At 43.9% G+C, this 143,007-nt stretch overlaps 2 protein-coding genes across 5 annotated transcripts; one reads left to right on the forward strand and one right to left on the reverse strand.

Annotated features, from left to right (window-relative positions):
- Positions 1-315: 315 nt before the first annotated feature.
- DHFR (dihydrofolate reductase) lies at positions 316-21,042 on the reverse strand. Of its 4 annotated transcripts, none has more exons than XM_077172232.1 (6): positions 20,874-21,042; positions 18,796-18,901; positions 17,747-17,873; positions 10,524-10,639; positions 8,883-8,992; positions 316-1,640 (listed from the first exon to the last, which is right to left on the reverse strand). In XM_077172232.1, exons 1-5 carry the CDS (start codon positions 21,040-21,042, stop codon positions 8,905-8,907), a joined length of 606 nt encoding a protein of 201 aa, XP_077028347.1. In that variant the 3' UTR covers positions 316-1,640; positions 8,883-8,904. The 4 variants fall into 4 exon arrangements, with proteins under 4 accessions (XP_077028347.1, XP_054508209.1, XP_054508208.1 ...); XM_054652234.2 differs by lacking the exon at positions 316-1,640 and adding an exon at positions 20,343-20,392 and having other exon boundaries at positions 8,812-8,992; positions 20,874-21,007; XM_054652233.2 differs by lacking the exon at positions 316-1,640 and adding an exon at positions 20,343-20,410 and having other exon boundaries at positions 8,812-8,992; positions 20,874-21,000.
- A 12-nt stretch (positions 21,043-21,054) lies between these two features.
- MSH3 (mutS homolog 3) lies at positions 21,055-116,565 on the forward strand. The gene is made up of 24 exons (XM_054651654.2): positions 21,055-21,180; positions 23,309-23,432; positions 24,041-24,249; positions 26,563-26,775; positions 28,128-28,244; positions 28,996-29,113; positions 29,637-29,782; positions 30,759-30,925; positions 56,023-56,135; positions 57,879-57,993; positions 64,267-64,351; positions 64,924-65,033; positions 75,769-75,901; positions 83,827-84,014; positions 86,470-86,638; positions 89,243-89,307; positions 91,221-91,337; positions 92,913-93,020; positions 94,613-94,727; positions 98,043-98,200; positions 111,391-111,577; positions 112,623-112,752; positions 114,508-114,682; positions 116,155-116,565. The coding sequence occupies exons 1-24, from the start codon at positions 21,079-21,081 to the stop codon at positions 116,261-116,263; spliced, it is 3,273 nt and encodes a 1,090-aa protein (XP_054507629.2). The 5' UTR covers positions 21,055-21,078; the 3' UTR covers positions 116,264-116,565.
- The last annotated feature ends 26,442 nt before the right edge of the window (positions 116,566-143,007 follow it).

Genomic DNA, 143,007 nt, shown 5'->3' on the forward strand with positions numbered 1-143,007 from the left:
GCACTCCTGCTGCTGAAACAGTACCACTTCTGTAGTTCTTGCAGCTCTAAATGTCCCCTTTCTATTTCTCCTTCCATCCTTGCCTGCATTGTGCTGTTGAGCTTGATAGCCAACATGAATCATTGACCAAAAAAACCAAAAAAAAACCCCCGCGTATCAAACCAGCTCTTGGAAGAACACTTTTATGAAGATAATTAGATTTTTTTCTTATAAACATCACCATGGATACTCTTGGTTGGATAGAAAAACAACTACTGGTATCAAGAAGTTCCTGCTAAAAGTGAAGGAGACTGGAAAGCCAGAGCAGGCAACACATCTATGAAGCACAAATTTTAGTACAAAATACAGAAGATGTTTGCATATGCACATGGCATATTTGTTTATCACATTTCTTGATAACCCTCTCCTGTATTTCACTGACAGTTGGGCTATCTGGACATGTATCAGGAGAAAGTTCCATGGTTGCAGAATTCTAATAACAATTTTAATTAACTAAAAATGTTTGTCACAAACAGATGTTTTTAGGTTGCTCAAAGAATTGCTGTAAAAGGTAGTGCCACATCAGGTTTAACATAATAGTGAAAGTGCAACACAGTGATATGCTTCACTCTACTACTCACAGTTCAAGCACAGAGATCAAAATCTAGAATCAATCAATCTAAACTTAAAATCAAATGAAAGTGATATATGTGGAGGCTGAGGACAGGAGAAAGAGTAGGAAGGGACAGGCTGAAGATGCAAAGGCATAAGGGAGACTCTGTCACTGAGTTACAGGGCTCAGAATGGACCTCCCTGCAAAATGTAGCCTCAGACTTGACCCAAGATTTAGGCCTAAAGATTTTAACAGCACTTAAACATAGTGGCACTGAATTAATAGCCTAGTTCAAAGAATTTAACAAAGGACTCTGTAGAATTTACTAGAAGCATGACAGTAACTCACAAGCCTGACTTATGAATCTAGTGCATTTAGGAATCAGAGAGCAACATTCCTATTCCATTTGCTGTAGCACATTCACAGTCACACACTCACAGAGGCAGAGCCTGCTCAGGTGTGCACAGTCCCTGTACAGGTTCATCCCTGTGGGAAATGCCCCCCAACTCAGGGGAGGACCCATTTAGGACCAATGTTTGTAGGGTCACAGGGTTAGTCATAGTAACGTTCCATCTGGATTGCAATTCTGCTTGGCAACTTTCTCTGGATGTTCAACAAGGAAAATGCTCATCCACTTGGACTTGCTCATCAGCCAGCAACAAATCCTGGGAGCAGACAATGTCTCAGGAGGACCTCAGCCCCTGAGGTGCTGCTCGTCAAGGCCACAACCTAATGAGCATTTCTGAGATCACAGCATGGCCCCAGGTGGGTGATTCTGTATAAACTGTGCCCAAGTAGGTGTGGGCAGGCAGGAAAATGAGATGTTTAGTTTTCTGGATGCCAGTTGCCAGCAAGTTGCAGGAAGCCCAGCGCTGGACTGCAGCCTGGAGCCCAGGAGCCTGCTTTGGGAAGGCAGTGTCAGAGCTGAAAGCCCTGGCTTGGCACCCGGCAGTCCAGGCATACCTGTGGGGCCCAAGTGTCTTCAGCCACAGTTGGGCCTTTCCTGTGTCCTTGGGGATCCTGGCAATCAGCCAGGTCAGCTGCTCCACTTTGTTTGTGGGAAGATAAAAGAAAGGAAAGGAATGGAAATAGTTAAATTCGATCTGACATCCTCACCCCCTGCTCTAGTTTTGGATTTTGCTTCCCATGAGAAATTGTAAACACTGTCATGTCTGTTTGGCACTGGCCAGCCTCAGCCTATACCAACAAGAACTCATTCAAGGGAAGGGACCATGATTGCTCACATATGTAATTACTTATATATTATTTCATTGCCCTGTAAATTGTTGAACCTGATATGATGTAACGTAAGCCATTCTGTAGTTCAGTTACTTAATTATGTATTAGTGCATAGAATTATTTTCAAAATGGTGAATGAATGGAAAAATATAGAAGCCTAATTAACTTGGTTTAGTTGGGATGACTGAAAAAAGCCCCAAACCCTGAAAGCATGTTTATGATATACTAATTTGGTATATAATAAAAATAAATACATGAAATACTTAAAAACATTATAAACCATTGAATACAGAGGCAGCTGTTTATTGTAGTAGAACTGTTTGCTGAGAGGAACATGCTCATGTTGTAAACAACAGTGTTCTTAAAAATATATCTAAAATGTAACAGGCACAGCTGCTTGCTTGTTCAATTCTTGAAAGGGGATTATGGTAGTGATGTAGAGACATCAGTTGAGAGGTCTAAGAGAGAAGTGGAGTGCTATGTTTTGTGCTTCAAAAATAATGACCAAAACCAAACAGAAGGAATTAGGAGTCTATGAAGTGTCTCACAAAAACCCCATGTGTGCAGTGTAAAATCCAGAGAAGAGCCTTGTTATGTTATTGGTTTGTTTCCCAGGCAATTTGGAGGCACACATGGCACTGCACAGTCTCTGCTCCCTGGGCCTGCCAGGCTCTGGTGCAACCCTCTGCCTCCAGGCAGATCATGCCAGTGCCCAGGTATCTCCTGGTTTCCATCAAGCATGCTTTGATTAGCTATTTAGGACATGGAGCTTTCTGGCTGGATAAATAATCTCTCTGAAGTGTTTGGTGGTTTATTGCCAAGTACTTCGATTAAAAAACTGAGTGTGTGTGGGAACTGCACTTGTGACACTTGCAGGAATAATTGTGGCTGGTGACGGAAGCAGGGCTCCCTCTAACAGCTTTAGAGAATATATTGCAATAAATGTCTTGTTCCATGGGCACCAGCCTTTGCAAAGCTGCACAATTCCAGTGCTACCTTCCTGGCTGCTATAAACCAGCAGACTCAGGGGATAACCATCTTTTGCCAGATCCCACAGTCTGTGAACATCCTTAGAGCAGAATCTTTCTCATACATACATTTACAAATGGTTGTTTAGATTGCAGCAGAATGTTGGCTGTGCTTCTATGTCTGGAGCAGTTTCTAAAGAATTACATACTGCGAAAGAAATATAGTGAACTGTGCAGAAAAAAAGGTGAAACTGGTCTGCAACAAAAGGAACAGAATTTACATGATTCCATTGGAAAGATAACGATAATTTCATGAGAGCCGAGAATCAACACTAAAGAAATCAATTTTGACTGGCTGAAATAGCAATATGCACAAAAATACTCAGTGAGTAAAGAACTCAAGTCAAATGGGTTGCCTTCTACAGTGATAAACAACTGAACAGGCACAGGATTTGAAATTATTTAGAAAAAAATAAATCTTTCCAAACTTAGATATGTTACCTTAATGAGGTTTACCACCTAGGACTGCTGATGGGACCAGATCTAAATTTCAATATTTTTGAGCAAAACCTAACAAGAGGAGGTATAGTGATTAAAAGAGCTCTTGTGAAAATGAAGCTCTTTTTCCAGCTGTTTTCACAAGAAATAATTTCCAGGAGCTTTTTTGGACATGTTCAATGAGCTACTGATACAGAACTAAAAAAACTAAACACTTCTAAAGTGCTCCTTAGTACAACTGAACAAGCTTTAGTGCAATTCAGTGGCCCAATCCATTTTAAGTTATTAAGGTGAAGCAGGGATCTCCAGTGAAGGGCTGGTAATCCATCCACTGGGACAGCTGTCCAAAGCCAATGTGAGTGCTCCCAGCAGGGTTTTGTGTGGAAAACTGCATTTGGAGGAAGAATGAACATCAAAATATTTTGTTTTTATGCAAGTGTCCATCTCAATTAAATCAATTACATAATTTATAAATGATTTTGTGGCTTTGAATAGTGGCTTGCTTATTGAAGAAGACTCTGCTTGGTGTTAGGAACTTATTAAACTGAACTGCTCAAGGAGGGAAAAGAGATTGATTTAGGGCTCCATAGGTAACGGTGTATCATTCATTTCTTGCCCTCTCAAGTTCTGTTTATTCTCAGTTTGCATTTACTTTTCCTTTTTTTTTCCACAGCAGACATCACTTAACAAAATATTTATTTTCATGCCTACAGCTTTGTTTACTTAGGCAAATATATGGCCCAATTTCAAGAAAAAACACTTTACCACCACTTAATCAGAAATAAGCACATACTTAAGAGACATCTATTTGAAATACCTAGTTCTCTTGATCAGCCCAATTCTCTGAATTTCTGTAAATTTTCAATCCAATGAATGAGACTGAAGAGATAAGGAACAGAATGGTGAGGACTACAGCTCAGGGACTGAAGAGGTTATAGAAATGCTGTAGCTAAACCATCAAATGATAAAAAGAGCAAAACAAGATATATGAGAAAAGATAATCTACTTTAACCTACGCAATTTAATTGGAGATGAGCAGACTTTTGCAATATAAGCCATTGTCCAAGACACTTGAAAAGAAGTTCTGAAAATGTAATCAGAATAGACCTCTGCTTAAGAGCTCATCTATTCTTTTTCCAACCATGTCAATTAACCTAACAAAAGGCTTCTTGTATGAATTTTGCTTTGATGTTACAGAAAGAAGACACAACGATCTGCAGAGAGCAGAGGGTAGAATAACCCAGGATCATCCCAGAGCCAGCTGAAAACAAGTGGAGGCAGGGAAAAGAGCAGGTCTCCCACGTGCAGTCCCGGAACCGAGGGAAGCAGAAGAGCACTGGGCTGGGCACAGCGACAGCCCCTGGGCACAGGAGGCTCTGGGATGGGACTCTCGCTCCCGGCGCAGAGCAGGCACCTCCGGAGAGCAGCTCCAGCTGAGGATTTCTGTGGAGCTGACAAAGGCAGGCACACAAACGCCCAGATCCTGAAAATCCCTCTCTAATTCTTTGTCACAGCATCTTCAAGGTGCTAAACCCCGCAGCACTCTTAAAGTGTTTTCTTAGTAATTATAGCTACAGGGCAAACTAACACCATAAACCATGTATCCTTCTAGGAAACATCAATTTCCTCTTCTCAGGTCTCTTTCTCCTCTTCCACTTTTCTGTTTCAGGACCTGGCTCTTCATATTTTTCAGGCAGCCTTACCCTAACTTGGTTGGCTTTATTCCTACAGCCCTCCAGGGCAAGCAGAGCCAGCTAATGCCCACCTGAATAACAAGGGAGGCATCTCCCAGTTTTGTACTTTACCAGGCTTTGTCGCCTCATCTGTCACCTCATCTGTCACCTCTGCTCACCTAATTTTCTATCCTGATTAAAGAACAGTCCTTCCATCCAAGTCAGCTGCTGCCTCTGCCTGCTCCCACTTCTGCTAGCAAAACTTTTCAAGTCAGCCTAGGTTTGGGTTTAGGTTTAAGTCCCCAGCAAATTAGCTGTTGTCTGATGAAGTCAACACAATTGTCTGTTCCCCATTAAGATGTCAAGTGGTACCAGTGCTCTCCTGAGATAACCTGAATAAGATAATCATTGCCATTCTCCCCTTCCTGTTTTTCCCCTGCTCTTCTGTATAAATACTAATAGTATTTTATTTGCTAAATTAGCTAACTTATTTTTCAGAGTGTACCTTTCTTTTCCACGGATTGCTGTCCACAATAGAGATTTGTTGTTGGAATGTTCCCAGCTCTGACCTTGAATACACCATGGCTCTAACACTACTGAAAGCATCAGCTTTCTACAGCCAAATGGAAATCGCTGTCCACTGTCAGATAAGAGATAATGTGTAATAGACAAGCAATAAAAACATTTATGTTTGTTTTTGACTTTTTATGCAAACCCTCTGGTTTTAGCTATCTTGTTAAATCTAGTATTATCTTTGAAAATTAAGATTTTAGTATGTTTGGAACAGTTTGTTCCTGGTAAAGCATGAATGAGGGGGATTAAATTATTCCTGTATAGACTTTTCTTGGTGATTGGTAATTACACTGTCACTCATGATGCTGTTCATTGCACTTAGCTGCATGGAACTGGGTAAAAACATGACATTTCCCCCTGCACTGGACATAATGACAATCTATGGCTTTTCAAGGAATCATTCATCAATGAGGTACAGGAGTAAACAAAACATGGGGAAGACGCATTTGGAACACAGGCTTTTTTCTCTTCAAGCCACAGTATGAGAGACTTATTTTTACCCTGGGCAAGTAACAGGGGCCAGGTAGCCACCCCCACAATACGCTGAGAGCAACCAGTCTGCATGTGCTTGCTGAGCACACAGGCTCACACGCTCCTGCCCACCCACCCTGAGACAGCAAGCCTTTAGCCTTGGCGTGGGCAAAGAGTGGTGCCTGGGCTGCCTGTCTGTGGGGGGAACAGATGACATGATCTTGGGTTCAACAACATGATTTTGGGTTCAGCTTCACTGCAGTCAAATGCATCCTCCTAGCTCTCGACAGGGCTCTGTATATTGAAAAGCTGTGGGACAAAAGGTGCTGTCCCAATGCAGTGCTTCTGCTGAAAACCACACCAAACAAAAATGGATCCTTGTGGCAGAGAGCCACACTGAAGGAACAGCATTATGTTCTGAAAAGTTTCAAGTAGGAGAGAGAAGTTCGCATTTCCACGAAACGTCAATTAACTTAATTTGTTGTTGTATCTGACAAAGGACATAGTTAAGTCTGGAGAGGACTGAGTGAGTCCACAAAGAATCAAGAGTAAACACTTATGTTCTCAGCAGGCTTGTTTTTGCACCCAAGGTAAAAGTTCTTTGAAATGATGCTACAAAACATCCTGGCCTCAGTGAACCCTATCTTTGCACTTAGGCACAAAGTTTCTAATGTATGTTGGCCTCAGCCAACATTGCATGAAGTCTTTTCTTCCACTTTTAATAAATGTCAGCTGTCCTAAACACAGTACTTTGCAAACTGTCAGAGCTTTCAACACTGACCTATAACAGGTATGTTTTAAACACTTTTGGGAGGTTATTCTCTTGCCAGGGTCACTGTGACTCGTATTTTAAAAAAACAAATGACATCTCCCTGGCAGCAGTCTCTTTCCTCCCCTTCAACAATGTGCTGTCAATTTCCAACTCTGGAGACTACTTGCAGCATTATGTAAGCATAAACTTGTTTTTATCGATTGATGTAACATCAGCACACATGGAACAAGAAGATCAATACAGGGAAGAGCTTACAGTTTCAAAGGAAATACAGAGAAAACTGAGACAAGTCAGAGCAGGCGCTGCAACAAATATGTTTTTTATCAGCTAGGTGTTGTAGCAAAGTGCCATGAGAAATTCAAGGGGTGCTCATAGCTGATATTATAAGGGAACATCAGTGTAAATTATACCAGTTTATTTAATATTTTTACTATTTTTGTATTTAACTATATCTAGTATTTAAAGATAAACAGAACTACTCCACTATTGCTTATAATCCACAAAATCACACTGATAAACAAGCTGTATCTTTACTGATAATGCTTGACAGGAACATAGGAACACAGACTTTTAAATCAACATATATTTTCTTCCACTTCCAAGTGGCTGCAGTCAAACTGACAGTGACTTTTTATGAGAGCAGCAAAGCTTTCACACAGCTGTGAGCCCAGGGAAATATTAAAGCTTCTTTACCAGATTTTGCTGGGTTTGTGTGGCCAGGTGTGGGGAGCAGGGGGGCTGCAGGGGTGGTGGCTTTTGTGAGAAGCTGCTGGAACCTTCTTTCCCTGTGTCCCGTGGGGCCAATGCCACTGGCTGCAGGGCAGAGCCACTGCTGGCCAAGGCTGAGCCCAGTGTGGCACCTTTGGGACAACAGAGGTAAGAAGGTGGGGGAAAACCCGTGGGGAACAACACCTGGGGCAAGAGGTACTGGGAGGGGAGAGGAGAAGAGCCCTGCAGGGCAGGTCAGGCAGGAGCAGCTCAGGCTCCCCTCAGCCCATGGGGAGCCCTGAGGAGCCCACACTGCAGCAGCAGAGGCAGGAGGGGGCTGTGATCCCACGGGCAGCTCCTGCTGCAGGGGCTCCTGGCAGCACCTGTGGCCCCACAGGGAGAGGGGCCCACCTGGAGCAGGTTCTGCAGCAGGACTGGTGATCCTGTGGGATGCACCCTGGAGTGACAGTATAAGGATAAAATGTTTCTACAATCATGGAATATTCAGGGGAGTTAGAAAGGAAGGATAAGCCTGGCAGGCCCTGGGAAAATGTTAGACTGCACCTGTAGAATCATTTAATGACTATGATAAATGATGTTATTGTTAGATGCGATGACTGTTTGTTAATTGGATATAATTATTGTTTAATCGTAACAGAAATCATGAGAAACGATGTTGGGGGGCGCCTGATGGAAATTACAAAATCCATGCTCGGATGAAATCTATGTATACAATAGAACAATGTAAGTGGAATAATTATTATGTAGTTATATAATGATAAGGGTATAAAAACGTATTCATCCCAAACCCATGTCAGGTCAGATTTGGGTCAGTCTACCCCTCACACCCAGAGCTCTTCAATAAAAGCACCTGCATATAATCATGCTGTGATTATGTGTTCCTGAACACTAACAACAGGTCCTGGATCAGTGCACCCTCAACTGCTGCATGAGACTTCCTGATCCCCCTTCCCCTGCTGGGCTTGCTTACCTTTACCCCTACACTGATAAGGCTGTTATCAATGTATACAGCACCCCAGTCAAACTTGGGAGGATTGGTGCTTTCTCAGTGCTGCACGTTTTGAACAAGGAGAGATACTAAAAGCCTTTGTTTCAGTAGAAAGGTCTGACACAGTCAAATGCCCTTCCTTATCTGTGGAATTGTCAGGGATGCTGCCATGGGTTGTAAGATCAGTGCAAGGTCCCCTGCAACCTTTGTTGTGGAATTGCTCAGACCCCCTTCTGCAGGGTGTACCTTCAAAGTGTGGGGTGTGGTTTTTGGAACCATTCACTACTGAGGTATTGTACCATCAGGCATGATTTTCTTAAAAATTTTAATGTATCTTTACACTCACTAAAACTTCATGGATTAAAATACTTGCCCTTACACAGAAGTACAAAATGCCTCCCTTATTGTGCCATGACAGTTTTTTCATACACTTCAAATTTGTACTGGATCCCATTCTCTTCTTGGATATCAGCAGGGACACCTGGGTACCTAGGGAGAGAGGAGAAGAAAAAAAAAAGCCAACAAGCAGGTAAGAATATCATTATGATTCACCTGTAATTTATCCAATCAACCAGAAAAGCAAGTTATTTGGAAAAAAAAAATGAAAACATTGACTTTTAGAACAGGTACACCATTTTTAGGACTCATATTAACTACTATCCATGATTTATATGCACATAATACCCAACATTTTTTATTAAAGCCTCCAATATGTTATTCAAAATATCAGCCAAGGAAGATGAGATTATGAACACTTTGGTTTTTTCCTTGCCTTGCTTTTCCTAAGTTGGTTAGAAGAAATGCTAAGGACAAGGCTTTTTACAAGTCTGCAAGAGATTACTAAACAGGTGACTGCTACCACAGAAAGAGTTCCTCTATATTCCAGGTTTTCTAAACCACCTCTTATTAATAGACACTTTCAAAAATCTTTTCATCTCCCTGCAAAGGAAGAAGGATTTTGTATGAGTAATACTGACTTTGAGGGAGAGATATATTTTAAATTTATTTGCTAAGGTTTGGCATCGTCAGGTTTCCACTTCAGTGAGGAAATTACCTGTTATTTGACAAAATCATGTTCTAACACCAATGTTCATTTCAGTACATTGGCCAAAAACAACGTATAGCTAGGAACAGCCGAGAGGGAGCGTTGGGGTCAGATCTCAGGACGCTCAAATGAGCACAGAGTAGCTCACAATATATTGGAGCTGGAGAAGATGACTCATCCTCCCCACCCACCTTGTCTGTCCAGCATCCCTCTTCCCTGCCCCTGCCTATCCTCCCCCAGAGCCGTGCTAATCCATTCCTGTGCCCCCCGAGGAGAGTTTCACTCCTCATACTTTCTATTTCTTCCATTGCTGCTCTGTAACCAGCTGAGAGCCAAAACAGGAGCAGCAGGAGGAAAACAGGTTTGGTCCTCCCTGGTTTTGAGGCAGGTGTCTGAATTTTTGCTGCTCCTCAGTGCCTGTTGGGTGTAATCTTGTTGGAGAGAACATAAAAGCACAACAGAAATATGACAAAGATAATATAGAAGAAACCACAGTGAATGGCAGAAATGGTAAGTTTTTGTACACCTTTTCCTACTGCATTTATTAGGAAGAGGGAATTTTCTCAAGAGGGAAGGAATAACCTTAGAAATACATAAAACTCAAGCCATTTAATTTGTCTTTGGCAATTTTATAAAAGACATTCAGGGGCCAAATACAATTTACTAACATACTGAGAGTTACAAAGCTTAGTAAATATTTGAGTAATTCTAAACCAGGAAACAATAGGAAAAAGCTATTTTTGCAGCAAACTGACATAGACAATTCTTTACTGTGAAGATCATAGGAAAGGTGAAGAACACAGCAAGTTCCAAGAAAATCTGTGTAGAGTGTGGTGCCATTCCAGGTTGTAAGTGAAGTATGATTCTGGGGAAAAATTCACCTCAAACTCAAACCAACATGGCCTTAATATGACCCTTAAAACATTCAAATTAGATTACTCTGAAGACAAGCCTGGTACTCATTTTGGTACTTACTCTGTTAGAAGCTTGTAGTCTTTATGGTCAATTTCTGGAAAAAATGTGTCACTTTCAAACTCTTTCAAGATTCTTGTCACAAACAATCGATGATGAATTGGCTTCTCCATTGCTGCCTTTAGAAACAACAGAAACTCAGTCACAATTTTATGTATCACAGGCTTTTAGCAGAGCTGTGAAAATTACACTCTGAATCTCCTCTTTTAGACTCTGCTGAAGAGCACTTTCTAAAGGGATAATTTCACCCTGTGTCAGTTCCACCTGGTAAGTGGCAGCAATACCGAATTCTCAGAGCCTGGGGTATCCAACAGAAGTTAAGAACAAAATTTGAATAACCCTGTGAGAAGAAAGGAACAGTAGGCCCAGTAGCAACAAGCAATTTCTGAATCACACCTTTCTGGGAGACAGGAAGGTTTAAGTGCTGAAAGATGCCCACATCACAAGGTAATTTGTTCTGATGCTTAATATCATATCACTGCTAGGGATTTGTGCTGTATTTTTTGGAATTCCAGATATCAATCTACCCCTTGGTTTAACTTCAAAGTTGGATCTGTTGCTCTTCTCTGGAAATGCTCCAGCACCTCAATGTCTTTCTTGCTGTGAGGTGCTTAAAACTGATCACAGCATTCGAGGTGCAGCATCTCTGGATGCTGAAAGCTTTTACATTTCCAAGGTCCTCAGATGAAAATGTTCTAAGATACTGTTTGTTAGGTGAGGCTTTCACCAGCAAATTCAGGAGTTAGGAATATACATTTTGTTTTGAGATTGAAAATGGCAACTCTTCCAGACCTTGTGGGTATTACAATAACCCATGAGGAGCTACACTAGGGCTAGTTACAATACCTTTTTGAAAAGCCTGTAGCTGTTCCTCTCCGTCGCTTAAACTGGCAACGAGCAGTGCTTTTTGTGGAAGGTGACTCACCATGCAGCAGGCTATTAGCTACTACTTCAACAAGCACAGGAACCAAGTAATAACAAATGGAATCCAATAAAATTAATTAACCACTGCTGAGAGGCTAATTTGTAGAAAAGCTGCTCTACTAGAGATCAGTTAGAAATGAAAGAGGCAAGTCACAGCAGACAAGCATCGAACGGCACTGAACTGGTGTCCATCCAGTTTGTACACAAATACTAGTATTCTTCTTTGTTAAGGACAGGGAGATTAGAAGAGTCACACTTGCAAAATGACAGAATAATAATCTGCTTCACAAATAAAAACATATGTTCTGTAAAGAGAGACACTTCTGCTTTGTAGTAGAAGAACAAATCAAGCTCCTATCCAACCCTGTGGGGAATTCAGCTTCATCAAGAACTCTCTACCCCCACAACAGGCCAGGGAGGAGCACAGGGAGGGACCAACCACAGGCGGTGCAAAGAAAGTTAAATTTAATCCCAGGGAGACCAGATGGTGACCTCTGCTCTAGGGAGATGGTTTCATTAGCTGAATGAGCCAGCCAGCTGTGTCACCGTCCCCACATTCACAGAAGAAGTGCAGATGCCTCCTCAGCTGGCCAGACTGGCTCTGGAGGCTGTGTGTGTAGGTGGCCCGTGACCAGTAAACAGCAAAGAGAAAAGAGCTTGGGGAAGAGCAACAGGCTCAGGCTGGCTTCAGGCCACGTACTGCTCCTCAGCAGCTGGGACTGCCCCTGGCAGGGAGCCTGCAAGGGGCAAGGACAAACACACTTTTCCACTTGCTCTGCTCTGCTCAGGGCAACTTTCCCCCGCTGCTTTGGGATTCCAGCACACACTTAAATCAGCCACTGGCTGCCATCCCCACCCAGCCCCAGCCTCTGCCCACAGCCCTGCCTGTTAGAAGTCCCATCTGACTGTAGGATTGGTCAACAGATCACAGCTTAACTGTAATTTAGAAGGCATTATAAATTAAAAATCTGGAATTTCACAACGTGTCTTTGAAAAAAGTGTAACTGAGAAGTTTATATAAGATAAAGACACAATCTATAAATTAAACATAGATCACTAAACACAGATAATCAAGAGATAAAATATAGATTTTGATTTGAATCTCAAAAATTTAATATTTCATTCAACAAAACCAGCTGAAAAGCCAATATTCTCACATAATCACCCCCAGGCTATGGCTGACGTGATTATGGCCATGGGGGCAGACCCTGCCCCATGGACCTGTCCCACCACCCTGAGCCCTGTCACTCCAGTTACTGCCCATGGGGACAGCTCCTGCTCCCTTGGGAACACCTGGTCCCCCCTGTTCTTCAGAGGAAACTTCAGAGAAATAAATTCCGTGTCAAACACGAAACCTTCCACAGGTGGAGCCTCCAAAGGAGCCTGTTCAGGGAGGCCTGGACTCTGACACTGCCTCGGTGAAATACTGCTGAGGACATGGCAGGGTGGCAAAGGAGTTTTGTCATAGTGCTGTTCTTTCCACAAGGAATAAAGCAGGTCCTCACTGATATTCAATTCAGTCTTGCCCTGTCCAGCCCACTCCGCTGGTTTCACCATTTTTTTGGGACTGAAGAGAAATTAGAGGCACAGAGTTGAGCTGGTGGAATGGTGATATACTCACTCAACATCATAAAACTATACCATACACATAAGGAAATTGGCTCTGCTGGTTTTTGTGGATTTGTGTGTTTTTGTTGTTGTTGGTTTTGTTTGGTTTTCTTAACATCCTATTTAATATTTAAGGATGTGATGGACTTACAGGTCTTACTCCCAGCAAAACCTCAATGTTGTTTTTGGCCCATCTAAATCACACAGTTTAAATGTAGTTAAAAGAGACCAATACAGTTTATACTGAGTGGACTCAGAGTAACCTAGTCTAGTGGAAGATGTCCCAGTCCATGACAAGAGGTTTGGAATGGCATGAGCCTTTAAACCCTTTCCAGCCTAAACCCTTCTGTGGGCCCCTGACCCCCCCAGGGTGTCCAGAGAGCACTATTTTCCAGAGTCAAGGCCAAGACCTGAACCTCTCAAGAGACAATACCTCCACACAGGTCCAGCAGTGTCTTAGAACAGAAACCTGGTTTTGAAATCACAGGATTGTAGAATCTCCAAGGTTTAAGAGATTTCCAAGACCATTGAGCCCAACTATTAATGACTCTTCCAACTCTCCCCACTCACCATGCTTGAGGTGTAGGTGGGAGCAGCTTTGATATCCATGAATGAAATTTCTTGGGGATGAAGCAGAGCCAGAAGCTGTGCTCCAGTACATCTGATGAGCCCTAACAGCTGTGGGGGACTCCAGGGCCAGCACCAAAGAGTGAGCCAGCACCACAAGCCCCCAGCACACAAGGAGCACTCACAAGCCAGCAGACTGCCCCCCAAACATGAAGTGGTCACACAAAATCAGAGTGCCTGCCATGTGTGCAACAGCTTCAGAACTGCTGTAACCCACTGCTGGGCTCCTCCTGCCTCATCCAGGCAAACAACAGCAACCCCAGCTCCTCCTGGAGCTCGGGAGATCCAGAAGAGTGCACAGGGGATCCAGGGGGCATTGCAAGGAAATTTACCTGGTAAGTCTGTGCTGTAGAAGGCCAAAAGCCTCCCTGGGGGCATTGCTACTGCCCTGTGGCTACATTAGGAGATAATAAACCTGATGAGGGATCAGTGTCCAGTCAAATTCAAGATGACACCCACATGAGTTTTCCTGAACTCTCACTGAACTGACGGAGCTGTTTTCAATCTTTCCTGCCCTAACTTGCCAATACCAACGCTCCACCCAGCCTCTCCCTGTCCCCACTGCTCCCCATTTCCCTGTTGCAGAGGTCAGGTAGGTTTCCTAGACTGTGTGAGCACAGCATCAGTGTGACCTACATGAGGGCTTGGATGGCCACCACAGCTCACAAAGGGCCTGAAGCAGCTGATGCCAATCCTCCCATGCCCTGGAGAGAACTGTGTCCTTGAGAGCCAAGGGGCAGTGGGAGAGATGGCCAGAACCAACAGAGGGATGCTCTGTGTCCTTGTAAGTGTTCACAGCTTTGGCCCTCCCTCTCCTGCAGTCTGAGGAGGAAAAGGATGGGAACAGCAGCAAACCCCTGCCTCCATCCCACTCCTGGCAGGCAGCATCCTGTCCCAAAATGCCATCCTGGAGCACATGCTGTAGTGCCTTGGCTTGCCTCAGCTCCTCAAGGCTGGACAGGGCATTGCAGCCACCTGTACCCGAGACTGACTGGACACTCATGTCCCAAAGGTGCACTCAGACAGCTGGGCAGCTGCTGGCCCCTGGCCCAGCTCCCTGGCTGAGGGCAGGCCGGGCTGGTGCTCCAGCATGGTGTCTGGGCCAAGCAGAGGGCACAGCAGCCCAGACATCCTGAACGGCCCAGGCCACCCCCAGGGGTGCGGGAAACAAAAACCAGCAAAGCCTGGAAGGTCATGGCACACTCCCTGCTCACACCATCTACAGAAACAGGCCTGCAGGATTGCTCCCAGAGCTCGGTGACAACAGCCCTGACCAGGGTGGAGCTCCCCAAGGCAGACTGATGGTACTGTGCTAAGGCGAGCAGCTGTGTTAAAAGGCTCTGCAGGACAATAAGCCACTGTCTGAAATAACGATATGGGCCCCGGAGGTGCTGTCTGGCAATGGCAAAGCGGCTGCTGCAGCTTCTGACACACACCCTCACATCCTGTGCATTCCGCATCTGCTTCCCTTTCCCTGGAATCCCACTCCAACAGAATGTCACCAGACTGAGCTCACTGTGCCCAGGACCACAGACCGAGCTGGGCACAGCAGCTGCAGTGCTGTCCCCAGGATCCCCACATCTTCCCACTCCTCCTCCGACACCCACAGCAGCCCCTGACAGGCTCTCAGAGCACATGGCTGCCTGTGGTTGCACTCTGCAGCGATCCCGACGGAAAAGCACTGTGCCACAGGGAGCCAGCACCCCACAGAACAATTACCCTGCACACACCATGCTCCTTGCACACAGCATGACAGGGACAGTCTGAAATCCATAACAGAGAGCCCGGAGGCAGATCCCACTGGGAACCTGCAAATCTGCCACCTGCAAGAGCTTCCCCTGGTCTAAAAGGGCAGCAAGGAACTCTCATGGGAACAACTCTCATGGGAACATTCTTCCTGTTTGACAGTAGAAAGCATAAACGGACTTGGTTTTCTTCTGTAAGAGAGTCCTGTCACAGCCTGAATAATCACAATGGGGTAGATCTTTCTAGACAAGCACAGACCTGTATTAATGAACAAAATCAGGTCTCAACATTTGAGTCACACAAACTAGTGAAATCAAAATGATGCTTTAAAGCCAAATACCTACAACTACTGAATAAAATTATTCTCTTCAATTACCAATTGCTATTTTATTTCCCACACATTTCCACATAGTATAATGGAAATATTCCTGTAAAATCCTTTGTGCATCTTTAATACATGCACTAAAAATATTACTTGTAGTTTTGGCAGATGTGCACGGTCCCCATAAAACCCTTTTAATTAACATCACAAAGACAGTTTGAGTGCAGGAATCTGTATAGAACTGTCAGATTTCTCCCTAACTTTCCTTTGAAATGTCTTGGGCAGATGCTTGAAAGGGAAGAAACAGCTGAAATTTTCAAACTACAAAAGGGTTTGGGCTGGACAGAACCTTAAAGCTCATCCTGTTACATGGGCAGGGACACCTCGCAGTGTCCCAGTGTCCAGCCTGGCCTTGGGCAGTGCCAGGGATGCAGGGGCAGCCCCAGCTGCTCTGGGCACCCTGTGCCAGGGCCTGCCCACCCTGCCAGGGAACAATTCCTCATTGCCAAGATCCCATCCAGCCCTGCCCTCTGGCACTGGCAGCCATTGCCTGGCTGCTGTCCCTGCAGCCCTTGTCCCCAGTCCCTCTGCAGCTCTCCTGGAGCCCCTTTGGGCCCTGGAAGGGGCTCTGAGCTCTCCCTGGAGCCTTCTCTTCTCCACACTGGGCATTCCCATCTCTCTCAATGCTTGTCCATGTCCAGGATAGCCAGGTCTCCCATTACTTTACACATTCCCTTGTACTGATCAGCACAAACAGTACATTCCAATTTATTCTCGATCAAAACTGCCAATTTATCATGTGAGCATTGGTGAGGAATGGTCTAAAAAAAAGGCATTATTTCCTCCCAAATATCAGAAGCCTCCAAGACAGATGCTCTTGGAAGAAGCAGCAGAAGCAGCAGCTCTTTACAGCTGAGCCTGTGGCAGGGAAGGGGCAAATGCTGCTGCTCAGAGCTGGCTGTGGCTCTGCCCTCTCCAGAGACCCTCTGAGTGGCACAGGCACCGTCATGGCAGAGAGCCAAGGACATTTCTTCTGTAGGATAACATCTGATTACAGGCTGAGTAAGTTTGCACATGGAACTCATGGTGGACTTCACCACGAGGAACAACAGCGTTATTTCATATGCACCTCATCTTCTAACAGTCTTAGAAATCTCCAACTACTTCATCCCTTTACTGTGAAAGATGCTTTCCCTCAGACACAGAGGTTAATGAAAAGCACAAAGTGTAAAGGCAAGAAGTACCAGAAAAATGCATTTTCCTACCCTGTTCACAGGGCACAGTATCAGCCCTGATTCCTCACCAGGTGCATTATGGCACTGTCATCACACATCTCACGTCTGAGTGCCCAACAACAACTGCAGTGTATCTCCCAGCATGCCTGTAATGACTACAGGACAGCAGCACTGTTCCCTTTTCTGTTAAATACAATTTGCTTTACAATTCTTGACCCAGGGAGTGGGAGCACTGCTGGATGGGAAAGCAGAGTGAGTGCGACCTTTTGTTGTGTGGTTATCTCCTGTTATTGCAACACCATGACCTGCCAGCTCTCTCTAAATCCTATTTTCTCCTCCATTTACATGTACAAAGTGTCATACTCTGGGCTAAACATGCTGGAGCACTTTTCCTTCTTTTTCTTTTCACATCCTTTGCAGGGTCAGTCAATCTCAGTAAAATAAACACAAAACCATGGGCTCAGTAAAATAAACATAATAATATGGGCTTTTTCTAAAGAATCCAGCAATTTAGGTATTTATGAAAAGCTCTCAAAAGCACAATAACAGTGTGACACTGGCCCACTGGCAGGAGCACTGTTCAGCTTCTAGACAGGTATTCTGAGCTTGAGAGTTGAGATCCTGCTCTCTGAGACCTGTTCTGTTGCTATCACTGCAGTTTGCTGGTAATGTGAAGGGAAAGCACCCCCTAAAGCAGCAGTAATAGGAACTTCATCCTCATCCCATCACAGAAAATGAGTAATTTAGGAGGAGGCTAAATGTACCTTGTACACTGAAGTGCCTCCCACGATCCAAACCATGTCTACTTTACTTTTTAACTCTGGTGAATCCAAAAGAGCTAGAGCATCATCCAGACTTTTGGAAAGATAATGTGCTCCTTTCGGGGTTTCCCTAGAAAAAGCAAAGATCTATTACTAAATAAATCAAGGACAAGTCATCATGATCATCAATACACTCTAGACACAGAATGTGCTTTGCTGAATTAACAAATAACTACATGCTGCATGTCAGTTAATTATTTTGAAGTGCCTGTTATTGCTAAACTATGTTAAAAGTCTCATCTGACTGTAGGATTGGTCAACAGATCACAGCTTAACTGGAATTTAGAAGGCATTCTAAATCAGGAGTCTGGAATTTCACAGCATGTTTCTGAAAAATTGTAACTGAGAAATTTACATATCTGTAAGATAAAGACAATCTATAAATTAAACATAGATCATTCAATATAGATAATCAAGAAATAAAATGTAGATTTTGAATTGAATTTCAGAATGTTAACATTTCATTCAACAAAACCAGCTGAAAAGCCAATATTCTCACATAATCACCTGCCAATCCACCAACATCCTCCAAAGCAATAAAGCACTGAAAGTGGACATTTGTGTTTAAAAATATTTGAGTGACTGTGGGTGATGCATTCAAGAAGTGAGTTCTGAAAAAGGACAGTTCATCCACAAATCCTAATAAAAATGAACTTCAAAAAATGAACTTTGGGCCACCAGTGTAAGGAGGAACTAGGGAAATAGAGTGAAATACATGAGCCAGAAACACTACTGAAAAGTGTCAAATGGCTTGTGAGTAGAGCGAAAAGCAGTACTCATGATGCAAAGTAATGACAATTACCTTTGAATGAATTTTTAAATATTCAAAATTAAGAGTAAGGTAGTCATAAAACTCAGAACCAACAGCAGAAATGCTTTCTAAACAGGGATCAAAAATGCTACATTTGGAACTACTGTATGCTGTAACATTACAGACATTTTTTGGTGCAGGTTTTTATTGGTTTTACAGGGGCCTTATTTATCATACTTACTTGAGCTCCCTGCTGAGCACAATATTAATCCTGTCTTTTAAAGGACGGTTCTTCTCAGGGATAGAGAACCACGTTTTTTTACCCATTATCACTGCATTCTGTTTACCTGAGCAGGAGAGAATGGATTTGAATTGTTTAGAGACACTGATGGACTTGCCCTGCCTTGCCAAGCCCCTCTGCAGCAGCTAGCAAAAGCACCAGCTCAGGCCCCAGTTCTCAAATGAGAACTGATTTATAAACCCACAACAATTTCTAGCACAAGAACCACTCAAATTAAATCCAAAGCCAAAGTGCTACAGGTGATCAACCATACCCTAACATTCATGCATAAATATGATTTCTGACCTAGCCCAAGCATTCATAACCTGATTACCTCTCATATGTAAATCTGCTAACGAAAGGAATGTTTCTCTTTATGAGGAAAAGGAGTTATCAGAGAAAAAAATCCACAATGCCAACATGGTCACTCCTTCCATGTTGTTTCCAGGCTGAGACACAACAGAGGCAAAGGTGACATCCCTGGTGTGGAGATTTATGGCAGCATAATCCATTAAGAAGTCTGGTTATGAAGCACTTTACCTGCCCAGCATCTGAGATCACAGCTTATCAAAAGATCTGCACGCAGGACAGAGCAAAATGTTTCTCTGTAATTATATTTCAAACATCTTTTTTCTTGATCACAGCTTATTTCTGCCAGGTAAGATGCAACTTGCAGACATCTAAAAAGACTGACAACTGTCAGTTGTGTTCCGTCCTTTTTTAGTACGTACAGGGCTGCGAAGGGTTGAACCAGGTCTTCTAAATGTATGTATAAGTCTTTCACTCAGAACTGTTTCAAAATGAGATCAGGCATTCCTTGTGGACTATGTGACAGACATTCCAATCAGAAAATTGAATAAGTCACCTAATCAAAACAATATTTCAAGGCAGAAAATGGAGTATGGCACCTAATCAAAATGTAGGAACATATAAAGCTGACCAAAAGTGAGTTTTTACCAAACAAGTGAATTTTAACGGCATAAAAAAACCCCTGAACAAACCATGAAAAAGTGACCATGTTGACAAACAACTGCAGGATTTCTGCTCTATGGTTTGGACTTTCTGGTGCATGGATTTGGCTCAGCACTCAGAAAACTCGGCAAAATTACTGTCACAAGGGTCAGAGGGGTGGATCAAACGGCCAAGGCTGAGCCACAGCAAACAAGTGAGATAAGCTAATGCAAACTAAAAAAACCAAACCACCTCTGCTAATTAAGCAGCTTGTAAAAACCTTCCCATTTTAACTTGGAGTTTCGTGTAAAGACTTGTTAGGTAAACTTCAGATGAAGTTTTCTATTCTTCTGGTGAAAGAAGGACTTGAAAATTGCTCCCTAAGAGGAGCAATCTGCAACTCCTCTGAAATATCTGCTTCATCCTCTTTCCTCATCTAGCCCGAGCGATTGAAAGGGCTGAAATACAAGTGGGACTTGTCAGGGAAGGCAAGGCAGAGGGCCGAGGCAGGGAAAGGCCGGAGCCGAGCTTGGAGCGCCACACACCCCACGCGTTACCTTCCATACGGGCCGTGCTCGTCATTCTCTGGAAGTACTTGTACTCATTCCTGCCGGGGAAGCACGGACTGCGTTACAACGTGTATAAGAATAAGTTCTCTAGTTTATATATATATATATATTTTTTTTTTTTTTTTTTTTTAAGTTCTCTCATTTCAACGAAAAATCCCCACTCGTAATGGGTGTGTTGCCGGAGGCCGGGGAGAGGCGGTTGGACAGAGCTGAGCCGGTGCCTGGCCGAGACGAGACCTTTGTCCCCCAGCTGTGGTCGCATGAGCGATAAGCTGCGGCCACGGCATGAAAGCTATTTATGAAAAGCTCTCAAAAGCACAATAACAGTGTGAAAAACAACCCCACAGCCGCGCTCCCTCCACGCCGCCGCTTTCCCGCCTCACAGAGCATCCCCTCAAGCACTACAGCTCCCGGCGCGCCCCGCGCGGCCCCGCCGCGCCCGCCTGCTGCCGCGCGGCGCGGGGCACGCTGGGGGCTGTAGTGCGGGCGGGGGGCGCAGCGGCGGGGGGGCCGCGGTACCTGAGCGGCGGCCAGGGCAGCCGCCCGTCCTTGCCGATGCCCATGTTCTGGCTGACGGCCACGATGGAGTTGAGCGAGCGCGCCATGGCCGGGCCGCTCCGCTCCGCGCCGGGGCCGTGCCGCGGCCGTGCCGTGGCGGGGCGGGCCGGGGCGGGCCGAGCGGGCGCATCCGGCGGGAGGCGGTGCCGCGGCGCGGGGCCCGGCCATGCCGCGGGGCCGGCGGGGCGGCGGGGCCGCGGGGCAGCCGGTGCTCAGCAGGTTCTTCGGGGCGGCGGCGAGCGACGGCGAGCGCGGGCCCCGCTACACGGTGCGCGGGGCGGGGCGGGGCGGGGCGGACACGGCCCGCTATCCCGGTGTCCATCCCGGTGTCCATCCCAGTGTCCATCCCGGTGTGCCTGACCGGGCACAGACACTGCGGGACAGGCTGCCAGCTCCCGGCTGTACGATCTGTGTGGGCACCGGTGCCCGGGTCCTCAGGGCCAGCCTGGCAGGAAGGACACGGAGCTGCTGGACAGGGCCCAGGGCAGGCCCCAGAGAGGATTTGGGCTGTGCAGCATCCGTGTGCTGGGCAGAGCCGGCGGGAGCTGGGCTGGGCAGGCTGGAGAAGGGAACGCTGGCAGGGCATCCCGTCAATGCATCCCAACATCTCCAGGGGCTGCCAGAGCACGGGCCGGGCTCTGCTCGGTGCTGCCAGTGCCAGGCTGAGCAGCAGTGGCCATCAAATAAAGGGCAGCGAGGTGCAGGGCAGCAGGAGGGAGAACTTGTGTCCATGGAGGGACAGCAGAGCCCTGGAACAGCTGCCCAGGGAGGGCCTGGAGTGTCCCTGGCTGGAGACATCCCAGCCCCAGCTGCACCTTCCTGTGCCCCTGCCCAGGGCACCCTGCCTGGGCAGGGCTGGGCTGGGGAGCTCCAGAGGAACCTGCCAGCCCCAAATCCCCTGGGATTCTGTTATACACGATGTGTCTGTTTCAGAAGCTGGAGCTTGGCACAGGTTTGGTGATCTGGGCAAGGCCAGCATGTTGGTCCATGCCATTGGGGCTTCACACCAGTGTTGAACCCCTGTGCCTTCCAGTTTTGCAAAATGTGGAATATGTTAAGGTTATCATAAGTCAGGATGTTCTCTGAGGTTTGATCTTTGTGTTCGTTAAAGCATCATCAGCCAGAAATGAGACCTGACCAGTGGGACAGGCAGCAGCTGCATCCCTTAGTCAAGGGCTCCTGCAGTTAGCAAGTTTTAGGGACGTAAATCAGGATGTTGGTGTAGGCCCCTGCATGCCTGGCAGCCTGGTGTAAAGGCTCAGGGCCCCCAGGTGCTGCAGCTGCCCCTGCTCAGGGCAGTCCCAGACTCAGCCCTGCAGGTCACACAGGGCTCACCCAGCCTGCGGGCACCTGGGCACCGCTGGCACAGGGGCAGGGCTGGGGCAGCCCCGGCTCTGTGTGTGTGTGAGCGACGGCAGCGATGGCAGGGAGAGGGCAGGGCTGTGCTGGAGCAGCCCGGGGGCAGCCAGGCCTGCCCAGCCCCGATGGGGGTCTCTCTCTCCAGGGTGTCACTGCTGGCCTGTGGCACGCTGAGGAATGAACCCCATTTTTGGGCAGCTCTGGCATGCAGTGAGCAAGCTGTGCTCCTGTCCCAGGTGCTGGAGCTCAGGTGACTCGGGCTCTGAGTGCTGGTAGGTGCAAGGCCAAAAGATCCTCCCAGTGTCACCACTGGGGAAAAGTGGCTGTGTCTCTGCTGGTGGATTTCATTCTGAGTTTGTATTTTCCACTCTCCATGTCGTTACTTTTTCCAGCCCCTTCTGGCCCTGGAAGGGTGTTTGCTTTTTTTACCTGTGACTCAAGTCAGGTATTTTGGTTGCCTTTGGTCCAAATATATGTTGAAAGGTGTGGTTACATCTTTCTGTCCTTGTAGAATAAACTTCCTAATTAGTGTTAATTTGGTGGTGTTTAACAGTGGGCTTGGAAACTGCTACTCATGTGGGCTGTGGTTATATGGAGGTTTTGGGTTTAGTTGGTGAGGCTGGAGTTCCTGCTTAGTTCCAAGGAAATTTAAATTCCATGGTTAAACCATCTGAGGTCACGATATGAAATGTGGATGCAAGCTGCTGAAAGCACCTGTTGTGTGCTTCTGTGAGAAGTGTTTGTGTTCTGTTGGATTTACAAGTTACTTCTTCATATTTAGTAAAGCTTCTTGCAAAAGGTCAATCATAAAACAGCAGAATTGGTGAATTTTCTGTTTACATAGTGCTCTAAAGGCATGCTTCAAAATACATCTAAGGAGCAGAATGCTCCAAGCTCCTCCAATCTGGCTTTGAGCAATGCCAGGGATGGGAGGTTGGACAATTTTGCCTTAACTTATTGTGAAGTTGCTTTGTTCTCTTTCAGAGAAGAGCAAACAGAAAAGGTAACCGAACTTATTAGTTCAATTTATGTTTCAGGCTTCTAAATGTGGCACAAAAAGGAGCACATCTACTGAAAGCAATGAACCCTGTGAAAAGAAGACCAAGGCACGGCAGATTACTCTGGAAGAGATCTGTAACCCACTGAAGACTCAGGATAAAAGTGAGTTGACTGTTAGCAAACCCTCAAGCATTGGCAGCCAGCAAATAAGTTTTTCATTGTCAGCTGCTGTGTTGCCTCATCAGTGCCTGAGTTCCATCCGGTGTTGAGCAGAGAATTTAATAAGGTAATGCTGGTATGAAAAACCCGTGAATGTAAAGTTCATTATGTTTCAATAGAAAGAATTAGCCTCTCCAGTTTCAAAGTGGGAACAGTATTAAGTTTGTTGGTGTGATGCTTTGAAGTATCACTAGTACACCGTCAAGAGGCAATACTGTCTGCCTAAAGAAGTGTATTGAAAGAAAATCTGCTTGATTCCCAGTCTTCTTAGCTAACTTTGTGGCTGTGCAGTTGTCAGTCCAAAAAATAATCTCTTCCCACTTAGAGAGAAGTGAGGAATATTGGTTTTCCAGGGAAGTTAACCAAGCTGTTCAAGTGCATGATTCTGTCAGGCTGGCAGAAATACTGCAGTGGGAGAGGAGAGGGAGCACAATGGAGGAGAGACATGGAGCAAAATGGTTGCGTCTGTGCTTACTGGTGTTCTTCTAATAGACGTTCCCTTTTATAAAATAAATTGCTAGTATGTTTTTGTTGTGAATTTTCACCAACAGAAGAATCTCAGAAATGTGAGAAGTCCCGTATCTGTTTGGAAACTCTGGGCAGGCTGAGAGAGTTCTGCAGTGATGCAAACCAGCAATGTACCAGCCTGCGGGAGGATGGCTTCCAGGAGAAAGAGAAACGTGCCAGTGTTATGGGGAGGAGCTCAGAACTGAAAAACCCTCTTCCATCTTGGGACAGCGGCCCACAGGGGGCACAGAAGGTATGCAGAGCTTTGCCCCCGCGGGGTGTGTGGATTGCTTGCTGTGAGTTAAACCAGCACACTCTGGCACAAGCTTCCCTTTGTGCTCCTGGTCTCTGACGTGGAATGGTGCAGCAGAGCCCCACAGACCTGTGTTTTGTACAGGTGTGAAGCTCCTTGCACGGTGGGCAGGCTGGCTGCTCTGGCTCCTCAGTGATGCCAACGAGCAGCAGCATCCTGAGGGAGCAGAAGCTCTGCTGGTGTTGCCCGTGCCTCTGAGGGATGCTCTAACACCCCAATAACACACGTTCAGAGAGGCACTTTGCTCAGCTTCCTTTCAGTTCCACATGTGGGCTCTCAAACTTCCAGCAGGCATTCTTTGCAAAAATGTTGTGTAGGGTTATCACTGAGATGTGGCTTAATCTAGTTTGCTGGAATATCTAACTAGTAAAGGTATCACTGCTTTTTCATCTGCAGGAGGTGGGGGTAGCTCACACAAAAAATTGTCGTGATGGTATCTGTGGTGCAAGTCAAGAGACTTGAATGGAATAATAATATTTTGCTTCCTCTTTACTTATGGGGGTAGTTAACATTAGTTAATTGGGGGGGTTTGGGGCTCAGCTGATCAGGTCCTAGAGTGCATCTCAAGGCTTACTGTGCTGGCTGCTCTTTGGTGGAGTTCTCCATCTGGCTTTTTGAGGGAAGGAGCTTGCATGAAAAGCTGATTTTAACCTCCCCTGTCTGAGGGCTGTGCCCTGTAACTGCGGGGGTCTGCTTTGCGTGGATGTGGGGTCCAAATGCTGCAGTGAGCAGCTTGTGGCAAGATGATTCTGTTGTGGTAAGAGGTTGAGGTTATGAAGATGTGGTCAGTTGGAGAACCTAGAAAATTGATTTTTTCTTGCCATCCTTGGAAGGGGTCCTTTTAGCTGTTCGTGTCCTGCTTCTTACTTTGTAACTTTCCTCCAGCTGGTAACTTAGACCATCTCACCAAGCCGGCTTCTGTGTTTGTTTCTACTCCTTTTGCCTGGTTTCATGCCCTTGTTTCGCATGGTTTGTGATTGCAGTTTCCTGTAAAACGAGACGAGGTCGCTCTGTTTGGCTGGCGCAGACCTTGGGCCAAAGAATGCTCAGTCTGTGACATGAGGATTTTGCAGCAGAGACATCTAAGCTCCTGAGGCCACCCAAGTTCTGGGTGCAGGGCAGCTTTATTTGACCTGGGCTGGGTTCTCTTGCTTAATGGTGTGCAGCTGTGGGGATTTTGCAGTTACAGCTAAGTGCTGTTTTTCCCCACTTGTTCTCTGACTGCACACTTTGTACATTCCCGTGACCCAAAGTATATATGATTTAAGCCATCTCTGGTTTTTTTTTTTTCTTCTGAATTACCATTGCTGTTAAACAGTCTGTTCACTTTGTTTCTTGTAATCTGAATGGGACCCTTGGCAAAAGTGGAAGTTTATTTTTATCTGATTTGTTAGCAAATGCAGATTTTATAGCACAACCTGATTGTGTTTTGAATAGTCATATGCTTTAAAAAATTCTGGAGGGTGTTGTCTTTGTATTTTTTTTAAGCAGTACTATCTGTATTTGATCTTGTGGTGTAACTGAGGAGGAATTTTGCTGCAAGTGAAAGGCTTTTCAGCATTTTTCTCTGCACTTCTGAACCCATCACTGCTGACAATACAGAACAGCACAGTGTGGTAGAGCTGAAGTTGCTTGGCAAGAATAGGCTACATAATGTCATTGCAAATGATAAACTGCAGACAGAGTGAGCTCAAAGCATTTCACATATGAGGTTTTAGAAACTGTAGTGCTGATTTTCCGTGTTTAAGTTGTTCTGAGAGATTTGCTGAAGTTACAGAGGAAGTGCAGACTGGAGAAGGAGTACAGTTTTGGTGGCTGAGACAGGGAACTGAGACTCAAATTGGTTTATTCCTTGGTTTACTGTGGACTTTTGGAACATCATTAATCTCTTCATGCTGGAGTTTCTCACCTGTAAACTGGAGCAGTAATTCATCCTTATTTCAATGCATGGCCTGTTTCAGACTGCCCAGTCTCTGCAGCCTGCATTGTCTTGGTCTGTGCTTTGAGAGCTTTTGATACAGTAATGTTCTGATTTCCCCCTTATTTAGCTAACTTTGACTTTCCTGACTATTTAATTCATTTTCATTACAAATATACTGTGTTCTGTATATCCTGCTGCAATAATTGTGCTGCAGCTTGGGGGCTCTTCAATGCAAGAGCAGTCTTTAGCTCTGTGGTCAGTGCAAACCAAGGAGGGGGCAATTGATTTGTTTGATGATTCCTAATTTCCACTTTCCCACCTTTTATTTACAGGAGGAGTTACAATGCAATCTTAGTCAGTTTTCTGCGTCTCTTAAATCCTACGAAAATTCTCAAAACTCTTCAGAGACAAATCTTAATAAAAGAACCAAAAGCATTTACACTCCACTAGAACTCCAGTTCATAGAAATGAAGAAAAAGTACAAAGACGCTGTTTTGTGTGTGGAATGTGGATACAAATACCGGTTCTTTGGACAAGATGCAGAGGTAATTTTTTCCAAGATTAAGGAAAGAAACTTGGATTATGCTGGTGTCATCCTAGGCCCGTGGCCAGTTCTGGAAGGGAGACTTCTTTGGGGGCATAAGGGGGCATTGTGTTTTGTTTTGTTACTTGAAATCAGGATGAAAAATCTCTGTGTGCTGAAATTCAAGATTATCCATTATGCACACTTTTTTTTTTTTGTCAAAATGGCATTTATTGTTTTGTAATCACATGGTCATGCTTGCTGTCTTGTATATTGAGAATTTAAAGTGAGTTCCCAGTCAGAGTTTTGTCAGAGTTAAAGTTGAAAAACTTTTTGAGGTGAATTGTATATCATGGCTCAGAACTCTACTATAATATATATATATAAAAAATACAGAACTGTAATGTATGACATTAGGAATCTTTCAGATTGAAAGGCAGTGGAGCCCTTTGTGGTGTTGGAAAAGATGAGTATAGCAGGTATAGCCTGGGTGCAGAGAGTATCCTGAATGCATGCCTGGATGTGGCACCTACACATGGCAGATCTCTGGGAACTGGAAAGGACTATATAACAAACATAATGTTAAAAGTGGTGGTTTGTAAAAATGTTTCAGAATGTTTTTTTCTTGTGATCTGTCCCAAAGTCGTTGCTACCAACCTTTGTTTGGTGCTATTTTCACACTTGAGACCAGTGAGAAATGTTGCTTGGTTACTGGGAATTCATTTTCCCCATCATATTTGTGCTGTGTAATTTGTCTGCTCATTTGCTGGTGTACTTACAGCCCAGAAATAGAAACATGCAGTTCAGACAGACCGGTCAGTGTTTGCCTGCAGGTCCTGCCTAGCACCCCATTCTCTGCTCGGTGGGCACCTGGGGCAAGAAGACCATACAAATCACACATGATAATGTCACATTTTAGTTAGTGTTGTTACTCTTTTTTGTTAAGTATTTAGTTTCCACTGCTGTTCAATATTGATTTTTCAGTATTTTAGTTGATTGGCCAGGTTAATCCCATCTTTATGACCACAAACTAAATGCCTCCATTCCTGCTGCGTTTCTAGTGGCGTGAAAGTCGTTTGACCTTTTGCTGAGCTGTGTTTCAGACCCTGTGTGTGCAGTGTGGGTGGTTTACCTCACAGTGGTAAAGATCAAGGTGCAGCCTTAAAACCTGACACCTGCAGCCTTTGATAGTGAATCCCCTGTTTATGGCAATGCTGGGACAGGGAGGTGGAGGGGCCCCTCCAGGCTTTCTCCTGGAATGTTTTCCCTCTGTCACCAAGCTTTTAATTGTAGTTGTGCATCACTGTTGTCATAGAGATAAGCTCCTTACCTTCTTAGATTACTTTTTGACCCTTTGGCTGACTCTTGTTGCAGATTGCAGCCAAGGAGCTGAACATTTACTGTCACCTGGACCACAACTTCATGACTGCCAGCATCCCCAGCCACCGGCTCTTCGTCCACGTGCGCCGCCTCGTAGCCAAGGGACACAAGGTTACCCCTGACTCCTGCTAATTGAGTACAGACCAGCCCTGAGAGAACTTGCACTGCTTGTACCAACCCCTGGTTTCAGCTGAGAAGTGGGCAGCTCGTTATCCCTGGTTCCTGCAGTAGAAATGGCCAACTTCCCTTTGTTTCAGTGTCTCTGTGCTGGGGGTGTCATGAGCCATTAGCAGATTCAGAGAAGTATCTTCGTTTTTTCAGGAACAGTTCCAGAACAATTACTTTTCTCAGTGTTTTTGTATCAAGGTTTTGCATTTAATAAGGAGAAATGTACATATTCTCTGTTTTATTATTCCTCACATCCTTGTTTTTCTTATCCCAGCCCACTGTTTTTTTCTCTGTTCCTTCCTGTTTTGTATCCCTGTAATTCTGTGGCTTTCTGGTGATAGCGTCTTTTTCTGCTTCCATTTCTAAGAAAAGGACTTGTTGATTCTAAATTGGATGCAAGCAACCATTCTCTAATAAGCAGTGATGTCCAGCTAAATTGTTTCAAAATAGGATGAGAAGCACAGGTACAGATGTTGAGAGGGCAGTCAGCAGTAGGAAAAGGGTCAGGAAAAGCATTGCCTTATAATCTCATTAGTAGGATTGATGTGAGAGCCCTTTCTGTTGATCATGTATTCCAGCTTGAATTATGCATTTGTTGTTTGCACATCTTAAAAGATTACCAGATATATAGAATAATAACAATAATAATTTATTGCCAGAGATCTAACTTTGTTTCTTGTTTGTCTGCCTGTAGGTTGGAGTAATAAAACAAATGGAAACTGCAGCACTGAAAGCTGCTGGAGAAAATAAAAGCTCTCTCTTCAGCCGTAAGCTGACTGCCCTCTACACTAAGTCTACACTTATTGGAGAAGATATCCTTTTCAAATAAACTTGGTTTCAGACTAACCTTTGGGAGGCCTTGATTCTGGTGTTATCACCAGGATGGAACATGGGCAGCTAGTGGCTGACATTAGAGTGGCAGCAGGAAATAAAGTTCCTTTAATTTTATGTTGTGGTAAAACATCTTGCTGTCTTTAGAAACAGTTCAGTCTCCTCAGGGCTGTAGGTTTGTTGTGTTTACTGTAGTTGCTTTCTGAAGTCATGGCATGGACTTACCAAATCTGCAGAGTCCTGCAGGTCTTGCCTAAAAAATGTTAAAATAACAGAGAAACAGCTTTTAACCAATGAATTTAATTTCTTTTCTTCAGTTTTTTGTTTTGCTCTATCCGGTGTTGTCTACCTCATGTTTTTAATTTCATTTCTCAAACAAAGTTAATAGATACCAGGAACTAAAAAGATTGTTAGATTAATGTCTGAGAGTACAAGACTTAGGTCTGGAAAGACCTGTGAACAGTCCACCCAAATCTGTGTAGTATTTTTTTGAACGTTTGTTACATGTGAACCCTTTGTTGAAGCTGGATGATTCTGTAGATGTTGAAGAGGTAACAGCAGATGTCCCCGATAGCTACCTCCTCTGCATCTGTGAAAATGGGGACCACCTGAAGGACAGGAAGAAAGGTGACATTGTTACAGGCATTATGGTAAGTTAGTTTCTCAGGAGTCAGTGTTTTAGGGTCTGTCTGGGGTTGTTTTGTTGTGCATTTTGGTTTTTTTCCTGGGGAGGTGGGTGGCTACCTTGTTAAATTCATGAATGTTCTCTTTCAGATTTTATTTTGCGGGGGAGTAGGAATTGATTTATTTTTTTTTTTTGTAAAAAGAGGCACTTTAGGTAAGATATCTGTGTGTGAACTGTGATGGCTTTATATTTGAAAACTTCAGAAAAGGTATGGAGTGGACAGTTGAACATTATCAAACTGGTTTTGCTCCTGTTTCACTTGAAAACATATTAGTATTTTAACCAAATACATTAGGGAAATAATTTGTTCAGATGCTTTACAAATTTCAATGTTTAAACATTTTTAGGGTCAATATTTTAAAGCTTGTGAGCATTTCTTTCCTCTACAAAATACCATTCTTTAGAGGAAGAGACTTTAGAGTTGCACTTCAGATTTGTGTTGGTGAAGATTAAACCCAGTCCTGTTTAACCAGCAAAACACACAGCAAAGCCCAGTCAGCTGGTAATGAATTAATTAAAAAGTGTCTTGATTGTGTTTCTGTTTGAATGTCATACTGCTGCTGGGAGAGAACAACAGAAGCAAGTGTTCAAATTCCAGTTCAAATTAAATGTGCATTTCATGGACTCAGTTAGTAGATTTGTCTGGTATTAAAGCTTGAACAGTGATGGACTGCTAACAACAAAAGCACATTTACATTTGTAAGGTGTTGTTGCCACTTCCCAAGACAAAGTTGTGTTGGTGTTTTGAGGTTATTGTTGTGTTATGGGTTTGAAAAAAAAGCACATTCAGGTTTTTGGATCTGCCACTTTCACTGTGTGTGTGGGTGCTGTATAATTTCACACCATGGATTTTCTTTCTGGTTCAGAGTTTGAGCCACTGCAGCAGTCCCTGAAAATGTGAATATCCAGTGGATATGTGTGTGTATGTTTTTGTTTGGCAGGCGATCCAGCCAACTACAGGAGAAGTGGTTTTTGACAGTTTTCGGGACGGAGCTGCCCGCGCGGAGCTGGAGAGTCGGGTTCTGCGCCTGCAGCCAGTTGAGATAATTCTTCCATCTAGGCTGTCAGATCCATCTGAAAAGCTCATCCACAGTATAACCTCCATGAGGTGAGTTCTGTGGGGTTCTCTTTCCCAGAGCCAGCTGCCAGGAGCAGGCATGGATCTGTAGTTCTGTCATGGCCCTTTCCAGAGTGGCTGCAGTTTGCTGCTGGGGTCAGAACTTCCCAAATCCCTCAGGGTTCTGGGCACTTGCTCCTAAGTTGTGTTTAGACTGAAGTTCATGGCTTCTGACTCTGGCCTGTGAGAGATTTGTGCACTTAAACATTGTCTTTGTCATGGTCCTGCCACCACACTCCTGATCACAAGATCTGCTGGAATAATTTCCAGGCTCAGTCACTTACCTTTCAGATCTAAAAGAGGTGCTATGTGGCTTTTTTTCCCTGCTTGCCATAGTTTTGAGGTCTCTAAAAGACATGAGACTTCCTTTTCTGTTAATGTAGGTAGGAGTAGAAAACCTTTGCAACTGGTATTTGATCCTGTTTGTCCTTTTACACCATCTTAGACTGGGGTACAGACCTGGAGGTATTGTGACTGATCATCTCTTTGCTTTGAGTTCTCTTGGCATGTTTCTAGAGGAAATTTGTTACCTGTTTTCTGTATCACTTTTTCTGTGCAGTAAAGCCAGAGTAGGATGTAACTTTTAGGGTGATAGGTGAAAGATGAAGCAGTGTTCTGAACAGTGGGGATGAAATCTTGCAGATGCAATTTTTTTGGAGGAAATTTCAGTTTTCCACTTTTTTGTTTTTAACCATGCAGTTTGGGGCTGTAGAGAACTGGTTTAGAGCTTGGCATTTCAGTTTTGAATGACATAGTCATTCTGGTGTGAATTTGGGAGAGTGGTTGTGATTTTTTTTCCTTTCTCTTTGTGTTTTTTTGGTTGTGCACAGTAGAGAATGTTAATGAGTGACTTCTCATTTTTATGAAGACAAAAAATGCTACCCATTAGCTGATTTTGTGAACAGGGATTAGTTCGTAGTTTTTTCACCTTTCTGGTAATTTGCTAGGCAGCTTTCCAGCCCAAATGCCCTTAATTACATGAGAGTGATAAACATAGAGCACATAGAGCACATTATTGCCATACACCTCAGTAGCCTTATTTTAAAAACAATTCTTCGTGGATTTTTTTCTCGTACCAGAGATTAAACCACTAGAGGGCCCTGAAGTATTTCATAGTAATTTAAGTGATTTCAATATGCTGCTTTCTTGTGCTTTTAATTAGGTTTGTTTTTGTACAGCAGTTAATTTATTTTAATGCATACTGAGATGTCTGTAGTGTTCAGGTTTGGTTATTGGCCCAGTATCTGGTGATTTCATCTTTGAGCAGCTTTTTTTCTAAAACCTGTTGTTGAGAATCTTCCATGAGCTGTAAAAAGTTTAATTTCCATCATTTCTTAAAGAACTTTTTAACTAAAACGGTGGGAGCCAGCTCTTGTGGTTCAAGAAGGGTCTTCATCTCTTTGTGTGTGTTAGGGATGCAGCAGAAAAACACTGGGATGATGAAAACAGGGTAGAGATGGGAGAGAAAAGTAGTCCCAGGTGATTAGAGGCTGGGAAAGAAGAGAAGAGAAAAGGAGGAGAGAAGAGGAGAGAAGGGAGAAGAGAGGAGAAGAGAGGAGAGGAGAGAAGATAAAAGAGAAGAGGAGAGGAGAGAAGAGAAGAGAAGAAAGGGAAGAGAAGAGAAGAGAGGGAAGAGAAGAGAAGAGAGAAGAGAAGAGAAAAGGGAAGAGAAAAGAAAAGAGACGAGAAGGGAAGAGAAAAGGGAAGAGAAGAGAAGAGGGAAGAGAAGAGAAGAGGGAAGAGAAGAGAAGAGAAGAGAAAAGAGAAGAGAAAAGGGAAGAGAAGAGAAAAGGGAAGGGAAGAGAAGAGAAAAGAGAAGAGAAAAGGGAAGAGAAGAGAAGGAAAGGGAAGAGAAGAGAAAAGGGAAGAGAAGAGAAGGGAAGAGAAGAGAAAAGGGAAGAGAAGAGAAAAGGGAAGAGAAGGGAAGAAAGAGAAGAGAAAAGGGAAGAGAAGAGAAAAGAGAAGGGAAGAGAAGGGAAGAGAAGAGAAAAGGGAAGAGAAGAGAAAAGGGAAGAGAAGGGAAGAAAGAGAAGAGAAAAGGGAAGAGAAGAGAAAAGAGAAGGGAAGAGAAGAGAAGAGAAAAGGGAAGAGAAGAGAAAAGAGAAGAGAAAAGAAAAGAGACGAGAAGGGAAGAGAAGAGGGAAGAGAAGAGAAGAGGGAAGAGAAGAGAAGAGGGAAGAGAAGAGAAAAGGGAAGAGAAGAGAAAAGGGAAGAGAAGAGAAAGAGAAAGAGAAAAAAGATAAGTCCTTCTACTCTTCCAGTGTAGTGTAGAAGTTGCAGGAGATTTGGTGCTGGATGTTGTGTACTAGAGCATGGCACTGAATGAGCAAGGAGATGTGGCCAGCACAAAGACTGTGCTTATGGTTACCAAAAGAATGAAATAAAATATGTAGCTAAGGTAAAGCACTGCAGCTTTGTGAGAGCAGCCCTAAGTTGGTTCAGTGCCCCTTTACACTGACAAGAGTCAAAACTCTCTGTGCTTCCCTTCAATTTCTGTGAGGGTTTTTTTTTTATTCTTTGCTTTCCTAGGGTGGATTTAATGACTAGAAAATACAATTCAAGCACACTAAGCTGGGGGCCACTGAAGAGCCTTCCCTCAAAAGCAAAGCTTATTTTAAAAATAGGTTACAAAAAGTGGTTCAAGACAAACTGTTCTGGTGAGTACTGTGCTGTTCCCAAACTGTTAGTAACATCTGTTTGCAAGTGCTGACCTGCCTGGAGCAAAATCCTGTCATGGTTTTAATTTCCTTCTTTCTAGAAAGCAGAGAAAAAGTCTAGCCTTCAGAAAATACTTTCATTTTTTTTCCTAGGAACACAGTGTTTTGTACTCCAAGTTCTTTCTAGTCAAGGGTCAGCACCCACCCTCCTTAACATGTTGGCTGCTTTAAAACCTAGCCTGTATTGGTCTCCTGACATTGTCTTTGAGGCTCCTTTGGGATATTTTTGCTCCTCTCATGTTGCCCCTTCCTTGTTTTGTTGAAAAACTCAGTGCATTTTCAGCGTGCTCCATTCTTCCTCTTTTTTCCATTTGCCCTTTTTTTGCAGTGTTTCATTCTGTAGCATACTTGGACACTGTGGAAACATGCTGCTCACAAGTAGCTTTAACCCACAGCGTTTCCCCCAGGTCTGCACTGTTTGGTTTAGGCTGCAGGTGGTCTGCAGCTTGTTGCCTGTGATAACCCCAAGGTTCTGAATATGGGGTTCAGGTTTCTGCTCTCTCCTGGGTGCTGCAGTAGCCTTTGGCTTGGAGTTGGTTCCCTGGAATTCCCCTCTCTTTCAGACCCATTGAGAGCTAAACCTCATCCTCCCTCTCCAGGCATGGTGGAATTCCTCGAGTAGCTGAACCTCCTCCATCATCTTCAACACAAGCCTTTTTAATTTGTGATTCAGGACCTCTGCAAATATAATTTCAAGCTCTTTCTGCTAAGTGCAGTGCTAATGGCTCTCTGGTTGAGCAGTGGCCTCTGCTTTTAACTGTATTGGGTGAGGTCTCTGCAGGTTTGTTCCTCTCCAGTTTCTGTCATGGTCTCTTAGAGCGAGCTGTAGTGGATTTATTATGTTTGGTCAATGGTGCTGTTCAGTGCTAATTGCTCTCATGGACAGAGTTATGGATTTATGTCATCAGTCAAGTAGAAACTCAGCTGGAATGAACTCTTGACTTGTTACTGTGTACAAAATGCTTTTAATTTTGTGGTCTTTATATGTGGTTGCTGGTTGTTCAGATCGGAGGATGCATTCATGTACTTAACACTGAGGTTTTTTTGGGTCTTTTTTTGTGAAGGGCATGTCCATTTATTTACATAGCTCAGCTCCTGAGGTCTGTAGGTCAGCAAGGACAGGAAAGGTTTGTAGTGGCAAAAACAAGACCCCAAAGGGATACAGTGAGAGTAAACAGCACTGCACATTAAGTGGTGGAACAGAGGAGTGGAGAGTGCCTAAAGGGCTGGTGATCATAAAAAGCAGTGGTTTCATGGTTTGTATAGCTTGTTATGTTCCCATGGATTTTTAAGTGAAAGGCAAGCTGTGACAACCATCTTGAGAATGTTTCATGTCAATGGAAGCTGCAAGCAGTTAAATTTGCAGCAGGGAAGGAAAAAAGCAACTGAAGTGCAAAAGCAGCATGTGAACAATTTTCTGCAAATACAAACCCCAAAATCATCAGTGAACAGATATTTACTGACCAGAGAGGTGTTTGCACTGCTGAGAGTCCAGCCCATGGTCTGTGCTGCCAGCTGCTTGACATGGTTGTGTCAGAGCTCTCTCCTTTTGAATGGACAGGGCAAAAAATTCCACCACAGTGTTCTCACCTCTTGCCGTGGCCTGGAAGAGTTGCTGGATGGTGTTTTTTGGCAGTTTGATCCTGTCTCAGTCAGGACATGCTGCTGTTCTCATTCATTATTTCCCGTGGCATTGCAGGCGAGGGAAGCGTGGGGTTTGCATCTTGTTTGACAAATTCCTCAAGAGTTTAAGTGTATTTTTTCACCACACCTGCCTGACTGCCCCTCACAGTTTGGGATGTTCTCCAGGTGGAATTACTGTCCCCCCATGCACGCGGAGTTGTTGCTGCAGGGACATGAAGAGGCAGTTGCAAAGCCCTGTGTCCAAATGCAGAATGCAGTTCACTGTCCTTACCCTGGATGATAAATTACGTTAAAAATGTTAGCACTGCTTTTTACAGCCACAGCTGGCCTTTGCAGGCCTTGCCTTGCCCAGCCCCTGGTGTTTTTGTAAACTTCCCCCCCGGCCAAAGCTCTGATGAGCTTCCCCAGACTCACACCTGGCTCAAAGGTGCATTATTTCTCACATGGCTGCAAAGCATGGAAAACATGTGTGTTCAGCAGCTGCATTTGTGGCATTATTGTGCTGATTAGTAATATTCATGGGTGTGGACTTTTTTTCCTCCCCTCCTTTTGAGGTAGAAATTATTAAATGAAGAACAATTAAGTCTTGAGCCTTGATGCTTGTCGAGTTTCTTGGTATCAAGAAGTTAACTTTTACATAGGGAAAAAAACCCCTTACCTTATAAACAGAAGCAAGAAAAATAAAACTTTAAAGCCTTTGTTAGCATGTTTGGGCAACTGTTTGATTTATTATTACAGGACAGATCAGAAACTGTAGGAGGTGACAAGTAAATTGTGGTACTTTTTTTTGTCCCCTCTGGTTGTTTCTTGTTTTTTCTTTCAATATATATTCATATGATGTGATTTTTCACATATTCAAATGAAGAATGAGTCTTAAGCTCTTAGAACTGGCGTGCAAGTTTAAATCTTTTTTAGCAGTCTATGAATGTTGGCATATTTGTTGAAGTCCTAGTGTTTTGTTTTAACAAGGACTGCTTTTTCATAATTTATTCAGCTTTGAAGCTGACTTGGGACATAACTCCTTCCCTGTGAAACAGTGCCATTGGGAATACCTTGGATGTATAAACTTCTCAAACATTACTTCTTCCCCCATTTCCTCATTGTTAGGAGTTAGAAATTGCCAGGGGTTAGAAATTCAGCAGTTTTAATCCAAGCACTGATGTCAATGAGACAGTGTGGGAGAGAGGAAGGCTGAGGCTGTCTGCATGTTTGACATGGAGATAGCAGTGATGGGGAGTGAGGAGACTAAAGCTCTTGTAGTCCTGGTTCTCAGCCCCTCCTGAGCTGGGGAAGAGAGAAAGGCCATGAATTTATTTATTTTTAATAAACCCAGAATGTAATGGTTTTCCTAATTTTGAAGAGAATGAAACTGAAGTGGGTTTTTAAGTGCCATCAATCTGCTGAACTGCAGAAATGAACAAGATTTATCTTTTGGCCTGTCTTTCGCAGTTTAATTCTGTGCTTGACTGAGAACGTTTGTCTCTTTTAACAGATGTTCTTCCCTATGTATGCAGAGGTAAGAGGCTTTTGGAAAATTAGACTCCTGAGCAGTGTGCTTTAGGCATGGACTCTTCCTCTGGGAATTTGGAATAGTACAAATGACTGTTAGATGTTCCAAATTCATGTGAATATCTTCTGGGTTCTCAGTAGAGAATTTGGAATCCCTACTATTGTAATTAACTCAATATTGCTTAGCAACACAGTATTTTTTAAAGCAAAAAGATTTTTTGTAAAACACTTGCCTTCAGCTTATGTGAAAGCCTTTCTACAGAGGCAGATAGAGGTACCTAAGAACATTTCCTAGCAAAGATATTTGAGAGTGTGTTCCTGTTTTTTGTTGTGCCTGTCTGGCTGGCTTTTGTCAGGTGGAAGATAACTGTTTGCCCCTCCATCCCCCCTGCCCTGCTGTTTTACAGCTGTGCTCCTGCTTTCTGGAGTCTTTGCCACCTCCTCCTGCCTCAGCCCTTGTGTTTATGTGTCTTGGGTGTCCCTGTCCCCACTCCCAGCCAGATTCCAGGCATTCCTGGCACTGTCCTGCTCCTGCAGCCCCCTCTGCAGAGATGAGGCTGGACCTTGGGGAGGGTGCAAGTGACACCCCTCCAACCTGCCTCATCTGTCACATGCCCTGGGCACTGCAGGGGTATGGAAAGGAAGGATAACTCTCCTGGACAGCTTCCTGGACAGCCACCTGCCCTCTCACTGCATGCCTTCCATTGCCTTGTGGCTGTGCATCTTCCTTTTTATTGAACAGGTCTTGTCAGGCCTTGAGGAGGAACCAGGAGAGCACTATGAAGAGCAAGTGGTGCTCATGTAATCATAGAAGCCTTTGGTTGGAAGGGGCTTTTATAGGTAATCCAGACCAACCCCCTTGCTGCCTGTGGGTCAGAGCCTGTCCAGCCTGACCTTGAATGTCTCCAGGGATGGGGCACCCCCTCCTCCTGGGCAGCCTGTGCCAGGGCCTCACCACCCTCATGGTAAAATACTCCTTCCTCATATCCAGTCTGAATTGGCTCTCTCTGAGTTTAAAAGCATCACCCCTTGCCATGTCTCAGCAGACCTACTGGAAATTCTGTCCCCATCTTCCTTATGAGCCCCCTGTAAGAATTGAAAGGCCACCCTGAGCTCAGGCCAAAGCTTCTCCTGCCCAGGTGAGCAATGGCAGCTGTGCCAGCCTTGGCTGCCGGCAGAGCTGCTCCATCCCTCTGCCCGTGCTGGAGCCTCCTCTGGCCTGGCTGCAGCAGCTCCAGCTCCTTGCTGGGCTGGCCCAGGGCTGGGGCAGCTCTGCAGGTGGGCTCTGACTGAGGGGCAGAGGGGCAGAATCGCCCCTGCCCTGCTGCCCACGCTGGGCTGGGCCCAGCACGGGGCTCTGGGCTCCGGGCCCAGCACGGGGCTCTGGGCTCTGGGCTCTGGGCCCAGCACGGGGCTCTGGGCTCTGGGCTCTGGGCCCAGCACGGGGCTCTGGGCTCTGGGCTCTGGGCCCAGCACGGGGCTCTGGGCTCTGGGCCCAGCACGGGGCTCTGGGCTCTGGGCTCTGGGCCCAGCACGGGGCTCTGGGCTCTGGGCTCTGGGCCCAGCACGGGGCTCTGGGCTCTGGGCCCAGCACGGGGCTCTGGGCTCTGGGCTCTGGGCCCAGCATGGGGCTCTGGGCTCTGGGCCCAGCACGGGGCTCTGGGCTCTGGGCTCCGGGCCCAGCACGGGGCTCTGGGCTCTGGGCTCTGGGCTCTGGGCTCTGGGCTCAGCACGGGGCTCTGGGCTCTGGGCCCAGCACGGGGCTCTGGGCTCCGGGCCCAGCACGGGGCTCTGGGCTCTGGGCCCAGCACAGGCTTTGGGGTCCCAGCCCAGCACGGGGCTTTGGGGTCCCAGCCCTACCCCACAGCAGCCCCAGGGCTCCTCCAGGGCTGCTCCCTCTGCTCAGCCTGTGCGGGAGCCAGCCCTGACCTGGGGGCAGGTCACTGATGTCCACTGGGACTCAGCCTTTGACCACTGCCTCTGGATGTGCACAACCAGCTGATTCCTGATTCCTGAACAGTCCATCCATCAAACCCATTCCCAGGGCAGTGCTGGTTTTTTTTTTTGTTGCTAGACAAACAAAACAAAAACCCCTAAAACCACCAGGAAACAAACTGCAACAACCAAATAACCACACAAATACCTCAAAACTAAAACCAAAGAAAAAAACCCACCAAAAACAAACAAAGAAACAAACAAACAAAAAAAAACCCTGAAAAAACCAACCAACCAACCAAACAAAAAACCCAAAAGAAAAACATACTCATTTGAGAGAAAGGGAGCTAGGAGGAGGGGAAAAAGCCTTTAATTTAAGGGAAACAGTTGTGTAGCTGTCAGAAATCCTTACTTAGATTACTTATTGATTTGTGAAGCTGTTTTAATTCTCTGAAAAGATAGCACATGAATTTGCATCTTGAGGTGGAGAAGTTAAGCCTCACCATAAATCATCCTGTGTATATTGCCAATACAGTGCACTTGTTATTCCTGATGGCTTTGAGAAGAACCCAGCTTGGTTTGTCTGTGAAAGGTAACACTGGGATTGGTGTTTTGAGTTATCTAGGTGGAAATAGCATTCTGGGTGTGAGAAATTACATGTGGCCCAACTTTTGGACCCAGCCAGAGTCACAGCACAGACCTGACGTGGCACCAGAATCTGAATGCCAGTGCCCTTGGGCTGCCTAAGCAAGGAAAGGCTTTCATAAATATCATCAAATGCACTTGTGTTTAACTCCAATTAAGTTGTGTTTTGGAATGCTTGTTTTGGAATCTGCTGTTCAGTACTCAAAGCCATAATGTAATTTTTGAGCCATGGGAGAGGGGAAGCCATGCACTCTATCAATTAATCCTGTGGTATATAATTAGCACACTATCAGATATTATTAATTGCAGAGTAACACGTTTGGTTTTTAATGTACTGAGGAAAGGAGCCCCAGAGTGGAGTTTGAGCAGCAGCTCTGGAGTGCTGCTGGTGGGTTAAGGAGCTGTGTTCCCACAGCCCCTTTTGATCTGATCATGGCAGAAGTTTTTGTGCTATCACAGAGAGCTGCAGCAGGAAATGGAGACCCACAAACACCAAGAAACCTCTTTCTTTTAACATAACCCTTTCTTCTGCTTGTTTTTTAAAGAAAGAGAACTTGTCCTGAGTGTGGCCACGTTGAGAGTGGTACATTTGGAGCTGTCTGTTGAGAGAGGATTCAGCAGGATATAAAGTCCCTCTGCTGCAGCCCAGGCACAGGAAGGATTTCAGAAACATGAAGGAATTAATGTGTATTAAAAGGGATGTGTTTTCAGATACTTCTGGCTCATCACTGACCATGAGCAGAATCTAGACCAGGGCCCTTTCACCCTTCAGGCTGGGTGAAAGGAATTCTTGGGATTTTGTTGGGAACATTCTTTATAGACAGATTATGCCAACAAGTTCTTGTATTTTAAAACAACTACATACAACTTCAAGTTTAACACAACTTCTTGTAGTTTAGAAGACAGGTACTGAACAAAAAGAAGGCTGTGTGTCTTGTGAACATAAATCCATTATCTGACAAAAAACTCAATTTCACTTAGTAGTTTTATCCCTCTACTCCCTCTAATATTGTAACCATTTAATTTGTTGGTAATAATAGAGGATTTATTACTCAGTTTCCTTAGGTCTTGAGTTACAAAATCTAATAAGTTGGAGTAAGTATCCATTGTCTGTAGAATTAAGATGCTATTTTTTTCTTCAATTTTTGACTTACTTGAAAAGCCCCAGGCAGAACAAAGACAAAAGTCTGCTACCTCTGTTTTCAGTTCACTTCTCCAGAGATGATGTGCAGCCTTGTGATACTCAAAACTGTATTTTGAGCTGAACCATTGCCAGCCCCCAAAGCGTAAACATGAGATAAATTGAATTTCAATTTAGAGTTATTTCTTGGTTTTTTTTCCTTAAAAGCATACCACTTGGCCCAAGCTGCCTTCACCTTCTTCCTCGAAATGTTTTTTTTTTTTTGTTCCATTTGTAAAATAATTTAAGTGGCTTTTTGCAGTTGGCTCCTTAATGGTAAATCCTTGGAAACAAATAATACACAGTGCACAGCATGTGTTAAGTTATATGCTAAATTAACCCATGGGAAGATCTGCCTTGCTTTTTCTCTTGTATTAGCTTTTCACAGAACAGGAAATCAAGGTAAATAACAATTTCTGGTGAAAACATCCCACTCTTGGATTACAGGAATGTGGAACAAGACGAAAATATTTTATATAAGGAGTATAATTGTTAACACTCTACTTGTATTTATTCTGTTAGAGATGAGACTGTGTTTAAGCATCTTTGTACATCTCACAGGAAAGCCTGAAATGATTTGTTGAAAAATTAACAAATTCAATTCATCACATTTGATGGACTCTTAAATCAGCTTATCAAAGGAGACATTAATTACAAGTGTAATTGACCAGCCAGATGTATCCAGTTCTCTGTGCAGCAGCCTCTATTAAACCATTACAAAACATGCAAAGCTCTTTCATCTGAGGGAGATGAGAAGTTGCCTGTGCCAAATGCTGCTTTAGCAGAGGGATTTCCATGGTGTTTTTTGGGCTGAGGCTGGGCAGATCTTCCAGCATGGGCAGAGTGTTTTGTCCTGTGGTTTCACAGAGTTGGCTCCCAAGCTTGGACAGGGCTGTCCCCGGGTGCCAGGAGGGCTCCTGGACCCTTCCCACATTTCAGTTTCCCAACTGTTGGGAGTTTGGGAGCTGCAGAGCTCCCACAACAGGGACTCTCTGGGGATGGAACCACCCTCACCTTGTGTCAAAACCACACTTCTCATTGTGCAAGGCAGGTCATGACCAAACCCAGCAGCTTCTTCCTTGTTTTAGAAACCAGAGTTTGGCCTTCCTGGCCATGGGCACACAGCTCTCAGGGTCTGAAGCCTTATTTCAGCATTTGGCTGCCATTTGCAGGGCTCTTTTTTTTAAAATTTAATTAGATGTATGAGAATTTGTGTTTGAGGTAGAATTATTAAAACCAGCATGCCATTAATGCACATTCCCAAAACCCTGAAGCTTCTTCTGGTTTTTGAGTGCAGAATGAAAGCAGTATTAATTGCCAACTTAATACATGTAACAATAAAAGCTCCTGCTCTTTTATGTCTTCTCTTGCTTTCATTCAGATAACTTCTTAAAGAGTTTCTTTCTCATTTCAGACTGGGATTTATTGTTATATACACCTCCCTGCTTGCATCTCAAAAGTCTTTTTAAAGTTTTTTTCCAAGTGCTGCCATGGTTTGACAGCATTGAAGGAGAATAACTCCAGTAATTGCAAAGAAGGAAGGAGTGGGGCTAGAGCAGAACTTTGCCTATTGTGTTTATATTTGAAGGTGTCTTTGTGAGCTTGGAATTGGGAGTCTTTTTATTTTAATCTTGAGTGGAGAGCTCAGATGGAGACATTTCTAGAAGAAGATCAGAGATAATACAATTCTCCTTTGGCTGTGAGGTCATTAGGGACAAGGCACTGAAGCATCATGCAGCTGGATCTTTCTTGGAAAAGTGTGAAAAGGCTTTGCAAGGTCCACGCCATGTACAGAAGCAAATTTGGATTGGTTTTTGAAATGTCTTCAGAACAGTGGGTTTGATTTTTAGGATGGAGCTGTTTAATACTTGGGGGTTTTTTATGGTCTCTGATGACGTCTGTAATTGCAAATGCTGACGTCTTGAAGATCCTGTTGTGGCCTTAAAATTTTTATTTCTCTAGAGTAGAGGGTACTTGAATGTGCTAGTGTCCCAAATGCTGAGCCTCCAAATCGAGGAGAGAATAAAGGGAAGGATGAAGTAGTTACATAATCTATCATATCCTTTCATTTGGAGTTGGTTCAAGTGGTTCTGTCAGTGGTGTGAGAGGAGAATGAAATGTGAGCCGTGAGTTACACATGCCAAAAACCAAAAAAAAGAGGCTTTTTGCCACAGTGTGGTTGGATATTTGGCTTGAATGGTACGTCCTCCAGTTCCTTGCCCACTGATAAGGGAATAAGAACATATCTCTTACCTTGTAGGTGGGTGAAGTCCTCTACAAGAGCACATGCGTGGAAAGTCCCTTTGTTTTCCACAGAGCATCCCCTGCTCAGAGCATGGACCTTGTGCTCCTGAGGTGAGGAGCAGGCAGATCACCTGTGGTGTGAGCACGGAGCAGGCTTCAGGCCCGCCCCAGAGCCCCTCATGGGGGCTGTGTTAGCAGTGCATTAAATATTGTGTGCTCTCCTCCTTCCTGCGGCACAGAGGGGTCTGCAGGAGCAGTGGCCATGCAGCTGTGTTCCTGACTTCCTGTTCTTACTTGTGCAGTTGGTCTACAGCTGGTTTATGACACGCCTGATGACTTAGAGAGTTTCTTAGAATATTTTCTTTTCCCCAGATCTTGGGGAAATTTGGCTTGGATGAGCTTTCTGGAGCTCCACGTTCCAACATGTTCCATGTCTTTGTCCACTTGGGGAAGCGCTCAAGGGAAGGAAGCTCCCAGCTTCACTGCATCACCTGTTGGAGTGTTTAGTTGGTGTTGTGGGGGAGAATGCAGAATGAAGAGAATGCTGCTTGGTTTTGTCCCTGCACCTCTCAACAGAATCTGCCCCAGGCTTCCTGAATGCCCCCAGGGTGGTAGAAGATGCCCTCTTAACTTCCTGCATGCCAAATGAATTCAATTTCCTTAGTCTGTCCTCATTTGGCATATGCTGTAGCCCCCTAATAATGGAATGCAATCACCATGCTGGTTTTCTTTTCCTCTGCAGCCTGGGTGAATGCATTTTCCACTTTTTTTTTTTTTTTTTAAATCAAGGCTTATACCCAGAGGAGCAGGTATCCAGAATTTGCACATTCAGATATAGATCAGGAACTTATTTTGAATATAGTTACTTATCAAAGATAATAATTCAGAATATCTGTGCAAAAATATTTGGATAAAATTATCAAAATCCTGAAGATATAGTTTCAATTTTTCCTCCTTTTTTATTATAACTTCTTAGAATAAAGAATTAAAAAACAATTGCAGGTCCTCTGCCTGGGTGCCATGTGTAATAACCCACGAGCATAACTTGAAAACACAGTAATGTGTATACTTTCCTTCCATGTTTACATTAAACTGAGGTATTATGGGCTAATTTTGATTTTACTTTTTCTGGTTAAGTTGGTCTGTAATCTTACATGATGCCTGAGTATTTATCACCAGGATTCAGCAGGGTGGATTTTTATCTTTACTTGTTTTGTTTGGTTTTTTGTGAGTTTTGTTTGGGTTTCTTTGTTGCCTTTTTTTTTTTTTCTTTTTTGGGGTTTTTTTTTTGGGTTTTTTTTTTTGTTGTTGGGTTTTTTTATTTGGTGGTTTTTGTTTTTTTTTTTTTCTGTTTAGTGTTGTTGTTCTTTGGTTTGGTTTGTGGGGTTTTTTTGGTGAATTTTTTGTTTAGTTTTGTTTTGGTTTTTTTTTTTTTGAGGTTTTTGATGTTTTTGTCTCTTTCTGTGGCCTTTCAGCTGTTCCATCCCCAGAGCACAGCCATCTGCTCCCTGGCCTCCCCCTCCTGCAGGCCATCCCTGCATGTCCTGTCCCCCTGCAGGATAGCTCTGTGTCAGTGCCTGTGTTTTTATCACACAAGGTTCTGAGCCTCTCTCTCAGGGAGCACAAACCAGGGGCTCTGTGTGCCTGCAGCCCAAAGGCAGCACCTGGATCCCCTCCTGGGTATGAGCCTAAATCCCCTGAACTGACATCATTTCATTGCAGTGATGGGTGTAAGATCCAGGTGTGGCCTTGCTGCTTGCAGAGGCAGCGTGCTTTCTCACTGAGGTCTGTGTTGGATGTTCAGTGCTCCTTGTAAATTTCCGTGGCAGTTCTTGTGATTAAAGAACAGGAATTGTGTTTCTGACAGTTCTTGGCAGGTAGAGTAGTGGCAGCAGTGTGGGAGGTTAACTCAGAGTGATTTAAAACAGAGACATGAATGGACCCTGTCTGTCACCATCTCAGTCATTTCTTATATAATCATTAGAAATGATGTTTCATAAGCTGGTGCTGACTTCCATTCAACTTCCTAGTGATGTTTTTAGTCTGTGCTTGTAGGGTATATTTTTACCCATTACCTGGGTAAATCTGATTCCTCCTTCAGCAGTAATCCTGTATCACAGGATCCCAGGGGATTTGGGGCTGGGAGGGATGTCTGGAGATGATCTGGTCCATCCCCCAGGAAGGTGCAGCTGGGGCTGGGATGTCTCCAGCCAGGGACACTCCAGGCCCTCCCTGGGCAGCTGTTCCAGGGCTCTGCTGTCCCTCCATGGACACAAGTTCTCCCTCCTGCTGCCCTGCACCTCGCTGCCCTTTATTTGATGGCCACTGCTGCTCATCCTGGCACTGGCAGCACCGAGCAGAGCCCGGCCCGTGCTCTGGCAGCCCCTGCAGATGTTGGGATGCATTGATGGCATCCCTGGCAGCGTTCCCTTCTCCAGCCTGCCCAGCCCAGAGATGCTGCAGAGCCCAAATCCTCCCTGTGCCTGCCCTGGAGCCTCTGCAGCAGCTTCTGGTGTCTTTCTAACCATTGTGGATTTTCTGTGGCTGACACATCCTGCAGCTTTCAGCTTTGTTTTGAGATTCTCTTCAATCCTTATTGGAAAAGTAATTAACTTGAATTTAAGATTCTTTCCAGAAGTTTGTTGTGTTGTAGCTGTCTGTTTCTAATTTTTAATTGAACAGCCTCACCTAGGAAACGCTTTTGTTTTTTGGACAAAGCACTGTGTGTTTTGCATATGTATGTGTATGACCCATGTAACTTCCACTGTTTTGAGGGCCAGTGCAGTTTCAAATATGTTGAAATTAAAATGCCTTGGAGATTTTTGTGCTCACTCACAGCATGAGGGCAGGGGGGGATAATTAAAATAGTTGGGAGATATCATTAAGCATTGAGCTTGGCTTTGTTCAGGCTGAATTTAGACTGTTGCTTCTGCTGCTGGAGAAGATGGGTCTTTGAATAAGATGTTTTCTCCTGACTGTTTCCTCCATCAGCTTGATGCTAGAGAGGGGTTGTGATGGAGAGTGCTGATGGCAGTAGGCAGAGATTTGACAGAAGCACAATGGGTACGTCTTCACTGAGAGATCTGGTAGGTGGGGAGCCTTTGCAAAAATATTGCAGGAGAGACAGAGGAAAGTGCTTTGTGCTCAGAAGTTTCTGCTGCTGTGAATGAGAGCGTTTGGTGTTCCTGTCAGCCGGGACAAGTATGATCAGACAGCACGTGTCCTGGTGGAACAGAGAGCTGTGCAGTCACCTGGGGAGGCTGTGTGCCTCACTCGGGGTGCTGGGGGTTCTCAAGAGCCAGGGGAAATGCTGCTGTTTAGAGCAAGAGGTGATAGTCCACACTTTTGTGTTAGAGTCTCAAAACGAATTCTTTCAAGGCTATTCTGTCATCTTTTCCTTTGCTTTCTCTGTCCAAAACTTCTTGGTTGCTTTTAGTCATGCTCTTCTTATTATTTAATTTATCGGTAATATTTTTTAAGCACTTCAAAGTCTTTTTTTTCCTAAGTGATGAAAAGTAAAGTGGTAATAAAAAATCTTGAGTTATATAATGTAATAGAGAACTCAACTTTTCTGTCTCCCAACCTATTGTCTGGTGTTGTAGACTTGCTTTTACTCCCTTTTGCTAAAGAAGCCTTCTAAAATGCTTGGTAACTCAAAAAGAAACTGAAATAGTATTAAGTGGTGTCCCGAACAAGTCTGCTTGAGCTTGCTCAAAAAATCACCAGCAAGGATGTGAGCAAAAGTCAGATTTAATATTAAATTAGAAAGCACAGCAGCAGTGGTAATGTGAAGAATGGAGAATCAGAGAGGGGTGCTGTGGCAGTCAGGAGGTGCAGTGATGTAAACACACAGAGCTGCAGCTGCACAGCAGTTGAGACCAGACACAATAGTAAGAGATAGTGTGGAATTAAATGAGTAGTTATTCCCTTTTTATTGTTTGCTTGTCCAGCTGTACGTTGTTCTATGAAGTTTAAGGCCCACACTGAAAGAAAATACAGAAAATGACCCCACCTGATGGGAAAGAACACAGATAATTAGCATTTTATTTACGACTTGGCACAAACTTGGGCGACACAGGGATATGAAATGCTCCATCCTTGGGGACAGAAAGGGGGGTTTGGGATTTGGAAATGATCCCAAAAGCACAATGAAGGGCTCATGTTTCATGGCCTGTCAGTCAAGTACAAGAAAGAGAGATGGGGAGAGCCTTCCACAGCTGATTTTAGGATATACAGCAGAAATGTGCAGTTTCAATCCTGTACATTTTTCATCTTTGCTGTATAGATCCAGATATGTAGAAATACTTGTATTTATCCTTAGGGATAATCCCAAGGTGTCGTGAGAAGATGATTGGCTGTGTCCTCTCTCCTTCCTCACTCCCACTTTGATTCAGAAACAGCTGTTTGTCCATCATGGGAAGTAATAGAAAGAGCATTATGCATTATTTCATCAGTGTGCATGTACTATGGCAGATCCTGGGCAGGGTTTTCCTGTGCTTTGCTTTGTGGTGGTGTTCTTGTTGCCTTGGTTTGTTTGTTGGTGGTTGGTTTTTGTTGTTGTTTGGTTTTTTCGTTGTTGTTGGTTTGTTTTTGATTTGGTTTGGTATGGTTTTTTTCTTTGTTTTGTTTAATTTGTTTGAAGCCCTGCAAGTAGAGGGACTTCTTCTGGTTGGCAGAATCCTGACTGGAGGAACTGCTGATTTTGGGGACACACTTGTGCAGCTGGCTTGCCAGCTGATTTACCTGGAAAGAGGAAAATTATATTCTACAAATGTTAATTTAAAGCTACTATTACATTCAGGTTAGTTTTTGAGTGCCGAAAGCTGCCTTATTGCTGGAAGTGCACCATTCATTGTTTCTGGAATGCCCTGTCCAAAGCAGGCAGAATGATAGAGCAGAGACTTTAAGATCTCATTCTAGCTCTCTGGGAGCTGCCTTTTAAAGAAGAAAAGGAGGACCTGCCTGGGTATCTGAATTTTGTTTTCCCCTTTTGTCAATTCTACTGTGATGAAGCTCAGTGAAATGTAAGAAATGGATCAATGCCTGATTCATTTCCTAGCACAGGGCACATCTCTGTCAGGGTGCAGGGGGAAGGAGCAGAGGGACAAACACAGGGCAGATTGGCCCAGGCTTCTGATGAGACCAGACCAGTGTGAGCTGCATCCTCCCAGCAACAGGTTCTGACAGCTTCTGCAAAACACTTTTTAACCGCAGACACAAGTTCAGCTTACCTCCCAAAATGTCTTTTCAGTGGCAGCCTCCCCACGTCTTGGATAAAAGCAATCTGAGCTAAGAACAAAGAGCCACCAGTATCATATCAGGTAGATCATAATGAACACAGCTGGGCATAGCAGAAAATAAACAATGGCCTTAGTCGAGTATTCCTGTCTATATTTGAAATATACAAATATATGTCTGTATATATAAAGGGAAGTAAATATTGCTGGAGGTGAGGGCTGTGCTGGCTCTGAAGAACTGTGTGATCTGATAGCTGCACAAGATAGTTCCTGTAAGCAGTGCTGGTCACTGGCTAGGAGCTGCCACTGTGATGGGACATGCTTTGGTGATCTGCTTGATAAATTGAACCTTGCACCGTGGTAGAAAGAGATTTTAAAGATAGAGGTGTTATTGTCATCAATCATGTTAAAGCGAGTGTGTCACTATAGGACAGGAAATAACACAACGTGGACACGCAGCTCTCCCAAGGTAAAAAAGAGGGAAGTTTAATTCTGACTCCAACATTTCTAGATTTCCAAAAGTGACAGTGGATTGGAGGGTGAAAGTGCCACCTCTCCAATGACACTGGACAAACCAACAGCCCATCAGATTTCTCTTCCTCCATAAAAGAATGCAAAACAATAACTTATTTACATAGTGTGAGAAAGTTCTATACAAGAATGTCAACACCAGAACATTTAGAAAAACTTTAAAAAACAGGGTGACACTAGTAAACTCTACAAGCTTGGGGTATTGAATGGCAAGAACTTCTACATCAGAGGTTAGGGTTTCATTTGCCCCTCCGTGTGTTTGTCCACAGCCATACATGATGGAGAAAATGGGTGCATTTCAGGGCTTTCTCTGCCACACTGTGAGCTGGTTTTTCTGACGCTGTTTGTGGCCGCCTCAGCCTCACAGCACGTTTGAGTGGGCTGGAGTTGTCCTCTCTGGGCCTGCCTTAGTGAGTGCTGCTGGAGCAGAGAGTGCTCCCAGGGCAGTGCTGAGCTCAGAACACTCCCCTCATCTCACAGGGAGCCCTGCTCAGCCCGAGTGCTGCTCTCCAGCCTGCTTGGCACCGCTCTGTAAGAGCACTTGCCTGTGAATCATGCTCTGCACATCAGCTCTGAGGACATGTGGAGCTGGGAAATAGCCTCCCTGAGATCAAGCAGGTACAGCATCTGCGTCTTCCCTGTCCACAGAGCCGGCTCCTCTGCAATTGAGGGAAATTAAATTGACGTGCTGGGATTGTCTGGGTTCAGTGTTGACTATTGCTCATCCTGGCTGTTCCTAGGTGCTAATAATAAATAGTTTCCTAGCAGTTCTTGATCCTTTCTACTTTCCAAGACATGAGTGCAATGTGTCTCATCCCATTATTGAGACAGGCAGATGAAAGAAGCCTGAAGATTTCTGTGTGTGGGTGCAGAAGCTGCTGGAAATACAGCTGTGCTTGTGTTTTGTCCTGTGCTACCTAGTTCTGCCCTGACAGAAGGGATGCAGTCTCATGCAGAGCCTGCACAGCCCTTTGCTTTTCTCCATCCTCCTTACTCCATGTCTTTGGCAGCTCCTGCTTCTGAGTTCCTAAAGCTAAAAGAATGTTTTCTTAGAATTCCTTGCTTCCAGGCTCCAGGCTTGTCAGTGTGGTTGGAGTTCTTTTCAGATGTAGTTCTTCCTGAGAAAATCAGAAAATGTGTTGAGAAACGTTGGTAGTTCAGATGGAAAAAGGCAAGCAAGGAGTTTTCCTCAAGTTTTTCTATGTGTGTGTTTATGTATTTGTATGTGTACATGCATGTGAGTAAGCAGATACACATGTATGTGTGTATGTATATTGAAGTGTGTCAGAGTTGCTTCTGGGCTTTTCAGCAGCCTCTGGCATTCAGGAGGGGTCTGGGATGGGGCACTTGGGAAGCTGGAGGTGCTGTGGGGTGCTGTGTTGTATGTAGCATACTGATAACACCATGTGGTGATTTCTGCTCGGTTTTCATGGACAGCAGCCATTTGTGTCAGATACTCAGCAAAGGTGACTGTGCTGCTGTTTTTCTGCAACAGCAGTCTCCATCTCTGCCATCTGAAAGCTGCTCAGAGCAAACGTGGGGAAACACTTGACTCTGCCTGCTTCTAAAAATGTGTGTGCTCAGTGCCAAAAGAACAACTGCTTGGAAATGTCCCTGAGGCTTTGCCAGAGAAGCTGCTGCAGCTCCGTGCCAAGGCTCACCCAAAAAGGGAGGATGGTTGTTCTCCATTTCCACAGACACACTCAGAACTGAGCCCCCTTGATGCCTCAGGTTTTAGCTTTTGTATTTCTCAGATTCTGTGCTGCTTTAATGTGTGGGTATGGGCTCCACATCAGGGCATGGTGAGCTCTGTGCACAGGGCAGGGAGACAAAACAATTCCTGCTCCAGCTGGGGAACAAATGGTCCAAATCTCAGCCCAAGAGCACAAACACCATGGGCTGGAGAGAGAAAAACAAGCAGGGTAGGACTGCAGGGGCTAAAGCTGGAATGGGACAATGAACTGCAAGGTGCAAATGGAGCAGAACTGATCCCAGGGAGAGACCCCGTGCCCGGCCGTGCATTTTGGGGCCATTTTGGTTCATCTTGGGTGCAGCCCTGGCTGGGCTCTGGTGCTGCCCAAGGTGGATCCATGGAGGAGATGCTTTGAATAAATCCCTGCCTTATTCTGGAACTCTGTCCAGCATCACCCCGATAAAGCATCACCCTGAGCTAGGAGAGGCTGGATAACAAAGGTATCCCAGTGGTGACAAGTGAAGGAAATGCAGTTTCTGCCTCTTGGAATCTCTGCTGCTCACAGTGACCCCAAGATGTGTTAGAGAGTGTCTTTTCCTAGCCTGGCACTCAAAGAAGCAGTCAGAGCTCTTCATTTCTCAGTCTCAAGGTTGTTTATTGTTCCTTATTTCTCCTGTCCTGCCCAGGTCCGCTCAGCAGGACAGTCAGAGGCACTCTGCCTGCCCCAGGGCAGGGTTATCTTTTTATACTAAAAACTACCTGTACAATATTTACAGTTACTTTCCAATACCTGTCACCTGTGTTAGACACTGAGCTTCTACTCTAAACCAACCCAAAAGTGCCAACATCACCCAGAAGATGGAGGCCAAGAAGGAGAAAGGCTGGACATGCTCAGATTCCTCCATCTTGCCCCCTGAACCCCCATTCTAAAATCCCAAAAAATCTATTTTTCACCCCATGATAAATTCACTATCATTCTACTTAAACTTTTGTGGCTTGGAATCCTTCATATAAGGTTGGTAATTGTTTTTTCCAAGGGCTAAATCCAAGGCACAGGGGTCTGGGGCTCTGTGCCAGGGTCTCTGAGCCCCCCTGACAGGGTCTCACATCCTACAGGGCAGCCAGAGGAGTTCCCTGGGTTCCCACATCTGCCAAGCATAGTGATAAGGGAAGGTGAGACAGTGTGCTTGGATATCTGAAAGGACTAATGCATTCAGGTTGCCTTGCCCTGCTGGGCAGTGCTGGCACTTTTTCCCTGCAGTGGCAGACTGGTCATCCCAGCAGAGTAAACTATGAGGAATGCAGAGAAAAGAGCAGTTTGAAGAAATTGTACAGGAAAAACTAAATAAATCATTTGTGCTTTAACAGATCTGTGCTTAGCATCAGAAGTAAAAATTTCATACTACATTTTAGGAGCAGACACCTTCCCAAATTCTGTCCCTGTGTTGTGATACAGGGATGTGCAGGGAAATTTTGGTCTGTGCACCCCTGCATTTGAATGTACTAAATCAGAATGGGCATGGCAGAATAAAGGTAAAATTCTGCAGTTACTTGCTTTCCTTAGGAGGACTTACTGAGCTCTGAGGAAACAGTTTGGAGGTGGCTATTTTGCAGTAGGTCTTTATTCACTTTATGCCTGTTTAATTGTGAATTGAACAGAGCAACGCTGAAGTGATTCCTGCTTTATGCAGCAAACTGCAGCTAGCTCTTGTGCTTAAAGCAAGCTCATTCCTAATAAAAGATTTTATTATTTTTTAGATATCTTGAGTCAGTTTCTGTAAATTAATTTTATTTATGTTGTTTCCTTTTAGCTTCTAGCATTTTCATAAATGTTTTTCTTAAGAGACCTTTCTGTCAAAGTTAGAGCACTCTTTTAAATATTTTTCCGACAGCACTTGTTAAGCAACGAATTTTAGGGTGATGCATTGAATTGTCAGATAAATAGAGGAATTAAACCCAGCAGTGTTGATCCTTTTTCACTTTGCCAGCAGGGTGACAGATAAATCAGCCCCTCCAGTAACAGGAGCAGGTTAGGATGCACATGTCACGTTATACATTATTGCATTACTTATTACAATATTGCATTACTTATTACAATATTGCATTGCTCCATTACTTATTGCATTATTGCAGTGTGGTGTGCCTGTGTGTGTTGTAGGATTCGTTCAGCTGTCTGTGGACTCACTGGTTTCAGAGCCTTGGCTGTGGGTGGTGGCGGTGTCCTTGGGCAGATTTTGTGATTTATCTGGAGAGCAGAGGCAGTTCTGCCCCAGATGCCAGGGCAGGGAGGAGCAGGGTGCTCTGGGGGGGCACGGGGGGTTCATCCCTCCCTGGTCACTCAGTGTCCACTCCAGGGATGCAGAAGGGCTGGGCAGGGGGGCTCAGGGAGCTCTGAGGGGTTGGGTTGATCTCTGATGAGCATGGCTTGTTTTCAGGGAGCTGAAACTGCAGCTCCTTTGGAGCTGCTGACAAGAGTGATGTTTACAGAGGCTGATGGTGAATTGACTTCTGATTTAAACAGGCATTGGTGGCTGGAGAGATAAAATAAGCATCGACATGTCATCCTGCCTATAATCAGGAAAATGGCCTTTGGTGATCATCTTGCTGCACAAAGGATACACACGAAAACCTTCTGCAGTAAACTTGATTGTCATGCATCTTGTTAAAAATTTAGGTTTTTTTCATGCATTGAATATGTAACTTTCCATTTTTTAATGCTATCTAAAATATCAAGTGCATACTCTTCAGCCAGAATGTCATATATATATTTGATATTGCTGTATCTACAATACAAATATTAAAATATTTGAAGATCTTTGCAGATCACCGAGTTAATAATTTTAAATTAGTGAATAATTTTTCAATGTTTCCCATTCATTGAGCTGACAAACAAAAATACTGTCAGAAGTCACTGAACATATATTAATTGTAACTATCATATTCCAGAGTTTATGCTGAGGAGTTGGATGCATTTGGTTATAAAAGGGAAGAAAATCACAAATGAATTAAAATTACAGCAATGAATGTTTAAACACTAGAAAGCAAACGGGTGTGGCATGAACCATCCAGTGAAATACACCCCAAAGCCTTCCTTTTTGACTTTCTACAAATCAGCTCTGCAGACCTTGTTAAGCCTTGCTTTTCTGTAGTCATTGCTGTGAAAACATAAAGAGGCAGAAATTAAAAATTCAAACACACAATGGATCATGGTTAGATGATTTGTTTGAAGGATGGAGTTTTGTACCTTGGCTAAAGGTTTATATTTATATTGATAGTTATCAATAGTTATATTTATATTTATATTGATAGTTATCATGGCATTGTTAGTGATACTGCCTTGTGTACTTCACTGTGCCCAGCAAGGGATGAATAAGGCCATCAAAGAAGTTTTTTCTGTCCAAGAGAGAGGGGAAAATGTAGAAAATGATTTATAGAGAGTTCTCAAAGCCTGACAGAAGGCTCACACAGTGTGCAAACCTTGGGACAAGAAATGCCATGGAAGGAATGGGCAGACATTGCTGAGAGAGAGAAATGGAGCTAGAAACAAGCTACAAAGGGTGGCCTTGCAAATCAGGCTGGATACTGTGGAGAAACAGAACTGTGAAAGATGCACTGTAGTGACACCCACGAGGGGTAGTTTTAGATAATTGGCTTTAAGGCGTCTACAGCATGGTGTGGCCAAAGCTGACAGGCCAAGAAACTCTTACAGTGAATTGTAATTAGGAAATAGTTGGCTTCTGATTGTGATGGAGTGAATTATAACATCTGTATTGTCTCACCCTTCAAATGAGACTGAAAATGGAATAGGAGTTTTGAAAACACCTCTCAGCTGCCCCATCTCTGGGTCAGAAAAAGGCATTATCCAACACAAGGGGGAAGAAAACAGCTGACTGGGGTTGGTGTTTTCCTTTGCTTGAAGGATGTTTGCTCTTCCTGAGAAGGGTTGGGGAGAGGGGACTCCAGGGAGTGTAAAGACTGAAAACTTAACCAGATCAGTCAGCTGAAGGCAGAGCAGGATCACTGAGCATGTGCTGGGACAAGTCTTGTTAGCTGGACACGTGTTTTGGAAATTAACTCTCCTTTTTGAGAGCTGGGCCTCAGAAATGTATTGATCCTTTCAGGTGGGGATATGTGGAATGTAAAGCAGAAAATCTGTCTGGTTTTCCCTGTGAAGCTGGAGAGCCCTGCTGAAAGGGTATTGATTATGTATGTATGTATTATTGATCCACGCTGTAATACCTGCACAGTCCCTCTCATTGGCACAGTCCCAGTCTTCTCAAAGCACTTGGCAGATTCACATCCCATGGGGGTGTGAGAGTGACTGGAAACCCTGAGGCCGAGTAGGTTCTGTGTGTGTCTTTTCACTGGAGCTTTCTCCTGGCCCGTGGCTCAGTGCCCACTGTGTAATTCTCAAGGCTGGCAGCCACCTGAGTTCTTCTTTGTGGGTTTTTAACCAGCATTATCTGTTCAGTGCTTATCAACAACTGTGCAAATTGCAGTGATAAGGCAGCATCCAGTCTTCATTCCAGCCGCCAGTCAGGGAAAACAGGCAGTGTGGAAATGCTGCATCTTGTAAAGTTTGGTGTGTTTGGTGGTGCTGTTAAACTGGGAGGAGCTGCTGATACAACTGATATAAGTGATATAACTGCTGGCAGGAGAGGGTTATCAGTAATAACCCATCCTTGGCTGTCTAGACTGCAGTAAGGCTAAAAGAAATCCAGCCCTTTTATAGCTGGCCAGGGTCTGTGCACAAACCCCAGACAGGACAGGGCTGCTGGGAACGTGCCTGGAGCTGTTTGATTTCCCAGCATCAGCCTCATTCCATGGCCATGGCAATGGGAAGATGCCACCAGCTCACATCCCAGGCAGCAGACACAGAACTCAATGTCACAACTCACTCTAGGAGTTTTTTGGCCAATCCCACAAAGCAAAAGCACATTGACAGTGTTTATATCTGTACAGTAAATATTCTATATTGACAGTAGTTCTGTCCAATCACTATAAGCACAGGTACCTGTGGTTAAACAGTGCTTGCTTATTTCAAATACAATACCTGCTTGTGAGCCTTCAAACACAATGCACAGAGCTCCATTATTAAGCTTTAACTTCCTAATATCTTGCTAGATAAACTTTCTGTAGCTTAGGGAGTTATTCTAGACAAGCATTAATACACAGACCATTGCTCTATTTGTCCTTTTCTACTTTTTACATAATTTTTCTGCTGACCAATCTCATGGCTGCTGCTTAGCTCCAATCCCAGTTCTGCTGTCTCTGGGGCCTGCATTTTGCAGCTTTCCCAAACCCCTCTGATTTTGTGGATTCCCACACCTTTAGTTCTACAGCATGGAAAAAAATCTCCCAAAAGATAATTAAATATGGAATGGGACAGGATAATAGCTTAAGTTTGATCATCAGTCTTTAAGAAAAGATAAAGCAAGTAGTTGCTATGATTGGTGAAGACGTGTTAGTATCTACCTTGCAGGTATGCTACACCACCTCTTGCAGTCTCTCTTTTGGCTGTGCTTGCTGCTGTTTGGGTTTGCTTTATTTGCAGTTTCACAAGGGTTAGAAGAAACATTAAAAAAAATACAGCATGCTTGGAAATGTTTTCAACCGACTTTAATAGCTCATCTCTTAATTCCTTACTCATTCAACTCCTAACAAAGCAAAGACAAAAGAAAGTGCACCTTTGTAACCTCCTTCATGAAGGGAGTCCAAAAACCTGAAAGTAATTTTTTTTTTTTTCTTTGCAGGTTACAGGATGACAGAATTAGGTTAGAAAGGATGGAAAACCTCAATTTTGAGTACAGCCATGCTTTCCAGAGGGTTACTGACTTCTATGCAAAAGAGGTGCCTGGTACTGCAGGTATGTTCATTCAGATTTTTATGCAAAAGAAGTGCCCGACATTACAGGTCTTTCATTCCAAACACCTTTGAAGCATGCACCCTATTAGCCTTTACAGTCACACAGGCTTTTGGCCATCTGTGCTTCATTCCCTGCACAGTGGGATCTCATGTTGAGCTTGGAGGCAAAGGAACATTATTTAGATAGAAATGAAACAGGGCTACCATTACTTTTTTTCATAGCTTGAAGGTGTGTGTTTAGACAGATTTAAATTTAAACATGCATAACAGCTGAGGAGGATTACTCAGCGTATGAAATGTTCCTGAAGTTCACAGAACCCTGGGATACTTGGGGCTGGCAGGTTCCTCTGGAGCAGGCAGGGTGCCCTGGGCAGGGGCACAGGAAGGTGCATCTGGGGCTGGGATGTCTCCAGCCAGGGACACTCCAGGCCCTCCCTGGGCAGCTGTTCCAGGGCTCTGCTGTCCCTCCATGGACACAAGTTCTCCCTCCTGCTGCCCTGCACCTCGCTGCCCTTTATTTGATGGCCACTGCTGCTCAGCCTGGCACTGGGCACCATTGAAAAGAGTCTGGCACCATCCTTTGACACTGCCTTGAGGTATTTATATGGATTGATGGGATCCCCTCTCAGCCTTCTCTTCTTTAGACTAATCAGGCTCAGCTCCCAGTCTCTCCTCATAAGAGATGCTCCAGCCTCTTGATCATCTTTATGGCCCCCACTGGACCCTCTACAGCAGCTCCTTGTCTTTCTGGAATCTGGAGCCCAGAATTGAGCACAGCATTCCAGATATGGCCTCACCTGGGCAGGGCAGAGGGGCAGGATCCCCTCCCTGATCCCTTGGGAGGGATGCATTCCCGATGCATTCCCGCATCCCACTGTCCCTCCTGGTCCCCAGGACACTGTCAGCTAATGGTCAATTTGCCACCCACCAGCAAGCCTAGGCCTTTCTCCACAGAGCTGGTCCTTGTGGCTCACTCCCAGTCTGCTCTGGTACTTGGGTTATTCCTCCCAAGGACCTGCAGTTGCCCTTGTTGAGCCTCCTTGGGTTTCTCTCTGCCCAGCTCTGTCAAGCACAATGTGCCCTTGGTGAGCACAGTGTCCCCAAGCCCTGCTGGCCACTGCTGGTGACCTTTCTTTGTGCATGCTTGGTGGTGACCTGCAGAGCCACCTGGTCCATCGCCTTCCCAGGGATGGCTCCTGGGAGTGTCCTGGGCCCTCCCTCTTGCCCTTTTTGAAGACAGGAGTAACATTCTCGTTAACTAAGTTCTGAAGTTCTTGCAGGTGTTACCTGAGAACAGCTTTAGAAACATCCCTGAAAAAGCTGAACTGTGTGGGTTTTTAAAAATACCAGTTTGTGGTATCGTGGAGGGAGTTTTCCTGTTGCTGCAGCTGGAACAGGCACTGTAGAAGAGCGCTGTGCTCAAAAATGAAGATGTCAGAATTCCATTCTTAGTTTGTATATTTAGAAGTTTGTTATGCCAACAGTTAGTAATTTTTTATGAAGAAAAACTCATGAGTCAAATGTTTTCTTTCATCATGTGTTTACACTGTTGCAATGTGTCTGCATTATTTGGAATTAGAAGTGTTATTTTGGAGCCTTGCTTTATGTTGATTTATAGATGTCATAAAACACTGTATATACATGACAGATTTCTATTAGAATAAATTGAAAAGCAGATCATCCTTTTTCTACACAGTGGATTAACCAGAAAATAAACGTTTAACAAGAAAAATTTTTTTTTCAGGTCCTCAAAACCTATCTGTAATACTAAGCTTGGATAAGCCTGTTATTTGCTCTCTGGCAGCAGTAATTACATATCTCAAGGAATTTAATTTGGAAAAGATGCTTTACAATCCTGGGTAAGTTTCCTTATATAAATTTCCAATTCAAAGCACCACTTCTTGCAAGTTTTAGTAGACAGTGTCCCTGATTGTAATGAAAAACTTGCTAGTGATAAACATAGTCTTTGTAAAAATTACACCTTCCATTTGATTTCCTAATCAGAACTCAAAGAATCAAGTGGTTCCTTTGAGTGGTGTTTGAGGAGAACCTTTATGAAGTTTGTGTAGACATTACTGTCAGTGATGTGAATGAGCCTGTACTGCTGCCAGGTGATACTGAAAACAAAAAAGGTGCAAAAACTGGTAGATACTAGGGAAAAGATTTTAAAGTTTGCTGGTATCAGCTGTTGCATCTCAACCTCAGTTTTATTGTGTAACCAAAATGTGGGGCTTTTCTGGGCAGCTTTAAAAAAAATAAATTGCTGTTGCAACGTAGCTTTGCAGATGTCATTGCAGTTTGCCAGCAGTGTGTAAATACTGTTTTCTTTCTGTAGCTCTGGAGGCAGGTATAAACTCTGTGTTGTAATGATCAGGCAGTCTGTTTCAGTTGCTGAATGGAGTTACCAGTTTTAGGGAAAACTGTTTAACACATCCTGGCTTTCTGAAAAGTCCCTTGGCTGGACTCAGGGGTAAGCAGGAGTGGGGAGGAGGGTCATGGCAAAAGCTGTTGCTAGAGCACCACCATTTGTGCAAAGCTTCTGCAAAACCACACTGACATGAATGTAACCTTGTCACCTCTTAAGCAGTCCCAACACTTCGGTTTATTAGATATGCTGAGATGAGTATTCAAGATTTGTGACAGGCTTATGCAGGTGGAATCAAATGAAAAAGGAAAGATGTCACTGTTAAAGCTTCTCTTATCCTGTCTTGCATGAGTATAAATCATTGCTGTCCTACCTGGCTTAGCTTTGGAAATATCGTTGAGGCTTATTAAATAAAACAGCTTTATCTGTCTTGGATCCTGTACAAAATATTCCCCCCAGTTGTCTCAGTACTCCTCTGCCCCATAAGTATGCAGGATTTAATAAAGTCAGTCTGGCTGCAGAGTGGGAACTTAGAAATATGTCGTGTCATTTGTAAATCATTCACATGTTGTGTGGGATTCTGAGAGTTTGAAGCCCAGTTTTGAAGGGCTCCCTGCATGACCAGTTTAGGTTACCAGCTGCATTTAACACATCAACTGCAGGTGCCAGCTTTACACACTGCTTAAACACTCTCCCAGGTGTCCACCACGATATTTGGAAACGATATATGTGTTCTGAATTTTGGGATGGATTTCTTTCCCCAAGTTACCCTTCCCTCCAGGATGTACTTGAACGTTATCAACAGGTTTGATGTGCTTATAGAGCTGATGGGGAAAGAGTTCCTGTGGCATCTTCCCTGCTGATCCATCAAGGGGTGTGCTGATCTGGGGTGCCCCTGCACTGTGCTGTGCCTGCATTTCTTCTTTGGCTGCCTTTAAAAAAAAAATAAATTGTTTTTTTAATATGCTGGCTTAGGTGGAGAAATCTTGTAGAACTTTTGAGGAAGAAAATGAATTTCAAGGAAATGCCATTTCATGGTCAGCTCGTGGGTCACTGCTGTCACAGTGCCCTGTGTGCAATCACACAGGAGGTGAATGTTCTTTCAGCTGGAGAAAATGTGAAATCCATCTTTTATGTAGAAGTAATTCTCTAGCAGAGGACAAATATAATTACGTGGAGGCTTATGTAGCAGCAGTCAGTCACATATCAAGTACATTATAGACTGGGAAGGAAAAGCACAAAATCTTAGCATTGGCATTTGCCTGCTGAAGGTTGCTCTAATGGATTTCTGGGGACTGTATGAGTATCTGAGGGAAAAGGCAAAGAAATACTTAATACTTTGGTGAAGTTCTGTGAAGAAATAAAATAACATTTCTTGAGATAACTTTTGCTCAGGAGCTTGGATTCTGCTGTGTTTGTTTCTAAAGCCTTTGTGCTCCAACTACCCAAGTTCCACTTGCTGCTTGTAGTGTGTCATGGGGATCAACAAACTGAGCCAAATATTCAGAAAAACTCAACTTCAATATTTTTTCCTAATCCCAGTGAAATACTGTCTAAATATTGAACAGTGAGAGACTTCTAAGCAAATAATGTCAGGCTCATTAATGTCCTGAATTAGGAAAGAGAGGAGAATTAACTTCCATTGCATTGTCAAGGAACCTGAAATTCCTAGAAGAATTCAGGTCAGTGAGCATATAGAGGTGAGTCAGAGAGCACGAAGTGGGAGTTGTGAGGTGGTTTTCAGTTTGTTAATGTGTCACAGGTCTGGATGAAGAACACCCATTTGATAGGAAGAATGACAGAAAAATCCATTTCACCTCTGTACCTTCTTTGGACAAACACTCTTCTCCCAGCTGAAAAAAAAAGTTTCCATTTCAGTTTAGTAGGAAGAGTCATAAGTTACCATGTGAGTCAAGGAATTGGTGGGGTGAAGCAGGTTTTGCTCTCATATTTCGATGAAGCTTTTAAATCTACTTTTAAGATCCTAAAACAAGCAAACCATGACAAAGAAATAACGATTTCTGCCACAGCAGGACCCCAAGCTTGGCTTGGTTGCTTTAGACTTCCAGCAGCAAGTAAAAATACATTTAATAATAAATGGTAAAAGTTTCTGTTAACCAGTGTATTCTAATACATTTACATACAGAGAGACCTTTATTAAAGGCTTTTGTCAAGCCCAAGTTAGTACACATGTAGGAGGGATTTTCAAGCACATTTGAGTACCCAATTTTGTTTGAAAAAATCATCATTGGCATAGCAGTTGCTGAGGAAATGTGTCGTGGTGTGTTTCAATTTTACCTCTGTGTTTTTCAGCATGTTGGATATAGAGGAGAGAGACTTGTAGGTAGTGGTTTGTAAGTTTTGAACAGTGATGGATGAACTTCAAGAAATCATACACAAAACAAAAAGGGATTCAGATCAAAAGTTCTAGCCCTGTGGAAATACTCACTAATGAGTTTAAACCTGGTTAATTAAACACAAAACATAGTCTTGGGCTTGTCATCCTTTGCTACACAGATTGTGGTAAATGTCTTTGGTATGGAACCTAAGGAAAATTAGTCCTTCTGAAAAATGGAGAGACTTGTTTTTGCTTCTTAAAGCTTTTAGGGATTCCTGCATTTATTGTCTGTGTAAGTTTATTCAGTGGTTTATTCACCGCTAGAGATCTCAAAGACAAAGACCCTGGAGCTCTGTAAAAGGTAATTGAGCAAAGAAAATCTTTTGCTTTCAGGGTGCCTTGCAGCTTCACTCAGAAGCATTAGAGATTTGGAAAATTAAAGTAGTTGAAAGTTCCCGATCTAAATAACATGCATTCACTTAGGCTGAGATACCGAGTATGAAATTACACGTATTATCTCCTGTGGAGAAAATAAGGGATACACATAGCACATTAAAACCACCTTTTACTGCAAGCTTCTCGAGAGGCAAAATCACAGAATCCCAGACTGGCTGGGATCAGAAGGGGCTTTCAAGCTTCTCCAGTGCCACCCCTGCCATGGCAGGGACACCTCCCAGTGTCCCCAGTGTCCAGCCTGGCCTCGGGCACTGCCAGGGATGCAGGGCCTGCCCACCCTGCCAGGGAACAGTTCCTTCATGAAACTGAATCTCTCCTACCTTAGTTTAAGGCTGTTGCCCCTTGTCCTAACTGCCTGTGTAGAAAGTTGCTCTACTCTTTTTGATAAACCCCTTAAGTACTGAAAAAATGACAGAGATGATCCTGTTTCTCCAGTTACAATAATAACTGAAGTCTGGGGATGTGCTGAATCAGAACAGTAACCTTTTCATACTCATCACCGTGTGGTCCTGCTCTGAAAAAGTAATTTTATGGGCAGGAACCTCATTCTCATGAGCGTTCCCTGTAAGATTCCTAAATCTCCCTGGAAGCTTCTGTTTGTTTACTCTTTTCATTCCTCTAAGCCCAGAGAGGACTTGACCCTGCCTTGCCACGCTCCTGTTATGGACTTCCCAGCTGTGTCCATTGCTTTCCACGGGGTTTTGTGCTGCTGGGGTGCTCGGAGAGTTGCAGAGAGTTGTGCTTTGAAGCTGGGGGTCACAGTGTCACCTGCAGCAGGAGTTTTGGCCCCGTGGTGCTGTCCGGGTGATTTCTGGAAGGTCAGCAGTGCAGGGAGGGCTGGCAGCAGCGCACCAGCCCCTCACACCAGGCTTCTGCTGAGACCTCTGCTGCAAGACCAGCCCTGACTTAATGGTTACCCACAACCTTCTCCTGCCATTTGGTCCCTAAATACCTTATAAAGAAAGTGTTTGTTTTTTTTTTTTTCCACATTTTTATCAAGTTCTGATCCCAAGCTGAGGGAAGATGAGTGGGTGGAAGCAAAACATGTTCTGTGCTGTGACATGTGGAATTGTTGGTTGGGCATATCCTGCAGTTGATCTTGGCTGTTACTCATGTACTCTAAACTCTCAATTACCACGATTAATAGCAGAGTGAGGTAACTCAGATAAAGAAAACACCTGGGTAACGTGAGACACACATAATTTATGCTGTGGAAACAACTTCAGCTTGTCTGATCTGCAAGAACTGTAAATACTCTGTGAAAGAAGAGTAAATCCACTGTGCAGTGGAGCAGAGTGAATTGTCTTCAGGCGCTCCTGAGCAGCCCTGCTGTGAGCAGAGTGTGTCCTGTGCTAGCTGCTCTAAAGCCAGGAGAGCTGTGGCAGCACCAGGACCAGGACAATCCACAATCCTGAGGCTCTGGTGTGACAGGAGCATCCTCCTGGCTTTGGAGAGCAGGTGGGAGGGCTTGGCTCTCTCCCAGCTGGGTTTAAGAGACCAGAGGCTGGGCCAGTGGCAGACTGGGAAATTGCATTGGTCCTGGGTGCAGAAAGGTGCCTTTGGAGCAGCAGATGGGATTTGTTGTTTTATGCAGGGAGTGGGAGCCAGGCAGAAATCATTCCTAATTAATTTTTGCCAGTGTCAGCAGTTGTGACTGAGGAAAATAAAAAGAAGTATTGTTTTGTTGCTTACAATGTTGTGTAATTTGGAAAGTGTTGCTGGTTTTGACTCCAGTGTTTTCTTTTGCTGGTCAACTTCCTTGGTTTCTGAAATAGCACACAAAGCAGAATAATTATGACTATGGGTACAGTTCTGAGTCAGCTGTACTTCCAAGCTGTCATTAAACTTCTTGAGGGCCCTCAGTTGAATCTGCTTTTTTTACAATTCTGTGGAAAATACTTCTAATTTGACCCATTATTTAGGAAAAAATTTGGTAGCAGGCCCAAGCACCTGCATATGACATAAATATATAAGATTAGTCTCTGAATATTTCATATTTCTGAAAGTTTTGGTTTTTAGTGTAGGAGCAATGCAGCTGTGTGTCTAAGAGGAAAAGGTAGGGCAATCAAGTACTTTTCCAGAGGGTTTAAAATTGAATGCACTGAAAAACTTTCTGTGGGTCAAAAAAGTCAAGAAAACTGTTTTAAATCTTGCCCAGCAAGTGATTCTGCTTAGTCTAGGACAGGGAAGAGTGTCCTAGATTCTGTGCAAAGGGCAGTCAGCAGGATGATTAACCCAGACAATCATGACTTGATTTGTCAGAAGCATTTAGGGAGGATATTGCACTTCACAGTCCTGACTACCGAGTGTGTGCCTGAGACTGAAATGATTGTCAGGCCTAATGTGACTGCACAGCTAATACCAGCATTTTATTAATGGTGATTCTAAAGCAACACAGCCTTTGGGTTGGCCTCATCCAGTTCTGCTAAGGAGTATCAAAAAGTCAGGTAATTTTGATTATTTCATATTAAACCAAAATAAAATATTTTCAGTTTCCCCTGTTTCTGTTTTCCTACATAATGGCACTTGCAGGCTGTTAAAATTTGCAGCAGTAATGGCAAAAAATATGTCTTTTGATACAATATTTTGATGATGAGTTGTGTCAAAAAATTGTTCCATTCTTGAAGTATTAATTGTTAGTCCTGTCAGTGCTAAATTGTAAACTGAATAAATTAACCACTTAGTGGAAAAGGGTTAGATAATAGGAGGGCTGGATTTTATTCAGAGCTTTGTCAGAGTCATTGTAGGAAATGGGGAAGTGAGTCTGAAATTTTATATTCCCAAGCAGAAAGTTAAAAGAAGTTACTAGTGTTCAGTTCTTTAATTTGTTTGAAGAGATTTTAATTTCTTGCTTGACTTTTAAGAATTTATGCGTGAAGCTGTTGAATTCTCTAATGTGAAACACCTGAGAGTGTTTTAGTGTTCTGCCCATGCCCAAATTTAAGATAAAACATCTGAAATTCCTCTCCCCAGCAATTTCAAACGGTTGTCCAGTGAAACTGAATACATGACAATTAATGGGACAACAATGAAAAATCTTGAAATTTTACAGAATCAGGTAAGGACAAATGTAACATTTTTTAATAAATGCTGAGATTTTCACAGCTGCTTGACTTACTTTTCCCAATGAAGTTCATCAGATTTGGCAATCTGACCCATAAGTCTTAAATTGTTTCAAATGGGATCAGACTGAAGGGAGATAACATTTTCAGAAGCATAAATGAAGTTACTCTGTACTAGCTTTTAGTATGAGCTAGTAACTGTGCTGCACTTTGACTAACAAAGAACTTTCCTGAAAATTAATTTCTTCAGCAACTGCAGTTATGTCTGCAAGTAGAGCTTGTTTTTGTGCTCCTGCTCACAGCTTTATGCACAGACTTATTTTAACTGTTTATTTTTGTCCTGGTAATTTCCTAAAAACCATTTTCTAGCCAAAGGAAAAGCATACTTAAGTATTTTACTACTGCTGGAGGTTGTTCATGTAAGGCATTGGTGATGAATGAAATTGATAATGAACGTACAGTTGCCATGCCTTAGAGCCCAAGCACAATGTTTTGAATAATGTGAAGGTCCTCCCACTGCAAAACTGACAGGCCAGGTGAAAATAATTAAGTTATTTTGTTATTTCAGACTGACATGAAAACAAAAGGAAGCCTGCTCTGGGTGCTGGATCACACTAAAACTTCGTTTGGACGTCGAAGGTTGAAGAAATGGGTGACCCAGCCCCTGCTGAAACTGAGGTGAGGTGGTTCCTTGTGCTGGGCTCAGCCTCTGGTTTCTGCCTGTGATACTGAGAATGCTAAATGATTTTGTTTGTCCAGAATACCTGGGATCCACAGCAGAGTCTGCTCAGCAAATGGCACAGTAGCAGTGATGGGTGCTACATTGAGGTTTGCAGGAGCCAGACCACTCTTGTGGGCTCAGATAAAAAGTAATGGGTTTGGACCAAGTTAGAAGTTCTTCTGCAGGAATCAGAGTGGGCACCATTCTGATTCTGTGCCCTTTTTCAGACAATGAATGAGGATTGGAGCTTTTGTTCCTAAACTTGTCAATTAATGCTGGATATCTTCCTTGCCTCACAAGTATTTACATTTAATGTGTTTAATTTCTTCTGAAGTAGCTGTGGGTAGTTTTGTTTTCCCTGTATATGATGTATTGCAGAGGAGGGTTCCTTTTTATTAATGTTATTAGTCCTGAAAGGTGATGATTATTTGGCCACTCCAGTGTTGTGACCTCTGCTTGATTTATCAGTGCTTTAGAAATGCTGTGTTTTGTAGCAGTACCATGCTGGTTCTCACTTATCTCAGTTTTGAAATGGACTCCATCTTTTCTGATTTCTCTGGGCAGACTCGATTTGAGTGCTGTGGTTGAATGTGTGGTAAATGGCAGTGTTGGGTCCATGGGCTGCATTTGCCCACAGTTTGAGTTTTTGGATCCATTCATTTGAGTATGTGTTTCCTGAGCATTGTCAATGCAGAGTTCATTGAAGCTGTCACTTTGCTCCCTTCACTTGTAGCATACAGGAGATGATATTTTGACTTGGTTATCCACAGTATTTTTCCCCTCTGTTTTACTGTTGAAAATAAATTAAGCAGTTTTAATGTTCATTACTTTCTGACAGGTTTAAATAGTGAGATATGCCATTGTTTTAGCATCTTGCTGTTGTTGGTAATTTACAACTGTTTCTTCAGAAGCATTTTTTTCCCTTGACCAAATCTAGTATGGTGAAGCACTATACTGCTGCAGCATCACTGCTTAATTTGCTTATTAGCCTTTTTCTAATAAGTTAATTTCAGTGGCCCTTTTAAAAAAAATTCTTCGGGTAATAGCTTTCATGCATCTTTCCCACTTCCAAAGGCTTTTGGTGTAACCATCCTAAACAGCATGGGAGTTAACCAGGCCATTGTGTCATGAAGAGCATTTAGGTGGAATTTCAGGGCTGCTTTGCAGGGATGAATGTAAATAAACCAGTTTTTATTCCCCTCCCTGCCCTGGAGACATGCCGGGTGTGTGTGTGCAGCTGTCAGTGGAGGGAGCCAGAGCACTGAGGATGGTCCTGGGCAGGAGCTGGCTGGGCTCCTCGTGGGGCTGGCCTCACTGAGTGACCACAGCGAGTGACCACAGCGAGTGACCACAGCGAGTGACCACACCCGTGGGGCAGCAGCAGCAGCAGCTCAGCCACCCCTCCACAGGGGAATGGAGCTCCTCCTGCCACCCAGCACAGCAGGCAGAAACTGCTTCCCCAGCCCTCCAGGCCCTCTTTGTTAACCAATATATTTGGTTTAAATTCTCCCTTGTCTCAGTGCAGAACCAGCCTCACAGGTTTGTAGTTTTGTTTCCTCCTCTTAGCTCTCTCTCCTTCCTCCTTCTGCTTGGCATTTTCAGGCTGCTTTGGCTGGAGGTGATGGTGCTCCAGCCACTACTTGAGGCTAAAAAAGCTGTTTTGCTCTGTGTACTTCTCCCTTTCTGACTCTCAAGTTGTAATTTTACATAGTTAGTGCATCAGGCATCTGGCAATATTGTTCCCAGTAATGCACACAAATACACTCAGAGAACATTCCGTAATTGCAATTCACCTGTGCCTCCTGGAGTGACATTCTCAGAGGAAGTAAGGCTCCTGTACTGCATCTTTTCCAGTCAGTGAGTAGGTGTATCAAGAAGTGAGAGGGTGTAATTACTGCTTTATACATTAGAGTTGAAAATCACTTGGGATGATGACTAAATTTCCTGTGAAGAAACCATACATTAGGGTGAATAAAGATGGAATGTGTACAGACTCATTTGGGCAAACTTGAAGATGCTCTCTAAATCATCAGTGATGCAATACATGTAGAGACAAGATGTACACATTTGGGAAAAAAAAGAAATGGCAGAAAAAAGTTTAACCAAGAGGTCTGTAGTGTCAGTAGTCACAGTTACTCACCGGGGTACACAAAGATAATGAGATCAGAGCGCATCAGTCTCTAGCAACTGAGGTTTTCAGGAGGAATGGGGAAGGTTGTTTTTCTGCAGAAATGAGGTATTTGCGAGTTATAGAAGTGCTGTCTTACCTCTGAAGTCCAAGTTCCATGGAGTGCCTTTCTCACCTGGTGTCTGTAGGTGGAAGAGAAGGGGACGATGGTCTGGAGGGTTTGTGGGAGAGGGGAGGCTGCTGTCCCCACTCAGGCAATGGGGTGCCAGCAGGAAAGGGACCAGAGCAGCCAGGGGGCTCAGGACAGCTCTCAGCATCCAGGGTTGTGTGCAGTGCTGGAATCTGAAATGCAGGGAGCCCTCAGAACTTTGGGTCTGTAAGCCAAAGCTTAGAATTAAACCCAGGGTTTGATCTGAGACCTTGGGAAAGGCTCCCAAACTCAGGTGCTAGAAGGGAGATTGTGGATTTGTAGTTTAAAGCAGAGACACATTGAGCTAAGCAAAGGAAAGTTCAGAGTTTTAGAGTTTAAGATACAGAAAAGATAAAAGTAGTTACAGAGGTAAACAAGGAGTTTAGAATGCAGTGCTGTAGGTTTGTAGGTCATAACATGATTGGCTAAGGAAGCTTACACTGTAGCATGAGTCCATAAGAGAAAATATTTAAGGATTTATTCAAAAGCATAAATATCCTTGTTGGCAGTGTCTTATTGGCCAATAAATCCTTAAAAGCTCTTGTAACTGAGGGTCTTGTGACCTTCTGAGCCATGTGGTGAGGATGTGAGCAGAATTCACCTTTCCTGCCCATGTAAAAGATAAGAAAAATAAACCATATCATCATAAACAATTCAAAGATCCCATCTCAAATTCTTTCCAAAACTCCCCACAAGTGAATTATCACAGTGCCACAGTTACAAATAGTTTCTTTCCTAGTGGGAAATAGATCTCAGAGCCCTTGAGGCTGATATCAAAGTCACGGCTTCTTCAGTACCTGCATGAGGAGGAGAAAGATAAGGTTCCCATGGGCCTGGCTGAGCAGACCCAGCTCTGGTTTTAATCTCTTGTTGTACTGTTTATTTTGGACGTTGTCCTGTACAGACACTGCCCTGCAGATGACCAATCTGAAACCTGACCTCTGCAGAATGTGTCCTTCCCTGTCTCTGTACTGTCCATGGTTACCCACTGCCTCCCTCGTTCCTTTCCGGAATCTTCTTTACCTTTCCCTCCTTGCCCAGGTGTCAGGAGTGCTGACTGCCCATCTGCAGTGCAAATAAGCAAATAAACACTGCATCCTTTCCCTGGCTGAGCGTTAATTTGTGTCTGTGCCTTGCTCAGATGTTGATTCTTGCACAATTTCTTGGAAATCTGCTTTTTGGATGTATCAAGTACACAGCCTTGTCAAGGTTGGCTGGAGCTGAACAAGAGGAGGGATTTCTGGTGCCAGGGAAGAGGGAGAGATCTTGCTGTGGAACTGGGGAGAACCTGGCTGCTCTTGGCCTCTGCTGCAAAAGTGCTTCCTTTGAGTTAAAAGCATTTCCAGTGCAAAATCTAAAAAGCTTAGGGGTGTGTGTGAGATAAACTGGAAAGGTGTGAGATGTGGACAAATGAGTTTGCACAGTAATCTCTCTCTTTGGGGTCTTTCCACAGGTTTTTTAGGATTTCCATGATTGAAGTAGTTCAAGCAGACTGAGTGACCCACAAGTGCCTGGATTGTATTTCTTTAATATTCCTTTGTCTCTGTTGGATCTTTGGTGTTACATATGATGTGCCTGCATTTATTTGTAGCCCAGATCACCTGATCTTTTTTTAATTAAAGTTGATGTTTAAGAAAGGAGAAAAGGAGTAAATTGTCAAGAAAGGAGAAAATTGCATCTGTTTAGACAGTTGCCCAAAACATGTCAACCTTTGCTTTGTGCTTCAGAGAAACCAAAATTTTAATTACCTCTCAAGAACTGTATTTCTGTTTTTTTCCCCTGGGATTTCAGTATACTTTGTCCCCTGTTTCTTCCAGTTCTGGACAAGATGATGCTTTTACAATACTAAAGCCTTGTAGGATGGTATTGATAATTACTTTTAGTCTGAATGTGCTTTGTCCACAGGAGCTCAGAATGACTGGCAATGTAGCAAATTCAGAACTGCACAGTTCAGGACTACAGACAGTTCCTGATCTACTGCTGAAGAAGAGGAAGTGTAAATTGGCATTACTAGTGCAACATGACTTGGTTGGAGGATACATACTGTAGAACTGGGAAGAAAAGGGTCCCCTTACAGTGAGATTGGCAATCACCTGTGTTTTGTAATATAAAATAATGTCTTGTTCTGCATCTTCTCACTTTGAATGTATTGAGTGCTGCTTTATTTATACTCCTATACACAAAGTATAAATCTGAAGGAAAGTCTTTCAGGTTTGACTTTGTCCTTGTTCTTGTAATTAAAATATCAGGGCAGTTAAACAAAGTGTCTAAATGTCCTTGTCCCATCTTTATTTTGGAGTTAAACTGGTTCCCATTTGATACCATCTTCATTCAGAGCAGGATTAGAAGATATATTTTTTTTTCCCCAGCAGTTATTTATGAATAAAATCCACTGATCCTACAGCAGGGGCCAAATTTTCCTCCTAAGAATAACAATTTTATAGAATCAGTGCCAGTATAAAATGCACAAATGCAGGTTACAGCATATGCCTGAGATCTCAAAATTGTTGTAGGAAAGAAAAAGATTGCAGCATCATCACTTGTATTGATTCATTTTTGCTTAGCTGTGTTTTGGTCCCTTTGCTGTGTCTAATTCCTTATAAATGGAGCAATCAGGCATTCATTCATGTTGGCTAAAGTAGCTAATTGTTCCCTTTTTAGGCACAAATAGCTGAAATACGTTGTGTATGAACATAAACAAAAGTGTTTGATTGCCATTTGCATATTTTGGACATTCTTTTAACAGATGTGAAGCTGAAGTTTAGGGTGCTTATGTACTGCTGCTCAGTATGTGAGATCTGTTCAAGGAGATTGTCCTCTCCTGTTGGACCTCTCTGGAGACATCAGGAGTTTTGGGAGTAAATTACTTAAAAAGCAAGTGAACACATCCAGAAGTATGCTTATTTTTTTTAGGTTTCACTTGAATTTCACTGCACTATTTATAGCTACTCTTGTTTGTACTATTTCATTGGTGCAAATGGATAAAATTCCAGGGGTCACAGCAAAATTTAACAAATTCCTTCCATAACTGAGCCAGTTTCTAGCTCATCCAGCACTTAGGCAGAAAGGCAGAGGTAAGGGGGGCATCCCAGAGCACCCAGGATGGGCAGGGGCTCGTGAAGGGAAGGATGCAGGGTCCACAGAAGGGCACAAATCTTCATTACTAATTAGTAATCTTCATGAGTAATCTTCTGTGACCGTGTTCACAGGGTCCCAGGGTGAGGGAAGAGACCAGGATCTGACTCCATGTTTCACAAGGCTGATTTATTAGTTTATGATATATATTACATTAAAACTGTACTGAAAGAATAGAAGAAAGGATTTCATCAGAAGGCTGGCTAAGAATAGAAAAACAAAGAATGATAACAAAGGTTTGTGGCTTGCCTCTCTGTCTGAGCCAGCTGGGCTGTGATTGGCCATTAATTAGAAACAACCACATGAAACCAATCCCAGATGCACCTGTTGCATTCCACAGCAGCAGATAACCATTGGGTACATTTTGTTCCTGAGGCCTCTCATCTTCTCAGGAGGAAAAATCCCAAGGAAAGGATTTTTCATAAAATGTGTCTGTGACAATCTTCATTACACACTTGTCAGGGAAATTGGTCTGTGAGTCCTGAGTGGGATGTGAGCGCACAGCAGTGGGTTTGACCAGAGTGGACAGAGAGGGAGGTGTATGAGAGGTGGGGAGAGGAGCAAAGGCAGAGAGGGGTCACTGATGCTCCTGTCCTGAGCTCCCATGCAGCAGGTGGGGTGTCTGGGCCTGGGGTGTCACACCTGGGCCCTCCTGCCTGCAGGGACCTGCTCGTGGTGACATCTCCTGCCTTGCAGAGCAGCTCCTGGCTCTCTGTGCAGAGCAGGTGAGGCAGAGTGCTCAGACCTGTCTGGACAGGGCTGTGGGGTGGTGCTGACCCTGCTGCTGTGCTCTGCTGGGCTCCTGTTTGTCCTGGGAAAGGGCATCCCTGCCCCTGCTCCAGCCTCAGCAGCCCTGGCTGGCTCTGCAGACTGTGCCTGTCACTGCCACCCCTGGCTGGCCCCCTGGGCTTTATCTGCTTGTTCTTTGGGAGTGTTGGGAAAATTAACCCACAAACAGCAGAGGTTTATGTCCAGAAAGGAGGCAGAGGAGTCCTTTACTTTATTCCAATAAAGGCAGAGGCCATGGGCCATTCCCCTGGCGTCTCTCCCATTTTTGGAGGATGCAGCCTCCTTTTTATCCCAATTTCCCAGCCACATTTTCCTTCTCTCTTTCCCCATTTCTGAGGCACTTGAGAGGTTCAGACTCCCCAGAACACCTGATCCCAAAGATTTCCCTCTAACGTACAACCCTCCCTTTTCATTTTTAATTCTTATGGAATTCAGGGGTTTTTCTTCCCCATTTTTCTTTCATATCTCAATGTCTAATTTAATTTCTCAGCAAACCTAAAGTTTATTTGTAAAGGCAAATCTCTTTTTCCATTCACCAATCAGTGGAATCCTTCCCATTGTTTCTTTTCTCTCCCAGTGCTGGATTCATCCACCAGCAGACCCACAGCCTGTCTGTACAGACAAATCCACTGTTCCTCTCAGAAGGACATCCTGAGCTTATGGACTGCACAGTGGTAATTCTACCTGGCCTTTGGTGGCATTAATTGCCTGTATGAAAGGGAGTGCTTTCAAGCACTGGGCACTCTGTACAATTTAACATGGTCTTTAACTTGATCAGCTCATCCAAAGTCTTCCTGTCAGCTGTGGTCTGAGGGGAGGTCAGAAAAAGCCCCATAACACATAATAATAAGTGAGCAATTTAAATGGTACATTTTCATTCTTTACAGTGCTGCAGTTAGGAGGCTGTTAGGCTTTGATTTAGATTCCATAGTCCATGGAAAGCAATGTTTGTTGTTTCATACCCTAATTACAGTTTTTTAAGGGGTTGAATTCCTGTGACTGACAGTTCTGCACATCACTGGTGTCCTAGAATGGATTTAATAAAATAATCCTAATTGTGTACACTGTGTTTGAGTTATGTCCTTAGCATGATCAATTAATTCATACTGTGTGCATTTAGCATAGGTTAAGAGATTTCTGATAAATTTATATTCATTTACCTTGTATTTAAATCATACCTTACATGAGTGAAAGTGTCCTTAGTTCTTATACAGCAGTTACATTATCAATTTCACTTTCTTGAAATGTAAAGATATATTATCACATCTAAAAATGCCAGGTTTGTTTTGCTGCAGGAGAGACCAGCAGATCTCTGTTACCACACCAGCAATCCTGTTTAGGCTGCTCAGATGTTAATTCAGTGCAGTGCTTTCGTGTCTGCAGCCTTCTGCTTTGTCAAAATAATTTTTAGTTCAGGATTCAAACATCTTCTTCGCATTTTCTAATTTTCTGTATTGTTCACTATTTGGCAGCAGAATAATGCAGGGGAGTATCTCATTATTTCACTTTAAGTAGTTCTTTTAAATGACTGCAATAACAATTCTGCCGTTAGATTTTGTTATGTTTAAATACAATGAAAAGTGATTTTAGTATTGTATTAATGATGCTATTCTTAGATGGAGGGTATGGCAGAAGTAAGAGTATTGCTTTTAGTCAACTGAATTATGTTACATTATTCCGCAGAAGATTGCTTGGAAAATTGGATAAAGCTCAGATTGCTGACATGGTTTATACAGATGAGAAAGAACAGGCTAATATTGCACCTCAGTGCAGCATGAAGTAGTAGCCAGTTCAGCTGGCTGTTGGGTTTCTTTGCATAACGTTAGATCCAGGTTTTCTGGTGGTGGAATTCTTTTCCAGACCACTCAGAGGTTGGCAGCCCCAAACTGTGCAGTGCAGAACAAATTCCTTCTGAGATGGCTCAGCAACTGCTCAGTGCAATACATATATTTATACACTGGCGCTCAATAAAATGTTTGTTAATTTAAGTATTTATATATTAAATATCTAAATATTTGACGTTTAAAAGCATACTTTGAAATTCATCATCTTTTTTTATGGTATCTCATCCAGTCCTTCCTTCCTGATGGGTATATGGTGTTTTAGGCAATTCTTAGCAGTACTTTCTGAATTTTGAAATAGGAATCCCAGTGGGTTTTCTTTACAGGTGGAAAAAAAATGGGTCACTTGGTACTGAATGCCATTTTCCTGACCCTTTCTTATTTGTGGGATTAAAGCAGAAAACCTGTGTGGATGCTTAGTTTTAGATTACTGGAGCTCCACTAACACAGCCATATGTGAGGATGATTAAAGTGCAGATTAAGCTTTGGAGGGATGAGTTTTTCAAATATCTGCATCTATTTTACATATTACTGCCAGTTTCCAGTTTCCAGTTGGCCACATAGTAATAATGCTGTTTAAATTAACTAACAGAGTTCTGCTGCTTACAGTGCCTCTAATAATGAAAAATAAAGGTTTTTATCTTCTTTAAGGTACATCTGTGTATAATTTAACAGTTCAGTACTCCCTCATGTGGAGGAGAGGTGTTCCAGGGTTTCAGGTACAGCACACATCAGTAATTCTCCATGAAAATGGGATTGTGCCTGGTGACACTGACCCTGCAGAAAGTCACTGCAGTGCCACCATGATATTTTCTGAAAAATCCTCTTTGCCCAGGATCTTCTCCTGGGAAGCTGAGAAGCCTCAGAAAAGAATGTAAGCAATAATGATCTGGTTGCTTCAGAATGTGGTCTGGACATTGTTTACCAACAGGTGCATGTTTGATTGGTTCCATGTGAATTGTTTTAATTTAATGACCAATCACCATCACCTGTGTTGGACTCTCTGAGTCAGTCGTGAGCTTTCGTTATCATTCTGGTTGAGCCTTCTGATGTATCCTTTCTCTTTCTTTAGTGTAGAGTAGAATAGAACAGAATAGAATAGAACAGAATAGTTCAGCCTTCAGAGAACACGGAGTCAGATTCTCATCTCTCACCTCGTCCTGGGGAGCCCACAACACCACAGTGCAGCTGTTTGGTGGCATTGTGTGCTCGGGGTGCTCTGTGGCTCTGCCACTGGTGCCAGCCCTGCTCAGGCTCCTCCCTGTGACCCTGCTGTCAGTGGCAGCTGCTTCCCAGGTGCCTGGCTGCCCACAGGAATGGGGGAGATTTGTAAAATGTGCTGTTAGATTTGTGTTTAGCTGAGAGCACGCCCAGGCATGATTTCCCCTTTCACATGAAGTGCAATAAAATTTCAAGGACTCTCAGATTCAGCTGTCTTCAGGGCCAGGGGTCTCTAGCTGCTGGACTTTTGTAATGTCTGCAACCTCTGGAGGTGCCTGATTTCTTTGATTTCCTCATGGACGCTATTTATGAGCAGACACACTGGCAGCTGGCCCGAAACCTCTGCAGTAAAAGCCACGGGCAAGGCAGGCAGTCTTCCAAAAATGTTAAATTTGGATTGCATCCTTAGTTCCCATCCCTCAGTGCTGGCTGAGCTCTGAGCATCTCGCTGGTCCCTGGATCGTGGGCTGGGCTGCTTTTGCACACGCTTGTCTGGGATGTGGAGTGTGTGCATCAAGGGACTGATTTCTGCTTGAACTGCCTGGGTGGGTGGGCTTTGGGTACACCCGTGGACCCCCACCCTCAGTACCTCTCCAAGAAGCAGCAGGAAGGGAATTTGGTTGCACAGAAAGCAGAAATGGAGTTACCTCTGCAATCTGCAGCCAGTCCGTGGATATGTTGGAAGGATACAGTGGAGACTCTGTGAAAACTTGGGTGAAATTTGGTGATGGTTGTCCATTTCTGCAGCCCTTTGCTTTGCTTTTAAGAAAATGATTGTAAGGAACCTGCCAAGAGCTATGGAATCACCTCTTCTCATTAAAAAAGTGTTTCCTCACTTCAGGAGGGTGTTTCTGTGACTTCAGTCCTGAAATAGGGAGATAAATGTTACAGGTTTTAGCAAAAAAAAAAAAAAGTAGAAAAACCAATGCAATGCTGGTCCAGGTAATTACCAGTCACTAGTCAGGGTCAGACAGGGGGGCAAAATGGTGAGGTTGTAATTGTACAGCCTGCTGGGGTGAAGTGTGGTACTTGGGGTGCAGTGTGAGCTCCAAACCCTCTGCCCATCCTCCTGCACTGTCTGTGCATGTGGGGTGCAATACTCAGGTTCAGTGCTGCTGCCACCAGGAACACCAGTGCAGAATTGGGCACTGAGGTGTCTTGTGAGCACAGACAGGGCAGAATGAGCCCATGGCCAGGATCTGGCTTGCATTTGGAATGAAATCCCAAGATTCTCTGCATTCCTCAGTTCTTCTGCTACTCTTGAGGATGTGGCATTAGTCAAAGACTGAAACAAATCAACCCAAAGCAAACCCCAGGAAGAGGTTCACTGCCTCCCCCTTCCCCTCAGAGAAACACAAGTTTTAATTATTGATCTTCTTCTTTTGCAGTGAAATAAATGCCCGGCTTGATGCTGTGTCTGAAATTCTGCTGTCAGAATCCAGCGTGTTTGGTCAGATTCAAAATCTTCTTTGTAAGCTGCCAGATTTAGAGAGAGGCCTCTGCAGTGTTTTCCACAAGAAGGTACACCCATCATTACACTAATTGATTGTTTTCTGAGCAGCATCATTCTGTCTTAGTGTGCTTCCATTGGATTTGCATGTTTGTTTAAAAATGTTTTCTACTTAGCAGGACTGAGGCTGACCTATTAAAGGGATGTGAGTTTATAAAAATCAGATGTGGTGAAATCTTGCTTTGTGATCAGTGATGTGCTGATAGAAGAAGTGTCTGGGTAGGGTTCTGAAGCACATGCTTTGGACTGCTAATGGTAACAGGCAAACATGTGCAGTACTCATGATTTAGTGTCTGGATGGTGCAATAGACCCCTTCTGCCTTGAACTGGTGTTTGCCTTTTAAACCAAAGCTTTGCATTCCATATGCTTATCTAAACTCACACGTGCAAGTGGAACCACTTGGCTGCTGCCAGCTTCTTTGCAGATGAATGTTGGTTTGCTTGTGAATTCTCCAATTTGGACCTCAGGTCCACGTTTTAATAAGAGTCACTTATGAGAGATGAGGCACTGACAATTCTTAGTTTTGAAGCACATTAATGTGCCAGTGGCACCTGTGGAGTACATCATGTTCTTTCATTTCACTGCTCTACTTAGAGGTTTTGACAGTTTTTTTTTCAGTAAAGGAATAGGTGGGTAGAATGAGAGCAAAGTTGAAATTTTTTGGATGGTACAGCATAATGTTTTCCTGTGTATGAAAAAACCCAGTTTTTATACAATTTTGCCGTGCAGTGTTTGGCTCTTGGAAGGGCTTGTGTGTTTCAGGGAATGGATACAGACATCCAGCCATAAGGAAGGTTGTGAAAAGAGGAGTGTGCACCACTTTACCCATCCTCTGAAGTGTACCACATTCACATGATAAAATTGTTGGGTTTCTTCGTCCAAACAACTGCCCAGGAATTAGATAATTCACTTTTTAATGGTTTAACTCCTTTCAGGTTTCATACACAGTACTGCTTCTAGGAATATATCTGCATTTCACAATATCCTGGAACTGCTCTGCTGCTGCCCCTGTGGGGTTTTTGCTTTGGTTTGGTTTTGTTTTATTTTCTCTATGTACTTATTTCTTCAGATGTCCCTCCCTGCTGTAGAGCTGCTATCCTCTCTCAGCTTTCAGCTCACTTTGAGGTGGAGCCATGCAGAGACCCTGGATTTTCGTGTGGTTTTTGGGATGAGGTGACAATGCAGATTGCCTGAACAACAGCCACTGCAGCATGAAGATGGGTTTAGTGAGTCAGATGTTGGGAAAAAGCTGCAGGAGAGGAGAAATGCTCCAGCAGACTCCCTAAAAAGAGTAAATGAGGGGGGAAAGCTCTAAGCGCACACTTCTAATGTGATGGATTTGCTTCCCCTGGTAAAAGCCTGGGTTGTGCAGAGCACTCTGGAGAGCACCTGAAGCAGTGAAGACCTGTAGGGCTTTGAGGAGATGGCAGTGTCCCTGAGAGACAGGGTCTGTTCCCAATGAAGAATCAAAGCAAGCTCTGGGGAGCTGATTCTGAAGCATGGCTGGTGAATGTGGAGCCTGGAGAGAGGTCCCAGCAAAACAGATATGTATCCAAGAACATGGGGTGGCTGGGTTTCATGGATTTCTTTGTGTTCCCCCCCAGAGAATGCTGCCATTTCAGTTCCTGCTACAGAACCCTTTCCAGCTCTGTTAATTCCAGATGTCCCACATGCTCAGAGTGAGGTAGAGTGCCATTTCATTCCATCAAGGGATCCCAGACTCCGAGTGGAACACTCTGATGGCTTCACCAAAGGAATGTGCTTGTTAGTTCAGTGTCACCTGCAGGAAAAATGGGTGAATGTGACAAGCATTTCATCCTCCAGGCCCTTTATACTTCAGTGAAGTCATTATTTGAGGAGATGTGCTGTACAGGGAGATTCTGAAGCGTACAGAGATGGCTGGGGTGTCTCAGTAATTTCAAACATTATTTGGAATGTTTTTTACATTCAGGTCAGCTACTGCAGTACAGTTGTGTTGTGCACAGGCCTGTGCACCAGTAACCTCTGGAGAAGACAGAAGGAAATGAAGGCAGAGCAATGGTCTGCAAGGCAAAGCATCCTGATGGGAAGGCTTGTGGTCAAGGACATCACTGTCTGTGTTCCTGGTCTGAATTACTCCTTTTTTTTTTTTTTTTTCCTGAAAGCCTGCTAATAAGTTGTATCTGATAGCATAATTCAGGTTGGGAATTGTTAACCTGGCCCTTCACGAGTTCCCATGGCCTCAAACCACCAAATCCAGAATCTCCAAACCACCAGAATCAATCCACTGTATCTGACCTACCCCAGGTATGGCCACTCTGGAATTAGAGCAGTGTTTTTACACTGGGCATGAGGTGTTGCCTTGGGGGTCACAGTTCAGCTGTGATTTTGTCCCAGCCTGGAGGAGGGCTGAGGGAGTGCTTAAGGAGGCAAGAGCAGCATTGCAGTAGCCATGGAGAGAGGAGTTGCTCCACTGGACTGGTTGGTGCTCTCAGTTTGTGCAGGTCCAGCCCTTGGCACCTCGCCAGGCAGGAATGCTCTCCACTCCCCACTTCCCTCCCTGTGGGAGAAGGAGGGTGGCTGGAGATGCAATGGGTGAACACTTCTGGGCAGCACTCAGAGCCTGACTGCAGAGGAATCTGAGGGACAGGGAATTTTGAATTTTGACATTGAGTTTTGTCTCAGCTGGAGCAGAGTCACCTTAGTGGCCGAGGTGGTGCTCGGAGGAGAATCACCAAATCACCCAGCAGAGTTTGCACCACAGGCATTTCCTTCTGGCATCAGTGGGAACTACAAGTGGCAGAACCCTCCTTCTTATTGCCTCAGTTGAAGTGGAGACTTTTATTGCCTTGGAGTGTGGCAAAAGAGGGTCAGTGATGGATGTTTGAGCAGGTTTTACAGCCAGGACAGAGTAAACATGCCATTTGCACTTTTAGAAATGTGTCCTGCAGGGCCAACCTGATGTTTCTTGCTGTTTTCATGCCTGTGTTTTCAGAGTGTTTCAGAAGATAAATATTTACACAGGTTCAACCATAAGTGTTTATCTTATTTGTACCCTTCACTCAATAAACATTTGTTTTCCAACTAAAACACAGTCACCAAAGAAATTATCATAACAATTGGCCATTAGATGTACAAAACTGATTAAAGGGGAGCTTTTTACCTAAGGAGGGAGGGCAATAATCAAACCTTACTGTGGTATTTTCAGGCTCCCCTGTGGCAGGAAGGAAATGATGAATCTGACTCCATGTTCTTAGAAGGCTAATTTATTATTTTATGGTACTATATTATATTAGAGAATGCTATACTGAACTATACTAAAGAGTAGAGAAAGGATACTCACAGAATGCTTAACAAGATAATAATGAAAAACTCGTGACTCTCCAGAGTCCAACACAGCTGGCTGTGGTTGGTCATTAAGTTAAAACAATTTAGCAGAATCCAATGGAACAATCACCTGTTGGATAAACAATCTCCAACCACATTCCAAAGCAGCAAAACACAGGAGAAGCAAATGGGATAAAATTGTTTTTCTTTTTCTTCTCAGCTTCCCAGCAGAAGAAATCCTGGGCAAGGGGATTCTTCCAGAAAATATGACAGTGACATGACTTCAGCTTAAACATACCTTGAATTTTTACTTTTTCTTTTTCTTACTAGGGTGATATCATGCACATCTTGCTTATACTACACTTTTAATCTTTTAAAGAGTCTGCATCACAGATATTTTTAGGTTTGCAGTGCTAAATGCTGATTTGAGCAAACTGTTCCCCGTTAAGCTGATTAATATAAAGTCATAACAAGGGGACTTAATAATCTTAAAATTAAATACCTCATTTCTCCCAAACCAAAGTCTGCTCCCTATGCTAAAGAGATAAAGGTGGGAATTACAATTTGAAAGGAGTGATAAATGTATATTGCATTTAGACACCCATATTTTTTTAAATTTGAAATCTTTTAACTTGGAGTTAAAAGTGTTTAGTGGCTGTTGGCTGTGGGTCTCTGTTGGAAACAATTTCAGTAATGCAAACAGGGCTGAATTGCTGTCAGTGTTGCTGAGAGGGTGTTAGATCTCTGTGATCTTTCCTGCATCCATTTTCGGGACAGTTTGATAAACTGCTGGTTGAAACTATTGTTTGGCATCACTGCCAACTCTGAGGTTATTTCTCCAGTGCCAGAGAAGTTGTGGCTATCATTGCTGTCCTCTCAAAAGCAGGCTTCAAAAATAGCATTGGATCAGCTCGTGAGACTCTTCTGTGAATTCAAGACAGTTAATCCTGCTTCATGTAAACAATTTTTACTGTATTTTAAAAGCTTCTAATTTATAACACAGTGTGTATCTTTGTGAGGTTACCTAGGATTTGAATGGAATCAGTCCCACTGCAATGGAGCCCAGACTGCCAGAGTTATTTGAACGTGTCTGTTCCAAGTTATCTGTTTGCTTAGTGAATGATTTCTGCAGGGGAGACATTAAATTTCACATGCAAAGTCCTGCAGTGTTCCTAGCATGGAGCCACAAGTGATTAAAGGGGGAGCAGGAGCCCTGAATAAGCACAGAAGAGCTGTGTTCACCCCATTGCTGGGGACACTGTTCAGCAAGGCTGTTTGCAGTAAAACACAGTGCATTTGCCTTTCTCCAAAGGCCTGTAGTCACAGAACCAAGTGGGCTTTAACTCATTGGGTGACTCTGACCGTGTCCTGTGGGCCTTCAGAGTTGCTGTGAGGAACTGCAGAGTGTTTATTAACCATCTTCTGACAAACCTCATAACTTTAAGGGTTGTTTTAGGTGCCCTGAAATGCAGCTTCCTCCTCTTAGTGAAGCCTGAGCTTCAGCAGCCTCACCAGCCTCGTTGCAGACAGCTCAGCCAGGTGCTCCCACCTGTACCAGCACCATCTCCCTTTCCCAGCACTCCTGCAGGTGTGCACTGATCAGGGCCCTTTATCTCCTTCCTTAGAAGAAGAACAGCTGAAGCCCCCACGCTGATGAGCTCCCCCAGGGGCTGATGCGTTTCTGGGTGTGCGCATCTGCTCCTTCTCCCGTGCTGTGCATCACCACCCTGCTGCCTCCTGGGCACGCTCTGGAGAAGCCTGGCAGGATTTTAGCCCTCATCCTCCTGGGTGTGGGTGGGGATGGTGATGCACTCAGTCACAAAGTGTTTTATTTGACTTGGAGTCCAAGCTGGGATTTATCATTTGTTTACAGGTTCAGGCCTTTCCTCTGTGCTTTGACTTCAAACACTGTTGGCATATTTACTCCTTTGTTATTTTGTTTAATTTTGTTATAAGATAGAGGCAGTAAGTCCCAGATTATCAGAAAGATGATGATAAATTGCAGCCAGTGCAGAGGAAACCCAAAATTTTCATGAGGAAGAATAATGGATCGTTTATGAAGCAGACTAAAAGACCTTTTTATTTTTTTGTTAAATTGATGATTAAAGGAGAACAGAAGGCTTTGAGGTGCTTGAAGGGTGTTAACAGCAAAGAAACACTGCAGTTAGTGTAATACAAAGGAGTACAACTGGAGATATTTGGAATAATTTAATGGAAAGGAAAATTGTGCTGTCTGATAACACTTTTACATGATGATCATTGCTGCATTATGGGTTAGTGGTAAGCACACAAATATATAGGTCTGATAGCAGGCAGAAAGAAAATAACACAGAAAAACTGGAGCATTTGCAGGGAAACCTCCTAATGGGTGTCCTCTGTCCCACAGAACTCTGTGTTTCTGTAAAATAGATGAGCTTAGGTTCTCCAGAAATACTCCAGGCGCAGTGTCTGTGGCCCTCCTCAATTCCTAACTGTGGTTAAATTGCATTTTGGCTAATACTCGATTCTGCAGTTGGGTACAGACATTCCTTGGGAATAACTGCAATGCAATAAATGAGAGAATTTCCTTAGTTCTTGCATTTCAGTGTGGGAAGGAAGAGAAAGAAACATTTACTTTAGGGAAGAAATTGAAAGACAAAGGATGACAAAATAAAACTGTAGATGTGTTCCATGAAATAGTGATTCACTGTAGCCTGCCTCTTCTGTGAGCAGTGTTGTGCTGGTCACCATACAGTCCTGTCCAGAAATTAAATTCTAGATTGCTGTGGTAGAAGAGAAAAAAAAAGGTTAGAACACAAGGACGTGGCAGACAAAGAATATTATATATCCTACTGCCTTCCCTGCATCCTCAGGTGAGGAAAATAAACTGGTTTTCTTTTGGTGCTGTCTGTTGACTGACTGGAGAATTTCAGAAGGCTAAAGGAGGAATGTTTCTACAGATCAGTAAAATAGGAAAAAATACCAGCATAATTAGTTATGGACAATCTTTTTTAAACTTTCTGAGACTGGGATGTCCTGGGAGTGTGACTGAATGCAGGGAGGTTTGGGAGCCCTGGTGTCCACAGGACTGGGTGTCCCTGTGCTGTGCAGCACCAGTGCAAACCCAGGGAGGATTGCAGAGCCAGCACTGCCCCTTGGGGGCACTGGCAGTGTGCAGGAGGGGTGGGGACTGCCCAAAAAGCCCTTCCTGAGTATCGCTGCCCGGGGGTTATGTACAGACCCCAGACAGGACAGGGCTGCTGGGAACGTGCCTGGAGCTGTTTGATTTCCCAGCATCAGCCTCATTCCATGGCCATGGCAATGGGAAGATGCCACCAGCTCACATCCCAGGCAGCAGACACAGAACTCAATGTCACAACTCACTCTAGGAGTTTTTTGCCCAATCCCACAAAGCAAAAGCACATTGACAGTGTTTATATCTGTACAGTAAATATTCTATATTGACAGTAGTTCTGTCCAATCACTATAAGCACAGGTACCTGTGGTTAAACAGTGCTTGCTTATTTCAAACACAATACCTGCTTGTGAGCCTTCAAACACAATGCACAGAGCTCCATTATTAAGCTTTAACTTCCTAATATCTTGCTAGATAAACTTTCTGTAGCTTAGGGAGTTATTCTAGACAAGGGTTAATACACAGATCATTGCTCTATTTGTCCTTGCTTTTCTACTTTTTACATCATTTTTCTGCTGACCAATCTCATGGCTGCTGCTCAGCTCCAATCACAGTTCTGCTGTCTCTGGGGCCTGCCTTTTGCAGCTGTCCCAAACCCTCTGATTCTGTGGATTCCCACACCTGAACAGGATCTGAAGGTGACAAACTGTGCTGGCACTGGGGAGCACCCAGAACCCTACAGCAAAGTGCTTGAGGCGCAGCACAGGTGGCTCAGGAAGGGAGGGGAGGCTCTCTTGTAGAGCTGGTGCTGTAGGTGAGGAGCTGCTTTGTTTAGGGAGGCAGCTCCTGCCCTGTGGGTGTCACAAAGGAGGCTCTGGCAGGGCTGTGTGGGCTTGGCCCCAGGGTGGGATGTTCCCTTCTGCAGGATGCCCTGGATGGGTGCCTGGATAGGCAGGAGAATCTTCCCTTGTGCTGAGGAGAGGATGAGGAGTGGGCTGGTGTGTCCCCTGTCCCTCCAGGCAGGGCTGGCAGAGCCCAAGCTGTCAGTAGCTTCCAGCACTTTAAACAGGGTGCTGGGTTTCCCTTTCTCTGTGTTTTTTCTTCTCCTCCCTGTGTTCTGGTTCCCAGTCTCTCCCTGTCTGTGCCTGACCTTGCCTTTCAAACCCTGCCCTGTCCACAGGGCCATGTGGACAAGGTGTGGTGCTCCTGACATCACCCAACCTGCTTTTTTTGCTGTTTGCACCTCTTTGCCCCTTTTCCTGCCTTTGTGTGCACATCTGCCCCCAGCAACAGGAACACTGGAGATCAGCTCTTGACAAAATCCTGAGGGCAAGAGATGGGACAATTGGTGTGGTTAATTAATCCCCCTAATTACTGGGGCAAGATGGTGCAGCTCTGTTACTGTCCATATATTTTATTTGCATGCCTGTCACATTTTGAAAAAGCAGAAGAACCCGCAAGTGAAAATGCAATGATTGTAATGATTCAGACATAATGATTCCTTCCCTTCTCAGTGCTCTACCCAGGAGTTCTTCTTGATAGTCAGCACCCTGTCTCGTCTGGACTTGGAAATTCAAGCTTTTGTCCCAGTCATACAGTCCCATGTGAGATCTCCTCTCTTGAAAGATGCACTGTTGGAAATCCCAGACCTTCTCTCCCCAGTAAAACAGTATTTAAAGATCCTTAATGAAGAAGCAGCCAAGTAAGTAGAGAAGATACATGATTTTTCTGTGCCTCATAGCCTGAGTAAATGTGTTCACTTATGCAAATTATGCCTCTTGGTTTAATACACCTCAGTTTTATATTTTTATTTCGTATTTATGTGGGTACAGTTCCTTTTGTAAAGGTAAACTAGGTGAGGCAGTATTTTGCATAGAGGGTGTCTGCCTCAGGGTGAATGAGTTTTTGAAAGTTTCTCATCTGCTTTGGGAGATGAATTTACAGGAAAATACGTTTTGCATTATGTTAATTGGTTTAACAGCTTTTTAATTAATTTTTTTTAAGAGGAGCTATTCCTTTTGAAGAGAGGCTTGACCTTCAGCAGAGCTCTGATGTCAGCAATGTGCCTTCCACTGTTTTTGTGGAAGCTTCCTCAGAACTGTCTGCACTTTTTGTCTTGTTTATGTCCATTGTTGGTCCATGAGGAAAAAAAAAGACAGAGGAGGAAGATGCTGGGTTGGAATTAATATATGTTATATTGGAGAATACCTCTAAATAATTAGCTGTGTACTGTTTGTTCTGAAGCACTGCTGCCTCCACTGTCATCTCTGGGTTCTTTGCTGAGGTTGTGGCAGAAAGTTCAGTGTGTTGTTATATGGGGGCAGCACAGTCTTAACTTTTACATTGAGAACAGACTAAAAAAAAAATACACTTTATTAACAAAACATCTTTATCTTTTCCAAACTGAGATTGAAAAATAAATCTGAGAATCAAAGCCTAGAACTTTATTTTATTTGCTTCTGATTTAGAGGTGGACCCAAGGAGTATAAATTTAGAAGCTGAGAGGGGCAGAAGGATTTCCTCTGCCCAATGGCAAGGTGGGATTATGAGATTTCTGCTGATGCCTGGTGCCCAATTATAGTTGTGACAGTTTGTGCCAAAACAGACTGTATCTAAATCATACCAATCTAAATTATACCAGATTTAGTGTAGGTAGTTTCAAAACATGGGGTGTTTTCTTCTGTCACTGTACTAACAATGGCTAGAATAGTATACACGTTATAAATGATTTGTAGAATGGGTACATTGTATTTACATTTATTCAGAATGATTAAGCCAATTTACTTTCTGGCCTTTATATATCTCAAATGTATGTGGTGGTATTATTTTTACTCAAAAACATTTCTTTCATCAAAATCTTGGCTTCTGCTCACATCCATCCATGCACACAGATGCTTGAGCACAGACTGCATCACGTGTTATTTTTGTTATGAGGTGTGGATAAAATCCTGTAATTCTTCTGAAAAGTAGCCCTTCCTCCAGGTTTTGGGGTTTTTTAGCAGGGAGATTGAGATTTTGGGATTTCTGTTTTTGAAACTGTCAACATTACAATTTTTTGTAGGCATCACATAGGAGTGACAGTCTTCACAATCAGCTACTGGCTACTAGGGATCTTTTTTTTTCTTGCCTTGCATTCCCATGGAAACTAGTCTAATTAGCACGAATTTGTTTCTAAAAATTAGTATTGTACTTTAAAATGGCATCTTCACTGTCACTTATGTAATCCCAGTGAGGAAGGAGTGCACAGCCAAAGCTCAGCTCTGTGCTGCCTGCCATGCCACTGGCTCCAGCTGCAGCTCCAATTTGCAGGCCAAGGGGCAGTGGAGTAAGTAGAATATTAGATTTTTTTATTGCTTCCATGTTGTGGTACTTTCAGTTGGCTAATTACTTGCTCTCCACATATTAGTTTTCAAGGTAATTATATAATTAACGTGCAGAGTTCTGTATTGGCTCTAGAATGCAAAGTTATATTGCAATTAACTTAGGGCTGATCACAGTGCTTTTTTATTGTTTGCCTGATACTTACTAGGGTAAGTGAAATTTTTTGTTATTTTTGTTGACAGCTGTATTTTTAATTGCTAGTTCAGCTTCCCAGTTTTAACCATTTGAATGGCAGTGCTTGTTTCAGGTTTCAATCCTGACTTGAGCTAGTGCTGCCAAAACAGTTCTGTCATTTTTTCTGGCACTGAAATTAGAAAAGGGCATTGTTTTGCATGTGCTTACAAGTATTCTGGGTAATCTTTTCTGGACAAAAGAAGGAAACTGCTCTGGGAAAGTACTGATGGCATTCTGCTTCCATGAGGGCCTTGAGGGGGGGATTTTTCCATGCAATCCTTACAAAAATGTGCCCAAATTTGGCCAGATTCTAAATGTGTTGAAAATCTGTGTTCATGGCATGCAGAAATCACCTGAAATTTCATGTTTAATTGCAGTACAGGTGTTGTCAGCAGTTGGGGTGCCTTTCTGCTCCTGTCCTGAGCACAGGAGCTTTCAGTGAAGGGGCTCTGCTATGACCAAGCACCTGAAAATCTGTACTCAGAGGGGAATTGAGCTAATGTTCCAACAGACAAAAATAACAAAATAAGGATGCAGCTGGTAGAACTGAGGTACATCTCTCCCTTTTCACCATTGTTTTACCTGGCATTTCTCTCGGGTAGGACTGGAGATAAAACCCAGTTGTTCAAGGACCTGACAGACTTCCCTGCCATCCGAAAGAAGAAGGAGGAGATCCAGGATGTGCTTTCTAAAATCCAATTGCATCTGCCGGATATTCGTAAACAGATTAAGAACCCTTCTGCAGAGTATGTTGCAGTTTCGGGTCAAGAGGTACTGTGGGCTTTATTATGTATGACTGTACCCATCCTTGCCTGGAAAATAGCTTAAAAGCGGGACTTAGCTGGAACTGTGTTCCCTGAGTGTGGTGCTTCATGAGGGCATTTGACTATAATCTTTTGTACAACTTTGAAGAGCAGCTTTCTTGCTGTGTGACTCCTTTATTTGTTAAGTCAATCACTTCAGTGACTTAAATAATAGAAGCACAGTAGTGGAGTTGAATATGGTTCGGTAATGCTTTGCTTTTCTGTCTGCGTAAAAACACATACTTCCAAGGTTAATTGTATGGCTATTAAGTACTGGAATACTCTCAGAGAACCAGGAAGCACAGCATTTGGTTAATTTGAAGAATGGTGAAAGGATTTCTGAGTACTGAGTCAGACTGTAATTTGAAAGATGGGAGAGGAGAGGGAACAGTATTAAAGAGTGACAAGTGTTGTTTTAGTTCCAATTCTCGGAAATGGTGTTCTGGACTGGAACTTTTCCTCGTGGATGCTGCACGAGTGTGGGCAGGATGTGATCCAGCCAGCTGAGAGGTTCCGTGGTGAAAAACAAGAGACAGCAGCCCCTGCCACGTTTGTGGGGAAAGTGAAAGGAGCAGTCAGGTAGCACTGCTCAGTGTTCTCTTCTGGAACTGAGAGTAGGAAGCTGGGAAAAGCTCTGAAACAGAAAACTGGGGAAAGAAAGGAGTTAGGAAATGGAATGAGAGGGGTGAGCAGAAGAGAGGAGTGGGTGAGGACAGGGACGGAGGGGGCTGGAATTGGCCTGTGGGGCACTTTGGAAGCTGGGAAAGTTCCAAAAGACGCAGGAGGGAGGAAACTGATACTGCTGAAAATGAGGGAAGGGATGAATTAGAGACAGCAGCCTTTGATAAAGACCTGAAGTTGGATGTTCCTGTGGAGGGTGAAGCTGAGAACAGGAAACACACGGCCCAGGAGTCGGGTGGGCTGTCAGCACAGGGGCTGAAATCCAAAGGAAAAGTGGAAAAGTGTGTTTGAGTATTGTCTGAGGCAGGGAAGAGCAGGATCTGAAGGGTTTCTCTCAGGGAAGCTGGGTTAATAGCTGCCATCTGTGTGAAGTAAAGGAAAAGAGAGGAGCTGATCAAAGAGAGGAGAGCATCCGAGGAAGTACTGAAAAGTGGTTCCAGAGGCAGCAGTCACTGCACACATTTCAGAGGGGAGGCCTTTGCAGCAGGGCAGAAACCTCTGCAGACAGAGATATGTCTGGGTGCCTTGATGAAAGGAGCTGCAGAGGCTGGGGATTGCTCTTAATTTCATGACATCTGGTGTGAGTGTGCAACAGACACCAAATGAGGCAGCAGAGAGGGGTCAGGGAATATGGTCAGTGGGAAAAAGAGAGATGCCAGAGGAGTGGAAGTAATGGAAACAAAGTTGTATTGGAGGAATAGAACACAGGACTAGAATAGGAATTTATTTGATTTGAGCTCTTTCTTCCTCAGATCTGTATGTTTTATTCTTCCTGTGTTCTTGTAACGCCCTGATAAATGTGAAATTCAAATGCTCTTTCACTACAGAGAAATACCTTGGAAGTGCTTTGGGCAAATTAACATTTAGTGCACCCTGTCCTTGCTCTATTCCTGTGTTAGGATTGTTATCCTTGTTTATTCTTGGGGATGACTGCTGGCTCCTCTGGAAGTTTCTGCCTAAATCCCATTAGCCACAATGGAGGAGTTTTTCCAGACATGGCTCTTGTGGCTTTCTGTAAATGTGGTCAGGTTCTGTGTTAACCTAATCTCTGCAGGAAATCTGTTTTCCAGCTGAATTCTGTGACGTGAGACTGCCTCAACTCTCTGACACCCAGGACCTCAGGCTATTGTTACAGAGATAACTGACATGAATCATGTGAAACAAACACGTAGATCTCAGTGCTCTGAGCACCCTGGCACTGCTGCTGCTGGTCCCTCTGCCTCCCTGTCTGACCCTGAGCCCACTCAAACCTGCAGCAAACTTCTGCAGGTGAACCAGGGGGACGTGTGTCAGAACCCCAGCTTCTTCTGGGCAGGGAAGAGCTTTCCCTTCTGGGCTGCTCCTTCTCTTCAGGCCGAGCCTGGTTTTCCATTGTATTTGCAGGGAATGTCCTGATGAAGGCAGGAATGATGAATCTGACTCCATGTTCTCAGAAGGCTGATTTATTACTTTATTATACTATGTTATATTAAACAATACTATACTCTTCTATACTAAAGAATACAGAAAAAACACAGACAGAATGCTAAAAAGATAATAATGAAAACTCCTGAGTCTTTCCAGAGCCCCAGCACAGCTTGGCCCTGATTGGCCAAAGAGTGAGAACAACTCACAGCAGAATCCAATGGAACAATCACCTGTGGGTAACCAATCTCCAAACACATTCCAGACAAGCAAAACACAGGAGAAGCAAATGGGATAATATTGTTTTCCTTTTCTCTGAGGCTTCTGAGCTTCCCAGGAGAAAAATCCTGGGCCAAGGGATTTTTTCAGAGAATGTGAATGCCACAGTTTTCTTCTGGTGCTTGCATTTTCTGGATAAATGATGATTCTGATTCTCTGGCTTTCCTGACTTCCCATGGTGTGTAACATTATATTTCTGTTATTTCAGTTTTTGATAGAAGTCAAGAATTCCCATAAATCATCTGTGCCATCTGACTGGGTTATGGTTAGTAGGTACGTAAAATGTCTTTGAAGTTTGGTTCTGTTTTAATTCAGAGGAAAAAACAAGGTATTTTGGTATTACAATTCATTACATACATATTCTCATTGTCCCATGTGTTAAGGTTTGTTGGGGGTTTTTTAAGCTGAGAACCCAACCAAACTGTAAATCTATTGCTTAAAAGAAAAAAAAACCCAAACAAAACTGAGAATAATTGATTTGTTACAACATTTGTTTTTACACAGTGCATCCTCAAAGCACAGAATTACTCATTCAATTCTTCAAGGTGCATGTACTGGTTTCAGATCTATGGCCTTGATTCAGTTGTGCTTGTAGCTTGCACATGGAAATCCTCCATACAATTTTGATTGTTCTTGTTTTAGTCAGAAAGATTAAAGTAGCTGTGCCAACATCTGCTTATACATCTTGGTGAATTCAATGCATTTAAAATATAACTGTATTTACACATGCAGACTAGTTCTTCTTCTTTTGGTACTTGTTCTAATGTAAGCTTGATTTTGGATAATTTTCCAGCAGGTGAAACAGAGATGGACTGATTTATGTAGTTGGCTTTTTTTCTTTTCAGTCATTTGATTTATGATTTGAATGGTTTGAATACCTGAAAGTTACAATGTCCATGTAAATACTGAATTCTCTACAAGCCCCAGAGTGTAATGTGTGAGCACAAACATCTCTCCCTAAGCTGAACTCTGTTGTGATGCTCTATTCAGTTATGCAAGAATTAACACTCAATTCTCTTTTAATTAAACTTCTTTTAATACTGAGCAGTGCACAGATCAGACAGAATTAACATGGTGAACAAATTGCAGCTAATCTGGATTCTGTAAAAGAATGCCTGGATGTGCCAAATTGAGTCCTTAATAAAAACACACAAATGAATAGCAAGTGAAAACTAGCAAGACAATCTGTATTAACTGTGTTTATTTCAGGCTTATGATGGAGTTTTCCTCTTCACAGTGAATTTGTTTTTGTCTGTCTGGGTGTGTATCAGCCGGCCATGCACCCGGGCAGCTGTTGCTGAGCAGTTTTGTTTTGTGCTCTGGGGTGATGATGGCACGCTGTGCAGGGCGTTCCAGAGCCTTCTGAGTGGGCAGCAGTGCCACTTCACTCCCAATGGAGGTCACTGCCCCCATGGGAGAGCCTTCCTTCAGCACAGCCAGTGTGGGGGCTGGCGGGGATGAAGGAAATGAGTCCAATTTCGCCTGTGGATGGAGCAGCTGATTGCTGGGTGTGGAAAAACGTCAGTCACTTGTTTTTCGAATTTTAGAAGTTTAATAGGAATAAAATCGTTATAAAAATAGTAATACAATTGGAGTAATAATAATTGGACAAATTGGATTAGGACAATATGAGACAATAGAGACAAAGAGTTACAGACAGTCTGGGCACCTTTTCTGGGCAGCAGGAACCCGAAAAAGGACCCAGGTTAACAGAGGATTAACCCTTAAAAGCAACAGCCTGTTGCATATTCATATACATCATACTTGATGTATAAATTCCATTCAAACACAGGATTCTGTCTGGTCATCATCATCTTCTTCCTCTGAATGCTGACAGTGCCTTTGAGGTGGAAAGAAGTTCGTTTGTTCTGATAATGGGGCAATAAATTCCATTTCTCTGAAAGATTCAGGTGTCCTGTGGCTGCCATCTCCCTGCAAGCCCTTTCTTTAGAAAAAGTATCCTACATAGCACGGTTTCTATTTTAACATTTTTTTAATATAACCTTAAACTATATTTAACACACTACTTAAGAGAATTAATACAGCATCACTTTCTACCACAACACATATAATATTCATTTGAATATTTGCGAAAAGCCGGTCATGAAGTGCATGCATTTTTGCGTTTTTCACACTGGGTGGCCTTGATCCCCACGAGCTCTGTGTGTCTCTGTCTCCCCGTGCAGCACCAAAGCCGTCAGCCGCTTCCACTCGCCGCTGGTCACGGAGAGCTACCGAGTCCTGCAGCAGCTCCGCGAGCAGCTCGCCCTGCTCTGCGCCTCTGGCTGGCTCTGCTTCCTGGAGTGAGTGTTCCACCCTGCGCCCGGCTCTGCGACACAGCAGGGACGCCAAACGGAGGCGTGAATAGTTGGGCACAGCTGTAACTGGCTGGTGGTCGGTTAACGTGCTGTTCTTCCTTTTAAACAGCTTTAAATGGCTGAGCCCCAGCCCTGAGACCAGCAGCGGTGTCCCTGCCTTTTAAAATTCTGGTGGAAACACACCATTAAGTATGCAAGGTGTTTCCCAAACTCTGAGTAATAATACCACAGGATTAACAATCTGAAAGTGCAGCTGACTCTGAGTGAAACTGAGCCTAGTGGGTGTCATTGGTTTTATTATATTACTCTTTAATATTACACAGTAATTTTATTATTCTTTATATCTTATATGCTAGATTGACCATGAGAGTTACTTAGAAGGTGGTGGGAGTTTTGTTGTCCCTCACATCTGGCACATGTGTTTGTCTGAGATCAGAGTTTTCAGTGGGGTTATTTGCCTGTTTAGCCAAAGGATCTTCCAAATGGGAGTTTAAACAATACTTCCTGAACTTCTGAATGCCTTTAATTTTTCAGTTGCCTGATTATCTGTTTTTTTTTTACTTGCATGAATTGCAGAACTGCTGAAATTGTTCCTTTTGTCATGCAGTGATAGCTTGCAAGACCTTAGCAAATCCCTGCTCAAGTTGTCTCACTAGATTTGCTTCCCATTAGGAGCCCAGAAATTCTGAAAATCGAGTAGAAACTGGAAAGACATTCCAATTGACATGTCTCCAGCTGTGTTTCCTTTGCAGTACTGTAAAAGAGTTGTCTCCACGTTCACTTGTCTGTTCTCAGCAGTGCTGCAGGAGAGCAGGAGACAAAAAGGAAAGACCTGTGTGTAGGAAAGTGCTCTTCTTTCCCACCCCTCCATTTATTTATGTCTTTGTTTATTAAATTTTGCTCCCCTGCTGGTTTTATATTCTATATTGTAGCTTTGAGACTAGAAGAGAGGAAAAAAGAATTCCAGAGGACTAAGAGAATGAACTCCACTGAAAACTCTGTTCTCCTGATAATGTCCTTATTGTACTGGGGAAGCAGCACCATAAATTGGAAATGAATTCTTGAATTTTCTGTTGTAGATACCATAATTCATTGAAATTTTAGACAAATCCTGCGTTCAGAGTCTCTTAGTTTGGTTCTTCTTTGACTGTAACTTACAGCTGAATCAACAGCTGAGGCTGAACTGAGGCTGAATCAACAGCTGGATCCAGCTGCTGGTATTCTGTATAAATTCTGATAAATTGTGGCATTTTTGTACACCTCATTTAGGCAGCAGGGATCAACTGCTGACCCTTTATGAGCTAGCTAATGAATTTAATTTTGCCTGATTTTCTGTGCTTGAACAATAATTCACTGTTAGAATGGGAGGTGAAGTCCACCTTGATTGAGGTCCTCATGTTCTGTCTGATACACTGCTGGGAGATTTGGATTCAGAGTGACTTAAAGAGCACAGGAGCTCTGTGAGGAGCTTGCATGGGGTGCATTTTGACAATCCTTTTGTATTTGTGCGGAATTGTTTCTTTCCCTGTTTTTGTGTAACTTTTCCCCGTTCTGATGCAGCCGTTTCAGTGAACATTATCACCCCGTGTCTAAAGCCATTTGTCACCTAGCAACTGTGGACTGCCTGTTCTCATTGGCCCAGGTGGCCAAACAAGGAGACTACTGCAGGTAATCAATTTTTAATTTTTAATTTTTTTTACGTAGGATTTCATGCGGAATTATAAGAGCGTACTTAAAAATAAATTATGTTTTAATATGTGTGCCGAGATAAAAATCACTACTAAAATTGTTTACAGTAGTTTCAACTTAATCTGATTTTGCAGAGCAACACTTCTGGACTTAATGCAAATCTGTAAACATTGCAGTTCCAATTTGACATGCTAATGTTTGTTGTTTGACCTGAGTCTAGTAGGTGATATCTTACTTACACGTAAATAAATGCTGGACTTTTTTCATGTCCTTCTGTGAAAAATTATTGGGTTTTTATTCTCAGACAGGTCTGAGTTTATGGTATCTTTCTAATACGTAAGATATTAGAAAGTGGTATCTGTGTGATACCTCTGTGGTATCTGAGGTGTGTTTGAAAGGTGTATCTCAGGTAATTAATAGTAAATATCAGCCCCAGCTTGCAGAGCAGTGGTGATGCCTCAGCTGGGCTCACGTGTAAGAGCTGAGCTGCTGCTTCTGCCCCAGACCACACACAGGCAGGGGGGTGAACAGAAATCCACTTGCAAATACTTCTGCTTTGATACATCATTAAAGATAATATTGATCACTTCTGGGCTCTTGGGATCTTGTGTGTCTCTCTATCAAAATCTCTTTGAAAATAATTGCTCACTTATTTCGGTGTACTGGGATGAGAAAACAAACCGAAATCTGATTAATTCACTGTGCAGAATGTAAATAATTCACTGAATTTCAGAGTGGCTTCATAAACTAGCAGGGAGGCGACTTCTCAGTGAAACCCCAGCTGCAGGGAAGGTGTCAATAATTAATTCTGGAGAACTGCTGCAGGAAAGGCTGGGCTTTAGCGTTACTTTGGAGGAGTGTTGTTTGGTTTGCGGGGATGGTTCCCTGCCTGCGGCAGGTGAGTGCGCGGGGCCGGCGGGGCAGAGGTGCTGGGCAGAGGTGAGCCCCCCTGGCAGGGGGCTGCTGCAGGATCTCCCTCTGCACAGGAGGTTCAGCAGGGCTCTCAGGCTGCCCTGCAGCTCAGGGTGGCCGTGTGGGCAGTGCACAGGCCACCATCTGCTGTTGGAGTGTCCGCTCTGCAGAGTTCAGTGAATCTCAGCTTGAGGAGTGCTGTTGAAGACTGAGATTGTCCATATGCTGGTTTCATCCCAGCTGTACAATTGTTGAATTACCTTTGTGCTAAACACCCCCCACCATTATCAGGTTTTATCTCTTTCCCCAGTGCTTTGGGTTTGTAGGATGCCATTTATTTGGTCTTCATTTTCCTTTAAAAAATTTCATTATCATCCTTCAACCCAAGAGAAATCTCACTTCCCTCATCTTCCCTTTGAAGTCCACTCAGAGTGTTAGTTAATTTCAGTCCTAAAATTCTGTGGCTTTATTTTTCTCAGACAAAGTATTCTTTAGAAAGTATTTTCCTTAGAAATACTTGATGGCAGTAATTAATTTTTATAATTTGTATCTTTTTCCACAAAAACTTACATCACAGGTGACAGTCCTGCAGGCTTCAGTTACAGTAGTTGTACCTATTCAGTTACAGAGAACACTGAGATTAATTTCCTGTTTTGCAGGCCAACTGTGCAAGACAGTCGTCGTGAAATAATCATAAAAAACGGGAGGCACCCTGTGATTGATGTTCTGCTGGGAGAGCAGGATCAGTATGTTCCAAACACCACCAGCCTCTCAGTGAGTACCCAGAAAGTGGCTGAGGTTCCAAATCACTCAGGGCAGGAGGCTGGGGTGAGCTTCCTGGGCAGCGAGTGGGAATGGGTGGTTTGAATGTTTGAATCATGCAGCCTGCTGGGCTGCATTTCAGAGAGGTGTTGCTAGATGTCACCACATCTGTTCTGTCCCTCTGCTGATTTCCTTGCTGCCAGGTGCTCTCTTTACAGCCTTGCTCAGTCTCAAGGCATGAAGAAAAGGAAGGTAATCTCGAAAATTAGGAAAATGGGTGTTTCAATCAAATGGTTATTTTCCAAAAACAAGTGAATAATTACAGGGTTTTTAACAGTGTCATCGTAGGGAGTCTGCATTTTGACAAACTGTATCTAGTTTTTGGAATCTTTTAATATGCAAAATACAAACTATAGGTCAAGTTTTTCAGACTAGTTCTAAGATTGCTTGTATTTTTTAAATGTATTTTTCTGCCATGCAGTTTCCTTTCTCTATGGAAGTATTAATGTCATACAGCCTTTTTTTCCTCATAAACTAAAATCTGTCTTTTAAATTACACGCCTATTTGAAGCTTTTCGTTAAATATTTATCTCTCCATATACTTTTATAAATATTAAATAGCTGTTCTTAATGAATATAAAAGATATCCTCACAACTTCTCTCTGCCTCTTTATGCAGTAAATGTAGCAAAGGTATGAAACAGCTGCCAGAGTGGGACATTGCTGCAAAAACAGCACTCGGATGTGTGTGTGTTTCTTGGGGAACATTTTAAAGTGCTGTTCCATACTGAACAATGCTACAGATATTTTGCAATACATCAGAGAATGTTTTCAAAATTATTTGTCAACTCCAAACAAGCGACAGATGGCACTTCCAAAAAAATTCAGCATGTCATTCAGGAATCATCATGCACTTTTCCCTCTTTAGTCCCATTCTTATGCTGGCTTTCTAAATACTGAATATTACAAAACCAAGTGATCATGGCAGAATCACTCTTGCTTCTACAGTTCTTTGAGTTCTCTTTTTCTTGAGAGAGGTGGGTGGGAACCAGTTTATTAAAGCATCTCCAGTTTTCAACTGATGTGTTTGAATCAGCAGGAAAATACATCTCCTGTCATGTTGTCAGCTGAAATGTTGTCAAATATCTAACTTGAGGAAAAGCTTTTTTTTTTTCCTTAATCCCCTGAAATAAACAGCTTATTTTTCCATTCCCCCTGTTCTCCTCAAACATTTGTGGGTTGTTCTAGAATTGTTTTCTTCAGCCGTGGATTCTAATGAGATTTTGGCTCCTGGCTGCATCAGCTGTGAGGAGAGAGGGGTTCTCTGCTCTGGTGTTGCAGCAGATTCTGAAAACCAGAGCCCTGGCAGAGCAGCCATCAGTCCCACAGCACGGCTGGACGGAGCCTGGACAGACACCAGACACATGCAAAAAATTCATGGATCCTAACATGAGCTTGCGAACTCATTCTGGGTTTGAGTATCTGTAAATTCTGGTGTGCTGAGCCCTGACAAAGTTTTAGTAGCAGTGCTGAGTTACACTTTGGAGACTGGAATGTTATGAATTTTGTTCTCGTATAGTCATGTGCTCTTCATTACATCCAGTCTTTTATTCCCAATAATAGCATTTTTTACATTTTGACTGCATTGTGACTTCTGTGTAGATGAGATTTATTTTTTTTTGCGAAAGCTGATCAGCTTTGTACATATAATAAATACTGACGTCCTGTATCTTCTCCAATACCTGAATTATAACATAAATGACAGTCCTGGCTGTGTTCTGTGTGTGTTCCTGTGAACTGAATGAAAGGCCAGTCTGAAACCCAAGTCTGTGAAGATTCTGAGACCTGCTGCATGGAGATTTGCTGGCTGCTCTAACCACAGTGCCTGATCAGTGCCAAGTTCCCCACATAATGTGACTAATGTCATTGTGCACAGCTTGTCCTGTCTCCTTGCCTCTCCCACAGGGCAGTGGAGACTGCTGGCTTCTCTTCAGATCATCACTTGGTGCATTTCATCAGATGCACCCCTGGGAAAGTCTAGCTGTGTGATGTCCTCGCATAACTCAAGCTCTTGATCTCGACTCAGGCTGTGAGAGAGCTTTATAGGCTCATTGACAAGTTTTAATTTTGTATCAGCAGTTGTCTTGCACTTGAGGAATACAATTTTATTGTGGAGCTGCAGACACATAGCAGGACTCTGGGGAGTCTTACAGCTGAGATGAGTTCTTGCATCTGATCTCATTTTTTTGGGTCTGGTTTTAATGATGAGAGACACTGATGGAGTTTGGGCATGGCCTGCTCACAGCATCTGTGTTGCAGTCAAATACTGCCAGACTCAGGAATGTCTTGATGCCTTCTTGTAGCCACCCTAAATGCCCTTTTGTCATACCCAGCCAGGCAGTTATGAGTGTAAAATCCAGGTCAGGTCTTTGCCTACCAGATCTTCCCATTTGACAGTGAGAGCTCAGACTGGAGAGGAATCCAGATCACAGTCAGATTTGGGCACTGCTGGCTGTGCTGGAAGCTCACAATTTTCTCCCTTTCTCCAGAGAAATTCTGCAGATTCCCAGAATGGTTTGGGTTGGAAGGAACCATAAAGCTCATCTCATCCCACCCCTGCCATGGCAGGGACACCTCGCAGTGTCCCAGTGTCCAGCCTGGCCTTGGGCAGTGCCAGGGATGCAGGGGCAGCCCCAGCTGCTCTGGGCACCCTGTGCCAGGGCCTGCCCACCCTGCCAGGGAACAATTCCTCATTGCCAAGATCCCAGCCAGCCCTGCCCTCTGGCACTGGCAGCCATTGCCCGGCTGCTGTCCCTGCAGCCCTTGGCAATTGTCCGTGTCCATCTTTGCTGCGGCCCCTTCAGGCCCTGCCAGGCCACCCTGAGCTCAGGCCAAAGCTTCTCCTGCCCAGGTGAGCAATGGCAGCTGTGCCAGCCTTTGCTGCCGGCAGAGCTGCTCCATCCCTCTGCCCGTGCTGGAGCCTCCTCTGGCCTGGCTGCATCCAGCCCTGCATCCCTCAGCATCCCTCACTGCTCCCCGTGCTGGTGACCGAGTTCCCTGATTATTTCTTGGCTGGAGAGCAGGAAGGTTCCCCCTCGCTCTGTCCATTTTGCTCAAGAGTAATTAAAGTTGATTTTGGTGCATCTGGGGCTTCATAATATCTGGAGAGGTGAATGTGATGAGCTCTTAGAATGGAGGAAAGCTGTTCACCTAGGAACAGAACGTTTAACCCTGCAGACTCGTCCTGTATCCTTCTAAGCACACCAGACTTCCTGGTAGAGGCACCATGTGCAGGGCAATGTATTTCACCACTGTTTTGTGTTTCCAGGGAGATGGTGAAAGGGTCATGATAATAACTGGGCCCAACATGGGAGGGAAGAGCTCCTACATCAAGCAAGTGGCACTGATCACAGTCATGGCGCAGATTGGCTCTTTTGTTCCTGCAGAAGAGGCCACAATTGGCATTGTGGATGGAATTTTTACCAGGTAACCTCTCAAAACTGGAAATGCTACTGAGGCAGGCGGTGTGTGTATCAAAGTATAACTTAATTTTTCATTTAGAACTTGAAAATTTATGCCTGAAGTTTCCTTTCTTTCGTTTTGGAGGCACTTTATGTTCATTGCTAGGTTTTGATTCCAGCTTTTTGGTAAGCTATGGTACTTGTTTTGTAATCTTTGAATCTTCAAGGTGTAAGAATTTTAAGGTGTCTGTCTTGCTTAACATCCAGTTATCTAGCTTACCTGCCTGAATGGATATCTCAGCCAAATTTATGCTGCTGGGGAGTGGCCAAATGCTTCCCCTAAAATGAATGTTGTCACCTTTTAAAATCATGTCACAATCTCTGCTCTGAAGCTCTGTTGTGTAAACTCACAATATTACAGACTGAAAGTTTTGGGCTGCATATATTTCATGCCTAATCTCCTTCCTGTACTATCAGTCCTAAACACACTTGCTCCTCACTTTATGTCCTTTTAAGAATGAATAATGACAATGTATTTCACTGTCTCATTCTTGAGACATTGCTGAGTAATTTGTAAAAATTATCAGTAGAGTCAAAACTCTGTAAATTATAATCTATTATTGCTAGGGTTTATCATCCTGTTCCCCCCCTTTTCTTCAATAATTAATTAGTCGAAGTCTTGTGTTACTGGTGGTATTTGAGGTGGATTATCATGTGTGGTTATAAGTTTCACAGCAATCAGATGCCTGAGCAGGAATTTCTGGAAATTCCTGTTGTGTGATGCCGGTGTGCATTCCAGAGGTAACTTTTAATCAAGAACCTGCAATTGCTTCATCCTGTAGAAGTGTTGTGTTTGTACTTTCCACTGTGTCACGACAAAAACAAATGAAGATCACACCTTGATGCAGGTGAGTGCCAAGCACAGTAGTAAACAATTTGTATCCAGCTTGGCTTGCTCCAGAAGTAACTGGAGATGAGAATTCAAAATTCCTCACTTTTTTCCCCACCCTGTGTTGGAAGTAAGGGGCTGGTTGATGAGGTGAGCATTTCTTGTGGGGACACAGAGATACACAGGACCTGGTTTGTGGTACAGGAGGAGCATTACAGCATCACTGAGCATTTGGAGATTATTTTTGTCTTCCTCTGGGGTTTGTAGCTGAACATGGAGTACTTCACTTGGGTTCTCACTTCCTTAAATTCTGATCATACACACACTCAAGCTTTCCTCTGCTTTTCCTAGACTGTCATTGCAAAAGGATGATTTCTGCAAAAAATACTAAGAAATATGACACAGTCATTGGGAGAGATGTTTTGTTTTGGGCCTGCTTGAAAGAGAATAAATAGGATTTTTATCTGTGTTCCACCTGGTCCCCAGTGTATTTCCCTGATTCCGCTTCACTTTTCTCTGTATTAGAATAAAACCCAAGTACTTTTCTGATAAAGTAGTGTGGGCAAAGGCAAAACTTCTGCTTTCAGACTTAGAGCCAAGCAGACACAGAGTGTTTTTTACAGACACAGAGTGTTTCAGACCACGTAATTTGTAGCCCAGTCCCATTCTAACAACAGGGATTGGATTTTTTTGTCCACTTCTCTATATTACTTTTAGAAGCTCAGCTGGATGTGCCATTCCTCATTTAATGTGATATGTGTCAAACACCAGATAAATATGTGGAAGAATTACTGAAATTCTTGTAATTACACCAGGAATTAAGAGTAAACTAATTGACTAAATATTAATCAGGAAGAAATTCATAATGCATTTTTAAGATAGAAGTAGTCATGCATCTGTTAAAAAGGTAACAGAACAAAAAAGGAGAAAGGGAACAGGTTAGAAGATTCTGCTCAAGATATACAGAGACCATTCAAGAAGGAGGCACCTCTCTTTTGGTTGGTTTGGGCTTTTTTTTGGTAGGTTTTGGTTTTTTTCAGGGTTCTGGCAAAGGTCTTAAACTATCTAAGTCTGTCAGGCAGGTTAATGTGGTGTTGCATTCATGGAATTTCTCAGCCGTAGGAGGTTACCCTTGAAATAGTTTTTAATGCCTGGTTTAAGGAAAGAATCAATGAACCAGCTGCCACATACTGTGTCCTGCTTGAGGTTTGATGCTTTCTTCTAAAGCCTCAGTTTTGCTCTGTCCTCTCCTCTGGTAGAGAATGACCTGGGAGAGATCAGAGACTTTCTCTTAACTCCCACCCAATTTTCCTTTTTTTTTTTGTTTTCACCTGTGCTTTGTTTTGCAGGTTAGTTTTGTTTGTATTTCTTTTATTATAATTTAATTTTCTTTTTATGATAACAGCTATGTAGACCCCCTTTCTGCACTGCCACCCCAGGCCACAAGGTCTCGCTGAAAAAAGTGCGAATTCGATTTTATTGCTGAAAACTTCAGGGCATTTTTAATACTTTAAAAACTTACCATGGGAAGGTGTCAGTCTCCAAGGTACTTCCATCGCTGCTGTGGTGATGTTTTGGGGGATGCTGCTGGTGTGGTACCCCTGCAGGGAGAGAGAGTGAGGGATGCAGGGAAGGATGTAGCAAAGGATGCAGGGAGGGATCAGCCAGTGATGCTGTACAAGCTGGCTCTGTGAGGGGTTCTGTGCACCAGGTTGAGCAAGAGTTCATGACAAACCTTTTTCCAGTCCCTTTTTTGGTTTGTAGACTGCATCTTCCAAGTGTGAATTTATATAGGTTTAAGGGATTTGTATCCCCAGGATTTGTGTCTTGTTTTTCAAGTAGGGTTTCCATGGAAATTGAAAGGTTGCTACTATGGTTATTCCTTGTGATATATTGTGCTTATATAGGATAGCATCTCTAAATTGACTTTACATACTGGATTACACCAAATGTTTTGAAAGATGCAAGAGGAATTGCTTACAGGTAGAGTGAAGATTGGAATGATCTTTCTTCCCTTCTGGGTAGGTAAGACAGGGGACAGTGCTGAGCCTAGCCCAGATTAGGAGGAGCACACAGGATTTTGAGGATGTCTGCTGGTTAGTATTTTCTCTTTTTTTCCCCTTCTCCAATAAGGGATAATGTTTTCTTGTAATCTTTTCTTAAAGAATTTCAACTCAATCAGTGGCATTATATTTAAGAAATACAGAAGGGTTTTGAAGAGGTTGACATCCCGTCTATATTGACTTTTAATGGGATTTGGATATTTGATTCTCTGATGTTTGAAAATCCCCATCCAAGTTTCTCCTTGCAGTAAACGGGCTCATTTTCTACTTTAAAATCAACCTTCAGTTTTTGTTAGTTCTAATACAGTCAGTCAGACCCTGAAATTATTATGCTGTTTCTATGTGTGTGTGAGCAGGGAGACAAAGCAAGGGTGGACGTCCATGTATGGAAGAATTAATGACAAGAGTTCTGCTGGCCTAATCATGCCCTGGGGAGGGGTGGTTGAATAAGGCTGACCTCTGCAGAGGTCCCTCTTCTATCAATTATTGATGGAATTTCTCACTGCTAGGAGGCTTTATCCTGTTTCCTGTGGGCCAACAGTGGCTGTTCATGAGGGTCCATGTTCTAAACTGGGAGGGAGAGGGAGAATGCTACAACACTTTGAAGGCAAAACATCTTCAAAGAAACAAGATAATTAGCAGTTCAGGTTACCAAGTGCCTTCAAGACTTTGAGAATCAATTTTTGAACATCACAGGCTGCCATCAGAAAGAATTGTGTCAAGGAGAGCAACCCCTGCCAGTGCCAGGTGATGGTACAGGGACAGAATAATTTCCTTCCTAGAGCACTTACCTGCCTGGATTTCTCTTCCTGTGTTGAAATAAGAGCTGTTTTCACTTATTTCAGGGAGCTGGCTCAGTCACTACAGTGACCCACACCTTGCAGTGAGGTTTATCCCAGCCAAGCTGGAAATGCTGAGAAAGGTGCAGCTTCAGTTATCCCAACTAATGAAGCACCTGTGCCTCAGATGCCTTTGAGAACTGCCTCTTGCAGGGGGTCTGCCTCATGCTGAAAGGTCACAGGAATAAACAGAGCCATGTAGACTGTGCTCTCATGCACTTGGGCTCTCTTTAAAGAGTTATCTTGCTGCTTACAGCCGCTCAGCATGACTTTAATCCTCATGGTATCAAAAACACCTGGAATTGTCTGTAGGGTGTGTAGAGAAGGCAGGGATGGAGGGGGCTGGCAGTGCAGGATAGTCCCTTTGCATCACATAATGTGTATTTAGGTGTAAAGAACTGTCCTCTGCATTAATACACAGACCATTGTTCTATTTGTCCTTGCTTTTCTACTTTTTACATAATTTTTCTGCTGACCAATCTCATGGCTGCTGCTCAGCTCCAATCCCAGTTCTGCTGTCTCTGGGGCCTGCCTTTTGCAGCTTTCCCAAAACCCTCTGATTTTGTGGATTCCCACAGCATTACTTATACGTATACCTGGCTTAACATGGTAACCCTGATGAGATTCAGTCTCTTTTAAACTTTAGGGAGCTGCTGGAGCAGCCAAGACATTTCCTCCGAGTCCCTCTAAGAGGGAACTCGGTGCTGTTCTGCCAGCTGGGGGCTGTGCTTCCCTTGCTGTGCCACTGCTCAGGTGGGCTCTTGAGCTGATCTGAAACCCACTCAGACCAGGCGTGGCCCGTTCCACTGAGGTTTGTGAGCGCTGCACAAACCTTACGGGGTAAAAGCCTCACAAAACCCACGTGGGAGACAGCATAATGGCATTAAAAAATAAATCAGTGTTTGAATGCCTGCTCGAGTGGTGTGCCTGGCACTGCTCATCTCCATCATCCTGTGAGCAGAGAGCCACAGCAGTCACATGCATTTGGGCTCACAGAGATGGAAGGGGAAGGGGCATTTGTGTCCCAAAGTGACATTTCTGGTATGATTTGCCTACAGGCATTGTGGATCCTCTCACATTTTTTCCCTGTGCCTTGACTGTTATCACCTAAAAGAGAAACTAAGGGAGTGTTTGTGGCTGTGTCCCTGTAGGATTGTGCAGGGTGAATGGAGCCCTCAGCCTCTTCCCCATAGCTGGAAAGAATTGCTGTTAGGGCTTAGAGGACAGTTTAGAGATGGAGGATTCCTTCAAAGGAAACTAAAAAGAACCCAAGAAAACTCAGTCCTCATTACTCCAAACTTCTGGAGAGGCCATGTACCAAACAAGCCATAATACTTTCTTCTGTATGGTTTATTAAAATGTCTGTTTTTCTGATCTGTAAGTGGTGGAATTACTCTCAAAAAGGTCAGGCCTTATAATAGATGTATTGTGAGTGTTACCTCCCTGAATGCATTTACAGCTATTTAATTCTGACAACTTGACAAAGTCATATTACTGCTTCTCAAGTGTGGAGCTGAAAGAAACAAGTAGACAAACATTTTATTTTAACTGGATGAAATATGCATACCTATGGCATTATCACAATTTCAGTCAGGTTTGAAATCATGATTGAAAGCAAATATTGTGTGAATACCTGCAAGCTGACTTGGGATGCTTGTATTTTATTTTTTCTTTTCTTTTTTCTTTTCTTTTTTCTTTTTTCTTCATTCAAGTTTGAAAGATACTTAAAAAATAGCTTACTTTAGATTACTTTTAGATTACTTTCAGGTTAAAATGTTTCAGGGCTTGCTAAGAGTATATTTTGTAAGAACTCCTGAGAAAATCAGAAAGCACAGGATGGAGTGGGTATGTGAAGCAGGGAAAAGAATGTTCTGTCAAACTGGAAACTGAGTGGAAGATGTTCTCCAAGTGCTTTTTGCAATACATTGAGGCACATCTGGTGAGAACAAAAGCAAAATAATACTCTTAAGTATTAATGGATGTGACTGTTCCATTGATGATGCAACCTCTCATGGCAAAAGGAATTCTCAACTTTTTGTAACTAGGCAAACCATGTTACACGTAATTTCCTTCAGCCAGTTCCATTGGCTTATCAGAAGGGAGTTGCACAGGAGGAGCACAGAGGGGGAAATAGTCATATTTAAAATAATAAATAAATAACAAGCTCCATTATTAAAAATCTTCCTAACTGCATAGGAATAGGCAAATATTGCCTCTCATTTTTATACAACTTGTGAATTTTTCTGGTTTTAACTCTAAAGACCAGAGTCTACATTTTAAAAAATCCTTGCTTCCATTCATTTCCTTATTAAGCTTTAATGATTTATTCGAAGCTTACAGGGTAAGATAATGAAGATATTTTTTCCTAGAAATAGCAGTTAAAATCACAACACCTCAGACAAATGAAGGCATTCATCTAGACAGCTTCTTCATAATCAGAAAAATCCGGGCTGTGAAGGCAGTGGGGAGGTGACAGCAGTGTTTGGCAGGTTTTGCAGGTGTGTACAGAAATCGCCAGGAGATTGATCGCTGAGTCAAAACTGTGGAGGAGTTTATCTCAGCTGAACAACTTGTTTGTACAGAACCTGGTTCTGACCAGAACTTTGGGGATTTTTTTAAAAGCTCTTTAAACCTGAAAATAAAAGTTTAAATCATTCAGATCTTCCTTTGGAAAAAAAAAAATAGAACAAATAGAACAAATAGAAGAAAGTCTCTCAATTTGCCTGAGCAGTTAGACTCTGAAAGATAATGGTTAGAAAATTAAAAAATCAAAGGTACTTTTTGAGGTCTTTGTTTATTTTGTATGTATGTGGTGAAGCTTAGTGGTTCTACCATTCACATTGATTTATTTATTGTGCAGAAAAGAAGGGAGCTGTTCTCACAAAGCAATCCCAAGCGAATGGCAAGTCCACATGAGAATTTTATATACTGACATGCCAAGAAAGTATTGTTTGTCTTGAAAGCACAATGAGTCAGACCAACAGAACTTTTAGCTGTCAATAACCCCAAAGTAATTTTCAGAAATGTTACTTCTTTATGGCATAGTAATTTGCTTCATTTTGTTCCTCCTTAATTGTATTTTTGTTTACTGCCAGAGTAACAAGAATTACTTAAGCCTTTCATTTATGCTCACAATCAATCATGTAATTGCACCTCTGGGGTAAATTGTTCCCATCTTTCGGGGAAGAACAGGGTGCTGTATTAAGTACATTGCACCATTTTTTATCACGTGGAGATAGCTTTGGTTTAGATTAAAAAAAAAAAAAAGAATAAGCTAAAATTGTAGTTAGTGTTATTAAACTGAAGAATTATTTTGTTCTGTTTTTCCCAGAAAAGTTGTGTCTTGGACGTATCACAGTGCCTTTGAGCTGTAATTGCTTCTGACAGTGTTCTGTGGCTCTGTAGGAACAAGTTAAGCCAGGCTGTGCATGTATCTGTAGCTAATTTGGTTTCATGTCTCTGTTCATTTCACAGAAACATGCATCTGCAGTGCGAGGTGTGCATCCTTCACCCATGGGACACGGCCGTGTTCCGCCAGCAGCCCTTGGGGTGCCTGCGTGCCGTTGGGTGGAGTGTGGCTGCCAGCAGCGCTTGGTGCTGAGATGTGCCCTGGGAATCCATCTCGGGCAGAGCAGGGCACTGCTGGCACCCGGGGGCGCTCACAGGGCGCCTCTGCTGCCCCCGATGGGCTCCTGAGGGTTCCCCGGGGCGGGAGGAAATGTGCCTGCAAAGCTGGCCAGCCGCTCGCAGGGAGGCTGTATTCACCTTTCTGCAACTCTTCCATCCTATGACTTGACCCAGTCACAGGTGGAATGGGATTGTCCTTGGCGTCCACAGGTCTAAAGGGGAAAAGTTCACTTGTGCTGAGTGCTTCAGCCATTGTCCCTACTCTGTTGCTATAGCTCCTGCTCTTTAATCCCCCCTGGCCTCAATCCTTCAGCTACAAATGCACATTAACTTAATTACCTCGAGTTCCCTCCCTGGTGTCCCAAGCAAACCTGTGCAAATTTGAGGGTGTTGATTTGTCTCTGGTTTTTCACCTTCTTCAAGCTAATAGTGCTGACTCTCAAAGAAACACCTTAGTTTGAGTATCTGCTCTATAATTTATCCTTCAGCAAAATGTTTGCCCTCACAAGCTGGTCTTTCTCTTGACCACCAGTAATATTTATACTGATAATTTAAAACTCAGTGATGCATTTGCCCCAAGCAATGTAACAAGTATTTTTAAGGAATTCAAATGTTACTGAGAGTATCATTGCTGATTTTCAGAGAGCAAATTTACTCTGTGTTCCTCACTAGGTAAGATGACATAACATTTTGTAAAATCTGAGTTTCTGTTAGTCCATGAAGTCCAGGGATGAGGGGTGCTGGTAACTTCTGGTCCCTCCGGGCCTGCACTGACTCACAGGGATTCTGCCCTACCTGTCTGTCAGTCCAGCTGAAGCTTTTGAAAATACAGAGTGGGTGTTCTTCTTCCCTCTGGCTTTCAGGAAAAAAAAAAATCAATGCACTTCACATCTTGAAAGTTAATCCTGTTAGAAATGTTTCTTTTAAAACACAGGGGTGCTGGTGTGTGCAGCATTCCCCTGTGGGCCAGCCCTAGAAGGAAAGGAGGATTTCAGTGATTATTTATTCTGGCTGCTTCAGTTACCTAGTGATACAGAGAAGGGTAAAAAAAATGATTTAGAAACCATTATGAAACTGAGTATTGAAATCAGTTTGGACTTGCTTTTCTTTCTAGGATAATGCAAAGTTGTATATCTCAGAGTCTTTTAATATCTTCATTGATCTCTCAGTGACTGAGAGCATCACATATCTATAATAACATACGAAACAAAAATGTATTTTACATTGAATGCATTCTGTCAGGCTTCTCAACAGCTGTTCTCCTTAATTATGTAACATACCATTGGTATTTCTTCATTTAAATTTGCAGATAAGCAGTTGTAGAGATGGTTGAGCACATGTGCATGTAGACTGAAAACAGGTTTATGTCATGAGCATCCTTTGATTCCCTGTCATCATCCATGTAACTTGGCACGCTTCTTAGAAGTCACCCATGAATAATGCAATAATAATAACTATCCTGATAGCCATGCTTCCCATCACACTTCTTTTTTTTGTTCCCTAATTCTGTAATTACAGCTTCTGTAAATTATTTTTCTTTCTGTCAGTTTTTGGTCTGCATGCGTGAGATCTTGATGGAAACGAAGAGGATGATGTACCAGTAGGCTGTGGGGGAGTGTGAAGCATTATTTTCTTGCCAGTGAGCTGTTACAAATTTGCACATGTAATCTCCTGAGGAATTACTTAATACACCTCCAGTGTCCTGCCCGTCCCTGGTGGGCTGCCTGTCCCCACTGCCCTGGCCACTCTGCTCTGCTGGGCACACACAGGCTGTGCAGAGCAGGCCCCTGCCAGGAAAAGGGTGAGCTGCAAGGCAGCAGCACATCTACTCCTCCCTTCTTGTAAACTGGTTATTTTAATTTAAATTACTCCTGTGCAAATGCAGTGATCTTTGAAATGACATTTCAGAGGGGCTTGTGTGAGGGAGTGAGTGGAATTGTAAAGTTACATTATAAATTTATTTTATTCATGGGGTTCTCAGTGTTATCTTTGAATCACAGAAAGTGATTTTTGTTGGTACTGAGAGTGTTCCACACTTTATTCTGGGAGAAAAGAGTAATTTAGTCATTTTCTTTTCATGTTAATTGTTCTTGAATTAGATTTGTTCTTCTGCAACAGGTTCAATTTTTGCAGTAAGTATTTTAGGTCAGCCTCTAAACTCAGATGGATGTTGCAGACATCTTTTCTGAAAAATCCTTTCCTTAGGATTTTTCCTCCTGAGAAGCTGAGGGGCCTCAGGAACAAAATGTACCCAATGGTTATCTGCTGCTGTGGAATGCATCAGGTGCATCTGGGATTGGCCCATGTGGTTGTTTCTAACTAATGGCCAATCACAGCCCAGCTGGCTCAGACTCTCTGTCCAAGACACAAGCCTTTGTTATCACTCTTTGCTATTCTATTCTTAGCCAGCCTTCTGATGAAATCCTTTCTTCTATTCTTTTAGTACAGTTTTAATGTAATGTATATCATAAAATAATAAATCAGCCTTCTGAAACATGGAGTCAGATCCTCATCTCTTCCCTCACCCTGGGACCCCTGTGAGCAGGGTCACAGATGGATATTACTAAAATCAGTGGGAGAGTAGTAGTTAAAGTTTGGGGTTTTTTCCCAGCATTAAGTATTCTATAGAGTAGGAATAAGTAAGTAGCACCGGGCTGTTGACAGCTGTTTGAAAATAAGGCTCTAGAGAATGGCTTTGCAGTCTTGTTTTCTGGGATTCATGTGGTGGAATGTTACCCCTGTGAGCTCCTGGGCTGCCTGTTCATTTCCACAAACTGTGAGAGAGATGCACAGTGAAATAAAAAGGAGTGAACTTCCTGGGGCCCACACTGTGATCTCAAACCCAAGCCAGCTCTAAGAGCATGTGGGATAACTTCCTTTGAGAAGTGGTGCAGTTATATCCTCTAACTTACCCTCGGAAAATTAAATTACAGAACATTGCCTCTCTGCTGTTTTTTTTCTGAGGCCTTTGACAGGAATCTTTGCTACTTGAACTGAGCACTGAAAACAGAAAACAGAAAATCCATCCCCTTCTTTTTTTTTTTTTTTTTTAGTTTGCATAATAAATGGGTTGAACACCGTAAGATGAAGAGCTTTTAATTCTGCAGGATTTAGTTGGCTGTCAAAGAGACATTAAAACAAGTGTTTTCCAGCCAAATTGCATCTGCTAAGGAGTGATGGATCCAAAGAGACGCTGCTCATGCTGCCTGTCTGCACGTTCCTTGTGGGCAGGACTGGAGAAGAAGAATTTAATGTTTTAATGTATCAAAACATTTAGGAGGAGATCTGCTTTAAAATGTGGATTCCAAGCCACTAATGAGTCCTGGAGAAGTTTGGTGGGGTTTATTATGGCTGTTTTAAATGTGAAAAAAAAAAAAAAAAACAACCAAAAAATGGTTGTTTAAGCAGTAGGTTTTGTGACTCAACAACTTTATTGTATCAGGAATAATAGAGCATAAAGTTAGGGAGCAATGCCTTGCTGCAAATGATCTGTTACTTTTATAAATGCAATCATCCACACTAAAACAGTTATTCCTGCTTCTTTCTGGGATAACACTGCTCAGTATGTATGTTCAAAAAACAAGTATTATTCTTCTACTGTAAAAGATAGAGGCAGAAAGAACAATTTTATCAATTTTCAAAGGATGACATTTAAGAGGTTTTATGTAATTTAAAAATGAACTGTTTTTTTAATCTGTAGTTAAGCCCGAGTTGGATTTGAATGTTTTAAAATGCTGGAAAGAAAAACTTCTTCTCCAGCTGTCTCTGACAACAAGAGAAAGATAATACTAATTTCTCTTTGTATCTTGAGCATTTAGTGAGGAAGTTCAGGAAATTATTTTTGTGAATGCAAATTAGATACAAAGCAGGCTAAAATATTTTGTGGGCTCTGTGGAAATGATGCAATCCCAGAGAAAAATGGAAGCTCTGTGTGTAATCATCACGGGCACACAACAGACAGCCTGTGAGATGCTGTCCCTGTAAGGAGAAGCCAAGTCAGAAATGAGAAAATAATAACACCACCAATTGTAAGGTTGGAGACTAACACTGAAGTTGTTCACTAAGGAGCCAGAGATTGTTCAAACATAAAAAGTATTTGTCATTCTGATTAATGCATTTGCAGTTAACAGTGTTAAAAAAGGTCTAAGCTATCCTGTTCTCTGTGGATCTGTGCAGGAAGGGGGATTGTTTGATTTTACAGCAAGGGCTGGTGCCTGACCCAAGCTGAGAAAGGGGCACAGGGGTTGTGGGGGGACACTGAGAAATTCACTGAAATCTTCATCATTCCTAACCCAGCATTTGAAAGGATTACAGCAGTAAGTGGCTTAATGAAATGTTGATTTCACAAAACCTCATTATCCTGAGTTATACACTTAATTCAGAGAAAAATCATGTACAGTTTAATGAGCTTATGACCAGAAACACCTGGTTTTGGGGTATGTGGGAGTGTAACTTGGGTGTGTGTGTTTAAGCACACACTCAATAAAACAAAAACTCAGCTTTTCTCATATGCCCATCTTCAACTAAAAGTAGTTAATTTATAACTGAAGATTTGCTTATTATGCAGTTATGCATGATAGTACAGCAGATTTTCAGGGCAGGGACCAGAGAATATATACAAATCATAGTTATACTGGGTCCAGCCTGCTTGGTTTTAGTCAAATGCTCTTAGTCATAAGATCCTCATAAAATTATTTGTATCTTGGTGGTGCCTCAGGAAGTCACAGAAGCAATTATAATAGAGAGAAATCCAGCAAAAGAGAGAGAAAGAAACCACTATATTGGGCTTCTCTTAAAAGGTTCTGATTGGCTCTAAATACTGTTGTGGCCAGCTGTTAAATTTGGAAATATAACATACTAAGCCCATGATTTAGTTTTCTTTAAATGAGCGTGGCTTTTATGTAACTATATAATGGCTGATAAGAGTGAATAAACCCAGTTTTACGTCCCTCCTCGTGATGACCTGTCGCAGAAGGGATACTCTAATGTGATTGATGTAATTCAAAAGCAGAAATGCAAAAAAGAAATGCTCTTTCTTCAGTATAGAATGGGTATTACTTGCCCAGGTAAGGAAAGCTGCAGGAAAAGGGAAAACCAAGGTGGACTAACAACAGGTTTCTCACATGTAGACCACAAATTCACAATTTGAGATAGGGTTTGAGGGTTGCATGGATCTGAATCAGAGCTACAGGAATTTGGAGGAATTTGTGTGTGGAGCTCACCCACCTGCAGGCTGCTAAGAGTTGTGTTTCAGCAGAATGAGGAGAGAACTCTTAAAATACATTTAAATCTTGTTTAAGGACACTGGTTAAGATTGTATACCTGTGCAATTAGGGGAACTAATGGTTATTTTGTTAGTGCCTGAAGGAGGTGGCTGCTCTGCTGTTTGGATGCACAAACACCTGGTTCACACTGAGCTTCCACTCTGTGTGGAAATGGCATATTGGATACCTTTGGGTATTGTTAGCATTAGAAACCCATATGAACAGAGGCTTGAACTAAACCAAAGGAGTAAAATGCACCTTCACAGCTACCTTTGATGGAATTCTCGTGAGCTGACTGGTCTGAAGTCCCAGGGTACTTTTTGGGGCAAAAGCAGGCTTGTGCTGTGTGTGAAGGTGGGAGAGGTGTGTGCTGGGAGACTGTTCTGGAAGGTGAATGTTCTGCCTGCATTCTTCTCCTCTGCTTGTACCAGCAACCAGAGATTATAACAGAATGGTTTCATGCCCATGGTTATTGTTTTTCCAGCATTGGCTGACATTTCTGATGAGTTTCTATGTTCTGTGTGCCGGTGCAGAATGGGTGCTGCAGACAACATCTACAAAGGCCGGAGCACCTTCATGGAGGAGCTGACTGACACTGCTGAGATCATCAGAAAAGCCACCTCGAGGTCGCTGGTGATCCTGGACGAGCTGGGCCGAGGGACGAGCACACACGATGGCATTGCCATTGCTTATGCCACCCTGGAGCATTTCATCAGAGATGTAAGTGCCTGAGTATTGGAATAATTACCAATATAGCCAGACGGGACGTGCTTTGGCTTGTCTGCTTGAACCAAACAGCGGCACTGTGCTGTTTTACCCCAGAGACACCTTTGGCCAGCTGGATGTTGGTGTTTTACCCCAGAGACACCTTTGGCCAGCTGGATGTTGGTGTTTTACCCCAGAGACACCTTTGACTGGCTGGATGTTGGTGTTTTACCCCAGAGACACCTTTGGCCAGCTGGATGTTGGTGTTTTACCCCAGAGACACCTTTGGCCAGCTGGGTATGTGGTGTTTTACCCCAGAGACACCTTTGGCCAGCTGGATGTTGGTGTTTTACCCCAGAGACACCTTTGGCCAGCTGGGTGTGTGGTGTTTCACCCCAGAGACACCTTTGGCCAGCTGGATGCTGCAGCTGGGCACTGGGAGACAAGCCCAGGCTTGCAGGAGCTCAGGTTTACCTCGGTGGAGAAGCTTTAAGGCCATGGTGAAGGAAAGGAGTCGGTTCTGATGGAGGGTTTGGATCCAGAGCTTTATTCTGGCCCTCAGGCCTCTGAATGCAGCACCAGCTCCAACAGAACTCCCTGAGCCCGTGGCTGCTGCTCCTTTAACCCCGGGGAGAGGGCAGGAGAGGGGCAGGGAGCCACCAGCCAGGTCCAGGAGGGGAGGGACAAAGGGACAAAGGACACCTGGATGGCCCAATGCCCCCCAGGGGTGGAGGGCATCTTTGAATTGTGCCAGTCCCTCAGCGCCGTTCTGGAATGCCAGGACTGACAGACAGTGCTGGGAGGGGTGAGGGAGGGAAAGGAGAGGTGGCTGACACACCTGGCAGGGAACCATCATGGGAGGAACCTGGGGTTTCTGAGGTAAATCTTGAAATCACAGTGCAACACCTGAGGCGCGCTGTGGTGCGGGTAGGCCGCGCTGGCCACGGCCATGGAGCGAGTGCCATTTCCCCTCAGGGGTGTGGGGAAAGGACACCAGCTCGGCGAGGCTGAGCCCAGGGGACGCCAGGTGAGGCCCAGGCGTGCTGTGTGTGTGCTGCAGGTGCAGGCCCTGACGCTGTTTGTCACCCACTACCCGTCGGTGTGCGAGCTGCAGCGCCTGTACCCCCACACCGTGGGCAACTACCACATGGCCTTCCTGCTCAGCGAGGAGGACAGCACACAGCACACAGGTCAGTGCCAGGAAAACCCACCCACAAACAGCAGAGGTTTATCTCCAAAAAGGATACAGAGGAGCCTTTACTTTATTGGAATAAAGGGAGACCCCATTCCCCTAGGGTCTCTTACATTTTTAGAGGATGCAGCCTCCTTTTTATCCCAATTTCCCAGCCACATTTCCCTTCTCTCTTTCCCCATTGGCTGAGGCACTTGAGAGATTCAGACTTCCCAGAACACCTAATACCAGAGATTTCTCTCTAATGTACAACCCTCCCTTTTCATTCTTAATTCTTATGGAATTCAGGGGTATTTCTTCCCCATCATTTCTTTCACCTTTCAATGTCTAATTTCATTTCTCAGTTTATTTATAAAGGCAAATATCTTTTCTAATTCATCAATCAGTGGAATCCTTCCCATTGTTTCTTTTCTCTCCCAGTGCTGGTTTTATCCACCAGCAGACCCACAGCTTGTCTGGAAAGACAAATCCACCATTCCTCTCATCAGCCACAAAGTAACTCTGATGTTCATGCCTTTTCAGACTAACTAAAGACAGGAGCCAGACTTCCAAAAAGCTCTTCGTACCCATTTTCCTCCTCAGACCTTGCCAAATGCTTTTTCTTGCCTCCCAGCCTACCAACCTGAGCAGTCCCCAGTGGCTGCTGCCAGCAGTTTCAGGGATCACTCTGTGCTCTTGATGCCTTTTTGCGCTACCTAAAAACAGGGGTCAGACAAAGCTAAGGGAATAAAAAGCAGCTCTGTTCATTCAAGGGCCTTCAGGTTCATTTAGGGCAGGCAAACCCTCCCTCAGGGGCTACACCCAAAAATGAACCACAGGTCATGAGTTTTCACATTTTTATAAGTTTGATCCATTTGCATAGTGGGGGTTAATCTAACAATTCCAGCTTCAGCTAATGAAGTCATTTACACCCAGTTTGCTGACCCCAACTCCCTTTTGTTTGCATTTCTGGGCAGTGAGGTGTCCTTGGTTGCCAGGCCTGGGGAGGAATTGTTGTGTCTGCCCAAAATGGGGCAGCAGCAGCTGACACTGAATGTGGAGTTTGGAGTTACACACTAAAGAACTGCAGGATCACAAATACATGGAAATTATAAAAGCTAAAATCCTGGGTGTCAGTGTGACAATTTACACCTGACCTGAATGTGATGCACCCACTGTCACTCCAGTCCCACATTCAGGGGTGTTGAAAAGTGGACATGCATTCCTTCACGTGTTTCAGGAGGATATCTGAGCTGGGGTAGGGAAAGATTCACCCATCCCAGCATCCAACTTCCCACAGCAGCCAAACACAAAGGATTAGGGAGGAGGGATTAGGGATCAAACATATGGCAGCTCCTTCTCTGAAAGATCTCCCTGTCTGGAAACATTTGCTATTTATGGGGTTTCATGAGCAGGATGTGTTTTGTAGCTCCCATGGATTTCATTTCAGCTGGGCTCCATAATTTAATATTGTGTACTTTCAGTGCCTTCATCCTACTGTGTCAAGCAGCTCCAAAATGTAGCTGAAACTGTTTTGAAACATGATGGCCCCAGTTCTTGAATTATAAGAGACATCATAAAGGCTTGTTCATGGAATACTTGTAAAATTTTTACATGTGTTTCTTTAATGACTTGCCATTGCTATTTGCCATTAACCTTTCCCCTAAATAATTCTTCATATTGTATTATCTGCTAACCTTGTAAGCTGATCAGGACAGGGGACTTATGTATTTGCCACGTAGAGGAGGTTTTGATTTTGGTTTCATGTTTCTAGGATCTGAAGTGGAAGAGAGTCCTGAATTTATCACTTTCCTTTATCAAATAACTAAAGGAATCTCTGCAAGGAGTTATGGGCTAAATGTTGCCAAACTGGCAGATATTCCTGAAGAAATCTTGAAGAAAGCAGCTCACAAATCAAAGGAGTTGGAGAGAATAGTGAACATGAAAAGGTCAGAAAAAATGCAATTTTTTTTCTTTGATTATTTCCTTCTATAATACTACTTATGTTCTCATTAGTGATCATGAAAATACTAATGACTTTAATTTAGAAAGTTTTTATTACTTACTTTGGAACTTGAAATTGTCTTTGCATGCCAAAGTGTAAAAGGAAGTATGGACATTCTTCTTCTGGTTTAACTTGAAAATAAATATTTATAATATATTTTGATTGCCCTCACAAGCACTCAGAATTTTACCGAAACTTTTGGGAATTTTAATATTTCCCTGATACCCAATTTTCATTCAGGGGTGTTTGTACCTTATATATTAGAGTAGTTATGAAAATTCCTGTGTGTATCAAGTGGCATAATGGATTTGTAAATCCTGTAACATTATGTGCACAGATTAGATATTCATAACTGTTTTCACTGTTTCTTTTTTTTCTTATGCTGTTATTTTCTGTGGCAGTCCTATGAGCAAAATTCAGATAGCCCCATAGGAACATAATGAATCAAGATCTTGGTTGTCTGATGGCTGTACCTAATCCTGACAGGATAATTTTACATGAGAACATTTTGACTACTAATTATTTATAGGTGCAAACTTTGAAACTCAGCAGTGCTCAGCGCTTAACGACGTTTTTTTATCCCCTCTTAATAAAGCAAAAGAGAAACTTTAGAAGGAACTTGACAGTTTATAGGGAAAATAATGCAGTGGCTTATGCTAATTGGAAATATCAGTCTGTAGTTGGCAAAAGTAAAAAAAAAACCAAATCTGGACTAGGATCCTAACTGTGCTGTTCAGAGAGTGGGTCTGGTCTGCATGATGGGAACAGGAGTTTCCAGCTCTGGGGAACCACACCTGGACCTGCTGGTGGCACTGCCCTTGTCACAATATCCACAGGCCAGATGCCTTGTCTTGTTTTTTTACATCACCCTTGTATTATTTAAGAAAATCCACCAGGTAACTTCATCCAGTTTTGACATTTGACAATTGACATTGTCATTGGCAATGTGTGTTAACCATTTTAAACGTAATTTGTCACAGCTCTTACAAATCAGAAAATGCTGAGAAGAAACAGGAAGGATGTGTGCACTCATTTGTATTGAAAATGTGTTTTCTTGTTACGGTCCTACATATACAAATTTGTACAAACTGAACGATCAAAATTAAACAGGGCTGACTACAATGCTGTTTATTTCCTTTAACAAGTAGATCTTACCATTTGTTTATATCATTTTGTCAGTGTTGCTGGTGCTGTAAGTTAGTTATGAAATTAATTTGTTGGCTGACCTAAAGCAGGAACATGAATCTTGGAAAATATTAACTGGTTGTTTGAAGATCACATAACATTTTGAGCTGTGCTATTTTGGACACTGTATAAAATTTTGCAGATGACTGTAGGACTTTCAGGGTTTGATGTGCTTCACTTAAAAATGTGTCTGTATTTTGATTAGGGTTCTTTTTCTTTTTTCTCCCACAGGAAAAAAATGAAGTCCTTTGCTGAAGCGTGGAAGATAAATGATTCTCAGGAGCTACAGAAATGGAAAAATATGTATGAGCCTGAGGATGAAAGAAAGGACAGTTTTTAATCCTCAAATCACGGTTAAAGATGGAAGATACTGCAGGTTCAAAATACATGTCTGGAGCTTAATGGATTTTATCAGGGTGTAGTTCCAGGTGCACTGAGTTGACTTTTTTGCTTTCTGAGAGATCACAGATGCTGCATCATGTGTAATTTTTTCTCTCTGCACATCCCTTCCTTTTCACCCTTTTCCTTAAATGCAAACTGCCTATGGGGATTGGTTCTAATTTGTTTAAAAACCATGAAAAAATTATTGATAAATTAAAAAGTAACTTTTTATAAATAAAATAATGTTTCACCTTTATTGTATTTATTTCTGAAGATATATTTGTGTGTGTTGGGAAAATGTAGTTGAGTCTCAACTCTGCTGTACAGTCAGCAACTGCTGACAGTGGTTACTATGAAGAGACTTTTTCTCTTGTTCCCATATTAATGCGTTAAAAATTCACTGATTTTTCAGAGCACCCTTTTGTCCTGATCTTTCCCCTGTCTGGCACAGTCTGGAGAAAGACTTAAGCCCAGAAATAATGTTGGGGTATTGTAAGGGTGAGTGAAAGAGGCGATTCAGAGTGTGCAGCTGGCATCCCCAGTGCTCTGTCAAATGCAAAGTGAAGCTGAAAAATTCAGAAGGGCTTCTCAATTTTTAAATTTCCAGTTACCACGGCCAAATTTCGTATGGGAATACAGTATCCAAATGGGTTTTCCCTACAAATAACCCGACTAAACACATTGCTGTGAAAATGTACGGTGATGCTGACATGCCTGAACCTCAGCAAATAATCTGAAGCATTGTAAAAGTAATGCAGTGGCGTTGTGGGCCTGGCTGCCCTGCAGCCCCGAGGAGCCCCCAGCCCTAGCAGGGAGCCCTGAGGGGGCTGTGGTCCCCTGGGAAGCCCCAGAAGCAGTTTGGTGGCAGGGTTTGTCCCTGAAGGTTTGTCCCTTTGTTTGGTCCAGGGTTTGGCCCCACTGGAGCAGCCCCTTCCTGAAGGACTGCAGAAAAGGGGGTGAATTTTACATGTCATAGGCTAACCTGAAACAAACAATTCTCTCCAGGTGTCAGGACATCAGGGAAAGTTTGCCACTCAGGCAGCAGGGATCAGTGGGAGCTTCCCCTCCCAGGCTCTGCAGTGCACTGCCCTGAGCTGGAGGAGCTGAAGGGGGAAATTAATCTTGCAAGGTGTGACTGCCAGGTGTGTGTTTATCCAAGGCAGGCACTGTGAAGCATTACAAACCCAGTGCTCTGCTGCTGATATGCACAGACACGGTGCTGTGGGTCTGAAAACCTCTGCCATCAGAGACAATGAATGAGCCATTGCCATCAGAGACAATGAATGAGCCATTACCAAATTCCTGCTTGTGCCAAGTGCACTCTTAGTCCTCACTCTCGAGGGAGCATTCAGACTGTGCTCTGACAAGGAAGGGAAAAAAGACCTGGATGCAGTGAAGGAAATGGAGAACTGCAGTGAAGCCTGGGGAGGTGGGTTTGGTACTGCTGGGCTGCTGGTGCTGTCCAGAAGAAGCTCAGCAGGCTTTGATGCAGACAGATAATGATGGTGAGCCCTGCTCTGTCAACAGGGAGCTTTTCTGGCTGTCCCTGTGAGCCTTCTTGTATTCATGCCAGATAATCACTGTTCTATTCACTGCTGTTTAATTCCTAGAGAACAGGTGAAATGTGTGAGGATGGGAGGGTGCAGAGTGCTGCTGCTGGGTTTGCTGCTGGTTCTGGGGCACATTTGGTGACAAGGGACAGTGCAGCTGCGTGTGGGCCTGGTTCTGCTGATGCAGAGCAGGAACCCAGGGCGTGCCTGGGAGCATTTGTGCAGCAGGAGATTATCCAGACAGACAGGACCTCCTCAGCCTTGGGAGAGTGAGTGGGCTGCAAAGAAAAACTTACTGGAAAACAGGGAAAAGCCTTACTTTTATAAGAGATTTTTGTCTTCATTCCTTCTGCTGTGGGTTGGGGGTTCTCTGTCATAGCAGAAATAGCAGAAGTCCTTCTCAAAGAGAGCTGAGAGGCTGCTCTTGTGTTTTTTTTGTTAATTTTTTTTTTTAAATTGTCTTTTCAGTCCCAGCACAGGAATCCTCATCTTAAAAAGCATATGAAGTACAGCTTTAATAGTGGGATCATCTTGGAGATGTGCCCTATTTTTAAATCAGAGTAATGAGGTTTTGCCTGTGTGCTGAGTCAACAGGTTTGATCATCTAAGGGTAAAGAGGAGTGGCCTGTGCTAGATGGTGCCTGTTGATAGTGGGAATTCCTCCTAGTCTTGGGATGCCTTCACAAAGCAATGTTTAAGTCTCACTTCCCAAATATTAAGCATGCAGAGGGTACTGGCTTCTGCTCCCAGCCCATTTCTGAGATGGTGGAACACTGATGTGAGCAGCGCAGCTTTGTGCTGAGACACACACACAGGCACAGAATTTGCACTTCATGGCTTTCGTCCACATTTCAAAGGCAGCGTTTATCACTTTACTGAGCTCTGTCCCTTCTCCCTGCTCCCAGCAGAGAAATGTTCGTGCCTTTCTCTGGACCTCAGAGCTTCAGGTGAGCATCCTGGCCTGGCAGAGCCCATGGATGGAAGGCAGGGAGGGAGAGGGTGCAGCCCCTGCCCCCTCGTGTTTGCTTATTTAAAAAAGCCACTGCAGAATGTGCAAGGCAAAACACATTACCAGGAGCAACCACCTCTGCTGCTGCCAGACAGCATCTTTCACTGAGGGAATTCTCCACAGGATTTCTCTTTGTGTTGTTACACAGCTTTCCACGGGTATTTATAGAGGTGACATGAATTTGCTAGCGCAGAAGTTCACAAGGTGTGTGAATCAATTTAGGGACCAGCTGAGTCAGGTATAACAAAAAGCATGTTTCCTGCAATGAAGGTAATGTTTGGTATTGATAGGTATCTAAAAGTAAATTATCCAGATATTTCTACTCTTTGTAAAAATACTGCTAATTTAATTAAATTATTTTAGCCAAACTATTGCAGTAGTTCCGATATAAATTCTTTTTTTTTTTTAAGGAAATAAAGTTTGGTGGATTGAGCACAGAGAGGTAGTGGGACTTCCTTAACTACATTACATTACATTATATAGAGATTTTTCCCCAGCTTAGACTTAGGGACAAGTAGAAAGCAAAGGATATTTTCTTACCCTCCTAGAAATCTGTAACACTTTCTGAAACAATCACCTTGATTTGAGATGCAAGTCCTGTTCACTGTGAGGGACTGTCTGAAAGTGGACTGGTTCAGCCATAAGTGACCTATAGAGAGAGACTTCAGACACAGTTTTCAAGTATTTATGTTCTTTTGCACTTGCAAGGAATCTGTAATTTTCTTATTGCCCTCTTTCCAGGCGTTTCCTTGAGAGTAAGTGAAAGTGTTTTTTCAGGTGTTATAAAATAATGTTGTTTTTATTTAAAATACCCATAGCTGCCCCTAGTAACAATAATGAAAAATACTTCTGATGTTAATGGAATTTTTAACCTTTTATTTTTATTTTTTAAGCAGTCAGTTTCTATAACTTTGGGTTGTGCTGTAGGAAGAAGGATGATTCTCGGGAAAGAAGGGATTGTAAAATACAACACACAGCAAATTTCAAATGCACAATCAGCAATAAGGAAGCAGAAATCAATGTTGGGTTTTCTGAATCATAATAATCCCAATATCTAGGGTGAATTAAAACTCAAGAGTGTGCTGTGAAGATTACTAGATATAATTATCTCGCTCTTATGTAACACCAAATAAAAGTTCCAGTTGAGTGCTGAGCTTTTCCCTCTGCCTACATTTCGAGTTATTCCTCTTTGCATTTTGCTCTCTGCAGAATGCTGTAGGAATTTAGGTTTTTTGTCCTGGCTTAAGCCAGCCTACCCACAAAGTGCATCGCCAGGGAGTGATGCAGCTTGTTATTTGGATTTTTTGTCCCCAAACTGATGCCAAAGCAATTAAAGTTTAATAATGCAAGGTACAGAACACCAAGGTGCCCCGAGCAGCCTTCCCAAGAACATTCCCAGGGAGGCAAGGACAGTGTCCCTGGTGTCAGGAAAATCCACCCACAAACAGCAGAGGTTTATGTCCAGAAAGGAGGCAGAGGAGTCCTTTACTTTGTTCCAATAAAGGCAGAGGCCATGGGCCATTCCCCTGGGGTCTCTCCCATTTTTGGAGGATGCAGCCTCCTTTTTATCCCAATTTCCCAGCCACATTTCCCTTCTCTCTTTCCCCATTTCTGAGGGACTTGAGAGGTTCAGACTTCCCAGAACACCTGGTCCCAAAGATTTCCCTCTAATGTATAACCCTGCCTTTTCATTTTTAATTCTTATGGAATTCAGGGGTTTTTCTTCCCTAAATTCATTCCCTAAATGTTTCTTTCATATCTCAATGTCTGATTTCATTTCTCAGCAAACCTAAAGTTTATTTGTAAAGGCAAATCTCTTTTTCCATTCACCAATCAGTGGAATCCTTCCCATTGTTTCTTTCCTCTCCCAGTGCTGGATTCATCCACCAGCAGACCCAGAGCCTGTCTGTACAGACAAATCCACCATTCCTGTCCCTGGGACCACGCTGCTGCCCACAGCTCTGTCCTCCTTGCCTCTGTGCCGTGCCCACCCTGAGCTCACCTCGCCTCGCTGACAAGGGTCTCTGCATAAATCGAGATGCTGCCTCTATTTGCAGTACTTCGCCCAAGCAAAGGCTCTATTAATGCAATTAAGTAGCTATGTTAAATGAGCTGATCTTCTAGGTAAGTTCCTATTCTTAATAGCTCGCACATAGGAAAAGAAAACTTCGCTAATCCCTTAATTAAATTGCAAACTAAATCTGTGTAAGCCTTTTGACACATTTTTTTGAGAAGCAATTAAGGCTTAGAAGGGATCTGTGGCTGATGATACCTTTGGTCTGTCCCACAAGCCATCAGGCAGCTTTCCTTCCCCCCTTTTGCCCAGCAGCGGGACAAAAATCTTCACCTGATTTCCTCAGGATTCACCTTTCCTCCCCTTTGTAACTGTTACAACATATTTTGTTTTCTGTTCTTCACTTCCAGTGCTGTGTGCTACGCCCATCTCATCTACAATTGCCTTTTTCTTCCTCCTGATAGAGAAAGAGGCTGCTCAAGAGAAAAGAGATATTTTTTTAAAAGCCCTATATCCTGTAATTTAAAGGATTTAAACTTTATCTAAACACAAATAAATTCAAACTTTCCCCTCTACAGCAGCTCCTTGCGGCTAAGGGGAATCCCTCTCCCTCAGTGGGGGCTCCAGCAGTGCTCTGGAGTTTCCTTTTCCCACTCTTTGGTGTGAATTTGGGACACTCCCCGTGGTGCTGTGTGTTCTGCATTCTGCCCTGCCCGGGGTGGGCACAGCCCCGTCCTGGCTCACAGCAGGAGCTGAAATCCTCAAAACCCTGAATCCCTTAAAAGCGTGCCCAGGACTGCAGCAAGGGTCTGTCCAGGCTCTGGGCTGGAAGTCCCTGTTATTTATTTACCATGTGTTTCACCAACTCTCAGCTGACATCCTCTGTGCTGCTGTTTGTAAGTTGTTACACATTTAATAATTTCTGTCTGCTGTATTTTTAAACTGCAGGTAAGAGAACAGCAAGGAGAAGCATTTTGGCTCCTTCCCACCTTTGCACCCCAATTCTGTAATGCCCTGCTGATCACCACAGTATTGCAATAAAACAATAATAAACTGGCATTTTTTCCAAATAAAATTGATCTGACGTATTTTCAAATAAAAATAATTTGACACATTTTCACATCTCACTCTCTCTTGGTTTCTCAGGTGTAGGTCCCACGGTTTTTGAGGCAAGCTCACAGCGAGTATCCAGTGCTGTGTGTGAGTTTTCCTGAGCTCAGCAGATCTCCGTGGTCACCATCAGGGACCTGAACCCTCCCCTTTCCTCTCCCGTGCCAGTTTCTTTGTGCATCACTGACAGCTCCCCTGCCAGGCACTGCAGGGGCTGGGCACAGCGCTTGGGCTGGGGCTGCAAGTGAGGAAATGGAGCTCCTGACAGGACCCGAGGCAACACAGCCTTTCCTTTGCTGGCAGCACGAGGCAGCACTGTCAGAAGAGTTTATAAAGCTCACAACAGGGAGTGCAGAGGAATTATTTGCAAGAGCGAATCCTGGCCCTGCACCAGTGCCAAAGTGGTTTTGTCACACACGGGCTATGAGCTGCACAGCGTGCTCCTGTGAGCGCTGGCCTTCAGGTTTACAAGCTATTGGAAAGGAAGTTATGGACAGAACTGTGCTGAAAAGTGCATTTTTTGTTGCCTGACCCTGCTCTTTTTTCAGCATCCCAGGGCTGTACATGGTGCACACACCTTCTGAGTGTCCCAGCACAAGCACTTGACTCACTTCAGCTCCACTCCTTGTTACTCTCACAAAGAAATTCATGCTTGGCTAGTCAGAGACCTGTACATGATTTGGAATTTAGTTTTGTAGGATTGGAAGAGATTGCCCAAAAGTAAACGGGATCCTAAGTGAAGCGAGGGTAGAGTCACATTTATGAACAGTGAAAGGTTTTCAGGTGTTTTACTGAAAACAAAGCCATGAGAACTGGACTTGGTGTGGCAGCTCTGAGATCTCTGTCCCACAGATGGGGCTGGGCATTTCCAGCCTTTGTGCTCCCCCAGGGGTGCTGTGGGTGACAGCCCCTGCTCCCTGGGCAGGGGAGGGACCTGGTCACTCAAATTTGAGCTTTCATAATCTCCAGACTCTGTAATGCATTGTAAATAACTCTCAACTCCATATAAAGCGTCAGCTGCTCTCCTCACAGCTCAGGCACACAGAACAATCCTTCTCCAGCCCCAGAACCAAGGACATCACTGCAGCTTCAGCCCAAAAAGTGCAAACAACAGGGAATGGAGGAGAGCAAACTAGGAGGCTGGGACTGCAGAACCTGGAACTGGAATTGGACACTGAACCCCAGTGTGGAAATGGACCAGAACTCATAAAAGTGTGAAAATTCATGACTTGGGTCCATCTTGGGTCCACCTTGGGTGCACCTTGGGCAGTACAAGAGCCTGGCTGTGGTTCCACTCAAGGTGCACCAAAAAAAACCAGCACTGGGAGAGAAAAGAAACAATGGGAAGGATTCCACTGATTGATGAATGGAAAAAGAGATTTGCCTTTACAAATAAACTTTAGGTTGGCTGAGAAATGAAATTAGACATTGAGAGGTGAAAGAAACAGTGGGGAAGAAAAACCCCTAAATTCCATACGAATTAAAAATGTAAAGGGAGGGTTGTACATTAGAGGGAAATCTTTGAGATCAGGTTTTCTGGGAAGTCTGAACCTCTCAAATGCCTCAGAAATGGAGCAAGAGAGAAGGGAAATGTGGCTGGGAAATTGTGATAAAAAGGAGGCTGGGTGATCCAGAAATGGGAGAGACCCCAGGGGAATGGCCCATGACCTCTGCCTTTATTGGAATAAAGTCAAAGGACTCCTCTGCCTCCTTTCTGGACATAAACCTCTGGTGGTTTTGGGTTAATTTTCCTGACAGATTGGATCCCTGGAAATGTTCCAGGCCAGGCTGGATGGGGCTGGGAGCAGCCTGGGGCAGTGGGAGGTGTCCCTGCCATGGCAGGGGTGAAAGGGGATGGGCTGTAGGGTCAGCCCAAACTATTCTGGGACTGATTCTCGGGCTCACTGGGGAAGATGCAGCTAGCATCAGCCTGGATGTTCTAACTTGCAGCAGCTGATTGTACCTGAGCCTCTTACCCAAGAGTAATCTACCAACAGCAAATCTCACTGAGAGACAGCTTGTCTATTTTGATTCCTACCAAGGCTTTTTTTTCCCCTTCCCCACATTCACCAGGAATTCATATTGTACTGTAAACAAAATGTAGTTCAAGGATTTTTAATTTTTTTTTTTTATTATTCTGAATGGAAGGCCATCTGATGCTACGTGCAAAAAGAAAGCTTTTAAGAGGACAAATCATTACAACCTCTGTAGAAAACACAAAACTAATTCATGCATCCCTCAGCTGAGGGTTGTTTATGTGCTGCAGCAGTGAACTGCTGGCAGAAACCTTCACCTCACACACAAATAGGAGGCAACAGTCTGTCAGTCATGTCCTTTAGGAGCAGACATTGTTTGGATAGCATCGGCATCACTTTCACATTTGTGCAGTCCTGTCAAGGTAAATCCCTCTGAGAGGCACAGGATGAGTGTTTTAACATTGCTGTAGGCAGCAGCATTGTCCACTGCTCCCAGCCCAGCCCCGGGCTGGGAAAATCCAAATTCTGCCCTGGGGATTGCTCCTGGCTGCTCATTCAGCTCCCAGAGAGGCAGGGCAGGTGTGATGGGGGAACCCAGGACATCCCTCTGTCTGTCCTGAGCAGCCCAGACCCTGCCAGGGGGCTCAGAGACCCTGGCACAGAGCCCAGGATGCCCCTGTGGGTTTGATTGTGACCCATGGGGCAAGTTACCAACCTTAGAGGAAGATCAGCAAGCCAGGACAAACTAAGCAGAATGACAGTGAATTTATCACAGGTGAAAAAGTCGATTTTGGGGTATTTAGAATGGAGGTTCAGGAGGCAAGATGGAGGGATCTGGGCACGTCCAGCCTTTCTCCTTCTTCTTCTTGGCCTCCATCTCCTGGGTGATGTTGGCACTGTTGGATTGGTTTAGAGTAGAAGCTCAGTGTCTAACACGGGTGACAGGTATTGGGAAGTGACTGTAAATATTGCACAGGTAGTTTTTAGTATAAAAAGATAACCCTGCCCTGGGGCAGGCAGAGTGTCTCTGACTGTCCTGCTGAGCGGGCCTGGGCAGGGCAGGAGAAAGAATTTTATAGATAAGGAACAATAAACAACCTTGAGACCGAGAAATGCAGAGCCCTGACTGCTTCTTTGAGTGCCAGGCTGGGAACAGAGACTCTCTAACACATCTTGGGGTTGCAGTGATCCAAAAGACCCCGAGAGTGTGATGCAGGGGGCAGGGCAGGGAGGCTCAGTGTTTGGGTGCTGTTTGGGATGTGCCTCATGAGGAGCACAGGGGCAGCTCCTGGTGAGCACGGAGAGGGGTCAGCACTGCCTGCAGTGAGAGCCAGCCTGCAGGAAAACCCTGCACCACACAGGGCTGGCCTGCCTCATTGCTCCTCACCATTCTCATGTGCTGAGTGATCAACAGCAGGACAGGATTGCCCAAAGCACACGTTTTAGGCCAAAAATGCCCTCTGCAAACAGAGCAGGACACAGAGGGAGAAAATGTCCAAACGCGCCCTTTGGTCCTTGGGTGTCTGCTCTTGGACTCACAAAATCCCTGAAACGTTTGGGTTGGGAGGGACCCTAAATCCCACCCAGTGCCAGCTGTGCCATGTCAGGGACACCTCGCAGTGTCCCAGTGTCCAGCCTGGCCTTGGGCAGTGCCAGGGATGCAGGGGCAGCCCCAGCTGCTCTGGGCACCCTGTGCCAGGGCCTGCCCACCCTGCCAGGGAACAATTCCTCATTGCCAAGATCCCAGCCAGCCCTGCCCTCTGGCACTGGCAGCCATTGCCTGGCTGCTGTCTGTGATGGTGTTCACAGGGGTATTAGGATGAGGGAAGTGACGAGGATCTGACTCCATGTTTCAGAAGGCTGATTTATTATTTTATGATATATAGTACATTAAAACTGTACTAAAAGAATAGAAGAAAAGGTTTAATCAGAAAGCTGGCTAAGCTAAGAACAGAATCAGAAAGAATGATAACAAAGGTTTGTGGCTTGACAGAGTCTGAGCCAGCTGACTGCAATTGGCCAGTAATTAAAAACAACCAACTTGGGCCAATCCTAGATGCACCTGTTGCATTCCACAGCAGCAGATAACCATTGGTTACATTTTGCTCCTGAGACCTCTCAGCTTCTCAGGAGGAAAAATCCTAAGGAAAGGATTTTCCATAAAAGATGTCTGTGACAGCTGTCCCTGCAGCCCTTGTCCCCAGTCCCTCTGCAGCTCTCCTGGAGCCCCTCTGGGCACTCAGGTGGGGGCTCTCAGGTGTCCCTGGAAGTTCTCCAGGCTGAACGATTCCTCTCTCTGCCTCTAAGTTCCCTTCTCCACAGGTAACTGTTCCTCTGCCAGCAGGTGCAGGAGCGCTGTGTGCACAGTCTGACAGTGCAGACACCCCACAGCTGCCTCCAAAAGCAGCTCTGCTCTTCCCCCAAACCCGTCACAGGTGGGGAATGTCATGTGTGGCATGTTAGCAGAAATCTCAGGTCTCACTCCCTGCCTTCAGATCCTGCCTTTTCTCTCTTCTTTGGACTTATTTCTGGTCAGTTCTGAGGGCTGTGACAGTCACAGGCACAGCGAACTCCCAAATCCTTCTTTCAGGCTGCATCCTCCAAAAATGGGACAGACCCCAGAGGAATGCCACTTGGCCTCTCCCTTTACTGGAATAAAGTCAAAGGACTCCTCTGTCTCCTCTTTGGACATAAACCTCTGATTTTTTTGGATTAATTTTCCGAACAGATTGGATCCCTGGAAATGTTCCAGGCCAGGCTGGATGGGGCTTGGAGCAGCCTGGGGCAGTGGGAGGTGTCCCTGCTGGACCAGGACCCTCCTGTGGTGCAGGGGTTCTGACAGGAGTCTGTGCTACCTGGCAGGCAATTTTTGTGCTGATAGCAATGCGTGAAAATGGACCAAAGAAAGTGCAGGAAATCCTGCAGGGGCTGGAAACCAGGTGCATGCTGAGGATGTGAGGTGGGACAGGTTCCTGTGCTCCTGCTGGAGCATCTCCCCTGGTGTGAGCAGGAGTGTTGGGAATGACCACCCCACTGCCCTGGTGACCCCTTGGACACCAGCTCTGGGTGACCGTCCTGGTTCAGAGCAAATTTGGGAGAGAATCCCCAAAGGGGCTCCTCTAGGAAAGCAGATTCCATCAGCCCACTCCCCAACCAGTCCGGGAGAAAATACCTCCTTGGAGAAAAGGGGAAAAAACCTGTTTATTAAACAATAAAACTGAAACAATATTAAACAATCGAACCCCTTGTTGCTCCAAAAGAGATGACAAACTGAGAAAGTCCCTCCCCAGGTTGCAGCTCAGCTCACTCAGGCTCTTACCAGTTCCTCCGGTCGCAGGCCGGGCCCGGCCTAGTGGGCCACAGGTGCAGCTGCTGGGTGCTCAGCCCAGAGCAGGTTAAACAGGGCCAAAGAAAAGGGAAAAAAGAAAAGAAACCACAGTCCAGGGAACTTCCTTGCCTCAGCAAGCTAAAACTAACTAAAGCAAAGGAGAGCTCTGTCCCACTGTCTGTTCATCCACAGACAACACAGTCCAGGAGCAGGAATGTGGAGGAGTGAGTGCAGGGTCTGAAAACAAACTGCTGCTTCTTTTCTCCCCCTTCACTCTCTGCAACAAGTCTTAAAGGTGCAAAACTTATTATTCAGCATAAACAGAACAAGACAACTGGGGATAAAAGCCCCATATAGCCAACCCAGGCCAGTGACTGACCTGCAGGCAGTCAGGATTCATCCCCATCCCAGCCAGGAGCTCCCCAGTGGGTGCTCTGCCACCTGGGCTCTGCAGGGAAATTTCTGTAACAAATGAAAGATGAAAATAAACTTTCACAGGTCCTGGCAGGGGACCAGGGCATTGCTGAGCCCTGCAGGGCTGGGGACACGGGGCTGCTGGTGCTGCCAGGGCTGCTGCTCAGCTCTGCTGCAGAGAAATTCATGACAAAGCCCTGGTCTCGTGGCTTTACATGAGGAAAAAGGTGCCATTGTGTACACATGGGATAAGGGATAGCTCGTTTGGGTTCTAATTTGCATAATTACAGGTATAATTTGTTTTTTCTTAGCCATCTTTAGAGCCTGTTATTCATGCTGTTACAGCAATGAATGAGATAAAGCCTTGTCTCTGCTCCCACACCTGAAAAACCATCAATTTTCTGCATTTTGGGGAATGAACTCAGTTCTGTGGGTTCAGGGAGTGGTGGGGACAGACAGCAGCTCCTCAAGGCAACATGAATGGCATCAGTTCATCATCACCTTCATCACCTGGGCCTGATTCCCTGGCTGTCCTCCATGTGCCATGGGATGGCACCCAGGATTATCTGCTCCATGGAGAGTTTTATGCAAGCACACCTCAGTGCAACAGAAACATACTTTTCCTCCCAAGGGTTTAGATAACACCTCACCAGAGGAAGGAAGGAGGGGCACTTGCATTTGTTGAGCAAGGAAGTAAATCCTTTGCTGTTGTTTCCTCATTATCATTTAAAACATTCTAAAATGACCAGCCTTTAAGTCCTTTGCTTCAGCAACTGCTACTGGTCCCCCTAAAAGCAGGGTTTAATTCCAAATGCCGCCAGTCACTTTTGTTGGGGGTCATCCCCACCACACCTTCTCCAGTAACTAGGCCAAAAATTACATTGCTGTATTAGTTCTCTTAAGTAGTGTGTTAAATATAGTTGTAGGTTTTAACAAATTGTTAAAACAGAAACTACACTATGTAGGATACTTGTTTTCTAAAGAAAGGACTCAGTGAAATGGCAGCCACAGGACACCTGAATCTTTCAGAGAAAACAAACGAACTTCTTCCTGCCTCACTCAGCCCTGAAGAGCTGTCAGGATTCAGAGGAAGCAGCTGACACTGCCCAGACAGAATCCTGTGTTGGAATGGAATTGATGCATCATGGATGAGGTGTATGAATATGCAACAGGCTGTTGTTTTAAGGGTTAATCCTCTGTTAACGTGGGTCCTTTCTGGGGCTCCTGCTGCCCATTAAAAGGTACCTGGACTGTCCATAACTCTTTGTTTTTATTGTCTCATATTGTCCTAATTCAATTTGTCCAAATTATTATTACTCTAATTGTATTACTATTTCTATAACCATTTTATTACTATTAAACTTTTAGAATTTAAAAAAAACAAGTGATTGGCGTTTTTCAGAGCTCATTCCAGGGCATGGACACCTTCCTCAGGAAGAGCAGGAGTTGTGGGTGGTTCTGGGGAATTCTCTGTTTTTTGGGTAATTCTTACCAGCATGTGAGTGGAAGCTTTTGTAGGAGAGAGGGAAATTGATGTAAGGTAGTGGTCTGGATTGTGATTTTTGAAAAGCACACTGCTTTTCCTGCAGAAGTGTATTTGTGAATCAAAAGCACAGATAAAATCAGTAGTAAGGGAAACTCTGAATAATGGAAAGGAGGGCTGGAGGCTGGGCAAAAGTAGGTGAGATTAACTTCAGTGTAAATAGTGTGCAGCACTCATGGAGGGAAATTTCTGTAGCAGTTGAAATATGAAAATAAACTTTCACAAACAGTGCAAGTACTTCTGCAAGAATATATATTGATTTTTCCCACTTTTTTTGACTTTTACTTTTGCATAGCTTTATTTCTCAGATATTCAGACACCAAACCAACATTTTCTCAATCAACAAATCAGGTTGACTTGCCCAGAGCATTCACAGGTGGATTACTTCAAGAAAAGACACAGAGATTGAGTATAAAGGACACAAATGAAAAAAACAACCTTGTTTCTCCTGGTTTGAAAGCAGAATCTTTTACTGAGCCATGGGGTGTGTGTGTGGTACTTCACAGAAAAGAAAGGAATATTAACTTATCTTTCCAGCATATGGAAGCTATAGGTTCTCCTAACTCAGCTAAAGTTGTTCAGAACTGAAACCAACCAATGCAATACCATCTTAAGGGTTTCAAGATGAGTTTTTAATGCATTCTGCAAACAGAATCATGTTGATTTCTTTCAGAAACGATGAAAAAAATCCATCTACTGTTGCTAATAAAATCACACTATGTCTCACTACAGTTACGGGCTGCAAATTGTATTTATTTTTCACAAAACAAATTATACTATGTCAGGCTGCTGGAGTGAACAATAGTTATTGTTGGGAAATAGGTTCAGATAAGTTGTACAAGCTACGCTTCCTGCCTTGAGAGTTTCCCAAATTGAAATTGCAGGTTGTGGCCTGGGGACAGAGTGTACCCTGAGCTCTGCAGGCTCCTCAGTCCTGGCAGCTTTCCTTGGGTCCATGGGGTGTGAAATAATTAACACAGCAGCCCAAGTTAAATTAATTAACACAGCAGCCCAAGTCTTTTCTTATTTCATGAATCCCCAGCTGGGGTCTCTGCACAAACCCCAAACAGGACAGGGCTGCTGGGAACGTGCCTGGAGCTGTTTGATTTCCCAGCATCAGCCCCATTCCATGGCCATGGCAATGGGAAGATGCCACCAGCTCACATCCCAGGCAGCAGACACAGAACTCAATGTCACAACTCACTCTAGGAGTTTTTTGGCCAATCCCACAAAGCAAAAGCACATTGACAGTGTTTATATCTGTACAGTAAATATTCTATATTGACAGTAGTTCTGTCCAATCACTATAAGCACAGGTACCTGTGGTTAAACAGTGCTTGCTTATTTCAAATACAATACCTGCTTGTGAGCCTTCAAACACAATGCACAGAGCTCCATTATTAAGCTTGAACTTCCTAATATCTTGCTAAATAAACTTTCTGCAGCTCAGAGAGTTATTCTAGACAAGTGTTAATACACAGAAAATTGTTCTATTTGTCCTTTTCTACTTTTTACATAATTTTTCTGCTGACCAATCTCATGGCTGCTGCTCAGCTCCAATCCCAGTTCTGCTGTCTCTGGGGCCTGCCTTTTGCAGCTTTCCCAAACCCTCTGATTCTGTGGATTCCCACACATGGGGTATGAAATAATTAGCGCAGCAGCCCAAGTCTTTCCTTATTTCATAAATAAAGCACATCAACAACAAGGTTTTCCTTTCTCCCCATCTGGCTAACCCAGCACAGCCACAGGGACAGAGAGCAGAGTTTTCAGAGTTTCCAGTGGGTAAAACTCGATTTCCATGAGCGTCTCTCACGTGAAAGTGTCTCAGGGGCAGCTGGAGGGGCAGGGCTGCAGGAGGAGCCAAGGCACAGGGCTCAGCTTCCTGCATCACTCACCCAGACCTTGCTGATGTGTTCAGGCAATTCCCCACAGGGAATGAGGAAGAGGAGCTGCCGGAGGCTCTGGCTGCTCTGCCCATGCAGTTTCCAGCTGTCAGGGGTGTCCCTGCAGCACTGCTGGGCTGCAAGGAGCAGACAGAAATGATTTGGGATAATTTCCCATCCCTTCCCCGTGTCCATCTCCCCTCTGCTGCCTGAAACCTGCTGGAGAAAAGATGGCACAAAATATTCTGGCATCATCCTCCACCTCTTCAGTGCCTGAGGTCCCTTTCCTCATTCCTTTTCCCTTCTCAGGCAGGTAACTAGATGAACAAAAAGAAGTTTAATTTAATTTTTTCTTCTGCATCCATTTATCAAATTGTATGTAGGACGCATTGGCCATTGCTCTGCATGTCCAGGAAGGCATTTTAATCAATTAGTAAATAAATATGATTCCTGAAGTAAGATTAATTAACTAAAACAACTACATACTGGTTTTCCTTGCTCTTCAAAGTTACCTTTATTATTATTGGCAAAAGAGGGCCATGTATAAACACCCTCTCACTCTGACTGCTTCAACTATTCCTACATGAGAAATGAGCACTAAAATGGTGTTACAGAAATGCTGACTTTCTCCTGGAAAATAGGAGTGTGAGGTATGTCTTGTGAGCTGGATTCACTGAGGTTTTTAAAGCTGACATTTGGCAGTGATGTTTTGTTGGCACTTGATGCAAGGAAGGTTTAGTTTAATGAAATGCATTTATGTCCCTTCAGAAACAACTTAATGTCCTCAAAACTGAATCATGGAATCACAGAATGGTTTGGATTGGAAGGGACCTTAAAGGGCATCAATTCCCAACCTCCTGCTGTGGGATCCCACCCACTGCACAGGAGATTTGGGGAGGTTTTGCTCCAATTTGGACGCTCCAGCATCAGCTTGTCCAGCTGTCACCTGGCTGGATGAAGACCCAGAGCTCCTCATCCTCACCAGCTGAACCTGAGCAGGTTTGACCTGGAGGGAGGAAGGCACAGCAAAGTGGGGGCTTTGGAGCCCACTGTGGGCCCCTGTGAGAGGAATGGTGGATTTGTCTGTACAGACAGGCTGTGGGTCTGCTGGTGGATAAAACCAGCACTGGGAGAGGAAAGAAACAATGGGAAGGATTCCACTGATTAATGAATGGAAAAAGAGATTTGCTTTTACTAATAAACTTTAGGTTTGCTGAGAAATGAAATTAGACATTGAGAGATGAAAGAAACATTTAGGGAATTAATTTAGGGAAGAAAAACCCCTGAATTCCATAAGAATTAAAAATGAAAAGGGAGGGTTATACATTAGAGGGAAATCTTTGGGATCAGGTGTTCTGGGAAGTCTGAACCTCTTGAGTGCCTCAGAAATGGGGAAAGAGAGAAGGGAAATATGGCTGGGAAATTGGGATAAAAAGGAGGCTGCATCCTCCAAAAATGGGAGAGACCCCAGGGGAATGGCCCATGGCCTCTGCCTTGATTGGAACAAAGTCAAAGGACTCCTCTGCCTCCTTTCTGGGTGTAAACCTCTGCTGTTTGTGGATTAATTTTCCTGACACCTGCTTCAGCTTAGCCATGAGGAGCAGGCTAAATAAGAGGGATGGAAGCTGTGGAACTAGCCAGAAAATAAAAACTTTAATAGTGAAAATAACAAACGTGGTGCAGGCAGAGAAGCCAGTCTCCAAGGACCCCTGGGTGGGGCGAGCACAGCCAGGGACAGAGGCACAGACCCAGTCAGAAAGGGGAACTCAAACATGACCTTATAAGAAAAAGGTCTTGACCAAAGTGAAGGAAAAGTAGGAACCTGACCAAATACAGGAAGGTTCTGTTACCAGGACTGGCTCCCAGAATGGTTTTTATGGTGGCCTGGTCAGGTGTCCCTCCCCTCAGTGCCCTGCCTGCCATGGTTTATGGCCAAATCCCTCTGTGAAAGCATCTGGGGTAAAAACCTCAGCAGGGTGAGATCCCGCAGGAAAATCCTGAGCAGGAAAGGCAGGGAGCAGGCAGTGCTGCACAGCCCTGGGCTGGGCAAACAAAACCCCAGGGGTGTGCCAGGGGAAAACTCCTACAGGTGGGCAGGGCTGCAGGAGTTTTCTACAGCCCTGGAAGACGGGGCTGTAGAAAATTCCTACAGAGATGGTGTGCAGCTCCTGGGGGGGAAAATCCACAGCCCTGGAGCCCCCCGAGCCTGCAGAGAGGCTGCACTGCTGCTGCTGCTGCTGCCTCGGCTGAGCCTGCCCTGGAAGCAGGGGTGAGCTCCTCTGCTCCTGCCAGGCTTGCTCCAGGCTGGTTGGAGGTTTCACACATACAGAATTGCATCATGTACAGTATTCCTGGGTTTTAGCCACTCCTGTGATTTCAGGAGTCAGGGAGGATTGCTGTCCTGCTGTCCTGCAAAACCCTTCCTCAAAAGCTCGAGGGTGTAAGTGACTTTTGGTTTTTTTTTAATTTTTTGGGTCACAAGAGAAAAAACCATTTGGAACTGCTTAAGGACAAAAAGATCAGAGAGGTGTTGGTGTTTGTAGGACATGAATTTGCTGTTGTGGTTCTCCTGTGTCTCGACATAAACAATAAAACTGCTGCCTGAACCTTTTCAGCTCAAGCTTCACCTCAGGTGAGCAGTGTGCAGCAGAGGTGTTGGGCTGTCTGGTTTTTGAGGTCTCTGGTTTTTGGGATATCTGTTTTTTGGGATGTGTCTGTTTTTTGGGGTGTCTGTTTTTTGGATATCTGGTTTTTGGGATACCTGTTTCTTAGGGTGTCTGGTTCTTGAGGTCTCTGTTTGAGATATCTGTTTTTTGGGATGTCTTGTTTTTTGGTATGCCTGTTTTTTGGGATGCCTGTTTATGAGGTGTCTGGTTTTTAGGATGTCAGTTTTTTGGGGTCACTTTTTTTTGGGATGTCTGATTTTTGGGTATCTGGTTCTTGAGGTCTCTGTTTTTTGGGATGTCTATTTTTTGAGGTGTCTGTGTGGTTTTTGGGATGTCTTTTTGGGATGTCTGTTTTTTGAGATGTCTGTTTTCTGAGATGTCTTGTTTTTCAGGGTGTCTGCTTTTTGGAATGCCTGTTTTTGAGGTGGCTGTTTTTTGGGATGCCTGTTTTTGGGATGTCTGTTTTTTTGAGGTGCCTGTTTTTGGGATGTCTGTTTTTTGGGGTGTCTGTCTTTTTGGGATGTCTGTTTTTTGGGGTGCCTGTTTTTTGTGATGTCTGTTTTTTGGGGTGCCTGTTTTTGAGGTGCCTGTTTTTTGGGGTGTCTGTTTTTTGGGATGCCTGTTTTCGGGATGCCTGTTTTTTGGGATGCCTGTTTTTTGGGGTGCCTGTTTTTTGGGGTGTCTGGTTTTTGGGATGTCTGTTTTTGTGAGATGTCTGGGTTTTGGGATGTCTGTTTTTTGGGGTGTCTCTTTTTTGAGTTGTCTGTTTTTCGGGGTGTCTGCTTTTTGGGATGCCTGTTTCTGCTGCTGGGTTTGGTGCCTGGAGGGGTGGCCCTGATATCCCGGTGTGGCCCAGGCTGTGCAGGTCCTGTGGTCCCAGTGCCACCACGCCCTGCCCGATGGCCCCGGGGCTGTGGCAGCCACGGTGGCACCACAGCCACACTGCCCTCATTATTCCTTCCTAAACAGTTTTCATTTTGAGCGTATGATTGCTTTTACCACCAGCTGTGTTTGGCCTGAATTTCCAATATAATTGATTGTAATGGAAGATGTGTTTGGGGAATAAACTCTTGTTTGTAATGCAAATAGATTCATACTTCTGCTCTTACAATTTTTTTTTTTTTTAGCTTTAATCTGGGTAGAGGAGCACTGCAGGAAACCTGTGTGTTTTGTTAGATTAATTAAGAAGATAAGCTGAGAAAAGCGTGTTTTACCAGTAGCAGAATTAACAAGCACTTTGAGGTTTTATTTTCCTGATTGTTTTCTTTACAAAGTGTCTTGCTCCATATGGGAAGAAAGCAGCAGAGAGAATGGCAAGAGTGAATATTACTGAGAAATCCAAATTAAAGCAGCATAATTTTGTTTCAGGCTTTTCCACTGAACTTCTTTACCCAACTCCTTTTCTTGACTGTTCCTCACTTGTGCTTGTACTTCTAATTTTAACAGCTATTCTGATGCATATATGTTAATAGACTTATATAATTCATAGGGTACATCCCTGCTAGGCTGACAAGGCACAGCTCAGAGCTCAGCTCAAGTTGGAGCAATAATAATCCAAGACAACAGAGCACAGAAATGGTGCAGAGGAACGAAATCAGAACAATAGTTTTTATATAAATTATATATATTACATCTATATTTCATACCCATTTTTATGTAATACTCAGCTTCAGTCACATCTGATGGCTCTAATTTTAGGCAATTAAGATCTTTTAACTGTTACAAAGAAAGGACAGGCTGCACAGAACAAAAAAAAGCCTTTATAAAACACTGGAAACAATAAACCCTTCATCCCTAACTATCTGTATGTTATGTGACAAATCCAGAGTGAGTCAATCATTCAGCACAGGTATAAAGTATTCCTGATTTCGTAGGTGAACGTGGCAAAACCAGTCCAGCTGTGAGAGCTGCCTGCAGCTCCTGCACGTGTGTAGGTAGGATTCATCACACAGGATTCATCTCAAAACAGCAGGAAAGCATCCTGGGATGTTTTGCTTTTGGGAATGCCATTGTGTGGCTGCCAAAGTGCTGTCACTGCCCCGGAGGGCTGGCAGGGGACAAGGAGATGCCAAAAGCACAGGAGAAAAGTCTGTTCACTCACTGGAGCATTCCCCAAGGGCTTTTGGGGTGTTTTGTGGGAATCCACAGAATCAGAGGGTTTTGGGACAGCTGCAAAAGGCAGGCCCCAGAGGCAGCAGAACTGGGATTGGAGCTGAGCAGCAGCCATGAGATTGGTCAGCAGAAAAATGATGTAAAAAGTAGAAAAGGACAAATAGAGCAATGGTCTGTGTATTAATGCTTGTCTAGAATAACTCCCTAAGCTACAGAAAGTTTATCTAGCAAGATATTAGGAAGTTTGAAGCTTAATAATGGAGCTCTGTGCATTGTGTTTGAAGGCTCACAAGCAGGTATTGTATTTGAAATAAGCAAGCAGTGTTTAACCACAGGTACCTGTGCTTATAGTGATTGGACAGAACTACTGTCAATATAGAATATTTACTGTACAGATATAAACACTGTCAATGTGCTTTTGCTTTGTGGGATTGGCCAAAAAACTCCTAGAGTGAGTTGTGACATTGAGTTCTGTGTCTGCTGCCTGGGATGTGAGCTGGTGGCATCTTCCCATTGCCATGGCCATGGAATGAGGCTGATGCTGGGAAATCAAACAGCTCCAGGCATGTTCCCAGCAGCCCTGTCCTGTCTGGGGTCTGTAAATAACCCCTGGCCAGCAATAGTGTTTCTCCCCGTTTTCTGAGCCCGGGCCAGAGGAAGGTGCTGTGCATGTCCCCAAGCTCAGCAGACACCAGTAACCAAAGGAAGATAAATGACCATCACTTACTGCAGTGTAATTTCAAAAGTCAGAGCAGGATTTGTGCTAATTACTGTCCTTAGCTGAACATGACCCGGTGGCTGGAGGGCACAAAGCTCTGTGTGCCACCCAACCCCACCTGCTGTCCCTCTGCTCACTGAGAGCGTTGCAGAGCTTTCCTGAGAAGAGACTGGAAACCCTGTGTGTGGCTTTTGGGGGGGATTGTGAGGCATAACCCCAAAATCCATCTGTCAGAGCCCAGGGCATCCCTCTGTCTGTCCTGAGCAGCCCAGACCCTGCCAGGGGGCTCAGAGACCCTGGCACAGAGCCCAGGATGCCCCTGTGGGTTTGATTGTGACCCCTGGGGCAAGTTACCAACCGTAGAGGAAGATCTGCAAGCCACGACAAATTAAGTAGAATGACAGTGAATTTATCATGGGGTGAGAAATTAGATTTTGGGCTTTTTCAGAATGGGGGTCAGGGTGTGAAAAATGCATGTATTTTATGATTGGCTTTTCGCAAATATTAAAATGAATATTATATGTGTTCTGTTAGAAAGTTGTGCTGTATTAATTCTCTTAAGTAGTGTGTTAAATATAGTTTTAGGTTATAACATAATGTTAAAATAGAATGTAGGATACTTTTTCTAAAGAAAGGACTGGCACTGAGATAGCAGCCACAGGACACCTGAATCTTTCAGAGAAATGGAATTTATTGCTCCATTATCAGAACAAACGAACTTCTTCCTGCCTCACTCAGCCCTGAAGAGCTGTCAGGATTCAGAGGAAGCAGCTGACACTGCCCAGACAGAATCCTGTGTTGGAATGGAATTGATGCATCATGGATGAGGTGTATGAATATGCAACAGGCTGTTGTTTTAAGGGTTAATCCTCTGTTAATGTGGGTCCTTTCTGGGGCTCGAGCTGCCCAGAAAAGGTGCCCAGACTGTCTGTAACTCTTTGTTTCTATTGTCTCATATTGTCCTAATTCAATTTGTCCAAATTATTATTACTCTAATTGTATTACTATTTTAATAACCATTTTATTACTATTAAACTTGTAAAATTTTAAAAAGAAGTGATTGGCGTTTTTCACAAGGGAGCAAGATGGAGGGATCTGGGCATGTCCAGCCTTTCTCCTTCTTCTTCTTCTTGGCCTCCATCTTCTGGGTGATGTTGGCACTTTTGGGTTGGTTTAGAGTAGAAGCTCAGTGTCTAACATAGGTGACAGGTATTGGAAAGTAACTGTAAATATTGCACAGGTAGTTTTTAGTATAAAAAGACAACTCCACTCCGAGGAACGTGCCAAGGGAAATTGAGAGGTGCAGCCGTGAGGGTGACTGCAATCAGTGCTGGGCTGTCAGCGATGGGGAGAGGCAGGGACACTGATGATGATCAGAATCCCATTTTACTGCGGGACACAAACGTTTCAGCCCCCACAGCTGCTGGTAAAGCCCAGGTAAGGGAGCACAAAGGGCCTTGCATGGCACCCACAGGTGTTTGATTGATTCAGCCGTGCAGGGCGGCGAGCAGGCCCCAGGCACACCCACAGGCAGGGTCCAGGTGTGTCTGTCCCCAGGGCCTGGGGTCACCCTGGTCTCAGGGCAGTGCAGAGACCAGGGAACAGGGAGGGAGCAGCTCAGGGACACAGGGACAGACACAGGGACAGACACAGGGACAGACACAGGGACAGGGCAAGGAGCCAGTGGGGTCTGACAGCTTTTGGGGGAGCTGCTTCTGTCCCCAGGGCCGGGGTCACCCTGGTCTCAGGGCAGTGCAGAGACCAGGGAACAGGGAGGGAGCAGCTCAGGGGCACAGGGACAGACACAGGGACAGACACAGGGACAGGGCAAGGAGCCAGGGGGCTCTGACAGCTTTTGGGGGAGCTGCTTCTGTCCCCAGGGCCCGGGGTCACCCTGGTCTCAGGGCAGTGCAGAGATCAGGGATTGGGGAGGGAGCAGCTCAGGGGCACAGGGACAGACACAGGGACAGACACAGGGACAGACACAGGGACAGGGCAAGGAGCCAGGGGGGTCTGACAGCTTTTGGGGGAGCTGCTTCTGTCCCCAGCCCAGGGGATGCCCCCAGGGTCTCCAATACCAACACTTCCATGCTGTCTTAGGGAGACCAGCAATGTCTACTGACTGCAGTGAGTGGGTTACAATCACAGACTCAAACTAATGCATACAGCAACATCCTGGCTTGCAGAGTTTGATGGGATTTTCTTTTTCCAGTAAACCTGCTTGATTGAATCTTCTTGCAATCCAGGTCTAAATTTCAAAGTTCTTTTGCTTTTGACAAGGTATCCTGTTATCAAATCTCTGATGTTAACCAGGTGCAGAGTGCCTCATCTGTCCTGTGTCCCCCAGCATTAAGGAAAGAGGTGAAATGCACAAATGTGGGAGATTTCTGTCAGAAGTTATTTAGGATGATGTTTTTGGGTACAGGTTAAACTTCACCAGCACTGCAGATGCCACAGAGAGCTACCCGGGATGTGGTCTCCATCAGAATGGGGAAAATTGTTGAGAAATACAATTACCCTCATCCATTCCTTCCCTAGGGTACTGGAGAATGTTTTTTAGAGGTTTCTGCACACCCCTGCTCTTCCTGTGCTGTGGGCTCCCATGCCTATGGCACGTGTTACACACAGATATTTTTTACTCTTCTTGACGAATACTCTAAGGGCATTATCTAATTAGCCTTTCCTAATATCTGACAAAGCTACTGTGCAATAGCTGTGTCTGATCTGTGTGTCTGCATGTGTCAGAAATTTAGAATTATTTCCCCAAAGCCATTAAACACCCAGAGCAAGAAATAGAGCACAGATCATCAGAATTATTTTCATGTTGTCTTTTTCTTTGGTGAAAAATAGCACCACTCAGACAAGGAATAATCTCACTCAACATCCTTGAATATTGACAATGTAAGTTTATCATTGATACAATCAAACAGGACGGCAAATTGGAATAAATACAATTTTCAACACCACTTGCAACCACCAGTGTATAACAAAAGGGATGTGCTAACATTTGAAACAATACAAGTGACCCAAGAATTGAAAACAAACAAAATAATAAAGGTGTGAACACATTTTTTTTTCATTTTCTGGTAACATTATTATTTTATGTTCTTACTATGCATCCAAGGAGAACCTACTTGTGAAAGAAACTCCATTTCTGCAATAAAAGGACCAAGTGTACTTTGCTTTGGATGCAGGCCTTGGCTCATTTTAGCATGTAGCAGTAGTGGCTTTGTGAAAAGTACAATAAATGTTTAGTTTTGTATTTTGCCTAAAAATACATATATGCATAAATTCTTAGTGCAATTAATATACATATCCCCTGGAAAGCTTCCTACCATTAATGATGAAGTTACAAATTTTATGTAAGTTGTTGATACAATTACAGATGGATATTGCTGATTTTTTCCACTTTAAATTATATTTCTCTGAGCTATTTTTTCACTTTTTTGCCTCTCCATTCCCCCCTCCCCCCCACATAAAATTACAACCCACACCTCCCAGGCAGCTACAAAACTTCTCAGCTGAGAATGTGAACCACACAAATACGGTACCAGGAAGAATGTGCATTATCAACAGTGGGGCAGCAGTTACAGACACCTGCTCTGCACTTCCCACCTGCCCAGAAAGCCCCACAATAAACAGGGACCTGCTGTAAATCTCAATTCCTTTGCTGTTGTTTAACAAGAGGTTGTGTGGTGTATCTTTGCTTGCATGTGAGGGGTGAAAACATTGGCTCAGATCACTGTTGTCAGGGCTGCTCTGCCTACAGCCTTTTAGGATTATTATTTTTATTTTTTTTTTTCTTCTGCTGTTACACACATTTTCTCCAGGCATTTGTGCAGCCCCAGCTGCATTTGAAGAGATTCATTGTAATGATTTGCAGCGCCTTGCATCCGTACCAATAACAAAAGCAATGTGGAGGCATTGTCCCTGGATTTTCACACCGCCCTGGGAGGATGTGGGTGCCCTGCAGTGTTTGATTTTGTGGCCCTCCAGGCTGGGTGCAGGCAGGAGCTGCTCAGCTGCACAAAACAAACATTAAATGTCTCTTTTGAGGCTTCCCCGGGGAATGCAACTGGTGGAGTATCAAACCTGCCTCTATTGAATTATGCACCCCTGTGGCAGATTATTTGCAGGCTTCATGCCAGATGGAGAGAATTCTCTGTATCAGCATCAGGCCTTGTAAACATCACCATTTCTTCCCAGGGTTACTTACTTATTCCAGATGGCACCCGCTGCGCTCTCTGTATCTTTCTTCCAATCTGTGGGGCTTACTTTTTCCCAAGAAATGAGAGTGCTTTAATATTTTACACATTTTTCCTATTTCTATGCCAATATGTGAGAGTATCTTGACAGAATAAGCAAAGAGTGATTTGCATTTATACTCGGTTCGCATGGAATAAGGAATTAAAAAAAAAAATAAAAAGAAAGGAAATTTTATCCTACTATGTCTTTTTAATTCTGAAGTGATTTTCCCAGCTACCAAGGGCTTTCTGAAACTGAGAGCAATCACAGCCCAGAGTCTGCTGATCCCCCTGCTCTCAGGAGCTCAGCCATCGCACTGCCTCTCCCAGCTCACATTTGGAGAGCATTATGAAATCTGTGTTGGGACATGCCAAAGCCTCTGGAACACTGAGAGCACTAATTTGAGATATCTCCCCAGAACGTCGAGACAGTTTCATGCTGTAGCAATTTGTGAGCTGTAGGACAATACCCTTCTTAAGGACACCACACTAATCACAGGGTCTGTGAAATTCTCATTACACAGCTCCCAGAGCAGGGGAAAAGGGAGTAATCTCTGCTAACTTTCAAATTCAGGGCTCAGCTCTGGCAGTCGTGTTTCCAACAGGCGAGCCCTCAATTTTCTCCATATGAAAATTTCAGTCATGTGAATAAAGTTTCGAAGCTTTGTTGTCACTATATTTTGCATTTAGCGCTTAGCCAATGCTTGTCGCATCTGTATTAAATAAAATAGTCCTGGAACTTTTAATTAACATGTCTGGTCAACAAGCTGAATCCTGGCTGTTCCCTTTTAATCCCAGCTGGCAAACCTTTTGCTGAAAAGGAACCAGCTGAAAACAGGCTTAAGGAGGAAAGCTGCTGCCTTTTCTCCCCCACGTGATTTCAGCGCTGATTTGGACTATCAGCATTTCCACATCTGAAATGCCACTTTCCTTCCCAGCACTGCCCTGGACCCAATCCTTTCCCTTCCCCTGCTGTGTTGCACTGGCCCTTCCCAGGGCTGTGGTACCCAGCCCTGCCCTCCTCTTTCTCCCCCAGTTGTTGCCCACCCCTCCTCTCTTGTCCTGCCCCAGGTCCTGCTCTCACACCCAGCACCTCCGTGGGTCTTGCCCAGCTCCTCTTTGCCCTGCTCCAGCCATGCCAAGCACCCAGGGCTCTCCTGCCTGGCTTTCTCCAGGCTTCCCTGCCCGCTCTGCCCCAGCTGCCCCTGCCCTGCCCTGGTTTGTCTCCTCCAAGCCCTCCAGCTCACAGGGTTTCCCTCTGCTCTCTGCCCACCATGCTCTCATTACCATCTGCCTCCTGCCTTACTAGTGGTATTTCTCCAGTTTAATTGAGTCCCTTGATTCCAGCTTTTCTCTCTTTTTTTTTTTTATTTTTTTACTTCTGGTTTTGATTTTCTCCAGCCTGACTGTGAGACACCTTCTGCATTGCATTTATTTCTCTCGTTTCTTTTCAACAGTCCTTTTTATTTTCTCATGCTGTCCTTGACCACAGGCAAGAACTCACCAACGACCTCTGCAGACACACCAAACTGTTTCTTTCAGAAGTTGCTCTATAACCCTATTTAGCTATTCTTCTCCCAAAATACCAGCAGCAAATATGCCTGCTGTGTCCTGGGGATGCTGCCTGTCACAAAGGGCAGCACGTTGTCCCTGTACTCCTTTCTTGCCTCTAGGGATCTGATCTTGTGCTCAGACTGAGTGGCTCCTGGCTTGGATGGTTCTCCTGTGGTTCTGCAGCATTTTGCACTAAGAGGTTAAGGCATGATCATTAAAAAATTTAATGATGATGATGATGATGATGATGATGATGATGATGATGATGATGATGATATCCTCACCTGCATAACAGGTGATTTGCAGTTGTCTGCCTTCTGCTGGAGCTCCCACTGGGCATTGGGCTGGGATTCCTGAAGGAGGGAATCTCATGGACACCTGTGTCACCACCTCTCTCACCCCCCTGAGCAGCCACAAGTAAACCCATCAGGAATGAATTGCCACTGTGGTATACACAGTGACTTAAAATTGATTTAACAAGGAAATTCCTCCCCAAAATGTCTCCACAGAACAGGAATAGTAACTCTCAAAGGGCGTCATCAGTTGTATTAAACCCAAAGTTGTTTGCAAGACATTCAGGAC

The sequence above is a fragment of the Agelaius phoeniceus genome, chromosome Z (assembly GCF_051311805.1).
Source record: "Agelaius phoeniceus isolate bAgePho1 chromosome Z, bAgePho1.hap1, whole genome shotgun sequence".
NCBI lineage: Eukaryota > Metazoa > Chordata > Aves > Passeriformes > Icteridae > Agelaius > Agelaius phoeniceus.

What these genes read in the sequence shown, in the direction of transcription:
- MSH3 (XM_054651654.2), top strand. Translation starts at nt 21,079, where the DNA reads ATGCCGCGGGGCCGGCGGGGCGGCGGGGCCGCGGGGCAGCCGGTGCTC. An exon ending in CAAACACCACCAGCCTCTCA is followed by an intron (nt 94,728 to 98,042) that starts GTGAGTACCCAG and finishes TTGTGTTTCCAG; the next exon opens with GGAGATGGTGAAAGGGTCAT. An exon ending in GGACAGCACACAGCACACAG is followed by an intron (nt 112,753 to 114,507) that starts GTCAGTGCCAGG and finishes TCATGTTTCTAG; the next exon opens with GATCTGAAGTGGAAGAGAGT.
- DHFR (XM_077172232.1), bottom strand. Translation starts at nt 21,042, where the DNA reads ATGCGCCCGCTCGGCCCGCCCCGGCCCGCCCCGCCACGGCACGGCCGC. An exon ending in CTGCCCTGGCCGCCGCTCAG is followed by an intron (nt 18,902 to 20,873) that starts GTACCGCGGCCC and finishes TCTCCTGCTCAG; the next exon opens with GTAAACAGAATGCAGTGATA. An exon ending in GAGGCACTTCAGTGTACAAG is followed by an intron (nt 10,640 to 17,746) that starts GTACATTTAGCC and finishes TTGTTTCTAAAG; the next exon opens with GCAGCAATGGAGAAGCCAAT.